This window comes from Vidua macroura, chromosome 11 (assembly GCF_024509145.1).
Source record: "Vidua macroura isolate BioBank_ID:100142 chromosome 11, ASM2450914v1, whole genome shotgun sequence".
Lineage (NCBI taxonomy): Eukaryota > Metazoa > Chordata > Aves > Passeriformes > Viduidae > Vidua > Vidua macroura.
In genome coordinates, this window is record NC_071581.1 from 10,410,299 (window position 1) to 10,553,502 (window position 143,204).

Here is a 143,204-nt window from a genome sequence, read left to right on the forward strand (position 1 = left end):
AGCACAGTGGTCCCATGGCAGGCACAGCTTGCCCTGCAGCACAGCATCTCAGGTTGATGCACTCACTGGTTTTGTAAGACCATCTGATGAGATATAAACAAAGCACTGACTTCCACCACCTCCAAAAGGCAGACAGGGCCATTGGCTGGAAAAGCAGGCATGCTGGAGGGATGCAAATGGTGGGATTATTTATTACTCACGTAGGTGCTCAGCCCTTAGCATGTTGCCTGGCTCCATGTAATCATAAAAACCACTCAGCTGAGTCAGTGATCTAAATGTAGGCCCTCAGCCCAAGGACTCAAATTAACCCAGAAGTCTGTGTTTAAACATTCATGCCCAGATGATACTTGCTCCCACATAAACTTTTTAAATCTTTGCCAGACACGATGAGAGATCATCCTGCATATGTCATATATAAAATAAGATCTCGGTTTTCCTCAGAAGCCCACACTGAAGAATCTTCAGGAAAACAGAGTGCTACTACAAAATAACAGCCTGAATGCTTAGCCGGTCAGTGCAAACCTCCCTTGCATAACATGCTCTTTTACCAAGGGAACTAGAAATCCAAGCTTCGAGACAGCCAAGTGCTCCCCCTTCCTAATAGGCATCTGCTAATAGAGCGGCCTGGCGTGCTCCCCACTCTGGCCATCCCTGCTGGGAGGGGCTTATCCCACTACTGCTGCTCTGGGAACCTCCTCTCCTGACACCAGCACTAAGGAGGTGGCTCTTGCTGAAACACCGTCACTTTACGGTGCAGCTCAGCAAAAACTTTAGCTTCTTTTCTACCGGTGATGCCATAAAACCTCTGTGGGCAAACAGCCCCATGTCCCCATGTCAGGGCAAGGAACTGGCTTTGCCAAGTGCTTTGGTTGGCAATGGTCTTTGTTTAGGCCAGTGTGAGAGACAGGAGACCAGAAACACCTTGTCTCCCTGTGGTTGCTGCACTGAGGCCCTGCTCACATGGCTGTCTGGTGCGGGCACTTTGAGGGATAGGTGCTGCCACAAAAAGGCTTCGACATTACTGATGGGCTGTGCAGCTCATTCCTTGTCCTAAGAAAAGGGGTATTTCTGAAAATACAATGACCTGGAGAAGCAGAAGGACAATTTAAAGCTTTTGTGTTGGGCAGAGGTGTCCTAGGGGACACCTGAGCACACTTCCTGTTGTTTTGAAACCACTGGACAAGTTCCTGGCCCCAGCTAAAGGAAATGGCACAAGTGGGCTTCACTCAGGTTTCACTCAGGTCTCTGGCACCAGCAACAGAATATGCTTGGGGACTAAGGATGAAATTTAATTTTGCTTATGTGCCTGATCTCCTTTAGCATCAGGATTGCTAAACAGAAAAAAAAAAATTAAAAAAGAAAGAGGCACTTGAAGAGTGGACTGTTTGCCTCATATATAGCATTCACTGAAGCACACCTGGGAACAGATGTATGACCACAAGGGATGACCCATCCTATTTAGTGCTGGCTTCCTTCTCACACTCTCACCTCTCTGTGGTCCACATCTCCCATTACATCCCAGCAGAGCAGCAAACCTACACCCCAGCACCTGGCACAGCTAGGCCGTGCTCTGCCCGCTGCCCCCAGCCAGCCTCCAGCCCATCCGTGTGGCAACCACAAAAGGAAAGCAAACAAGATAACCATAAGAAAATACTTCACATTTTAGTTGCAGTTTTCATCTGAACAAAGCATTTTACAAGCCATGGTGAATTCAATTAACAAAGCCTTAATTTCTTAATTCATTAAAAAACAGAGTCTGCATTATGATCTCATAATTGAAATCAAGTTGCAAGACACTGACTAAATTCAATTTTTTCTCATTTTTGTGAGCAAATTAATGAAAAAGAGTATTAAAACCTTGAGTCTGTTTTGAGTGGGAAGCGAACAAAATCCACTTTGTTATAATGAGCTATCTATATTTCTGCTACAACATTCTGCAGTCATGACATCCAGCAGGCATACTCTGCAAATCTGAAGGCAGAATGAGGTCCCTGCCCTGGGAGCACAGTGCCTCATTGGGGAAGAAAGCGGCCTGGAAGCTCTGATCCGCAGCCAGCACTCATCCCGCAGTGTCGGGGAGACCCCGGAACAGGCCTGCCCAAGCAACCAGGGACCAAAGGCAAACAGTACCAAGCCCCCAGTTAGCATAAATAATTGGCTTTTCAACATGAAGGCTCCCACAGTGACTTTCCCATCGAGGAACTACGTGCTACTAAGAGAATTAGAGGTTGAAGGTTCATTACTGGGACAAGTAGAGCACGAACTTTTGCAAAATGCCTCATCGATTAGCATCATCTCTTGACCTAAAAGAGAAATTCTAAAGGGAGCTGATAGGAACTTGATTCCTGCTGGGGTTTATCGCTATTAAGTATTATTCCTATTACTATTATTATTATTATTATTATTATTATTATTATTGATTTTGGCTCATTATTTTCCTTTATTAAAGGGAGAAAAAAAAAAGAAGAGGAAAGAAGAAGAAGTTCAATGGGCTTTTCATCAGTCTGGCTTCAGGTAAGGCTACTCACATTGCAAGGCAAAATAGAGTTGCACATACAGATGCTATTAATACTTCCTTTCTAATTAAATTCCACAAGAAATTGTGCAGGATATTTTTGTCCCCATACTCATTCTAGTCCCATCATCTTTTGATTAACTATCCTCATGCACTAGGAATTAAGGTGTGACCTCTAACTTTTTTTGAGAGAGATGTGCTGTTTTTAATATTAACAGCTCCATCTTTTCATTGTTCCTTGAGTAGGGTTGGGAGGAGAAATATAATTACACACAATGGGGGTATAATTCATACATTAAAAGTGACATTAAAATGATAGGTAGCAAAATATAACAATGTAACAGCTTGTCTGTCACTCTCATACATTGCTGGCACCCTCCAACCCCATTACAAACACATCCCTGGAGGGAGTGCAGCAGGAAGACGTGAGTGAGATTAACAGAGGAGATCTCCCAGTGCTTGGTGCCACAGGGCTCCAGGCAGGGATATCCAATTTAAACTCCTGGCAGGGCTCTGCTTCCTGCAGGTGCCACATCCTCGAGCTGCCTGCTGCCGCTGCCCACAACACCAGCACCTATGGGTCCTGCTCTCCCAGCGAGAAACCGCCCCAGCATTGCAGACTCCTGAAGCAGAATCCCAGCACTTCCATGGGGAGATAAGGTTATACACTGTGATGTATCCAGGGCATGGGAGGTTCTCCTAAGTAGCACACTTAGGAGGAGAGCAGCTCTGCTGTCTGCAGCATGCCCAGAAAAACAAGCTGGCAGCGAGGAAGCCAAGCGCCCATCAGTGGGGAGCACACCACAAGGACTGTGTGCACAGAGCCAGGCTGTGGGTAGCAGCTGCCCACGAGGCAGGGGATGCCTGGGTTCACCTACGGCTCTGCTGCAGTGACACGTCTGGCCTGGCAAATGGTGTGAGCTTTGCCTGCCTGCGGAACCTGCAGCCCAGTTTCACTTGCACTGCTTATACACGGCTGAAGAGAAACTGGTGCAAACCCCCAAGCATGCAAATCTGGGGATTTTTTTCCTGCTTAGCTGCAGGGTACTCCCTGTCAGCATAACCTAAATGCAAAATGCTGTTTGGAAACTGAATTAGGGCATCATCTGCTGAACACACCAATGTCCAGCATCCTCCTCCTCCACATGGCTGCCAGGCACCCCTCTGGGGTCCCTGCACCAGCTTGCAGGCAGATTGGTTCATGCTGATCTGCCCTAATGTGACCCATTTGGGCTGAAGAGAGTTAGAAAACATCCATGAGGGTGGGACCAATCCCCCAGGGAGGGAGGCACAGTCTCCCCAAAAGCCAAGTTGAGTCTGAAGGAGGATGCTGTCCATGGACAGGGGAAGCTAGAGCTTAAATGGCCTCAGTGTATGCCTTCCTCAGGCTGCAAAGAGCTTTCTTCTGAGCTCAAGTGCTTTGGTTAGTGATCACCATGCTTTATCTAGTATGAAAATGACTCCTTGGTTTATCCCCACAAAGAGAAATCTGCAATTACTCAGAAGAGTAATTGATAACCTTCCTGTGACACTGGAGCCATGCTGCCTCTCCTGCTTGAGCTTCACAGAATCCCAGTCTTCATATTCCTCAAACACAAATAGTAGATGTTGCTTCTGACAGGAATTAGCTAACCTTCAATTAATTTTTTTTTCAAGTCCAGTTTTGATACCTGATGGTCCTGATTAATTAAATACAAGTGTAAAAACATCAGTGATGTTACTGGGGGATTCTGAAAAGGTGCAGTTCCATGTGGAGAGGTATTTGAAAATCCAGAAATATTCAGCTTGAAACCTTATACCAGCAGTCAGCAAAAGTCTAGCAGGAGGAGCTGCACTGTACTCACAACATTCTAGGTAAAATATGCAAATTATTCACTTTTGTCTGGATAATGAAATGTGTATTTTAAGACCAACCTGTTTTGAAAAGCACCAGCTTCCTGCTCCCTGCTTTTTACACCCGCAGGTCTCATTTAGACACCAGTTACCTAACTGGGAGGTGAGATTCACTGCACTACAGCTACAGTGAGCAGATTCCTTGCCCTTCATCGCCCTGCAAATGTAACTGCACGATTTTTGCCATGGTTGTTATTTGTTTCAAGGAAAATGGACGATGGGAGGTCTCCACAGCCAGAGTGCACACCTTGCTCTCTCCAAGCCCTTCCCAGCCACTAGCCCACACCTCAGGCCTGCCAATTCAGCCTATTTCTCCATGCACAGGAGTTGGTTTCATCCCCACAACGTTTTTATGGTTTTGCCTTTTTTTTTTCCTTTTTCCAACATTGAATATTTTAGTTCCACTCTTCATTGCTCTTCACCATATAAACATAAGGAATTAACTGGCACCAGAAGCAAGGTTTTGCTATGTTAATTACAGCAGCTCCAGTTCTTTTGGAGCTGCATGGAGCAGCACATCGCGGCAGCCCCAGTGGAAAGCAGATCACCGACACGGTGCTGCGCTTTCTCAGGCTGCAGCACTGGGAGCAGCCCCAAGGAATTAGGTTTTCTTGATGTCTAAAATTAGCTGGAGAAAATAGTACTTGCCATAGTGGCTACCCCAAATAAAAGCGTCAGATGCTTCCCGTGGCAGAAACGTAAACCGGTGTGATCTGTAATTCTCCATCAAGTGAACCTGGTGTCTCTGTGGCACAACAGCCTGCTCCAAGAGTAGGACAAAGGTACTGCTTCAGTATCCATCCCTCCTGCTGGGGCCCCATCCCACATGAGGCACTGCTTCACTCTTGGCTTGTTCTCCCCAAAACAGGGAATGAGTCTTAGTCCTCAGGTACACTCAGTATTGAATAAAATCACTTTCTGTGTCACCATGACTTTCATGTCAGCTGGTAAATTGTGGTTATAGAGGTTAGAGCAGTCACTGATGTGTTGTTTCAGGCAGCACACACAGAGAAACTAAAATGACCACATTGGGATAAATGGGCTTCATGTTAATTTTTGGTAACCTTCAGAATGGTAAATGTAAGACTGAAAAATAATGCACTCCTGAAAAATTTAGGACAGTTGGGATGTGAGGTTAAATTTTGTGATTTATAGCCAGCTGCAGTTTTATGCAGTCTTTGAATTAGATTTTATTTTCCATGGGCTGCTGGTTCCTGCAGCCTGCATCCTTGTTGGCCAAAAAGGTAAAAGGATGGTGGCTATCATCTTGAACATTTCTGGGTGTAAACTGGTTTCTAAACAACAAAAAATTAAAAATATTTGGGCATGCATTTATCCCACAGCATTAATTCTTCTTTTTCCTCAGACAGTTATACCCACCATTCTCTACAATTTCACACTCCTGAATCCTGCAAAGCCTGAGGTAAGACTATTTAATGGTATCCATACCATGGACAGAGCTTCAAAGTGCCATACCATCACCATCATCTGATCCCAGTGCCCCAGGGAGCCCTACATGATGGGCAGCTGAGTATGACTGCACAGCATGGGGAGTAACAAACTACATCCAGCTTTAAAAAGTTCTATTACTTTAAAGGCAAAATCTGTCTTTCTGTCTACCTAGTAATTATTCCAAGATATTACCATGACACTCAGGAAAACAGGCAGCTAGAAATTCCTTGGTAAATTATAGATATAACATTATCCTTTTAATAAACAAAATATTTATATAGTCAAGATATTTTTGAGCCTCATGCTTCCATTCTCTATGAGGCCTTTACCTGGATATGCACATTTTCACATTTCATTATTAACATAAGATTTAAGTGCATATCTAAGGGTTTAACAGTGCAACTGGAAAGCTCTCCATGGACCATGAGTCATTAGCTGCAGCTTACAGCAGATGAGCACTGAGCCTTTGGAGTAAAAACCAGGGGATTGTGCTTATTTGGGATGGCTTGCAAGTGCTGGAGGGGAGCAGTGTTGAAGGGTGCAGGTCTAGTATATCACCCCCAAGGAGTCTGTGGTCATGTGGTGTCCTGGGCACATAGAGTTGCTGTAGCATCACCGTGCTGGCACATCAACCCATAACTTTATTTATTAAATGGCATCTTCCCATTTTTTTCTCTTTTGCACGTCCTCTCAACACTTGAGACAGCTGTTCAATATACGTCTCAGAAAAGAAAAGCTAGAAGAGAAGATACAATATTCTTCCTTCAAGACAGCCCAGGATCAACCTCTACACTTGTTCATTCGGGGGCTTTTCTACACCCTCCCACTCGCAGTCACCAGCAGCGCTCCAGCGCGGCCAGGCTGCTCGCCCAGCGCTTGCGAGAGCCATTGCACAGATTTAAAGGCTGCTTTTGAAAACAGGTCCAGCACGACTGACCTGGGATCTCCTCAGCAGGGCCAGGCAAAGCTCTTGCAAGCTACAGGCACGAGCAGTAGGCTGAATATCCTACACAGGCAATTCAATTCATCAGGGTTTCTGTGCAGGAGGCTGGCACTGGGGCACGAAGAGTGCAGGAGGTGGATGCATTTTTACCCACACTCACTCCTTGTATGGGGTATTGGATTCATTTCACCTCCAGCAGCTCTGGGAGGCCAGCACAGATGGCATTAACACCAGCCACAGACAAGATTGGGTTTCCTCGGCCCCAGCAGTGCAGGGTGGCAGCAGCAAGTGCCCAGGCAGCAGCTGGGTGTGGGTCCAGGGCCAGCCACACTCTTGGTTCAACTGCTGGTGTTTCCTTCAGCAGGAGTGAAGTGACATCTTTGAAAAGGAGTTTGAAAGAGGCAAGGAAAACCCCAGACACAGCCCCATCTCTCCTAAGCAATGCCAGTGGAGAAGTCAGCAGTGTGGTTCAGCCATCAGCAGCAGCAACTCCAGGCACCAGCACAAGTGGCCACCCACCATGAGCTGCAGGAAGTCCAGAAGAGCACCCTGAAAACCATGAGCACATACAGTTTAAATGAGCATGTGTTTTGGGGAGGGCCACTGCAAATGAGCTGAGCATCTGAAAGTCCCACAAGAGTCAATGGCAGTTGCAGGCACATGGATTCTCTGACAACCAACAGTGGTTTACATTTTCTCTCATAATGACAAGATATGAACAGGAAAACCATAGTCCTTACACCCTCCAAAGTGCATTTGCAACCTGATGGATGGGTAGCAGAAAGAGAGGACTCCCAGCACCAGGGTGCCTCCAGCCACCAAGTGCCAGCAGAGGAGGTGCCACAGCTGTCACTGCCAGCAGTCCTGCTGCAGGAGGGGAGGGCATACTCCCTCTTGCACCAGTATTTCTCATGGTACGTCAGGTTGCTGTTGTTAACAACCCAGCCCTAGGCCACCACAGCCACAGAGCTACTGGGCATACCTTGCAGCTTCTTCTAGCAGTGACAGATCTGTTCCAAAACCACATTTCCTCTTTACAGAACTCTTTAGTGGTTGTGAATAATTATTCCCTGTGATGCTATTTCCCATACTTTTAAGAACCAGTGATATATATTTACTGCTGTCCTTCCATTAGATTTTAACTTCCTCAGGAACACAAGTGCTGAGAAAGGAGACAGTGCAGGCTCCCTGTGATTGGACATGAAGCATTGGCAATAAAAACATGCAGCAAGTTTTCATTTTCTCCTTTCTTGAGCTAAGTTTCTGGAGAACCGACATCCATTTGTCAAAAGAGATTATTATGAAGCGATACCTATGAGTTTATAAGCGAAACCTATTGACTTACTGTCTCTGTGAAATTTCTTCTCAATTCTTTCCAACAGAGCTGAACCCAAAACTGGCCATGTCCCCAGGGAGCAATTCAAATAAACTTTTCAGGTAGTACCAATGCCCAACACGCCTCCTTCCAGGACTGGCAAGACTTAAAAAAACCCAGTGGGAAAAGCTGTACAAGTGCTGCTGTGGAGAGCTGTGGGATGCACTTCCCTCTGATTTGGTGTGGCCGATGCTCTGGGGACCATCACACAATGTCTGGGTGGTGGGCCACCCAGGGGATGAGTTATCACTTTCATCCATGCAGATGATGCAGATCTCCTGCAAATAGCAAAACACTCTCTGCAACACTCCATCCTCTGAATTAAGAAAAGAGCACGTAGCATGTCCAGGACCTGCAGCTGAAGGAGGCAATTATGCATCAGAATGCAGGGCTGGCTCACAGCACACAGGTAAAGAACACACACAGGTGTATTTCCCCCCTTTTTCTATTCTGCAGAACAGCCCAATGCCTTGGCAAAGGAACAGAAAGCTGAGAGGGGGGCAAACCTAAGCTTGCCATGTGCTCCAGGCAGGCTGGGCTAATTTGGGTGTGCAGTGCCCTGTGCCTCCTGCCGTGTGCTTTGCGGGGGCAGTGCGGGCAGGCTGCGGTCCCTGGCAGGCCGTGGGAGGAGCCAGCCACCCGCACGCCCTGAGCCTGTTTTATGGAAATTGCATTCTGTGATTGTACAAAGTCTCCCGACACAGGGACAGGAAAAGTTTTGGCTGTCTTGTTCTTTGTCATCTCTGCCTGCCGTTATCCCTCCTTGCACTGGAATAAGGAGGTCAGCCAGACCCACACAATTAGAGGAAATTGTGTAAGGTTGACCTTGTACCCTGCCAGGTCCTTTCAAGCATGGGCAGTCTTTATCAGTAGCAGCATAGAAAACAGAAGAGATGTGCTTATAGGTGGGAGAATGAGATTGTTAAGACATTTTTTCCCCTCACTCTCCACAAACTAAGACAGTATCTCTGCCACTTGGGTGAACTTAGGTTATTCCCACTCATATCTGGCAGCCCATGGTTTCCTCCTTCATCTTGACTTCTGCTATTTTCATTCTGTGATGTCTGTACTTTTGCACTATTGGGAGTGGATTGTGTGTGGATCACTAACTTTTGGACAGGTCAGCTATCTCAGCCTGAGCACCACTAGATGGATACTAATAAGAGGAAACGAATACATCAAAGACAATTCTCTCTTTTACTCCTCATATCCCTCTCCCAGGCACGCTGCTTTCTTCTGCTCTTGTTGTTGCTGCCCTTTCTCACTCTGCGTTTATGCTCGGATTTCTGCAGATGGAGCTGTAGCAAGAAGAGGTGAAGATTGGCTTTTTTGGTCTGTTGGAACTACACGAATGAGCCTATGTGGAGTCTCCCCTTCAGAAGGGATCCTGTAAAAGAGATAATGGATTCTACAAACTGTGCATCAAATTTAACAAAACAATTAGAGTTGTGCCTGTTAGGAGACAGGTGATGCTGCTGTGGGGAACACATCGATGGAATGTGGAAGTGGCTGTTTGAAGGAGAGATCTAAACCCTGCAAAGGATGGGAGTGTCCAGTCCAATTAAGTCATTTGACAGCTGGATGTGGCTGTAGCTAATATTTGATCCACATGGGTCTAGATAAGCATGCCATGTTTGTCACTTCTTGGCAGAAGTGCAGGAGCCCTGGAAGACCTGAGCAAACACGCCTTCATTTTGTACAGCTTTAGACCACCCAAGAGTGGATGCCTAGGGGGTCACTGTGGTTGCTATGAGCTGGAAATAAGTTTTTCCAAGGACACTGCCTAAACATAAGGTCAATTTCCCTTTACTGGGAAATGGTAGAATCTGGTACAGGGTGTGACTGACCAATTCATAACAAGTGTGTACTCGTTACATCAACAGACCACCAACAGACCCTGTGTAACTCAACTCAGTGACACAAGTGAGGTGGCCATGCAGAACTGTTGGGGACCAGAGTCTCTGTGGCCACACTGACCTTGGCTGCAGACATGCACATGTCTCAGCTGTATTGCTGTAGCTGCCTCTGAAGGCCCAGTTTGACTGGCAAAATCTCAGCTACCAATGGTAATCCTTGAAAAGGAACTGCTCTAGCCTGACTCTCAGGCTGGCTCACAATAGCTGCAGGAAAAAACATCCTTTACCTAAAAGGAGTAAACTGGATTTGGAATCAACAGGATACAATAACCTGGATTCCCAAAATACTGTTTCTATGGTACTTTGAGTATTTCCAGAGCAATAAGCAAGCATCTCACATGGCAGGAGGAATATGCTGGGTGAGACTTCCTGTTTCTGCTGCACTGGCAAGTTGCAGGAGACAAGGCCTATCTTGTCAAAGCTGAGAAATTTAGTGGTTTGGACCCATGAATTCAAAGCAGTTGGGTCCTGGGAACTTTGTGCAAGTTTGTCTGCATTGGGACCTAGGATGCTTTCCCAAAGCAGTTTGAGTTAGCTTCTCTGGAAACACATGAAGACAAAAATATCCTACAGGGCAAAGGTCTACCAGGCCACCAAGCATTTTGTAGGGCCTGAGGAAGAGGGTGGCAAATATGCTGATTTCCAGCAGCTTTGCTTTTTTCTTTTCTTTTTTTTTTTTTTTTTCTTTTTTTTTTTTTTTTTTATTATTACTCAGTTTGAGCATTAGCCATAAGAACAGTGGTGTGGCACAAGGAATAAAGATATACAAACTTCACTCAGTCCAACACAGAGTGCTCACCCTTCTTTGGATACATTAACAGGTCTGGGCACGGCCAGCAGTGGCTGGAGGTGCCATGATCTGCAAAGGAGCCCTGAGACATCAGCTCACATCAGAAAGCCTGGATTAGACACAGTAGAGAGAAGCAAACCAGAAGTGCATGACAAATTAATGGCTTTGCAGTTTGTCACTACAGCAATGGTGTGAGTTCAGGTATGCAGACCAGGTTGTCTGGTACCAGCCTCAAGGCACTCTGGGCAGATAACATGTGCAACATGCTCTTGAGAGACACTGCGCTCAGAAATAGCTTTCAAATCTGTTTTCAAAAGTGGTAAGTCCTTATTAAACGAATGATTCTAATTAATTAAGCATATTTTTTATTATCTTAGCAAACGAGTGCACAAACACCAAGGTTCAGTGACCAGTTGCTTCCTAGATTTCTTTATGCACAGGCTATTTGTTGAAAGCTATTTTAATGGCTTGTGCTAAGTAAAATGGAACAATCCTTCCATTAGTGCAACTTAGAGATGGCATCTCACTTGTGGTTTCCATTTTTCAGATGCATTAATAACTACAGCCCATATTAAATCCCAGCATCAAGGACTTGCTCCATGTCTGGTTATTAACAAGCCAGTGGGAAGTTCTGCCTGACCCCCAGGGCACTGCTGGGAACAGGAGCCAGCTCAGGCATCTCCTCCCCAGGGCTGCCCATCACCTTACAGCCATACCCTTCAGCAGGCAGCGTGGATGTAACACAGCATACAGGGATCACAGGCACCTGTGACCCGTGGCAGCACAGGGCAGGGCACGGGCACGGGGCAGGGCACTGGCTATGCTCCCCAGGAGGGCACTGCCAGCCTCTTCCACAGCTGTGTGCAGGTACCTCCTCCTGAAACCCTGTGCCCGTGCTGAGGCTGGCCAAGCAGCTGGGCACCAGCTCATGCTGTGGCCTCCTGCCACCACTCACTTCAGCACAACAGCCCAGCAGCTCCAGCCTTTGCTCTGTGCTTTTGGCTCATGTTTGGGTTTTCAAATACAAGACACATGCAGTGTTTTAAAGACTAAACACCAATCACCTCTAACACTGCTTGTTTTTAAAACCTCATTTGATATTTGTATGTGCCATGTATTTTCCCTGGTGGTTGTACTGAGAAATTATGGTAGATTTAAATTTTTTCAACCCCATTATTCTCCTGAATGTTTTCTGCTAGCTGAAAAGTAGTATATGGGGAAAAAAAACAACAATAACAAACTCAAATTTGACCACTGGGGTCAGAAAACATCCTCCCACATGGCAGGGTGGTCCCATCCTTGTGTTGAGGAGCTCACAACTGTCCACTCACAGCAGGTATCTCAGCCCAGCCAATTTTCTTCAGTTGTGATCTAACACAGCTATTGCACCACATGTGAAAGCAGGATACTCAGTTCAGTGAAGAAGGTGCTGTGTAAGTTTTTTAACAGCACCAGTGGAAATGTTTCCATCTCCTGAATTTTTCTGTGCACATCATTTCCTGCCCAAAGCAGGGAGGTCAAGGCTGTTTTCCAAAAGTCTCTGATGACAGACAAGGCAGGTAGAAATGCACAGCCTAGAAATATTGTGGTGCAGATTCCAGGGAGACCTCAGGAGGAGTGGACCTAGGACAAAGAACTGCCTCTGATCCCAGCAGTATCTCTAGGAAGCACAGCTGCCTTCAGCTGTCACCGTGTCGCTGGGGCAGGCTGCAGGCCACTACAGCCCATGCAGAGTTGAGCCAGAATTGACGAAAACTAACCCAGACCGCTTTGTCTGAAAGCAGCATGGGAACACTCATATGTTCCCATACACCATTGGGTCCCTCTGTGGGAAGGAACAGACACTGAGGAGTGGAAAATAATCCTGACTAAAGGAGATGTCACCTGGGTTTGCCTCCATCCTACCAAGCCGTAGTTCTCCAGGTCCAGCAGTCATTTTTGGAGGCACTGGCTGTCTTGGGCACTGCCTGCCCATAGCAAGCCCCCGCATCCTGCCAAGCCCCTGTGGTGGCACAGCTCTCCTGCTGGCCCCCACTCAACCACCCCCGCGTCTCCAAGCTCTCCCCTTTTGCTAACATTCCCATTAGCTGGTAATGACTGCCATTTAGAAAACATATTTCCTCCCACATGGTTCCAGAGGGGTTTGCAAACTGAGCGACAAGAGCTCAGCAGGGACTGCTCTGCTCTCTGGGGCGAAGCATCGCGGCGGCTCCAGGGTGCACTGCAGCCCAGGAGAAGTCCCACGCACCAGCACTGCTGTGGGACGGGGCTGACAGCAAGGGGCTTGGCACCGGGGACAGATTCCTGCATGCAGAGACCCCTTCAGGGGAAGGCAGCCCCAACGCGACCAGAAAGCCTCAGGCATCAGGGGTTGCTGGTGCCCCAGGCAGCGCTGCATCCCAGTGAGGTCGGTGTCCCAGAGGCTGCCCAGGGACCACCTGTGCCGTGAGGGGCTCGGCAAGGGACGTTTGCAGCACCTCCTGTCCCACACCTGTCACGGAGCAGAGAGAGCTGGCGAGACAATAACCTGACAAAATTCGGCTACTTTCCTAACTTTCTAAATGTCCAGCCATTAAGTGTTTATTTCAAATTCCTTGCCACGGAGTCATTACGCATTCAGGTGGAGAGGAAAGTGAGCTCCACGGGAGGCTGACAGTAATTTTGCATTAGTTAAGCATTAGATGACAGACGTACAAAGCAAAGCCATTACTCCTGTCAGCCGCTCTGTCCCAACTCCTGTCCCCATTGTGGAGCTCCTCCAACCAACAGCTCCGGAGCACCACAAAAATGCAGGAATGAAAGCTTGGCAAGAGAGGGACAAGGGGAGGGGCCAGTCATAATTAGAGGTGAATGAAAGTGGGGGGGAAGGATTTTGTCTGGAACACAGTTTGGCAAAGTGTTATGTTGCATTTATTTATTTTGGTGCTTTTCTGTTAAAACAATGTCATGGATACAAACCTTTTCCTAATGCACACTAGCCATTTAGAGCAGTCACACCCAAAGCAATGCTTACATAGACTTCAGGTTGCTAAATATTAAACAAACCTGAATGTATTTGAAATTCATCCCATTAGTAATGATATTGCAAAACCACAAGAAGTCCCTAGAAAATTTGGCCTCCAAATAGTTTTGACTAAATCACTTACTACATACAAATCAGTAGGTACTATTAATAGCAAAATAAATACATGAAGAGATCACAGAGTACAGCCAGGATCCAGAATTGTATAAGAGATCAATGATGCTTTTCTGCAGAGTAAACTTTAAAAAACATTAAATATATAGAAAATCAATGCAAATTACAATTTCCTGTTATTGGGTGCAAAATCAAGGATACATGGAGCAAATAATTAATTCTTTGTAGCATTTCTTTAGCCTGCCATGATCAGCCTGTCTGAGCCCTCACAAGCCTGAGGACTGTCCCATCACCAGAACCCTGCAGTTCAGAAACATCTTCAGAGCTATAAGGAAGATTTCCAATGTGACAGAAAATCAAACTGATGTCTTGGACAAGTCCTTGTCTGAAAGGCAGAGCAAGTCTCAGGTAAGTCCTTCCTATTGCATTCTATTTAATGCAGAATTATGTCCAGGAACCTAAATAGCACATTATAAGGTATTTCGACATAATAAGGCAAAAAAATTCCAACCCCCAAGCCTCCATTCTTGCTCTTTACCAGATGATGTCCATGTGATGATGCTAAAAGCTTTTGCACAAGCAAATGCAAAGACACAGTGTGAATCAGGACCCACATTCCCCATGTGTCAGTTTGTGTGAGGACCCCCACAAGTACAGAAAATAATGTCCAGGAAGAAGAAGAATGTACCACTCTCTATGATCCTGGTGAGACTCTGCTGAATACTTACATTCAAACATCTGAACAAGATCTGCTGAACTTTGAGTGCAGTTAAATCCTCCTGGCACCTCCTGGTGCTATTTTTGCCCCAAATACTGTCACTGCTGTGCAGCTTCGGTCCTCTCACTCTCTGTGGACACACAGTGTCAGCAGTGAGGATGTTTCTCTTCAAAAGTACCCTAGAACAGCTTTTGTCTGTCTTTACTTTCTTCCAAAAATAGGCCATACAACAAGAGGAAGGGGACGATGGCTGACACAGTGGCACCTGGATGGCTCTGTGCACCTGAGTCCCCCAACAGCACCAAGCTGCCTGCAAGGCTGCTTTAGGGGTGCTCTGCCCCAAGTCCAGCAGCTGAAGCTGTAACAAAACCTTTCTGTGAACTAAGCTAACAGCAGAGGAGAAAAGAACAGTGAATTCTGAGAACCAGAAATCTCCTATTGTATCTCTTCAGTTTTAAGGTTAAATCTAATTCAGAGATGAAAGACCCTTTAGTCTTTAGTCTAACCCATGCCTTTAGGATCTCTATGGAAAAGCACAGAACAAACCTCACACCCAAAGGACTTTCTAATGGTCCTGCAGGGCTCCTTGCCCAACACGCTAATCCTGTTTCACTTGCTCTCTCTCCTCCCACCTTTAACTACTTCGACAGTATCCACCTTTTAATGACTGACTTCAATATTTTATTGCCCTATACCACTTTCAGTTAAACTACCCTTTATAATTTCCCTCCTGCCCGTTAGACGCTCCCCCTTAATAAATTATTAAAGCATGTATTTAGATCACAGAAGCAAAGGAATTAGATTACATTGATCCATGGCAATTTGCTCTCAAACAATTTCTTCATGAAACAACATCCCTGCCATGCTTCATTCACATCGAAACTCAATATTGAAATCTCACCTCCAATGTTTCCATCAGCCTGGGAGTCAGAGCAGGCATGGGGAAGGGGCCCCATGTGGTGGGGATACCCAGATCCCCACTGGGCAGGTGCTTTGCAGTATGAAAGGAGGGCCCCACAGAGAGGGTTATCAAACTTGAGAAAGGGTATTTCCTCCTTTCGGCATCCCATTTCTCTTTGGCAGTATTTTTCTTAAAGAAGAGACCAGATGGAATTTTAATTATTTTCAAGGCTTCCCTGAAATACCCATGTCTCCACACAGCCCTGCACGCTGGCTCAGGTGGCTAAGGTGCCTTCCCAGTGACAGTGTGCTGTCACAGGCCTGTGTGATGCCAGCATAACCACGACCACAGCACTGCAGTGGGGACAGGCAGATGTGGAAGGGGCTTACAAAGGCAAATGCACCAGGGAGAGATTGTAAGAGAATCTAACCGTTTTTATTCGTAGACAAATGTGCCTCCCAATCCTCGTCATTCTCCAAAACATTCCAGATATCTGCATAAATTTTTTGACACAGCAATTTATTTTCAAACAGAAAGCAGCAAAACAGACAGCGAAGTGTCACCTGCACAGTACCATAAATAAACAGTACCAAAACCAGCCTATGCCTCCAGGGAGCTTGTAGTTCTGCCATCAGGGGCTGAGGTACCTCATCCCACAGGGAAAGGCTGCGACTGGCAGGCAGGTTGGGATGACTGCTGGAGCCCCCTGTCTCTTTCTGGATGGGATGGGACCCTCATGGGTGCTGAGGAGCCCAGCTGAGCCCAGTGCCCACCTCTGAGAGGGGCCCTGCCCTGATGGCTAATTGCAGGTGACACACTACATGGGCAAAACCCACTTAGCTTCAACAACTTGCCTCTGTGGGGAAATTAATCTCAATCCAGCTCAGTGTATTCAAAGCAGAATAGCTATTTCTGACCAGCCAAATCCATTATCAACCTTATTCCAAGCTCTAAAATTAGCCCAGGCTGAAAGTACAGATGAAGACTAACATTAATCAGGTAATTCAGTTTGTGCCTAAGCACGGGAGGCGACTTCGCACACCAGTGTTTTCCACAGTGAAAAACTATTTCACTTCTGAGGGGATGCATTTTTCCAGGGCAGGCCCAGGATACTGGCATGAGCCACCCTGCCCTGCCCTGCCCAGGCCAGCACACGGTAAATCAGCAGCACAGGAGGGTCCTGCGTTCATGGGGCTGCGGTGCAGCTGCAGGCACTTTGCTTAGGGGCTGCTGCATGTGTTCATGTCCCCAGCAGCCCTGGTGCACCCTGGAGCCAGGTGACCTCCTTGACACAGCCGTGCTCCACCCTGTGGAGAAAGGAGCAAGTGTGTTTCTCTGAATACTTCTCAGTTCTCCAGTAAGATATTAAAGGGGATCAGCTTAATTTGAAAAATCAGCAAGAATAATTGGAGAGGTGTACAGAATAGCAGCAGCCAGGGCAGCTTGCTCTGCTGCATAGAGCTTAGCACTGTGTGGCTGGCTGGCCTGCACAGCACTCACCCTGCAGAGCACAATTATGCTAATTTTGTTAGCTTCCCACATCAAAAAATGAAATTAAACTCTCTCCTTCAGAGTCCCATTTGAGGCTTGTGAGCAAAGAGTTTTCAAGCCCGCTTTGCCACTATGGGAAGACAGGAAAGAACCCAGAGTGCAAAGGGAGGGTTTCTAACTTAGGAAATTTTGGAGAAAAACAGCTGTTTAATTGCTGTTGCATTTATCAAATCTTTCAATAGCATATTGAGGAAACTATTAATATACAACCCAGTCTGCATTTATGTGTTATGATAGCAAATCAAAGCAACACACAATTTTCTACATTATCTGTATCATTTAGGTGGGCACAGTGCCCGCTGCACAGCAGGTGGAGTGCCCCTGGTTATCTGCCTTGTCACTCCCACTGCCCCTAAAAAACTGAAGTCACCCATCTGGGACAGGCAGGGGTTGTTTCTAATTTTGGGGTTGTTTTGTTTCCTTGTTTTTAAAACTCAGAGGTAGCTAACAAAGAGTGTCCATTTCTCACCCAGATCTAATTCAATGTTTAAATAGAAATTTCCATCTTTTAAACCAAGTTTTTCATTTTGTTACATGTTCTTGTATAAATGCTCCAGGTAGGAAGCCGAACAAAGAAACTGCAACCCAGAAACAACTTTCTGCCCCTCTGCTTCCAAGTTCATCTCCACAAGCTCTCAGTGGCAGAACAGTTGGAGCACAGATGCAGAAACAGACCACCTTTGATTTTCCCCACATAAAACAACTTTAAATCAAAATTCCAGTTTGATCAAGTGAGGGCTGGTGATTTCCTCAGCCTCACGGTACTGCTGAGCTTTCCTGTGCCTCTTGTACCGAAGTGTGGGCTGGCCTGGGAGTGCAGCCGCACAAAGCTGCTCCCATCGCGCCCCCGACACACAGCCCCAGCTGTTCTGATTGATGCTTTCAGGAAACGGGAAAGGAGCTGTGCAGGATACTCCTCAGCCTGGGAAGGAAGTCCTCTGTCATGCAGCTCTATTTTTCCTTTCTGTTCTTTCTGTAATCTTCAGCCAGAGCACACTCCATACTGAATGGTTAAAAATACCCTAGGATACGGTACTGATACAGATGGATAGCAGGGAAACATATAATACAGCCCTTCCATCATGTTTTACTGACATAAGCATCCAGAGCTATATGAGAACCATCCCAACCGAGCCGAACAATGCTCAGACGCATTATTGTAATTCCCCTTCTTGCTTTTCCCCCTCTCCTTTCTCTTCCGATGGCTCCAGAAGCCAAATGTGTCCTGCAGCGCCAGGGTGCTGCTGGCCGCCTCCCCCGCCCCGCGGCACGGGTCTCGCTCAGCCTGCCTTGCCCGCGCTCCGTGCGGCCCCGGCCCTGCCCCAGGGCGCGGGCTCCCTGAGGGCACTGCAGCCGGAAAAGGCCGGGCTCCCTGCGGGCATCCCAGCCGGGAAAGGCCCGAGCTCCCTGAGAATGTTCCAGCCGGGAAAGGCCCGAGTTCCCTGCGAACGTTCCAGCCGGGAAAGGCCCGAGTTCCCTGCGAACGTTCCAGCCGGGAAAGGCCCGAGTTCCCTGCGAACGCTCCAGCCGGGAATGGCCGGGCCCCTGCGAACGCTCCAGCCGGGAATGGCCGGGGCCCCCTGCGAACGCTCCAGCCGGGAATGGCCGGGCCCCTGCGAACGCTCCAGCCGGGAATGGCCGGGGCCCCCTGCGAACGCTCCAGCCGGGAATGGCCGGGCCCCTGCGAACGCTCCAGCCGGGAATGGCCGGGCCCCTGCGAACGCTCCAGCCGGGCAAGGCCCGGGCCGCGGCTCGAGTCCAGCGCGGGCCGGGCACCCCCGCCCCGCCCGCTGCCCGGTGCGCCGCTGCCCCCTGGCGGGCACGGGCGGCAGCGCAGGCGCAGCGCGGGGGCACGGGGCCGGGGCCGTGCGGACGCCGGCAGCGCCCCGGGAAGGAGGCTCAGGGAGCGGGGTTCTCCTCTCCGCCCTGCTGCAGGGGCACTTCCCCCTCCCCGGGGCGGCTCCCGTGGGCTCTGCAGAGCCACCACGCCCCGCGGGCACGGGCAGTCTCTGGGTTTCCTATAGGTTTTGTCTTAACCTGCAACTTTCCATCTCCGGGCTCTGCCAAAGCCCTGAAATAAGGCGGGGCCCGCCGAGCGCTGCTCCCGCCTAGCAACGCCTATCAAAAACTGTCCGAACAGCCCTCTAGCTTCCCTCTTGTTCTAACGACCCACTCGTATCTTCCACTCGCTTTAAATGCCAGCTTTCCTAACCCTCACAGCCCTTTCCCACAAAGCTGGAGAGCCGGTAGCGGGGCCCCTGCGAGCCGGGGGCCAGAGGAAGCAGAGCGCGCAGGTACATTCGTGTGCGAACTACTTAAAATTCGCGGAGCAGTTTATGGAAAGAGCTTTCTCCTTCCCTTCCCCCTTACGTCACTGCTTGAGGACTCAGCCATGTGGCATTCCTTTGAAGGAAAGACTCGGGGCTGGAGAAAAAAAAAAAACAAAACACTGAAGGAACCGTTCAGCGAGCCAAGGAAACGTGCGACAGCCCCGGCTGGGCAGACGGGAGCCACTGGTAACCCCTCCGGCTACTGCCAGGGTCCTGAGCCCAGCATCGTTAGATTATCTCATTACACACTCTGCCCGTTCAGCCAGGCGACTTCTCGAAAGAACTTAACTCCTTTAAGTTAAAAACTGTGGAAAAAGCATCAGAGAAACACCATATCAATAGTGGTTTCAACAAGACCTAACAAGGACAAGAACAAAAAAAAGCAGTAAAAAGAGAAGTCCCTGATTTAATGGGTCCAGCCCTGGAACTTGCGGCACATTGTTTCATTGTCAGGAAGGGTAAAGAACTTCCTAGTTATTTGATGTCTTTACTCTGCTGAGGTATCTGGACACTTACCATATCCAAACAACTTTTTTTTTTTTTTTTTTTTTTTTTTTTTAATGGGAAAATCAGTCTCTTAACACTTTAACAGCATGAGGCTTGTTTTCACAGCCATAGCTCATTTCTGTGCTCTCTAATAGAATACTGGTGTATCTCCAAATTCTCCTTAAAATATGGACTCAAAACGGGCAGTGCCAGTATTTTTCCTCTTTAAACAGCACTTGTAAAAGTGCTCTCCCTTCTGCTAATGGAACCAAAAGAGGAAAAAGCCATGCAAGGATTGGGTTTATGTGTTTCAGTACAGCACTCGGTCTTACAGCGGCAGCTGCAAAGCACCATCTCCCAGCTGAAACACAACTTGGTTTTTTTGTGGCTGGATGTGCAAAAGCCAGCTCTGGCCTGTGCCTGTGCTCGCTGATTGAGTCCACTTAGCCAACTGAGTCACCCAGAAGCAAAATCTTGGTTATTTACTAATTTGATGTTTTACTGCTAGAAAGTTTTGCCACAAAAGGGTCCCATCACTTAGAAGAGCCCAATCTATGGCACAGAGGCTGTGCTTGGCCTGATAGACCAACTCAGCCTGCCCACAGCCTGCCCCTGCCTCCAGCCTTTCCACACAGCTGTCACTAGCTGGAATCTCAGAAAGATTTAGCCCAAGAGCCTAAACACTTAGAGTGAAGGATGAAGAGGCTTGAAGCCTCAACTTTCATGAGAAACAAGTACACATCCTGTTGCAATTTCAGAGTAGCTCACAAGAGGCAGCAGAGACATTTCCAAGAAGTTTCTACTTCCACTCATGCCATCTGCAATGTCTTATTTCACTACAGTTCATTAGTTTACACAAATTACACAATCCAGCACTCTTCCCTCCAAAAGGCAGAGAGAAGAGGGACCCAAGCAGACATCACTAAAATGTTCCACAGCTGGTTTGCACTGAAATATGCAGGAAATTGCTACTAAGTAAAGCAAAGCCATACAGTAAAGCAATGCTGACTCTAAATAAAGCAATACAGTGATGCTTCTGTTTGCTTTTCATACCCTAGGAAGCCTCATGAAGCTTTGCAGATGCAGAACAAAGTGCTCAGTTGTTAGAATGTGTCCGAGTTGAAGGTGTTTCCAATACCCATGTACCCATCTATGGCACATTCTCTGATTACAAGATTACATATTTAAATAAAGATGCACCACTTAATTGAGTGACTGTCTATTTGATAAGGAACACAGCATCATTTTATTTATTACCAAGTTTGGGATTTTTTACTATAGGGAGTATAACTAGAGGAGTGCCTTCTATTATCACCCAGCATTTAATACACACTGGACACAGCGTCCTGTTTCCCCTAACTTTTCTTCATCCCTTGTCACTGAGGACAAAAGAGTCAGAGGATTTGGGACATCCATTGACACCAACCTGGGTACTCAAAATAAAGAAATCCTTACACAAATAGGATCCAGTTACAGACACTTTACTTGGTTTGCCCAAAGTTACACTGAAATGTTGTGATAGGTAAGGAACTCCAGGAAGAACATAATGATTTTTTGTGGTATTTCAGCTCTCAGGCTTACCACAGCCTTAGAAAAATACAGTGTGTTGCTGACTTTTATCTATGAGGAGCCTTCCAATTTTGGCAACACCCTCTTCCTTTATTACATAAGGCAGCTTTGATTTTAAAATACCCCAGATATATTGAGACAAACTTCCTGCACAAATAAGTGAACAATAGTCACACACAACAGAGGACAACCATAACTAGGGAATACAGCATCATCATTCACACCTGGGATGGGACTGAACTGGAGACTCAGTTCATCATCTTCTGGACACTTGGTATTGCAGCTTTAGTGTTGTTAATGTAGCCCTGATACATAAACCAGCACTGAACTTACCTTAAATGAATCACAACTCCACAGTTTTCAGTTTCTGACTTAGAGTCTAGGATCTACCCAGGAAATCAGGAATTATAATTACTGATGCCAGAATTTGCCAGGGAACATTTCTGAACAATTAGTTCTCACTGAAGGGATATTAAGAAGCTGCTAAGACATCGAAGTAGCTTAAGTGCTGTCAAGCCAACACTGTACATAATTTCATTCATAACAGACTTGAGAATGGAATTTTTTTCCCTCTACACATTCCACTTACCTCTCCAACAGTGTTACACCCCATTAAACACTATAAAAGCATTATAAGGAAAAAGTACCAAAGAGGAAAATACCCAATAAAATATGTACTTTTACAAACATAGTAGGAAGTTTACAACACACAAGTGAGCCCAAAAGAAAGGATAAGAGCCTTAGGCTCACACCATTTATTCAGCCCACAAACCAAGAAAAACCAAGCACACGTGAAAATTTCTTAACACAAGAGGAAACAGCATCTTGCCTGGTACCCACAGAACACTCTCATCTTTAGTAAAATTCATTAAAACAAAAAAGCAAACTAAAAACACAATAAAGAACTTATGCTCAACCCTATGTAGCACAGGTAACTAAAAAAAAAAAAGTTAGAGAAAGAACACAGAATTACAAAGTGCTTAAAAGAACAGTATCTAAAGGCATTAAAATAATTAATCACCAAGCTTCCATCATGCACTCAGACAGTGCAAGATGACGGAAACTTGATGATAAATTATTTTAGTCATCAGTGCACTCAGACTAAAGCAGCAGCCCTCATCACTCAGGCAACCAGTATTTGTATTTTTCAACACATCTGTTGCAAAGACTGTTTAGACAGTAATGACAGTTTACTGCTGCCCTACCACAATCTCCCAGTCATGCTCTGCAGCTGGAAAACATGAGAAATCACCTTCATAGACCAGTAACTCTTTTTCAATTCCATGGCTCATGTGAGTGTTTGAAGGGGACTGAGCTGACAGGTTTTCCCACAGCCCACCCAGGATTCATACTGTGCCTGGGCACCACAAGGCACAGAAACAGCTAAACCAACTGTGCTGAGGTTTTACATGCAGCTTTGCAACAAGCATAAGCAAGAAGCTTTCTTTCACAGCTTGAAGATTACTTTAGACAAATATATGAAGAAGTTCTTACCTGCAGCAGGGTCCTTCTCCTGGCACTGCAGCAGCAGGCAGCCTTCAAGGTGGCGTGGGAGAGCTGCCCACCCCTGGCACAACACTCTCCTGCCTGTCACTAGCTGCCAGCTGCTGTGGCAACAGGATAAAAGAAAAGACAGGCAAAGGGAGCAGTGCACTTTCTTCCCCAGTCTGCAGTGGGTAGAGAGCATGCCACCTGCATTTTGTCCATGGAAATAAAAGGCAAGGCGAGGGCACTGGTTCCTCCCTCTTGGTTGGGCTGCAGCAGCTACAAGGCTCTCTGTGTTACTTTGATCTGCTCCAGCAGGAGACCGGCTTCAGATGCCTCTTTGCCCTCCACGATTTGTGCTCAATTCCCAGGCTCTCGGTGCAGGGCTAGCAGTGAGAGCCGTTTTCCTCCTTGGCAGCTCTGACTACAGAGGCGCAGCACAGCCCTCGCTGGGGAAATGGGCAGCCTCCCACTCCCTTCACTCCTTGTCCTGCCTCTGCCATGTTAGTGCATGGCACCAGGGCAGGCATCAGGCTGGGATGTAGCCAGGATGTCGGTACACTGCAGAAAAGTTCTATGCCCTGAAATACACGTTTTAAACAAGGAAGTCACTTTCTCCTGCCTTGGTTACTCAAACTTTACCAGGCCTCTACACAGGACTACAGTTCAACAACATTTTAATTTATTCCACGTACAATATTTGAGTTCAAAAGCAGGTCAGAATACCACTGGTGTTTGAAAAATATTTTAAATACAAGTTTTCTGTCAGAAAAGTAAATCCAGCTAAAGATGTAAGAGGGCAAGATGAGAAATACAGTACCTTTAAAATATATCACCACATGAGACCCAAGGAAGTGGAAATCAACGATATGAAGAGAGTCAATAATTCAAGCACTCTGGGCAATATTTTAGCCTTAACTATAGATGAAAGTTATCATTCCTCTTTCTACTTGATCACTGGAGCAGGGTTCTGGTTAAAATCTCATCTGATATGTTTTCTTTTTGGTAAAACGCAATGTAGGCCTCAAGTGACTCCTGCCCAGCTAAGCAGTTCGGAAAACAAACAGCAGATTGATCAAAGGATGTGTTGAGAGCAATTTCCTGCCCTCAGCAGCCCTCCTGTGGGCCCTGATGCTGGTCAAACATCGGGTTTGTTCCCATCCTCAGGTGTAACACAGAGGTTTGAAGACAGACAATGGAGATAGTTTGTGCTCTCCACCCTGGCAGCTGTTTCACAGCCCCACACTCCACACACGGCCGCCGGCTCTGAGAGGAGCAGAGGCACCTCGAGGAGCTCCCAGGTGACTCAAGAAGCAGCAGCAAAAGCAGCCAAGTGGGAATTTGATCTCTCCACAAGCAGGGGTCTAAGGCAGGCTGTGCTGGAGCCCTCACGCTCCTGGGCAGAGGAGATGCTCCCGTGCTGGGCAGTGCTGTGTGCCACCTCCCTCCCACCGCGCCTCAGCCACTGGGGCACTGCTTCCCTAAGGGAAGCACTGCCAGCTCCTCCAAAGAGCAGGAGGACTTAGGAACTGTCCATGGTTCAGTTTACCTTTTCTTTCTCTTTACTCACCTCTACAGTGCTTCATATTTTCTTCTTCCACACTTGCCAGCACTGTGAATGTTTAAGGTACACTGGCCTTTTTAACCAATTTTAAAAGAATATACCTCACCCCAACACCTAATTGAAGGAAAACGAAGCATTTTCATTTGCCTAATAGTGATTAAGATCACCTGTGAGAATCTGAAAAGAGCAGGACAAATGAAAGCGGTACATACGCTGCTCAGAAATTTTCTCAGAAAAATAAATTACAATTCACTTAGATGACAACATTCTGCAAGGCTTGGGTTTGTTTGTTTAGCTTGGTTGGTTTGTGTGGGTTTTTTTCCCTGTATTTAAATCACTGAAGTTTCAAACATGATTTCCTTTGTGCACAGGTGTGCTGAATTTAGTTTTACACTAATTTCATATCAAAACACTAACTTTAATCTAATTCACTTGAAAAGTAAGCATCCACAGAATTGCTCCACCTGTGTCCAAATGTAGATATAAACTGGTTTTGTGTTTTTTAGCTCCCTTAAATTTCCTGTTCATATGTGAAAGCAGAGGCCCAAGCTGACTCCTAAAATGGCAACATATTATTCCTTTTCCCTTTTACACGCTTCATTTCTTCACAGTGCAGCTATGTACATCTTTCACTCTGTTTCTCTGGGATACTTGGTTTTAGCACCTTCCTCAGGACACAGAGGGATTAGTGTTTACCAAGGTGCCACTCAGAGCTGGAGGCCACTGCAGGGCCAGCAGGGCCTGATCAATCCCTGTGTGCCAGAGCAGCATCTCAACTTCCCACTCCCTGCCCCTGGAAAGAGAAATTCTACACCATGACAGCTAAGTCTTTAGCAAAGTTCACCTCAAACCCTCAACCTCAAGTGTTAAAAAAGAAAAGCCCTTAAATGATACAAGTTATTACATTTAATCCCTTTGGGGGAAGTGGGGAATGATTTTGTGATTAAGGACCTACTGTGGGGCTCAAGAGAATTAGTTCAATTCCAGACTCTGAAACAAGCTTCCATGTTCCCCTGGGAAAGCCTATGCAATCTCCTATCTCACATGGACACCAGCAGGGCAATTTGTAAGTGTGTGCAGCCCTCAGACATTGTAGTACCAACAGCTAAATAAATTCATAGTTAGGAGTTAGGTGAGGTTCAAGAATTTTGAGGGCTAGTTACCTATTCAATGACGGCACTACCATTACACTATCACTTACCACAAATCATTCTTCAAAATTGGTATTACATTCTTGAAAAACAGTAAGCTACATTATTACTTACTCCTGGGCTGACAGGTAGTTCCTAAGGGTTTAGTTAATGTATTAATGAAAATGATGAATGAATGGAAAAACCTGCAAGATAAAAATAAATTGGCAGGTCTTACAGAAAGACACCACTTAGTTCTCAAGCACAGGACTATTTTCTGTGGTTTGCACTGCAGAGAAATTTTGTTCCATTAAGATTTATAGCTGGTATTATTTCTTGGCAAAAAAAAAAGAAATCTAATTCATAGAATGAATAAATTTAATAATGAAAATTCATCTGACAATGAGTTGTGATAGAGAAAATCAAGCAAGCACTACCAGAAAAACATAATACTGAAGTCACTGTGTAATCTTCTAGACAGTGAAGCACTGCACTACATAATGCACTGTAATGACATTAGACAGTTTGTCTTGCAAAAAGAACAAAACAATTTAATAACTCTGATATACTGATAGGAACACATACTAGTCATGTTCTCTGCTATTCACTACCAGTGGAAATTTTCTCCTACTATTATGAAAAAACAGCTGTCACACACCAGAAATATCAAGCAAAAGCTGCTTCACATTTTTAAAGACATGGCAATCATTTTAAAATTTCACTCGTTTCTGCAAAGGTGCTGTGCCTGTTATGGTTGCAGGTAACAATGTATTTAATGCATTACAAAAGTTACTTTCAGTAACTAGACATATACTTCACATACTTCTAAACTTTTTTCTGTAGGAAAACAATCGTCTCTCTCAGAATTGGAAAAATCCAAATAAAATTTCAAGATAAGCATTGCTGGCATGTTTGTTTATATTCAATCTATAATTTTTAATCTATTTTAATCTTAATATTAAATATTTTGGCAGAGCATATGCCATTTATTTTGCATGTATTAAGTCCAAGTATACTTGTTATTTTCATAGAATGGATGTTAAAAATGTTTAAATCTGATATTTGATTGGAATGAAACTACAAATTAAGACAGTTCACATTATTTTACTTCACTGCTTTTCTACTTATAATTATTTCAATTTTTTCTTTAATTTCCCCACTGTTATAATTTCAACTTATAATAGAAGTTAAAGCAGTTGAAAATTAAAAATATCCAATCGCAAGCAAATTCAACATTCAAGAGACTGATATAAAACTGTTTCAAACTGTCAGTTAACAGACCAGCAATTCACACCAACAATTCTTGGTCAGTGTCTTCACCTTCATCTCTCTAAGGTAAAATGCAGAAACGACTGAGGAGCTTTCCATGAATTAAGAGAAATTCCATCCATCCTACCCAACATGCAGAGAAAGCCAGGTCTGATGAGACCTGCCCATTCTAATCTGAATAGTCTGATGAAGTTCAAACACAAGCTGAAACTGGTGGCAACTGTGTAAAACACACAACTTTATTGTGTGACTATTTGCAACTTGAATTTAAAATCACAAAGGTGCAGCAGTGACATTCATGAGCATTTGTTTTAAAGGAAAAGTCTTCTTAAGTTTTTCATTTTTTGCAGATGACAGAGGGAGTGATGGTGGTTACAGGACTTCCACTATTCTCAGTGCTGTCAGCAGTATCTTCTTAGCTAAAGCTCCCCATTGGTGCTGCACTGGTTTAACATGAATGGCTGTGACAAAAGATAACAAATAATGTAAGGCAGTTGTAGTTTCTGCATTTGGTCATCCTCCCCACATCTGCTTACATCTAAAAATCAATCCCCTCTTTCATCAGGGGAAGATTAATTGCCACCTTAATGTTTCATTTGACTGTATTATCAAACTTAATGATTTGATATACACTTTTGTGTGTTCCATGTTTTTGTGGTGTCCCACCCTGAAAGGGAAAGAATCAGGCAGTTGCATAGATGCCCATGGCTGGATAGGAATGAGAAGTCAGAGAGACCACAAAGACTCACAAAATTTTATTAGTAAGTTTAACACTTGGCATGAAAAACAAGGTATTTAGTCCCTTCTAGTATAAACACATGGTGGTGGAGTTTTGAGTATGGGGTAGAGAGGGGAGGGAAGGGGAGGGGTGGGAAGGGGTGGGAAGGGAGGGAGGGAGGGAGGGAGGGAGGGAGGGAGGGAGGGAGGGAGGGAGGGAGGGAGGGAGGGAGGGAGGGAGGGAGGGAGGGAGGAGAGGAAGGAAGGAAGGAAGGAAGGAAGGAAGGAAGGAAGGAAGGAAGGAAGGAAGGAAGGAAGGAAGGAAGGAAGGAAGGAAGGAAGGAAGGAAGGAAGGAAGGAAGGAAGGAAGGAAGGAAGGAAGGAAGGAAGGAAGGAAGGAAGGAAGGAAGGAAGGAAGGAAGGGAAGGAAGGAAGGAAGGAAGGAAGGAAGGAAGGAAGGAAGGAAGGAAGGAAGGAAGGAAGGAAGGAAGGAAGGAAGGAAGGAAGGAAGGAAGGAAGGAAGGAAGGAAGGAAGGAAGGAAGGAAGGAAGGAAGGAAGGAAGGAAGGAAGGAAGGAAGGAAGGAAGGAAGGAAGGAAGGAAGAAGGAAGGAAGGAAGGAAGGAAGGAAGGAAGGAAGGAAGGAAGGAAGGAAGGAAGGAAGGAAGGAAGGAAGGAAGGAAGGAAGGAAGGAAGGAAGGAAGGAAGGAAGGAAGGAAGGAAGGAAGGAAGGAAGGAAGGAAGGAAGGAAGGAAGGAAGGAAGGAAGGAAGGAAGGAAGGAAGGAAGGAAGGAAGGAAGGAAGGAAGGAAGGAAGGAAGGAAGGAAGGAAGGAAGGAAGGAAGGAAGGAAGGAAGGAAGGAAGGAAGGAAGGAAGGAAGGAAGGAAGGAAGGAAGGAAGGAAGGAAGGAAGGAAGGAAGGAAGGAAGGAAGGAAGGAAGGAAGGAAGGAAGGAAGGAAGGAAGGAAGGAAGGAAGGAAGGAAGGAAGGAAGGAAGGAAGGAAGGAAGGAAGGAAGGCATTAAATTCTCCAGCTAGAACAGACATCAGTTGTCAGCATCAGGTTCTAAGCAGAAATGATTTACAGTTATTAAACCAAACAGCTACAGGGCTTTTGTCACTCACCTGGTGGCAAAAGGGAAGGTGTCCCTCCAAGCTGTGGCCATTTTGCAGGTTGTTGTCAAGAACATCCCAGAAGTCCAAACCTTTTAACAGGTGCTAAAAGAAGAGGTCAAGGATTATCCTTTGCATCTGAGAGTCCTGTTTGGAAATAGTTCTTGTGTTTTATTGTCAACTGCTTTAAAACAAACAGTAAAATCCACCTTTGTTTGTACAGGACACTCCTTTAACTGTGAAGGTCTAAAACCACCAGGCTTAAGAAATGCCTGAAAACAGGTAACTGAAAGCAGATATAGCAATGAGCACGGCAGCCAAAGCAGTGGCACCACAGCCCAACAGCTACAAACGCCTTGGCCTCTCTCATTCAGTGCCCTACTTTAAAAGATGTACAGGCACTGAGCTACCAGTCCCATAGGTATTAACTACAGAGCACACTGACCTGCAGTGTTGCTAATCATAGCATGAGCACACTACAAAGTCAAACTCTCTGATATTAATGTTAACCTGCACACAAGTTAAAACAAACTGACAAATGAAGTGCAATTGGTATGAAAAGTTAAAGCCAGATTTTATTTCATGACAAACAGATGTCATCTGAGGCTGGTTCTAAGCAAGGATTTAATCCATGACCATAATGTAGGTCACTAGTTTTGATAGAGTTTGTGCCTAGTATTCATCCAAGGAATCAGACTCTGCCCATCAATAGCTGTCAAGAGTGTAGATGTAGTTTCTTTTTATACCAGCATTTAATAAAAGAAAATAATCCAATTAAGCAGATGTCACAATATTTTTCTACTGACTTACCCATAATTTTCAATCATTAAAGGAGTACTTAATTTAAAACAGAACATTATACTCTAATCCTATGCATCCAAGAATATTCATGTTTAAAACCTGAACCGCCCTCACTGTTTCTGCTGCCCTTCTGGTTTCCCCATGAGCTTCAGTAACTCAAAAGAATTGCAACCAACTTGGTAACTAAAAAAGAAAGCTTTGTGGAATGGGAAAAGTTCACAACAGGGGAGGGAAAAAAGCATTCTAAAATAGCCAGGTGTTCACCTCAACCCATACCAACTTCAAACAGATGCAAGGACAGTAGCTGAATCTGATTTCAGACTAAGGACATGAAAGATGAGTTTTATGTTCTTATGCTTTTATAGCATTAGAACGAATTCATTTTTAGATAAAGAATAGTATACTCCCCTACTCTCCAATTCTTTCACATAAAATTTGCTCTGAAAATAGCATGGCTGAGTTCCACTCTTTCAACTATTATTTGATCACTGCCAAATATTTGCAAGTTCAGATTTTTCCACATCTCACCCATGTACTTGATTGCAGTTCATGTAGTATCTACTATGTTTTGTTCTACTTCTATGAATAAATGTACTGTGGCAAGGGATCAAGTCAGTCATGGAAACAGAACAAATTACTTTGAAATACGAAATTGAAAGAGTGCTGGAAGAAGAGCCCTTGGCAGCCTTTCACCCAAGTCAAGGTTCAACCTTAGGAAAGGATGAGTAGCCTAAGACAGCAATACTGCTTGGCAGCAGAGGAGGTGAAGGCGTGTTCAAGGTGTGGATGGCAGTGCCTGTCCATGGCCTTACATCCTCATGACACTGGGCATTCAACTTCAGCTGAAGGATGAGATTGTTCAATAAGTCTGAGTCTAAATAAACAGAAGTGGTCAGCAACTCTTCAAAAGAAACTAGGAGCACAAGTAGAAGCCTGCAAGAATCTCACTATCCTCTTATCACAAGGGCATCCAAGAATTTTCTGTGGAGTAGTTCTACAGACAAAATGACACTGATATTCCGAGTCTGTAATTTACATATGTGGTCGGGTGGGGACTTTTTTTGACATATTCTTCTGAAATTTAAACTTTTAATTAAAATAAGTTTATACGCCACTATATTACTGAATCCTGTTAAACCCAGAGTTGCATTTTATTTTGATGGATATCACTAACTTAAATGCATTTCTGTGTACAGTGCTATTACAACTTAAATCCTCAACAGCATTAGCAGATGATCAAACACTTTGCAACTGTAACCTGTGAGAGAGCAATTCCCCATTAGGGACATTTGTATATGTCTTTAGAACATACCTAATTTTGTGAAGAATATTTGCACATACTGCAGGATGCACATGCCCATTAATAGACACGCCAGCATTTTATGCACAAACTTTTGATCTCTAGTGCCTGTTAGCTATTTACAGATTACTTCTTATGTATAAGCAAGCTTATATCAGATTTAAAAGTTGCTCAAAATTGTATTTCAGAGGGAAAAAAATTAATACCTTCAATTATCTGGTAGCTCAAGGGTCACTTACTGGGTTCAACTCCAACCAATCCAAGTATTTTCCTGCTTGTAAGAAAAACAAGTCTCATGTCCAGAGGCACACTGCACATCTCGCAGCTCCCATGCTAGGCAGTCACCTACCAGATCATCTTTCTAGTGTGAAACCCTGGTAAACTCAGCAGATCTGTTCCCACGAGCTTTAACTATGAGAGCATCCTGCACAGGCACATTATGATGTGCTACAGAGAAGAGAGAGATGGCTTTATCAAACTGGTGTTTTCATCGACTTTGCACTTCTCCAGACAGATAGAAAAATACACCTGTTAAGTCTGTACAATATATCAGAGCGAGATGTTTAGAGCTCAGTATTGACCCAGCCCTCCTGTAGCTGCAGAGGTTAGTTTTGATTTAGAACCAGTATATGAACTCAATTTGAAAAATAAATGAAAAGCTGTAAGTTCTCCTTCCCCCTGTCAAATTATTATTGGTTAGTTTTAACTTTAGATCATGAACAAGATAAAGATTCTCCATTCTACACAAAGTCTTTCACAAACATCTACACCCAAAATAATAGGATTTGTACAGATTTTTTCTTAATTTCAGAATATTTTTAACTGAAGAACAGAGCAGTTACTTTTGCTCCAGGAGAAATTGTATTTTTGTTCCTGATACATGAAAATACATGAAATTTACAAATTTACAATAAAAAGTTCTGGAAAAAATAGAGATAAATCTTAAAAAGCATTTTTATTTAGTTACATAGTATCAACACAAGATACTGAAATTATAATTAGGCAATTACTGTATAACTTCCTATAATTTAATTCTTATATGTGAGTTAAGTGCATTTTATGCCATGTAAGCAGCAATCCAGGACAGACATTTAATCACTACATGTATTATGCATTATTAGAAATTAATTCAGTGAACTATTTCAAAGCTGTCTAATTTTAACTAGGTCAAATTCTGTTACCCAGAAGTGCAATGAATCTGTGTTTAAAATTTAAACGCATTGAAAGAAATTTAAACTGCAGTTCTGAATGGAGAATATTTTAAGCAACATCTCTCAAACAGCCTAAACTTTCTCTAGATAGAATAATGAAGTCTGATTACAGGGCAAGAGGAAAATGCTATGTTGAGCTGTTCAAGAATACAAAACAGTCATTTAACTTCTTGGAGTGCAGGTGTGAGATCTGATTTATGTGAGGTATGTTATTTTCACCTCATGTTCAGGTTCCTGTAAGTGATTCTAGAATAATCTCCTGAAGAAAAGAGAAGTTGGTTACATCAAACTAAAAGTCGGTGTCACTGCTCCCCACTGCTGTGCTGTTGCCATCCTTTATGTACCAGGAGCCACAAGTACCGAGTCCAATGCTGAGCTGTGAGAAACCCACAGAACAATGTGTTCTTTGATCAGAAACAACTTCTACAAAAAGGGAGGTATCTGTGACCTCTATTTTAAGCTATGCAGAAAAGAAAGTATTTGTTATAGTAGGAAGCTGTAATACACATCAGAGGAAGATTTTTAGTTAATGATTCCTGCTTGATCACATTTTAGTGCTAGAGTGAAAAAATATTAAAATTTATATTTATAATCTGATTTAATCTCATCATCCTAGTATACTGAGAAATATCCAGCTGAAAAGAATACTGTCTGTTATGAACTATTACATTGATGTTACTGTAATTTTGTTAGTAGCCTGGTTTTTTTCAAAAATACTGAAGATAGCACAAAAATTAAGATTAACAATACATATGTTCTGAGGATTGATGCTGAATGTTAACCTTTAAGAATTTTACTGATAACTTGATTTTAGTCATTTAACTTGGAAGATTGCATTTCTTAGCAATGTGGAGAGATGAAAGTCACAAATTCCATTTGCTTCACCAACAACGTTTGTTTTCACTGATCCTGAAATTATGAGTGGAACAGTAGATAGTCAAGGAAGAACTAATTTTTTTATATTGGAATACTTACTTACCTACTTTTTTAAGCAGTTCTAAAAGTGTTTCATCTGCATAATAAAGCCACATATTTGGTTTAAAACAACTGAAAACAAATTAATTTCTCAGCTTTGCTATTTAATAGTTCTAAAAAAAATGTAAACCAATTTACAACCTGCTCCAATTATCCCATATAATCCTTGCATTTCAGACACATTAACCAACCCAGCTGAAGCAGCTGTAGTTCTATCTGGATTCCTGTGCCTAAACATTTCAATAGATCACTAAACTGTGATAGTGGCAGAGAATTTCTAACTCTCATTTGAATAGATTATGTACTGCTACACATGTGGAACATGTCATGAACCAAGAGAGAATCTCTGGTGTAGTTCCAATCATATGACTATCAGAAGGATAAGTCAAATTTGGAAGTCAGTGAGGAAGAAGGGAATTAAATATTGCAAAAGATATTGCCTAGATGCGTAAGAAATTTTAAAACTAACTAGAAGTTTTAAGGTGATCCAGAAACATTAAATAGGCATGATCTTCAAATATTATCTACATATTTGCAGGATCACATTTCTGAACTGGGTTACACCTATCTATGTAATTACCATCTCTGTAACAGAATTAGCCAAACTCTTTAACAGAAACCTACTTTTCCTCACTGCTGGTGGCAGCAATGACAGTCAGAAGGTGTCTTGTTCTTTCTGCATCTGTTGGTAAAACTGTGTGTATAGCTTCTTTCTACAATCACCCCTGGTGTAGTCATCTGCAGCCAAGTGGAAAATCAATTAAGGAACAGCACACACTACAAAACTGTACTAGAACGTCACCAAGTTTCACTACTTTACTGCTTAACAATGCTGCAAAAAATGATAAAAACAGTTCCTTAAAGCAAGGGGTTTCCCCCCTCACTTTTCATTTTCCCTGAGTATATTTGTTAGACATGTAAAAAATGCTAAGAAACATGGCTGGTTAAACTGGGCTACAAACTTCTCAGAGTTATTCTACTGAGAGCAGCCCATTAATCTATTCCAACCCACAGAACATTACTTTTGTAGCATTCTCTCCTGACCTGTCTTCCATTTTGATGCTGGGACTCAAATCTCACTCCAAGGGAAGGCAGTGCAACTAGGAAAAGCCACCAGACCACAGCCAGATACTAGAGACTAACCAGGAACATTTTTCACCTGTGCTATAAAACAACTTTCATAAATACTTTTAAAGCCATGTTGAAAACATACCCACAATAGACATACACCAATGTAGGAGTCATCAGAAATGAGCTTGCTTGCCTATCTCCAACAGAAGCCACCTTCCAATTTTTTTGGGATCTGCAAAATCTACACACAGCAGACCAAAGGCCAAATTTACAAGCAGATTTATATAGTTCTATTCAGGCAAAATTTGCATAATGAATCTACATCACTACTTGGCTAAGCCACTATTATTATTAGATACTATTAAATATAAGTTTCTCTCACCTTCATTTAAAGGTATGGTGCATTTTGTAAAGATTTCTACTAGAAAAGGTAAGAATATAAGTTTAGGTATATGTTACCAGAAGTGAATTTTAAAAGCTAGACTAATCCAAAGTGTTAAACAGATAAAATAAGCATATTTAATAGATTTTCACACTACATTTGTTTTGTAAAGAGTGCCATATCAACTAGAAATGATGTACTATTTTTCCTTCACCACTCTTCATTAACAAACTCTAGGGAGATGTGAAAAGGTCAGATTTCCTTCTTTGGGTTTGTCTAAATTACTGAATGCCTTATAACACACTTAGAGCTGCTCAGTCAGTTCCTCCTGACAGTGCTTAAATAAAACCTAAAGTACACGGACATCACAACAGTCACAGCAAAAATTTGCAGCCACAGTGGGACATTTTAATCCAAACTTTCTGCTTACACAAGATGCTTCTAAGGCTTTTGCTACATCCATTTTTCCCTTAAGTAAAGAGGTACTGAAAAGTGTACAGCAGCAAGTGCCTTCATTAAGCATCAGCAGCTAGAAGTGACTTCTGCATTAAGGGAATAGAAATTTAGCAGAAAAAGCACCCCTTTGCATTCCAGCTGCTCCTCAGAGATCAGAGGGGCTGGGTGTGACCAGGCTTGACTTCTGATTAGAATCAATTCAGCACTATAGGTCTGGTTGAATTCAATAAGAACTTCCACGATTACAGGTTCATAAATAGTACCGTTTATTGAAGCCACAGGAAAGTGGGTTCAGGATTGCCAGTTATAGGGGCATTAACAATGGATTTTGTTTTTTAAAGGTACTGATAACCTGAGTACAAATAATTAAATATAAATAATCCATTTAAATTCTGTATTTATCTAGAAACAGTGTTTTTCCTCAGAAGACGATTAACTAAAAATCTCAAGAGAAATTATCTCCCACTTCTCTGGTATAGCAGCAATACTACAGAGAGAAAAGCAAGAGAAGTTTACTTAACAGAGGGATTGCCATGTTATTTCAGGATATGCTCTTCTGGAAGCAGGTACAGGATGGAGCTATGTGAGAAAAAAGCTATAATCAGATTTGTGTGCTTGTGGTTATTTTGTTTGTTTTTCATAAGAAGCACTTATTAGGCTGGGGCGAATCCTTGTTATGCAGAAGTAGTAACAACTTTAACCCTACAAGACAAGCAGACAACTAAATGCAAACAACCCTCACAGCAGCTGCTGTGAATAGGATCTCAGGCTGAACACACAAATGCCCAAAATGATGGCTGGAAACAACAAGAAATACAGCAAGAAATTCAGCATATCCTGGCCAGCCAGCAGTGTACATGGCTCAGCATGTAAGGTAAGGACTAGAAAATGGAAAAGCTGAACACATATGGTTCAAGAGTGAGCAAGAATCCATATCCTATTTTTGAAAAGTGACAAAAAGGTGAACAAGAATCTGATGAGGGAGTTTCTTGTGCTAAGTGTAAGTAAATTTGGCAGAAAATAAATTCCCTTGCATTCCAGCTGGTCCTCAGTTATCAGAGGGCTGGAGGTGGCTGGGCCTAATTTCTGAGTAAAAGCCAATTCAGCACAGTAAGTAAATGCAGAGCCAGTTCAGCACTACAAGTTCAGTCACCTTCCAGGAGAACTGTCATGGCCTGATTCACAAATAGTAAGTCATTGAAGCAGCAGAAATGCAGATTCTTATTGGATTGCTGGCAGTGATTTGATTTCTTGCCCTCAGCCCGGAAACTGATGTGCCTCTTGTGTGACAGATGTGTAAAGAAGAACAATAAGCTAAATAAGAGATTAAGTTATCCTGAACAAAAGAAGCCTGTCTTCTGAAGTGTTAGATAGAATACGACAGTGAAGTTTTACCACACCTGCTGTAAGTATCTAAAATTATACAAAATCTCATTCCAGTTGCAGAAAAATAGCAGAGGAACACAAACTAGCTTTACAGTCTACCAAAATTCAAACCATTTATAGCACCTCAAGACAAAACTTTTCATGTTGAATGTGGCAGAACAAGTTTCATACTACACTTCTAAGAAGTGAAAATCAATCTTCTATTGCATCAAGCTACACACACAAAATCCATATTTCTACACTATACTTACATTGTGTAGAGGTGATCCTCTGGACTTCGTTCAGATGTCTAACAAAAAGGCATTCTCTTTCCTACAGAATATGCATCTATTTGATGAAGCTCATCTTCTAGTATAAACTTCAAAATATTTTCTATAAGCCTGCTACCAAAAAAAAAAAAAAAAAAAGTAATGGATGGAGTTTTCTGATCAGATTTTTTTTGTTGTTGTCTCTACCAAGAAGTCCTGAGTATGGATCTTCTTACAGAAAACCCCAAGAGTCTCTTGATAAGATTTAAGCTGTAATCTTCCAAAATCAACAAAAAAAATGAATATAAAGAATGTAAACACTATCATTGTATCACTAAATGCAAGTTAGGATTATATTTGTCAAACTTACTACAGTAAACAGATTTATAAAAATACAGGATTAGTAAATGCAAAAAGACTGAATATGTAACAGTCTTAAACATTACCACAGAATCTCTGAAGTAACATATTGCCTCAAGAGGGAGGGATTGTTCAGAGAAAAATGAGTATGAGAAAGGATATGTAAACTAAAAAATGCAGACGGCTGGAAAAGCAAACTAAGAAACAAGTGACCCATCCTAATTATCTCTGATAGCAGATGCTGCCAACAGATGCTCTCACATCATGCTCCAAGTACAGCTGTGAGAATCAGAAATAGATACCAAAGATGCTAAACTCAGAAAGATGCATTCCTTGCACCTTGAGAAGAGATACTTGAGACAGCACTCTAAACTGACAAAGCACGATTCTTCCAACCACCTCTGCCTTGTGAAGCAATCCAAGTGTACACCCAGCCCTTTTGCTTAGGCTGTTAATTTTCAGGCTTCACACGTGTTGGCAGAAAAAGATATCAAGGGTTACTAACAGATGCACTAACCCTAAGAAACTGTTTATTTAAGTCATAGCTGTAGTGCAGTGACAGTTGCATTGTCTTGCCTCATTTATCTTGGCTAGTCAACAGAGTTGTACAGTAGACAGTAAAAGCTATTTGGGGAAAAAAATCCCAAACATTTTTAACAGTCCAAGAAGTTTTACATTAGAAACAATAAAGGAATTATAATTTACTTAAGTATCTCAAGAGTTACAGATCTTGGATTTTTTTTTCCTGATGTAGGTTCAGCCTCTAAGTGTCACAAATCATTGAAGTTTGAATAAAAACTAGCTTTATGATATCTGTATCTGTTCAGATATAAACCTAATAGCTGGAGCAACGTAAAAGACCAGAGGGGATCTGCACATCAGCAAGCTCACATAAATATAAATAGCTTAATGCAAATAATAATTTTCTGATCCTTTCAGGATGCTAGAAATCCCCAAGAGCTATGCAGAGAACTCACTTTTTCAGAGCAGCATCCCGCTTCCTGGGGTCTGATTAATTTAAGGTTCTACAAACTGCAAGAGTACAGTTGTATAAAGGAAGAAAACATCTACTTCCCATACTTCAGTCTTTGATTCAGTGAAACTCCAAAGCTAATATCTGCTATAGTCTTTGTCAAGAGCCAGAACACCACTGAGGTGTTCTGCCTTCCCACATGGAAGACATAATTCCAACCACCACTAGTATTGTGTTTCTTCTGGTTTTTACACTGGCAAAACTGGTATAAACTAACTAGGCAAAACTATAACAAGCTGGACTCATACACTCTTAAGAAAATAAGAGGCCACCATTTACATTCAGCGAGCCATACCAAAGCAAAAGTAATGTATGAATTTCTAGAATACACATTTTTTTGTAATTCTGCTTAAACCAATGAGAGCAAAATTACTATAAATCATATTTTCATGATTTTCTAGGTTCCTTTTAAGAAACAGAGGGAGAGAAATTAGACCTGATCTCAACCCTGAGAGCACTGCAGCGCCTCTGCTTTAAGCAACACAAAATTCTTACTGGACTACAAAACACAATCCAGGCTCCAGTACCAGTTAGCTGAAAACAGATGGCAGCGCAGAGAGCCCGGGTCCCTGGAGAGCTCGCTAATCGAGTCACTCAGTAACTCAGAAAGCTTTCATTCAGCAAACACACCAGTTCAGTTACCTCTGTAGCCCAGCTGGGCTAGCAGCAGGCAGGGCTGTGGGATCACGATGGCTCATCCCTGCAAGTCCCATGGGACACTTACAACCGGCGAAGAAACCCAACCTTTCAGCGCTACTTTTGGCTGGCCATTATTTCGGCTGTTGCCATCCAGTACGCGATTGCTACCGCTGCAGCACCGCCGGGCCTGGGCTGGCAGCACAGCCGGGCCACCACCACTGCTGCTGTCCCTGTTACAAACGCCGTCCCTCGGGTGCCACACCGCTCCTGCAGCAACGAGGGATGGAGGGTAAGGGGTGATGTGTGGAAGCACCTCACACCCCTTCTAACAGAGATACCGGCCCCACACCCAGAGACAGATGGTCTTCGTGCCCCAGTGCCAGCCTCCTGCACAGAAACCCTGATGAATTGAATTGCCTGTGTAGGATATTCAGCCTACTGCTCGTGCCTGTAGCTTGCAAGAGCTTTGCCTGGCCCTGCTGGGGAGATCCCAGGTCAGTCTTGCTGGACCTGTTTTCAAAAGCAGCCTTTAAATCTGTGCAATGGCTCTCGCAAGCGCTGGGCGAGCAGCCTGGCCGCGCTGGAGCGCTGCTGGTGACTGCGAGTGGGAGGGTGTAGAAAAGCCCCCGAATGAACAAGTGTAGAGGTTGATCCTGGGCTGACTTGAAGGAAGAATATTGTATCTTCTCTTCTAGCTTTTCTTTTCTGCCGAGACACGTATATTGAACAGCCGTCTCAAGTGTTGTGAAGATGTCAGGAGGCGTAAAAAAGGAAAAAACGAGACGCTGCTGTTTAATAAATAAAGTTCAACACAGCTGCTCGACAACACGCCCAGAGCCGGCCGGGCCGCGCCCCTTCCCTGCCGGTAGCCAATGCGAGGCGCGCTTGCTGCGGGCGGCGCGGCGGGCGAGTAGCGCGGGGCGTTGTTGCGGGGCCGGGCCGGCGGGGCGGTGCGCGGGGCCGCGGGGAACGGCCCGTGCTCGGTGCTCCGCCCGGTGCGCCCCGCTCCGCCCGCCCGCCCGCCATGAACTCCCTGGACCAGGCTGAGGGTGAGTGCGGCCGCTCGGAGCGAGCCCGGAGCTGCTTCTTCGGCGCGCCGGGAGCTGCCGGCTCTGCGCCCGGGCTGCCCGAGCGCGCTGCCCCGTCCCTGCGGAGCGGGACGAAGCGGCCGCGGGAGGCCTCGGCTCCCTCTGCACCGCGCTCCCGGCGCTGCTCCTCGGCCCAGACAGGCGAGCTAGGGCGGGGTTCCGGGGCCTCCTCGCTCGGGGCGGGCTGTGCTGCTCCGCGGGCGGCCCGGAGAGCAGCGCCCGCGGGAGGGCCTGTGCTGAGGGCTGCTGCCTGCCCTGGGAGCAGGGAGTGCCCGCGGCTCCCTTTGGGTGCCGCTGCTCGGCTGTAGCTGATGAAAATCCTCTCGTGCTCTGGGAGCTCCTTGCCGCTCACGGCTTTTTGCGTGAGACGCGTTTCTTACGGCTCTGGAGCCCCACTAGGCGTTACACTGAGCCGGGGCTCCGTTTGCATTTGAAGAACGCGACCTCAAGTAGCCCCTTCTTGTCTGGGAACGCTTGATGGTTTGGGTTACAAGTTCTTTGAAGTTACAGCTTACAGAATGTCAAAACCCCGAAAGGAGTTTTTAGTGTCCAAAGACTGGTAGAGATTTTTAAAATGGACCAGTGTTTCGGAATTAGCAGGTAGCTGGCAAAAGTAGGCAGTGTCGACAGAAACCGATAGTCCTGCGTTGTCAGGGCTTTGTTGCTATGCTTGTGCAATCTGAGGGTTCCCAGAAGCGTGTCCTGCTAGTCACAGCTGCCAAAAGGATCAACTCAGAGAAGGTTCTTAGAGCGTGCATAGTTGAAAATAAGTTAAAGCTTCAGTTTTCTTTTTTTCTGAAAAAGTTTTTTTTTCATATTTTATTTCAGCGATGTCTGCATTATGTGAGTGTTTTCTTGAGAGCTTTGTTGTCAATAGCCTGTTTTTGTCCCTTCAGGGTGCTGTTTCTCAAATAGCAGGTTTTCCTGTGGTGCCTTGTGTTCCCCCTCTCGCTTCAGTGACTAGTTGGAGGGGTTTGTGCTAGTCAGGGAACAGTTAATTAGCTGTAATTGCCGGCGGTGGCTTAACTTCCCCAGAAGGGATGTGGAGGACAGGCCATTAACTACCCTGTTCTTGGCAGTAATTAAGACTAGTTAGCTGTTCTGTGGCTGAAGTCAAGATACTGTAATCTTCCGCCATAAATTCACCTGCAAACCACTTAGGAATAAATTCACAGTGTAGAAAACTGCTTTCATAGTGATCATAATAGATTTATTTATTCCAAGCTTATTCTTTAATTCCTTTATTGAGATAACTAATATAGCAATAATTGAAAGTTGAAGTTCCACATTGATGCTGGCAGAGACTTTAGCTGAAAGTTAAGTTGATCCTAATTAAAACTTTACTTCAGGTAGAGTTCTAGCTTCAACTGGAATGTTATCAAATATTGACCTTGTTGAAAGGAAGTGTAAATCTAAAGTGAAACAGCTCCTTGGAGACAATTATGAGTATCAACTTGAAATGGATTTAACAGCAATTTCAGTGGAAAGACCATGGGAGAACAATGGCAATAAAAAAACCATCTGTTTTAAAAAATAAAGATTGGAATAAGATTATTGGAGTAGTGTTTGCTGTGGGATTTTTTGCATATGTTTGTGTATATATCATGACACTCAAAGTTTCTATAAAACAAAGTCATCAAAGCCACACTGCTACAATAACTCCTTGAACAGTTGGCAAATTGCCAACTTTTTTTTAATTGCCATTATATTGGTAATAGAATGTAATGGTTTTCTGATATATTTAGTACTTCAAAATGTCTTTTTTTTTTGTTTTGTTTTGAGAGGCAGTTTAAGTTACTATAACTCTAAGTCACTATTTGTAAAGATATCTGAAATAGTGTGATTTCTCAACTGTATTGATTTTTCTTTTTGTAAGTGGGAATGTTTTTTTGCTTTTAGATTCACTCCACCACTTATTTCTTACCTGAAGTTGAGTAAAGCTACTATGGCTGGACTTCTGCTGCATCTAAAGGATCATTGCATTGGTTTTCTCTGCCAGTTTAAGAGCTGGGTGTGCATGGGGGGATTCTTATTATCTTCTACTTTAAAATATTACTAAATAGTTGATCTAATTATGCTTGATACACATCTTCCCCAGATCTCAAAGCTTTTGAAAGAAGACTTACTGAATACATTGCATGTTTGCAACCCGCTACAGGACGTTGGAGAAGTAAGTTTGATGTTCCAAGGAATAATAGTCTGTCTTTCAAGCTTGTTAGATTTACCAGTGTGTATCCTTTATTTAAATTAGCCCAAAGAAAAATTTGTATTTAGACTTGCTTTAAAATTTGTGGCATACATTCAAACACTCTTCAACAAGTTTATACAGGATAATAAACTAATATTTTAGCCAGAGTTAGAAAAATTAGGTAAAGATTGAATTGGCTCAAGGCTGAATTATTCTGGAAATACCTGAAACAATGAGTTGTTTTTGTTTCTGTTTTATTTGGCTTTTATTATGTTACTGAAGTTTTTTTTATTCAAGACTCAGACTTCCAGTCTGTTGCTGTAGTTATTTGAACTAAATATGGTTATGTGAGGTAGTTCCTCTAAAATTGAAGGTAAAAAAGTTACAGCAGTGTGCCATAAAGGCAGCTTTGTTATGACAAGAAGGTTTGAAGGAGGGGGGAAGGCAGAAAATTCCACAGATATGCTGCCAGCTTTGGGATCAGTGGTCTGTGGTGGAACTTTGTTCTGTTTCGTTTTTGAGACTCTGCTGAAGTTTTCTAACTCAAAGGATACAGACTTTTTTTAGAACACATAAAATAGTATGTTTTCTCCTGAGAGGTCAGTTTTGAATGAAGGAACTGAAGGAATGACTAGTTAGAAAGCAAAACCAAACACCACTACCACCACCTCAAACCCCCTTGTTCCAGAGCAATCAGATACTTACGTGTAGGTCTGCTGAGTTTGTGCACACCTACTTTAGGAATGCATTTGGCTTCCAAAATTGCTGTTTTCTGTCAGTTGTAATTAAAAAAAATACTGGAAACTTTTAAGCATATTTAAATGAGGTTTGCATAACTAGTATTGTATTGAGTGGCTCATGTTTTTTTCCCAAATTGCTTGTTTTGTAATTCACATAAAAGACGGACTTTCTATTTTAATTATAATGGGGTGTGTGACCAATGTTAACTTTTCTTCCTGTTATCCTAAAAAGAAAGTATTTATATGATATAGAGAAGAAGCTCTATGCTTTTGATAGATCTTTTGCAAACTCGTTTTGGAAAGATAACTTTGGTTCCTTCAAAAAACATCCTTCAGGATGTTTTTACTTGGCAGAATTTAGATTTTCAAATGTACTTGTTCTGTCCAGGAAGTTTGTACAGAATCCTTAGGGTTTCACATATTAGAAGTTTCTTTGCATATTTTAATTTCTGCTTTCCAGTTAGGAGTTTTTCCTCCCTCAGAAGTGAGAAAAGAAATAAATGTTTAAGAGTTGCTGCTGAAAAATAAATATATTTAAATTTGAGTGAGGTATACTGTTTATGACTCTTATTCTTTTCTTCATCAGTGATTTTGATAGTGGTATCAGTCTGCACAGCAACTGGGGCTTGGAACTGGTTAATAGACCCAGAGACACAAAAGGTAAGGTCAGGCTAATGCCAAATGTGCTGTGTTCCATAGCTTGGTGCTGCAATTCAGGTATTGAAAGGCTGAACACATTCTCACATGAAACTGGGAGGTGATTTTTAGTCAAGCTATCAAGCTGTCTGGAATTGTTGTGGAATGTGTCCTGGGACATTGCCTGCCAAAATACTGTACCCTGAATGCTTATCTAAAGAATTGTTCCCAAGTACTTGGAAATGGCTAGGAGCAGTATTTTATTTTTGGTTAAGGGATCTAGGCAGCGACTTTCTGTGTGTTTTAGGAAGTATGCAGTTGGAATAACCTGATTTCTTTCCTAGGTATCTTTTTTCACGTCACTTTGGAATCACCCATTTTTCACAATTAGCTGTATTACCCTAATAGGCTTGTTCTTTGCTGGAATACATAAAAGAGTGGTGGCACCATCAATGTATCCTTTGATAATGTTTGTCACGTTAAAAGTGTAGTTCCTGCAGTTGTTGGAGCCTGTGCTAATACTGCTTTTTTAGTTTTTCCTTACTGTGTGTACAAGTGTTAGTTGTTTTCCTTGACACAATCCACTCAGTATAGCAGCCCGATGCCGAACTGTTTTGGCAGAATATAATATGTCCTGTGATGATGTAAGTGCTTCATTACCTAAACCTTCTTTGTTAAAAGAAAAAAAGGGAATAATTCAAAAATACACATAGTCTGTTTTTCTGAACAGCACTTGTATATATCTCATCAAATTCTGTGTGTCTTTTAAACTGGACTGTGGAATACTTAGTATCGTTTTGTGTGTTGTTTTAAACTCTCACTGTAACATTGAACATAAAGTGTAATTGTTGGGTTCAACTTTCAGGGTATAAACTTTATTTATTTTGTTTTCTGTCTTGCAGACTGGAAAATTAATTTTGAAACCTAGGCCTCATGTTCAATAAGGGCTGTCTTCCTTCATTTTTTTCCACTGCCATGGAAACCAAAAATGACCTTTTTTAAGGTAGTATGACAGCAAAAAAATCAAATGGGACTGGTTGTCACTGCCTGGGAGTAAAAGTCTTAACACAGTTGACAGTGAAAGTGTGCAATATTACTTTCTTGAATATTTATCCAAATTCTTTGTTATCACATTATCAGTGCTTTTGCTACTTCTGATTACCTCTTTTTCAGTATTAGTGTCACTTTTTTACTTCAGCTAGAACAGAACATACAGGTGAAGTATGTTAATCGGCAATGAAGTTGAACTTGAAAATGAAACCTCATTTGTGTTACGTGTCTTTCTAAGCTATTGTAAATAGCAGATTGATGCCAACGTTCAGGAAAAAAGTAATATCTGGTGTATGGATTTTCTTGTTCTCATGAAGAGTATTGGAAGGAACGTTTGTCATTCTCCTGATGTTTTATTAGCACACTTCCTCATTACAGCCGTCCTTGTCTCCTGGTCTCTCTTTTGGAACTGGTTTAAAGGCTCGCAGGAAGACAGACTGTTTGTGCGGAGAAAACTGGTCTTACTGTTTAAGAACTTTGCAAATATATCAAGGATTACATTTGTCAAGTTGTGTATATAGTGCACCAGCCACTTTCCTTGTGGTCATACGTAGTTTCTTGTTTGATCTGGTTCAAAACACTTATTTTAAGATTTTATTTTTTTTTAATTGTCTTAAATATGCTTATATCTTCCCAATTGTAAGTTTGTACTGTATCTAAATCCACCTGACCATTCTGAGTGGATTTTTATGCTCTGATAGTCAGAATATGAAACTGGTATTGCAAATGTATAACTTCAGATTTGGTGAAAATCTAAAGAGTGCCACAATAAAATAACAAAATTTGTTATTCAGAGTGTTAACAACAAGGTGTGGATGATATACACATGAAGTGTAACTTTTGAATAGCTAAAACTGTCAAATTTTAAGAGTTTAATTTGTTCAAGGTGCCTTTTTAAATGTTTTGAACTCTTTAAATTGACTCTAACTGCAAAGCTCTTGCAACTTCAGTAACCCCTACTACAGGGTAGACTGGCTTTTAAAGGCAGCCTATTGATGTAACTGTGTCAATTGAAACTTTAGAATTGTCTTCTGGATTTTTTTTCCAGTAAGTCTTCTTGCCCATCCATTATTTTTAACTGCTGTATATTTTGTAGGTAAATGTGTATAAAATAAAATCTTTGTATAAACAGGTGTTATCTTCTTTTGTACTGTGCAAATACAGATCTCCACTGAACACAGAAGAACTTCAGAAAATTTATAGCTGCACTCTCTAACTTTCATACCGGACCGACATTTCCTGTATTTGATGTGGGTCTTATAATCTAAGATACTGACACCAGAGAGGAAACCCCTTCCAGGTTTCCATCCTCCAGGTCAATCCCGCCTCTGTAAGTGCCCTTAGAGGAAATTGTTTCTATTGATAATTTTCTTGTTTGAGCGCAGTAGGTGCGGTGTCCTCACTCGGTGCGAGGTACGGAGGGTGCCGGGCTTGGGGCGGCGGGGGTCGAGCGCGGATGTCCGGCTGCGGCAGGGCGGGGTGTGCGGAGCGGGGCGGGCGCGGCGCCTGCGCGGGGCCGCACACGTGGGCGCGCCGGCGCCGAGCGCAGCCATGGGCAAGAGCCGGGCGCGGCGGTTCCGCAGGGCGCCCCGAGCCCCCGCCGGCCCCGCGCAGCAGCGCGACGGCGAGCGCGGCCCCGAGGAGGAGGCGGCGGCGGAGCTGCTGGAGAAGGTGCGGGCGGGGCCGGGCGGCGGGCGCGGCCGAGCTCGGCGGGGGAGCCCCGCTCCGGACCGGGGGAGCGGCGGGGGCTGCGGGGCCGGGCATGGGGGGGGGCGAGGCCTCGGATTCCCCCGCGGCGGTGCCGGGCGAGGGCTCGGGAAGGAGCCGAGCGGCCGCGCGGGGCCGCCCCTCTCTTCCCTCCGCTCCGCTCCGCTCCCCTCCCGGCCGTCGCTCCCGCGGCGTCACGGCCGCGCGGGGCGGCCCCGGCTCTGCCCGCGCTCCCGTGCGCGCTGCGGCGGCGGGGCGGGGCCGCTCCGTGCCCCTCGGCCCCGCGGGGGATGCCGAGCGCTTCTTGCGGGGCTTGCGTGCGGGCTCCCCGGCCGGGGACTTCTGCAGGTGGATAGAGCCAAGTGTTCAAGAGCCACATGTAAGGAATAAGGGAGAGAAAATGCTGAGAAAGACTGGGTTTGGCCATTTGTAGGCCATGGTCCTGGCTTAAGTACTGCAGGTGAAAACTGATGTAAATCTCCTTCTCCAGGTGTGACTTTAGAATCAGAAGCAAAAATCCGTTTTCCTTTAAGTAATTAAATCCCATTTGCTCACTTCACCCAACCTAATTCATTGAACAGATACTGATTGATTATTCTTCTGTACTAGCCTGTTTAGGAAAGAGATGGGAAGTTAGAGTAAATAATGGCACATGTGAGCATGAGCTGAGACACCTTTTTCAATGGAGGCAGGATCTGGTGTTACCACTCTTCTGTTCTGCTCTTCAGCAGATGTTTATCTGCTAGGTTTTCAACAAACTCCGTGGCCTTCCAGGATATGCACTTCTACTGTGTTACTGTTTTTGCAATTTGTAGTTCTTGCATCTCACCTAAAACTGTTACAGCATGTGTGAACATTGTCTTGGGGAATGTAGGGAACACTTGTTTCTTGCTGTTACGCAGATGCTTTTAATTTAAAGGCTATTTTTTTTTGTTTTGTTTTTATGTTTTTTCAGCTTTTCTTTATGGTGGCATGTTTTATGTCTGTTATGCTTCAATGATGCTATTTTCCCTCTCACTTCAGTACTTTTTTTAATACACGGTAATTGAGGTCTCGCCAGTGCCAGCTAGTGTCAAATCTGTGTCTGGACTATGGCTATCTTGTCAAATACCTAGAATAGCATTTATCTAGTCATAGAGTTAAAGCACGTAGCCCGGGCAAGGATTTATAAGCTTTCATGGAAGTTAAAAGTTCCTGCTTCCATTCAGGAGCAGTAAAACGGGAGCCACAGTGCTGGCCTTGATCAATCTTTTCACTCAGCAGAACCCTGCAGCTCCCTTTTCCTTCACTGTGACGTGCCCTGTCCGTGTCTCCGCAGCTGCAGCATCCAAGTGCTGAAGTGAGGGAGTATGCCTGTGCCAGTATTTCCAAGCTGCTGCAGCAGAAGCACGTCATCCCAGCCTTCGTGCAGCGGGACGTGGTGCGCTGTTTGGGGCCCTTGCTGATGGATCCCAGTTTAGCTGTGAGGGAGACAGCTGCAGGTGCTCTCCGGTAAGCACTTGGCACTGCTCAGGTGGAATCAGGGCATCCTGGCACAGGGGGAAACTGTGGGGTTGTGCTGGTGACAGCTGTCAACTGCAGTGCCAGCCTCTCTTGCTTTAATTCTGGCCTGAGGAACTATGCCTACATCAGCTGAAGTCTGAAGAGAGGGGCTTTTCTTGCTCTGTGAGACTTTTAATGTCAGGAGCAGGCTTTGCACTAGAAATGTATGGCTTTGTGAGGAAATAGAACTTGAGTGCAGTTTGGATGGCATTTTTGTGTTGTGATGTTTTAGTACAGATAAACTTTCTAATTACGTTTAATGAATAAATAGAAATAGTTTTTTTAAACTCCAAAGTTATTCTCTTGTGTTAGTGAGGTAGAAGACTAAAGCTACTGTTTAAGCAAATTGAGTTTAAAACAAAAAGTACCATAACCTTTAGAGAAGAATATCAAAGGTTTTTGAGTTGTTCTTGGAATCTTGTATCTCATCCAAAACATTAATTTTTTGTTTTCCCCAGAAATCTGAGTGCTTGTGGAGGATTTGATGTCTGTGATGACATGGTGACAAACGATGTCATGACACCCCTGGTTGTACTTTTGAAAGAGGTGTGCTTATTTTTATTTTGATTTTAAACCTGATCTAGGCATTGAATTGTAACATGTACAAAAACAGTTCTATTTTTGTAGCTGTTATTACAGTAAGGCACTTGAAAGTTCTTTTAAAATAATGTTTTGATAGGTTTAGTGATACAAAAGTTATTCTAAAGATGTCTAACCACTACCTTCTGGCTCACCGGCCACCATGGTGAGGTTTGCTGCCTAGGATGATTTTTGAGTGAAAGGTCTGGAGATTTTGGGTCTGTAATGTCAGTTAAGACAAGTTTATTCTGTCAGTGAGAATCAAGGTCCTTCACTTATGTTGCAGCATTATTCTAGTGATTTTTTGGTGAGCAATTTTGTCTCAAAGGGTATTTGGATGTAAAGCTGGGTAGTTACTGTAGAATAGCCTGTACTGAATTTGTATTCTTTATTTGGTCCAGGTGTTGCACTGCAGTTTGGATATTGCATTGATTTCTCTTACCTGCTGTCTTTGTATGAGCAATCTTGAGCAATATCATCATTTTCTGTATATTTCTTCCCCATTTTAAAATATGAGTAATAGCATTACTATAGAGTGCAGTAGGGTATTAGCTGAGTTAATCTTAGTGGTTAGAAACAACTGTTGCCAACTGCATACAGACTATTAGCAAGAAACAGCACTTCAGATTCTAAAATTCCCAGCTATTTTTTTTAATTAAAAAGTGATTCCAAAGGCTAACTGCAAAGCAAGTACTGTAAGAGTTTTTCTACAAGAGAAAAGCTATCAATGGTTCAAGTTCTCATAACGAAAGCAAACTAGTCAGGTGTTCTGGTAATAAACACTGCATGAGAGGATCTCTCCACTCAGTGCTGATGATACTTTAAAGTTTTGCTTCTCTTTGTGGCTTGATTGTTTCCCAACCCTGGTTCTTATGTTTGGTTGTAGTGCAGCACTGGACTGGATGCTAACCAGCTCTCTCCAAAGAAATGCAAAGGGATGAACAAAAATTATATTGAAGACATAGCCAATGAGGCTATTAATTTGCTGTGGAATATATGGTAAGTACTGTGTAAACACTGCCATTTTAGCTAAATTAAATAGTTCCTGAAAAGGAGTGTGGTAAGTGAGGCAAAAAAGAAATTATTGTCCTGGCATGTGAAGATGCATTCATTTGCTGATTCTGATTGTGTTGCTCCTACATGTACCTTGCTTTAATAATGATGAGCCCTCATCTCTTCTGAAATAAAAGTTTATCTTCTAGCATAGATTACTTTTTTTAAGTGAAGTATTCTAAAAGTGCATGAAGTTGGTAACTAGTTTTAGAAGAGTAACAAATTCTTTTTTCTACTGGTTCTTCATCCTGAGTTCTGATCCTGTTTTCTGAACATGTTCTGTCATAGTCTGTTGTTTGGGTTGTGGCTTCTTGCATGTATTTCCTGTGGATCCATATCACAATACAAGAAACAGAGAAAATGAAATTCTGATCAGTGGGTCAGTGCTCTAGGAATATGAGGAGTTTTTATACTACTTCCTTCCTCTGCAGGTCATCCCAAAAATTAATATTAACTGTTTGGGGCAACTATCCCTTAGTTACTGAGACACTGATAAAAATTTACTTAATATATGAGAAAATAATGTAAATTGTTCTATTAGTAGTTTACATTGGAAACACCTGTTGAAGGAAGAGTAATGGCAACACTATTAATACAGAAATTACTGTAAACATTGAAGTGATACAAATCTGTTCCAAAAGTTCTCCTTAGACTTTGTGTTGTTTCTCTTAATTTTTTCTCCCATTATACACTTTGCATACAGGATTTTGTTTAGTGCTGTACAGTGCCTCAGTGGAACTGCCTCTGTGCCTGTCTGTGTGATATGGCTGCTGGCTTGAGGCCTTATTTCTAAGCTGGGATATTTATTTTTTAGGGATAGGAATCTAGAACAGTAGATAAACTCCGTGTTCAGCATCTTGCACAGAATACATGACCCTTTGTAACTGACTCAGCAATGTTGTGTGTTTGTATCTTTTTTTTACTTTTTAGTCAGAGCTTGAGAACAGGAAGTATGGTCAATAAGTGTGATGTAAATCACTTCTTATTTTGAACTTTGTGGTAATGAATGTGAACTGCTTATTTCCTTGCTAAGTTTGATACTGATAAAATTAGGGCTGACATTGATGCTGAGATAATATTTTGAAAATAATATTTTCAAAATTAAAATTTTGATGACCCTTGTAGCTAGTTAGCTCCTGTGCTTTTTTTAGTTTGAATTAGTCTTGTATCAATATATCAATTTGAAAGAGAGAGTACCTGTGAGAACTTGAAGATACACAAATCCCACTGTTAGATAATCAAAGTAAATGCATTTCTGAATGGTAAGAGCATTCATTTTGTGGAGTGAGTACTGCTGTGAGAGGCAGCAGCCTGCTCTGCTGGCAGTGGGTTTGTGGGTGAAGTCTCCTGTGGCTGCAGGAAGCCCTGGGCTGGCTTGCAGCCCACAGCTCTGAGCTGCCTTCCACACTCCTGCAGGAGCCTGTAGTTAGGCTCCCTGATAAAGTCTGAACACTGTGTGAGGAAGCAGCTGGCACAAGCCAGCTTTCCTCAAAAGTGTCCAGGATTTTACAGCTTCTCTTTCACCATTTACATGCTGAAATATTTCCATGACTTGATTGTAACCTCAATAATGAAGGATAGCTCTTTGACTAATGCATAATTCTTAGGTGTCGTTTAAAAATGTGAGTAATAACAAGTACGGGGTGCTTAAGATGTTGCTACAGTAACTTTTTTTTTCCTGGAAAAATGTTTGACTGATCTTTTCCATACATTAGTGAATGCAACAATACTGCCCTATGCATATTCAATAAAGAAGGATGTCTGGAGGCTGTGTTACATTACATGAAGAAATTTGCCACAAATGTGGATCTGGCTATTTCAGTAGGTAAGTGGTAAAAAGAGAAGAGAATGGTTTAAAGTTACTTTTTTTTTTTAAATTGTATGAATGTAACACTGATATTGCATAATGAACCCGCTTTAGCATTGCATAACTTGGCACTGAATGTAAGATTTTAAATTCATTTTTGACCAGCACGTAATAAAGAAGCTGACATCTCTTGTGCTTCTTTTCAGTCCAAAAGAGAATGGCTTATTTGTGGTTACATGGGATGAAAAATTTTGTGGGAAGAGGGCTTTAGATGGAGGCTGTGTTTTTCGTTTTGTTTTCATGTTTTGATAATGGAGGGTTTAATTTGTTGAGCAGAGGAGATAGTCCTTCTAAAAAAACCCCAAACAATTCCAATCACTTTCAATCTGGTTTTATCAGTATAATTATTATTATAGTTTTCATAATTGTCATACAAGTATGTGTGCTTCCAGCATTTTTTTACGCTGTCCATTGTCAGTTATAATGGATAAATTACAACCAGTTCCATGGCTGATGTAGTTTTGCCCTCACCTATTTTATGTATGGGTTTGCCACAGAATGTCTTTTAATCCAAAACGCAGCTTGTGAAGGACAGTGTCAGAACATTACAACATAATGCTGCATGAATTTTTTTTTCCTGTGTCAGCATTTCATTCCTCCAGCTTTCAGGAAGATAATGCTTTCTCATTAGCAGAGCAAAAGCTACTACTGGGTTTGTTAATTATGTTTGCTCTTGTTGTTTGCTGCAGCAAACTGCTTGCAGGCAGTGACAGAAGATAATCCAGATCTTCTTTCTTCATTTAATGCTTCTGCACAACAAATACTGGAAACAGTGATGCTGAGTCCAGAGAGCAGCATGAAGCACCTCCTTCTGAGAACACTGATAGCAGGTACAGTGCTCAAAGGGTTCATTGCTTGGAGATGGGGAGCATGGCAGGTAAAGGAGGCTGGGAAGGACAGAAGGCTTAAGCTTCTCTGCTGTGGTCTAGATCTGATTGTCAAGGCCTATACAGATGGTTTGTGAGGTTATATCTGCCTTTCAGAACTCCAAGCAGATATTTGCAACTAGTTTTAAAACTGATTCTGAATTCAGCCCCTGCTCAGTGTGGTAGCCCACTTTAACTGCTCACATAGTTTTTAACAGTTAAATGAGTGAAAAATAAGTGGTACAGGAATTGTTTTGATCTTACTGGCTGTAAGTTTTTTTTTACCTCAAGATTTCTCTACCTTGAATTCTTGTGGCCTCAAATGTTGATTTTTGATACTGGAGTGTAATAAATTAATTTTGAGGCTCCTTAGAAAATGATTCTTGTGTGAGGATTTGTTATCTCAGGTACAGAGTGACACCAAGGTCACATAAATATTCTGTAAGTATTTACATGCTGAAATTTACTTGCGCTTAAGATGTGGGCATAAAAATTATTACAGATGAGTATATGGAATGTTATGCAAAAAAAATAAAATCTGTAGAGAAAAGACTTTAATATTTATAGTGAATATAAGCACTGAGTATTTTAAGTAGTGGAGGCTGTGTCCTTACAAAATGGCTATTACAGAGCTGGGAATTGAGCATTTTAATTTATATAATTTGGTTACCTCATATTTAGGCACTATCTGGAATATAAAGGATACCATTCCACCAGGCAGCCTGGGAAGCACGGTTAATGCAATCCTGAAGATATTTTCAGAATCGTTGGCAATTGACGCTGGTGAAACAATTATTCGTATGAATGAAGCTGAAAAAAACAGATTAAAACTTGTTGTGGAAGCAGAAACGGAGGAAACCATGAGTGATACTACAGAAAACTGTGTTTTGTGTGAAGATGATAACATGGAAGAAATACCAAAAGGAAAACTCAGAAGAGAAAATGACATTTCAGATTTACTTCCAGTAAGTCTGGCTGACTGGCTTTTGGACAATTTTAGGGCAAATGGCATTCCTTCAGAATAGAATTTACTCTGGAATGTCCAGCAAAAAGATGGTAGATAACACTGATTGGGTTTGTGTTTTGTGGGTTTTTTTTTCAAGTTTGGGTGTAGACTGCGAAGAGGAAATGGCTGGGACTGTATCTTTAACTGACAGCTTGGATACTTTAAATGGCACTTAAATGTTGTTTTCCAAAATCAGATTTGATTCATGTTTTTAATTTTTTAGTCTGATAAGTGGGAACTGAAAGAAGTGACAGCTTTACTGATGGCTCAGCAGACTGCTCTGGAAATCATTGTTAATATGTGCTGCAGCGAAGGTTTGTAGGAGTCTCGTTCATTGCTAGTGTTGTGATTTGTTTTGTTTCTGAATAGGTCACCTTTAGTTTGCTGTTTGGTCATCTGGGTTTCTAAGGGCAAACACCCATGGGCATATTGTTCCTGATATCCTCATCTGGTGGCAAAGTAATCTGCCATTTCTATTACTAATTTAAATGTTTTTTTCTTCTTTTAAGTGACTTCTGTTGCTTAATTTCTTTTTTTTTTTTTTTTTGCATGATACTGTATGTGCCAACATTTAAGAGCAAACAAAAAAGCACTCATGCCAGAGAGATATTTCCTAAAGTGTTGCAGCAAAATCTTTGTTCAGTTAGAGCGAAATCTAACTGTTCTTCTGATGCAAGATGTGTATGAATTGATTGCAGAATGGGGGCATCAATTTTGTTAAAGCAGATAAATCTCATACCTTTGATTTAGTTTTGATACTACAAGTGTTGTAAAATTAGGAGTAGGGACAGCTTTTGCATGCAGCTCTGGCAAGCATGTAGATCTTGGCTTCCAGAGTTCTGCCTTTATGAACCTTGAGGAGGAGGAGAAAGAGAGGCTGTTACTTGGAGGAGAGTAGGATATAGATATTCTCTATCTTTTATGAATTCTGAAACTCTTTTTTGATAGCTTTTCTTCTAATTATCAGGAAAACAAATGAGAGATTATCAAATTCTATTTCATAAAGCCAACAAACAAACAAAACTAATCCCCTAAACCCTCCAAAACCTGAAAACTTTGACTGCTATTGTAGTTTTAGCCTGATGCAGGAGTAATTGTGTAGAAAGTAACTGAGTATAATGTTCAGGTTCTTATAAAATCCACAATAATACCCAGTTACTCCCAATGGTAACTTTTTCTTTCTCTTACAGCACAAGGAAATTCTGCACCTAGTGTATGAAGCTCATTTCATAACTGCATTTCTCATCTAATGAGCTATAATTTATAAGCTTTCCCCTTTAATTGGAAAATCTCTTGTGGATAAGCTGCATATTCTGCCATTCACTCAGTGTAAAGTAAGATTGATTGTGTTGTATTTTGCTATGGTAGTTTGCCCATTCATGGGCAGACAGTCTCTAGAAATTAGGAGGAATCCAGAGGCAACTGATAATTTAATTTTCTAATTATTTGAGGACTAAAATAGCTTTAGCCATTCTGCTGAGTTCATAAAAACACTCAGTTTGCAACAGAGCTGGGAGAAATAACCAGGCTGGCGAAAGATGTGTTGTACTGAGCACTGGCCAGTGTTTGGAAGGAGCAGAGTGCTTCCTTTTGATGGGCACCTGGGCAAGAAGCCAAGAGACTCCAGCACTGCTGACCAGTCTGTAGTTCTTGGGTCACCATTGCTAGGTAAGATGGGATTGCTGCTGGAAATGCCTCTGTTTCCCAGAACTTTAGAAGAAACCTGATCATAGCTATGGCCCAGTGTTCTAGATCCCAGTTCCTGCTCTGCCCTGGTCACTCACTGTCAACTTATGACAGCTGCTGTCTTTGTTATTGCTGAATTGCATTGTCAACCTGTATCATTATCAATTAGTTTTCAAGGAATGATTTTTGCTTTCTTTGTTTTCTAAGATGCAAAAGGAATTTTTTAGAAGAGGCAGGAGACTGAAAAGGGGCTGTCTTGCTTTGTTTTCATGTTTCTTGCTGCCATGGTTTGGTAAAGCATGAAAGACAACCATTTTCTCATGCAAAAGTTATTAACACCAGCAAGTTATGGCTGTAGAATTAATTAGATATTATCATAAGATGCCTGTGTGGTCAAGTTGCCACACCTTGATAAGTTACTTTACATCAGATAAACCACAACCATCACCTTCAAATAAATTCTTAAACTTGCACAGTACAAGTGAAATGCATTAATTTGGATCTTTTTTTCTGTATTTTTAGTGAATTTACCTTTCGCCACAGAAGTGCATGGCTGTTCCTGTAGTTACTACAGGACTTGCATCTCATGAGAATCTGTGTTGTCAAACAAAAGTACTTGGGGGTGAATATGATAGGTGGTTTTGGTTTTTTTTGGGTGGTTTTTTTTTTTTTTTTTTTTTGGGTGTTTTTTTTTTTGTCACAATAATTAAATATCCTGACCTATGTACACAAAGCTTTCATCTGTTGGAAAGGAGGATCAGTCCAACCTGTAGACTTAGGACTTGGGTAAACACTAGTTAAAATGTAACCAGATTTAAAGAAACTTCAGCTAAATGAGTGTGAACTCTGTGGATGTAGATAGACGAGTTCAAATACAAATGAGGGTGATTTTAGATTGTGCTTGTCAGCCAAAGTCCCCCTTCAGCTGTGGACAGATTATTCACACAGTAGCCTGTTGGTCATAGAACTTCGACTCCTCTCACCAGATCTGCCCTTAAAGATCTGCTAGTAGAAAAAGTCATGTAAGTATGACCCAGTTCAAGTTTCAGATTATAAACCTAGTTTAATTTATGTGATATGTGTTGTTTGAAATTACTATCAGAGATTATTTGGCTTCCTTTGCTGTCATCATTTTGTTTCAACTGACCTTGCTGTGGAGACAGTAACATCTTCATCCAGCCCAGTTACTGCCCAGGCAGAGGACATCTGTCTGTGGCTTCAGTATTGCCAGAGGAAACAATTGCCTTAAGCTGATTGCAATTAGTAAACAAGTTAAGTTAAACTGGTGTATTTGCATGCTTGAATCAACCTCAGAAAATGAAGTGGTACAATCCAAGTTAAAATCGTAGTAAATCTTTAAGAAATGTTTCTTCCATATCTTTTTTTGATATTTTTAAACAACACATTGTTAATATCAGAGATTGACATGCCCACGTATGATGAACCTCTCTCATAAGAATATTTGTGCCTCCGTGAGTATAAAATATTTTTAATAAAATATTTAGAACTGTGGCTTAATGGCACTTGGTTTGTGAGGAGTTTATTAGAGCCCAAGACCTTAAAGATTCCTAAACAAGAAGTTTGGAGGAGCCAGTTTCAGTTGGGAAGTAGGATACCTGTTGCATGAGGGCTGTTACATTTACAAGTCTGTCTTGTGTTCTCAGATCCCTCCGATGATGAGTGGGAAGAACTCTCCAGCAGTGATGAGAGTGACTTGTTCATGGAAAACTCATACAACGAGGGGAGTGGGCTGCTGCTGTCACCCCTGTGCCTCTCTGATGAAGTTAACTCAGCATTTCTGAACAACCTCATTCCAAAGAAGGTATTGTCTTCTGTATTATTTCCAACACATGTTACAGTCTTTCTCTTGTTCCTGCTTGGTATCCCAAGTTAGGCAAACAAATTATTCCAATCCACCTGGAGGAAGGGAGTATTTTTTTAAATGAGTTTGGCTTCACTTTTTTGGCCTAGAGGTGGTGCATCATTGCATGACCTAAATAATTTCCTCATGTAAGTGAGAGTAGAAGGGTCATGTGTATCAGAAATCTGGTAGGTCTTTCTAAATTTTTCCCCCCAACCAAAATACAAAGATTGTTATTCCTTGATTTGGACAAGAAAAAGATTACCCGCAGGAAGAAAGGAAACTTGTCTGAATCGTGACAGTCAGATTTCTGTATTAGCTAAATGAGGTGGAAGTAACATGAATGAATGGCAACAGTCAGCACTGAAAAAGTGCAAGTTCCTCTCCCTTTGTTTTATACAAAGTGTCTGAAATACAGTATTTGGCACTGACAGGAAATGAAATGTTTTTGTTTCAGAGTTGTTTTGCTCATTTTTATTTGGGGTTGCAAAGGTGAAGTTTGTTATTTAAATCAGTTACTGGGTTAGCTCAGCAGCATTGTAGAATTCTGAGCTAAGACATCAAGGTGTGAGGTGAAAACTTTGAAGGCTTTTTGAGTTTCATGGCAAGGCCTTCCAGACTTGCAGCTATCTGAAATTCCTGTAGCAGAATCTATAAGAAGAAAAAATAGCAGAGACCTAGAAAATCACTTGTTAGAAAATCAACTGTTAGTACAGTTGAATACTTAAAATTCTCTATGCTAAACCCAATGTATAATTGCACCATTTAAGTGATAGAGGAAAATTCTGGCATTCTTAGCAGGCAAGATATTTGCTATCTGGAAAACTTTGAAATATGTAGTTTGAAGTATCTGTTTGACATTAAGCTAAAATTTCAGTCTTCCCTCTGAATGCGCTAAGAAAAAAAAAAAAAAAGGCTTTATTGCTAAACCTTTCTTTCTCCCCTCCTCAGATTCTTGAAAAAACTGCTTTTCCGAACAGTGTTGCTCTAGACATCTGTACGCACAATCCGTCTTGGAAACCATTAATTAAAAAGTAGGCATTTCATTGTCTCTCTTGTCTTTTACTATTTTTCATGTATGTTCAGTTGTTTTAGAACTCTTAGAAGGATTGTCCATCTTTGGGCTGCTCTTAAGATCTGGAAACTGGCAGATCTGATACATGATTTTGAAAGAAGAGTTACAAATGTTTTTGTGAACTGCATACTGGATCACAGCCTAATTATATCCAAGATTCTTCTTTATATTCAACAGGTGTTTTCAAAAATACCTGCTCAGTGTGTTTTTTGTTTGTTTCAGACTGAATGCAGTGCAGTGTCGAGCTTTAACGTGTCTTCAGAGCATTTTGTTGGTGTCAGATGTGGATTGTCTTGGGGGAGCTTCAGCACTTCAGTCCCTTGCACAGCATCTCTCACAGCTGATCTTTTCTAAAACAGGTAAAGGGGACTTGCTGACCCCCTTTGCTGATCACCTAGATATCCTTCAAGATGAGGATACTGAATGTTGGCAATGTACTGACATGACAGTGTATCCTGTTAAGATGTGTTTATCCAAACTGCACCTTGAGCAAGTCTGCTCATAGTGCAAGAATCTGCTTCACGTTTGGGTCTACACAGAAACTCTGACTGGATGAACACTGCCTTGTTGGGAGACCAGAACTGTTTGCTTAAATGTATTTGTGGTAACAAGTTTTTCAGCAAGTAGACAAGCATGAAGAAGATGGGACATTTTCTTTTTAAATGCCCTAACTAGCCTAAGGAGATGTGAAAACAAAAAATGATGTGAAAACTGTCTAGCACAGTCTTTCAAATAATTTTTTCCTAGTAATCTTACCAAATTACGGCAGAAGCAATTGGTGCAAAAATCTCAAGAATGTCCATGTTTATTACAGTAGGAAAGAGAGCAGCCACCTTGTCCCCAGGTTGTGCTTTGTGCTTATGACAGTGTAGCATTATTGGAGTTATATTTGTAGTAAGAAAGTGTGCAAAGTTGTTACAACTAAGTCTTAAAGCTGTTCAGCTTCCTGTTCTGGTTGTGGTTCAATTTCAACAGAGAAGGTAATAAATTTAACTATTCTAAAATTATTACTTTAGAAATATATATATATATATATATATATATAATATCTGTATTTAGACAGTGAAGTGAGCTGCCCAGGGAGACTGTGGAGTCACCATCCATGGAGATGTTTAAGGAGAGACTGGACACGGCACTCAGTGCTAGGGTCTGGTTGGCACAGCAGTGGTCAGTCAGATTGGACTGATCTCAGAGGTCTTTTCCAGCCTCACAGATTCTGTGATACATCCTGAGAAACACTAGAATGTCTTCACTGTAGTTCCTTCAGGATGCATTATTTCATAGACATACTGTAAAGGTCTCCCCATACACCTGCTAGGAAAATGTTATTGGATCATCTCTACAGCAGGTAGCATTTCCAGCTGCTTTCTGTGATCCTATACATGAGAGCAGCATCATTTCCATAATCCTGTTGGATTGTTTATGCTATGACCTCTCTGTTACTGACATGGGAGAAGCTGAACCAAGATTGAAAAAAACAATGGTTTAAGAAAACCCTACCTGTTTCCAAACTGAGGATGTGGGTCCCTGACAGGCTGTTTCCTTCAGATATTCTGATAATCTTTGTTTTAAGGTCGGTGGTGATGGGTTTTCAAAAAAATGAGAGAGATTCTTAGAGCCTGGAAAAGATGCCAATTCTCCAAACTGTCAGAAAACATTTTCACTAAGACAGTTCTGTTGAAGCCTGGCATATGTGTGGCTTTGTCATTTCTCATTTCTTAGAAGCTCAAGAAGCTTAGTTTCCTTCCCTTCCTTCAAGTGTCTCCATTTGTAGCCATAGATGTAGCTTATGTAGTGCTCTACTGTGGTGTATAAAATGATACTGCATTCGTGCTTGAAAATGCATCTGCCTGCAAAACACACTTTTTTCTCAGTGTCTTTAAAGACATGTGATTAGTCTATAGGAACATTATTACTGAGTGCAATGTGTGGAATACTAAAATGCAGAAATGAAAATATCTATGAAAATATATCCAAGGAAGTTCACATAAAATATGTGCCATGCTTGAAGAGAGGACTTCCAGTATTTTGGGTCTACATGTTATGCTTTGTAATAGAAAGCTCTCAGATGAAGCTGGAGAAGTTGCTATCTGAAGACAGCTAAGGATGCTGAAATTAATTAATTGGCACAGGCTCATTTTTTCATGTTTAAATGCTGTGTAATGAAAACTGCTAGATAGAGCTGATAAAATACCAACATGTGGTTAGAAAGAATTCTGTGGTTTACAGAGTTAAAGAGAGGCAAAGAGATCTGATTGTTTACATGAGAAGGGAGGAGATGTACATAAATCAAGAAGTTCTGCATCTGGAGTGGTCCAGCAAATAAACCATTAGAGGAAAATGAAAAGCCTCAAGAAATGCAGAACACAGATTGAAGGCTGCTACTGATGAGTTTGTAGTTAAACAAGAATAATGCAGTGTTTGAGTCATACATTCCTGGAATGTTATTAAACCACCGGAAAACATGCTCTTTATATGAATTGGAAAGAGTCCAGTGTTCTGCGTGTCTGAAAAGCTTGCTTAAGAAGGCAGAAGAAAGGAGGTGAAGTATGCAGTCAGCTTCTGCAGTTTTCTCAGTTCCTGTGTTATGGCCTCCATGTGATGCCAGTTTTCAGCTGCTGTTCTGGTGACAGTGGCTGGCACTGTCCATTAGATCACACAAGTGTCTCAACCAGGGATGTGCCTGAAAAAGAGGCCATCTGTGTTCTAACCTCCAGATGCAGTCAATGCTGAATTCAAACAAATCACTATGGTTACAACCTACAGAGACCAGTCTCTGAAAATCTAGCTTTTCCTCTTGTAGTACCTGGAGGAACAAATAAGGAATTAAGGAATTTGTATTTCTTTGCTTCCTATGCCCCTCCCTATGCCCCTGTTTAACTTCTGGCTCTGGGTTCTGTTCTTTGACAGAACTCCCTACAGACACAGAATTCCTGGAAGCTATAACCAGTGCTTTGAGGGCTCTCCTGCAAACAATGGCATCAAAGAACATCTCCCAGGTAAAAGCTTTCAAACTCAAATGCTCTGGTAGGTTCAAATTCCTGTGAGATTGGGCTGGAAAGTTCTTGAAACAAAGCAATAGAAATTTAGTTCAAAATTTTAGTAGTTGTGAATGCTGAAACAGATTAATAGCATTAACTGTGTTTTTCATGGACCTTATGGGAATATTTTTTTATATATCTCCTCCTCAACATGTAAACAGAAGAAAGTTATTTCAAAACCAGAATAGCAATAAGCCACAGGTATCTTTAGAAGATAGTTGTAATGACAAATATTTAGAAAATTAACACCTATAAATGTGGCTTGTTTATTTCCGGATGTCACCTAGCTGGTGGTCCTTGAATCTTGGTTGGATATGAGTTAGTGAGTTGAATACAGGAATGAAGCATAATGATTTGTTATACAAGACACAATACTAGATAGTGTGCTAGTTCTTTCTGGCCTTAAGCTGAAAACTGAGCTTTTATACTGTAAGTTGTAATGAGTTGGAAGCAGGTATTGAGCTATTGATGTGAAAATCTCAGAACTTCAACTTCATGTCAGTCTTGGATATGTTCTGGAAGAAACAAGTTGAAAGGGAATTGAAATTTCTTGGTAATTGCATTTTCATAATTCTTAAGTTTTCATAATCTAGGACTCTGTGAAGAATTTGCCTGTGTTCTGTAAAAGTACACTGTCTAAATGTCATATTTCAAAATTTTCATGAAAATGTAACTGCACGTGTCTTCCTTCTTTCCCTCCTTTCCCCTTGCTGACCAGTGTATGACTCCTGAGCAGCTCCTGGCTTTATGTGAGGCTGGTATTCAAAGCAGCAATGCCAGTGTTAGAGTGAACGTGGTGAGCATCCTTGGAATTTCTGGCAGTGTCCTGGCAAAAGGACAAGATACAGCTGAAACACTGAAGGTGAAAAAGCCAACTTTGCATTGCAAGCTTAAATGAATTTTGATGTTTCTTTCAATTTTCTTCAGCATTGCTAGAAAAATCAATTTTTCTTTCTTATTACAGATGATTGGAAAATTTCTTCTTGAGGTTGCTATGAAGGAGTCTTCTCTTGTGGTAGCAGGGGAAGCCTTGGATGCACTTTTTGATGTATTTGCAGATGGTGAAGAAGCAGAAAGGGCAGCGTTACAGATCAAGTTGCTTCCAACACTGAAGGAATTTCAGCCAGTGTTCAGAATGCGGGTAGGCATCGAGGGCAGCCAGCTCAGGGTCTCAGCACACAATGTGGGTTAAAGGTTGAGTTTTGGGCTCCTAGAAGAGATAATTAATTTATAAGATGACAGAAAAAAAGTGTTTCATTTTCTGATAATGCACTTTAGAGGAAAGCAAATACCTTAAAATTCATGGATGTGTCAAGGTAACAGTGCAGCACCTGCATTGCAACATCTGCATTACACCATCAGTATTACTGATGTCCAAATCACTGTATTGTTCTGAAACAGTTGTACAAAAAAATCCTGCAGATGTCTCTGGAGGTGGGAGAGAAGTCCTTTCTGAAGTTACATTGACATCTTTGGTTTTTAACTTGCAGTAGCAGTTGGATGTTTTTGTTCCATTCTTGGTTAATTAAAGCAGTTCATGTATCCTGTATTTTCAAGAATAACAAGGCTGGCATTCTAAACTGTAATTTTAGGTACATCCTGGACTTAAACAGAGAATGACCTTCCACATGTTGTTTCTTTGGTCAGATGCAGCCTGAGGAGTGACTTCCATAGTCTAAAAGCTGAGCACTGTACACACAAAGTACATACCTGATGGTGCTTTAGTTGTTAGGTTAAATGTGCAAGGTTTTCCATATAAAAAGCCACAGAAAAGAAGTGTATGTCTCAGATTTTTGGATGAAATAATGTGCCATTAGTCTAGTTTTAGGCAGTAGTGCATTATAGTAAATTGACTTGCAGAAATAATTGCTAAGCTTCACATGTGCACAAGGGAACACCTTGGAGTTCTCACAGAACACCTGTATACAGAATTACAGTAAATTTGAGGTGATCTGATAGGAGAAGCTTCTCCAATAGTAAACCATGTGTTCTTTTGGTTTTACAGATGCGAAAAGAAGGCAAAGGACAATATAGTACAGATCAACTGTGTGTTCTTGACAATGTGAAAATGAATTTGAGAAGATTCATTGCATATCAGGAGACACTAGGGAAAACCCCAACTTGAAACACCGAGGAACTTTTAAGGTTTTCCTTATTGAGTAATGTTTTCAAAAAATATAACTGTTTTGAACTTCCAAACTTTACTGAGCAGAGCAGTTTTGCTTTGATGTTAATGCTACATTTTATAACATTCAGTATTTTTATACTTTTGGGTTGATGCAATATGAAGGACATATCAGCATAAAAAACCCCATAGCATACCCTGAGATTGTTGGAGTGGTAAGAAGGTGCTCTTCAGGTCCTGAGCTCTGTACATAGCACCACGGTCATTGCCTGGATATCTTCATGTACCCTGGCAGGAAACCACACTTGTGTGAGAAAGTAATTACGAAAATATTCTTGGTTATGTGACAGATTGAAAAAAATAAAAGCTCAAGGTCTGTTTCAGGGAATGGAGCACTGGGAGAATGTTCATATTTGCTATTTGCTCTTACCTGTTCCTAGAATTGCACAGGCACTTATGGCAGACTTCCCAAAAGAACTATGTGACAAATGTGTAGATTCCAGTTGGCACTTGGATTTGTTATTTCATGAGGAGAAAGTTTTCAGATTCATTTATGATAAATTCAATATGATAGCTTTTTGCTGTGAAAATCAGTGTAAGCAGGTCCTACACTTAGACACAGCGCCTTGTCTTTATTTTGATTGGTATTTCTGAAAATTAAGTCTCCTGTTTTACAGTCTTCCTTGTAATTCTACATCAGCACGAGTTTGAATTCAGGGAAGTAGTAAACCTAACAAAGTATTTTTTATACTGAGGTATTACGTGAAGTAAATTTATATTTGCTTAAAATACCTTTTGCAAATATTTGTGGTGGAGATTTTTAAGCTGTAAAATACAGAAAATATTTTTTAAAACTACCATTGATTCATGCAAATTGTATTATATATTCCATATATCAAAAGCTTTGGTTTTGTTTCTGTGAATGAGGTCCTCTCATACACATTTTTCAAGAAAAAACCCCACAACTAAACACAAAAACATTTTGTTTTGCTGGTTTTTGAAATGGGAGCATTTTTTCCCTCTCTCTCAATGTTCTGCCTTAGCTCAGGCATCCAGTTTTTGGCAAAATTTTTCCCGTGTTAAAAGCATGGAACTTAAAAAGACCAAATTTGCTTGGTTTGTTAGATTTCAGTCTCTAAGATTGGAAAGTAGACTTGAGAACTGACTGGTAACTTGCAAATTACTGACTTTCTGAAATCCTGACAAAGGATTTCATCGGTTGCCAGGGGAAGGAAAGATGAGTTTAAGCAGCTGTACTGCCTGGAAGTGCTGTTACTGCTGTTACTGCTGTTACTTTACAGGAGTCAGATGAAATGTGTGATGTGATGCCTGCCACTCAAAGGAGTGAGAGGGTGGGATAGGGAGGGCTCAAGGGCCATTGAGGCCAGACTAGAGAAAACCAGAAGTCAGGAGCATGGGGCAGTTGAGAGGTTATTCAGGGATTTGGCAAGGCAGGCAGTGAAGAGGTTTGAAGTGTAACAGCTGAGGAAAGGTGGATTATGGCATAATACCCTACAGTGTGTGGATTTTAATCCTGGTGTTAGTTACACTTGCTGTACACTGAGGATAGTGTACTGTTAGCCTCATGAAAGGTATTAGTATCTGTTGGGAGCACTTAAAGGACTTCCACGTGGAAAGTTCTCCTCTCATTTTCTGGGTGCTACATTGAATTGCAGATGTTCTAGATTGGAAGGGGTCTCTGGAGGTCTCTTAGTCTAAGTCCTCTGATCAAAGCAGGGCTGAGTTGGGAGACAGGCTGTGCTAGGCCTTGAACATCTCCCAGAATGGAGATTCTACAACTCTGGACAGCCTTTTCCAGGGCTTGACTGCTCTCACTGGAAACATGTTTTTTTTCCCTTTTCCCCTTGTGCCTTGTAGGACTTTCCCCTGCTGCAAAATGTGCCTCTTGTCCTTTGACTGCACACGACCAAGAAGAGCCTGGCTCCATCTCCTAACCCCCACTTGGCAGCTGAAAACATCAATTGTATTTCCCTCTTCTCCAAGCCAAATAAACCCAGCTCTCTCAGCTGTTCCTTATATGCCCTCTCACCCTCTAGCCATCTTAGTGGCCTTCTGCTTGACCTGCTCTACTGTGTCTTGTACTGAGGGCCCAAAACTGGACACACTGCTCCAGATGTGATCTCTTAGATGCTGAATAGAGGCAAGTAATTGGTTTTCTTGTCCTGCTGGCCATGCTCCTGCCAGCACAGCCTGTTATTTATTAGCTGTTGTCACTGCAAGGGTGCCCTGCTGCCTTCAACTTACTGTCCACCAGGACCCTTTGGTTGTTCTTTCCAAAGCTGTCCTTTGGTCATTCAGTCAAGAGCACTGTCCCAAATGTAGGATTTTGCATTTTACAAGTGTAGCAGCCAGAATCTGTTTCCTGGGGACCATTAGAAAACCAAAGTATGTTATTTTTTGTTTTGGGTTTTTCTTCTAGGTTGATAATGACAAGAAACATTTAATCTACAAATACAAATCTGGAAGTTGCAGATAAATATACAGAAGATAGGACATCCACTAGAAAAATGGTTTTCTTAATTTAATCAATTAGACCCTATTTTTTTTTTCCTTCAACTGAAAAAACAGACTGACATTAAGAACTTAAACTATTCTGGCAATAGGAAGGCACAGATTTTTTTTTTTTTTTTTTTGCTATGCACTGATCAGCTGAATGTCTTGAAAAAATATTTTTACAATGAGATTGGTGCATAGTACAAACCATATCACTTAAAGAGGAATATTAATACATCTATGGAAGACAAAGCAAGTTATGAGTAATTTAAAGAAGCATCAAATCAGGGACTAAAACCAGATGAGATGCACAGGCATAAAAGAGCTAAGCTACAAGATTGATGCTACAAAAGTTGTTCTGACACAACTAAGGAAAATCAAGTCAGCAGCAGAAGTGATGATAATGTGCAAATGAAATGTTTTGGGAGCTCTCTGAACACTGGTTTATTTAATAGGTGTAGGGTAAGCTTCAGACAAAGACAAGATCCTTTACAGCCTACAGAGGGGAAGACTGATCTTGATGGCAGAAATTGGACTGATGTAGACAGTGTGTAGCATAAGTAAATAGATACTAAATATATGTAAGTGATCTTTGTCAATTCATCTAATCACACAGATAAGACTGGTATCAAAATAGGTATCTGAATTGGGTTGCTTATTCTGGTCCTTAAGGCATCATCTGTCTGCTTCAGTTAGCCACAGTCCTTGGAAAGTATGGATTGCTGCTTTACTTGTGTCCCTGCCTGATGCTGAGCACAACAGACTGGCTCTGAGCTGAGCTGTAATACCAAAATAGGTGCTGAGTTTACCTTGCTGTGGTACCAGGTAGAGTCTGAAGGAGGCTGTGGATCTCCTGCCCTGTCCAGAAGCAGCAGGACCACTGACATTTTCTGCTTCCTGCAAAATGTTGAATTCCCAGCTGTGGAAATAAGGAATTACCACTTGTGTGGTTTTGTTCTTGCTCTCTATGAAAAGAAACAAGTGGCAGGATTTAAATGTGTATTTGTAGTTTATTGGCTACCCTGGACCGAGTCCCTCCCGCAGGGTAACCCTCAGTTGGCTGTCAATGGGTGCCTGGATAGCGTAATTAAAATCCCCACCAGGAAGATGGAAGGACTCTTGAGCTGCTGGAATCCGAGCGGGTTTATTGAGGACTGATCGAAGGAGTAGGGAGGCAGAAATAGGAGCAGGGAGACAACCACACTCAGGGGAGGCAGACTCCGAAAAGCCCCGGAGCAGCAGGGGCCAGAGTCTATAACTGGGGGGGGAAGGAGTAACTAGGGTACAAATGACCCAATGGGAAGAGGGTGTAAGGGATGGGGTAACACGAACTGGGCCAATGAGGGAACAGGGCAGGAGTGGTTTAGAGAGGGAACCTTTAGAAGCAACGAGAACAAGGAACTTTCCAGAACTTGGGGAGATGACAACCATAAACTGACAGGTGATGGGCATGTGCTCATTTGCACTGGGGGGCAGAGGACTCTGGGGAAATGCCTTATGCTAAATGACTGTAGTTTCCCATGGCATTCCCACACTGTCCTCCCCATGGGCACATCCCACAGTTGTTTATGCATCATGCCTTGACATTCAGAAGCAGAAGATGGCTGTATACCACTGTTAAGTCAATAGTTTAACTTTTTGGGGGTTATGGTGTGTGTTGAAGGTAATTTTTTGCACAGTATGGGCTATTTTTTTTTTTTTTTTTTTTTTTGAAGATTGTCTTCCTAAAGGAACAGGAGTAACTTCAACAGGTAGTACTTGGCTTGGTTTGATGTTTGCATTTTGAGAGACAAATATGAAAAAAAAAAATGAGAGCACAGTAAAATTACAAAATGAGAACTGCATGGGAGAGCTAATAAAATTAGTTTGTAGTTTGAGTATTATAAATTAAATTAATACCTTGTGGAATATTAACATAAAACAACCAACCAAAAATGCCCATAAACTCAAGTTCTGTTTCCTCAGTGAGGGATTTTCAATAAAAACATTCCTGAGGATTGGATGGAATAGTCTAGCCTTACATTTACTGTTGCAAATTCCAATTCAGGCAATGGTAGTGGTAATTGAAAATAATGTAATTGTTCCTTTCTGGCACAAGTGACTTGAGCAAACTGTCTATATATTGTTTGTTCTGGACAAGCTGTTAAGATATATAACTTTAGGATAATTGGCAAAATCTGAGGTCTCTGATAGACAGCAGATTAAGGAACTTGAAGTTTTTCCACCACGGCTGACACATCATGGTGAGCCTTTCTGTTTGAAGAAGCTTTTATTTGAGTGGTGGCAGTTTTTTCGGTCTAATTTTCAGATAATTTAAAACTTAATTTTTGTACCTTCTGAGGAAAAAAATTGAAAGCATTTAAGTAAATTCACTTAAATTTAATTTTGTTTCTGTATAATTATTGTCAGTTTCTTCTCTCTGTCAGAGGCATTTTGTCAAACATACAGACATAATTCAGTGACCACATAAAGCCTAGTTTGAGGCTTGCACACATGAGGATATAGGAACATTTTCTTTTGAATCTGGGTGTCAGGAGCTCCTGGCATTACTGTTACATGATGGGTTTTAATCAAACTATTTGGGAACTGAAGTAAGGTCCCACAGTAATAATCTGTATGCTGTTGGCTGTGTGTTCTCAGCACAGTGAGGGTCCTGATGCAGCCCTGGCGTTGCAAGGTGCTCATCTAAATCCCTGCACCATGCTGAAAGATGCGTTGGGCTTTCAGTAAAGCTTCTTCTGGTTTTGTGTTCCTGCTATGATAAAAATCCCATTTAGAATTGTTTTCTTTCTCCTCTGACATGTGAATTTTTTTTCAACTTTTAAGGAATATTGCATTAGCCTGTTCCCTCCTCTCTGCCCCTTCAAATGGAGAGTGAAAAGCACTTCCAGAACTTCATGGAAGAATGGCTGATTCAGCTAGTGAATGCATGATGTTTCCAGATAACCTTTCCTGGGAAGTTCCATTTTTAGTAAATAAAAGAGTTAAAATTCAAAGCAGTGATCAAAAAAAAACCAACCCAATTTGACCATATTAAAGTGTGGGTTTTGTTTTTTATGCCCTTCATGGCATACTTGCTAATCTAAAGCGTTTGTGTTATTACACCACCTGTATTGCGTCTTGGCTATATTTGCTTGGGACTAGGGTTGCTACTGAGGAATCCTGTAAACTAATAAACCTCAGACCTATAACAAAACTTGTTGACATTTATCTGCTATGGGTGTAAACTAAATCATGGGTTTTTGCAGAATTAGCTTTATTTAAAAAGAAAAGGAAACAAAACAATTATTTTTCCTGTTGCTGTTACCTTCTTAAGGGTAATGTAAAATCTTTTATTTGACTTACACTTTTCTTTGTTGCATTTTTTAAAAAGTTTGTTAATTGAAACTTATTTGAATTTTTTATGTGCAGGGAATATCGTTTAGACTCTTCTTGTTACCTTTTCCCGCTACGCTTGTAATTCTCAGAATAACTGAAGAATGTGGGGTTTGGAAGATAGGGTTATTCATAGTGGTTATTTTCCAATTCCAAGACGTGTTCAAATCCCACCAGTTTCCATTTGGCTCTCACTAGTAGTTTTAGGTGCAGGTCCTAATTTTCAAAGCAATTAAGTTTGTCAACACTACCCCCAACTTTAAGCCTCTTGCTGTGGTTCATTTAATCTTGGGCAATGCAGATCAGACACGCTGTGACATAACAGAGTGCTGAGGACAGTATGTTCTGCTCTGGGATGGTGGGGAGAAGCCAGAACTTCAGTCTTTGATTGTCACCAGGAAATGGTGCTAAGTCTTTGCAAACTGTTCCCTTCACAGAACGCTTGAAGTTGGAATGTGACTTTTTAATTCTAAACCCTCCACCTCCAGCTTCCTAAAGAGAAATCATCTCCCATGCAATTCTGCAAGTGAGGGAAGCACCAGGCCCTTCGTGCAAAACACTGGAAACTTTGTAGCTGATATTAAAGATGTTTTAAGGCTGTAGTATGAAAACACTAAAAATAAAACCGAATCTGACAAGAACTGGTACTACTCACTGTTGCTGTTTGGGGTATTGTGTACGTGAGTGTATTTTTCCATCTACAAAAAAGGTTGGACCTAGGCTGCCTTTGACCCTCTTCTGGTGCGGAGTGAAAGGCAAGAAGACGCTGAACTAACCCTACGCGTCCTCACAAGAGTTTGGGGGGGGGGGCCGCTGTCGGTGTGCCGACAGAGCACCGCTGCTGCGGGTCTGTCCGCACCTCTCCGTGTGCCCGAACCGCAGCCCGGCGCGCTGGCAGCGGCGGGGCCGGAGCCTCGGGCGCCCGCGGGGCCGGAACGAGCGCTCGGCCCTCGGAGCGCGGCTGTTGCCCCGTGCGGCGCGGGGCCGCTGCGCGCCGGCGGCGGCTGTGCCGGGACAGGAGCAGCCGGGACAGGAGCCGCCGGCCCCGCGCCCCGGCCGGGCCCGGGGGCAGCGCGGGGGTGCCGGGGGAGCGGCCGGGGCGCCGCCGCCCCCAGTGCTGCGCGCGGCCCGCGTGCCGGCGGCTCTCCCGGCCCGGCCCCGCCTCGCCGCGCTCGCCAGGAGGGGCGGGGGCTGTGGAGCGACGGCGGCAGCAGCGAGCAGGCAGGCGCGGAGCTGCCCTTCCATAGGAGCCGCCATTAGCGCTGGGACCCGCTGACAGGGTCTCGGCGGCGGCGGCCGGCGCGGCGCGGGGAGCGGATCAGCCGGGGTGGGTCCCCGTTTGATGGATCCCCGGATAGCCTGGTTCCAGCCAGAGCAGCTCGGCCCCTCGAACCGCCTGTGGATGCAGATCTGGGAGACCACGCAGGGGGTCCGCAACCTCTACTTCCAGCAGCAGCAGCAGCAGCAGGAGCAGCAGCAGCAACAGCAGCAGCAGCAGCAGCAGCAGAGCGCCCCCGCCGCGGTCGGCCCGGCCTCCCCGCCCGGCATGTACCGCGCCCCCCGCGCCGACCCCCCGCCCGACTTCCTGCCGCTCGAGAGCGCCAACAACCCGCACAGCCGCGGCCACCGCCAGGCCTCGCCGCCCCCGGGGGCCGCCGCCTGGGCCCGGCCCGCGCGGGGGGCGCCGCCCGCCGCCGCCGCCGCCGCCAGCAACAAGAGGAAGCGCGACAACAAGGCCAGCACCTTCGGGCTCAACTACAGCCTGCTGCTGGGCCGCGCCCCCGCCCCGGCCGACGAGCCGGCCGCCCGCGCCCAGCCCGGCCTGGCCGAGCCGCTCTACACCGGCACCCCCTGGAAGAAGAGGAACTACAGCCAGGGAGTCGTGGGGTGAGCGTCCGCGGGGCGGGCGAGGGGGGCGCCGGACCCGGCCGCGCTCGGCCTTCGCAGGAGGAGGAGGAGGACGAGGCGGGGGCCGAGGTCCTTCCCCGCCCCGGGGCCGCACGCCGGGGCCGGGCAGCGGCCGCCGAGGGGCCACTGGGCCGCAGCACCTGGGGCGCGGCGCGGGCCCGGCGGGTGGCGCAGGGAGTCGGGCCGGGTCCGCGGCGTTGGGCAGGGGCGGCGGGCGGTGGGTGCCGGGCCGGCGCCGCCCGGCCGTGGTGACAGCTACGCCCCGCCGGTGCTCGAGCGGCCTGTGCGGGGCAGCCCCTGCGCCGAGCGTCCCGCCCGCCGGGGCGGCGGCTCCGCGGGGCCGGGGCCACACGCGTGCGGCGGCGGTGCCCGTGTGCATGCTGATGGGGCGGGCACGCCTATCCGCAGGGACCGGAGCCCCGCCGGCCCTCCGCTGTCACCGCCCGTGCACTTGTTCCACGCTGCCGGCCGGTGCCGCCGGGCTCCTCGGGCACGGCGTTCTGCTGTCAGCGGCGCTTCGCGCCGTGCCCGGTGTCGCTGCTGTAGCGCCGGGTGCTGCCCTCGCTGCTCGCGCACAAGCGGCGCGGCCGGGGCAGGCACAGGGCCGGGGACAGGCACAGGGCCGGAGACAGGCACTGGGTCGGGGACAGGCACAGGGCCGGAGACAGGCACTGGGTCGGGGACAGGCACAGGGCCGGGGACAGGCACAGGGCCGGGGACAGGCACAGGGCCGGGGCAGGCACAGGGCCGGAGACAGGCACAGGGCCGGGGCAGGCACAGGGTCGGGGTAGGCACAGGGCCGGAGACAGGCACAGGGCCGGGGACAGGCACAGGGCCGGGGACAGGCACAGGGTCGGGGACAGGCACAGGGCCGGGGACAGGCACAGGGCCGGGGTAGGCACGGAGCCGGGGCGGGCACAGGGCCGGCACGCCTGCCCTCCGCAGCGCTGTCAAGCTCACCTCGAACGCTTTGTATTGCCTGCGGAACAAATGCGTGGTAGGGACTAGAACTTAAAAAAACAATAATCGTCTGCTGGTGTCAAAAAAAAAGCGCACAGACCAGGTAATTTCCCGGAGAGTGTGTTTTCTGAGACCTGACTGAGAAGGCATGCATGCAGGCAGGCACCTGCTCTCAGAAATAAACTTCCATACATGTGTAGTGTGCAGTGGTTTTTACTGTGGGGTTATTAATGGTTGTCATGGATCTCTGACTACAGAATGCATATGCTGATCTGAATATTTTGTCAATAGTGTTTTTGTGTTAGCTTAGGTCTCATCAGTTGACATTGCACGAGCCCGTGGAGACAGAGGGCAGGCAGTCACCTATCTTGTTTACCTGAAAACTGGTTTGAGCCCTCCCCTTTTTTTTGAACACAGTGGTGGCTTTTGATATGGGTGATGCCCTGGATAAAGGCCATTTGTCAACGTCTGTGGATTTTAATTTTTTTTGTAAAGTTCATGCTTTTCAAAACATAACCTTTGCCTTGAACCCTTCATGATCTAGATGATGGAGGTGTATGGTAAGAGTTGAAGGCCTGGCAGAGCTCATTTTAGAAATCAGTAGTGATTTAGTTGCATGAATTTTTGTGTGCTCAGCTTGTACCTAAGGGTCCTTCAGTCCCCTCACACAGGAAAGCATTGGCCTCTGCCTTCTGAAATTGCTGTTCTGTGAGATTTGTCAAAATGACTATTCAAATTTGCTGATAGTTTTGGAAGAGTAGTTCTTACCAGCTCTGGCTACCTGTTTCTTTACCAGCTCCTGTGTTACCTTTACTGCTGGGGTGATAATAATTCATAAAATGACACTGCACAAGTATACCATTTTAAGTGTTTTAGTCACTGTACCTTGGAACTTTTGCAACTTTCTTCACACAACTTAAAAGCAATGTGTGTAGAACATACTAAGTACTGAATTTTTGTAAGTTATTTTTGGTTGTATTCTGCCTTGTCACTTATTTACTTGGAGGCTGAGGAACATTTTTAGAAGTGCTTTGCTCTCTGTCTTGTAAATTTGTAAATTTTTTTTCTGTATTGAAGATACAGGGTGGAAAAGGGTAAGTTTCAACAAGAGAGTAATAGTAATAATAATGGGGTGAAAAAAGAGTGAGCTTCAGAAAGAGATTAATCACAATAATAACAACAACTTTGCCAAAGTATTCAGAGTGTTGCTAGAGTTAAATTTTGGTGGAATCAGTTTCAAACTCCAAGTGGTAGGCCCTTGTGGAGTTTTTTTTTTTTTACAGCATCAAGACATACTCAGATATCTCAGTCTGTATGTGTATTGACTATCTAGTTTGTGGCATATATTTACATGATGCTGAGCTTCTGTTTTAGCTATTTCCTTTATTCAAAGCAGGGCAAGGTAGAGTGTCTCTCAAATACACCCCTACATTGCTTTTCCTAAGTTACTGAAGTTTCCTTTTTAAAAAGCTATAAAAAGTTTTAGAGACTGTTGGCTAACAACCTTGAATGAAAAACTGGAAATAATTTCTAAAAGGAGCTGAAGTTTCCCAGGAAATCCTAGACAATGTCCTGTGAAGGCTGCAGTGTGACTGACTGGCAAGGCTGGGTGAAGCCTCCTGGACCTGAGGTGCTGCCTTCTCTCCCCACTGCAAGCTGCTCTTTAACAACTGTCTGTTCTAAGGCATCTGTCTGCATCTTGAGACACTGGGCAGTAAGCATGGATAGAGAGGTTTGTAACCTAGCAAATGAGGTTGTTGCCAAAGTAAATATTTTAAATTTGTTGTTTCCAATGTAAATTTCAAAATTGTGTTCTAGTAGTTAGTGGGAAAAAAAAAGATATCAGCATTGCTATTATATCATTGCTTGTGTGTTAACAGGTATCTTTTTCTTCCCTGATTGTTACGATGCAAATTGTGAGAAAGTCGTAATGGCTCTCAGTGCTTTTCCATATATACCTCCTGTAATCTTGTTAAATTGGTAACTTTAAACTTCGACTCCTTGGAATAAAACAGTCCCACCGTCATGAAGATGAGACCAGATTTACTGGCAAACACAGTTGAAAGCTGACATGTGGCATTAATATTTCCAGTGCAAGGATGTCACTTGTGTGGATGGCTATGCAAAATCAGCTCTGAATATGCAATTTTATTGATCAGCTGTCTGGAAAACCAGTCCAGTAATTTTTAGCAAGTTGAACAGATTATGTAAACACATAACAGTGTGCAACTAGCAACTAGTCTTAAGATTTAGGTATGGTAAACATGTTGAAATAGAGATTTTGGTTAGAAGCTAAGTAGCTGTTCAGTCAAATCTTGATTTTTTTTTTCCGCCAAGTTTTTTTAAATTATTATTGAGAAATATACTCTCTTAGTTAAGGCTATGTGCACATATAAAGAGATAGTAAAATAATTTAAAAATAACCCACAACAGTATTGGGTTTGGTTTGAAAATAGATTTTTTTTCTGAAGTATGCACAATATTCCTAACATTTTCCTGTGCTGAAATACATTCAACACAAGGGAGTTTTTGCTCTCTTGGAGTTAATGGTGCTGTTGTGTACATTGTATTCTGGCTTATCTTTAATATTTTTCCTTAGTCTAAGTTCTCAGACTTGCAGTTCTGTTAATAATGCAGATGTTTGCATGACAGGTACTCTACTTTGTTGTGGCACTCTTAATGTGGTGATTTGTGAAATATCACTGTAAATCAGTTGTGTAGTGCTGCCTGCAAGTTGCTTTGCACCAGTCAGAGTTAGCTTCCATGTCTTCTGTGCTCTAGGGACTGTCATCAGACAATAGTTCTGAAAAGAACAGATAATGCAGAATATGAATGAAAAGTTTCACATCATGAGAATGATGTTACTGTTGACTTAATACATACCTTTAAAGAGTTAAATTTGATTTGCCTTGGCAGGGCAGTTAGTAGCAAAACTCAAGGATGTAGGAGGATGCGTGGGTTGGGGGTTTTGGACAGGATTCTCTGTGCATGTGTGTCCCAAGGGCAGCAGTGAATAATGTTAGTAGTGTCACAATTAGAAAGGAAGAACAAGTATTTGGGATACTGAAATGGCTATTTTACAGCTTTCACCATGTTTAGATTGAGCCTGGCTAAAATGTGAGAAAAGAACTGCTGAAACGAGAAGCGTTAAGTGCAACAAAACCCAAAAATAAAGACTTGCACTTAAGTTTGGCTTACTTATTGTAGGTTCTGTGATTCTTGTGCCAAATGAAAGAGCCCAGTGCTACACAGTTCCCAGGAAGGAGATGTGGATTTGGGACTCTGTAGGGAGCTGTTTTCACAGTAATCTGCAGCTGAAGGCCAGAACCCAGTTAATATGTGAGTTTAAGGAGGTAAATTTGTGGTGTGTACTGCTGAGAAGGAACGTGGATTAGATAGAAAACTGCATTTTGAAATACTGAATGCACGTTTTGAAGTACTGATGGAAACTTTGCCATGAGAGGGAGAGAATCCTGTGACCCCCACAGGAGGGGGTTGCCCACAGACATGCACACAACTCCCATGCTGCTGAACTGGCTGGCACAGACTTCTGCTTGTTTAATATAAGGGTTCTCAGCATGTTGCCTAGGATTGCAGAGGGTACCATGAAATAAAACCATAATTACTTTAGGGAAGAAAATAGTTTAAAGCTATAAGTCTTTGCTACAGAAATTCCATTATGAGTTTTTCGTGTGAAGTTTGTCAGCTTCTCAGGTCTTTCAGTCTCATTTTTGAAAGAAGCAAAGTGCATTAAGGCAGACACAAACCCATTGTCCCAGGTGTGAGCTGACCAGAAGACATGGAGCTACATTAAGGCAGCTGTCTGACTGTGATAACTTACTCTGCATGTTTCTAGCTCTGTTTGCTCAGGCCCTTGCATGGTATCAGCCAAGGGAGCACGGTTTCGTGTGGGCTGGAGGAGCACAGACAGAAAGGTGATGTGAACAGAACAAGTCTGTGAACTTCCAGCAAAATGTAAAATCAGCTGGAATGCCTGACTTGGGGAAATCTGATAAAATCTTAATCATTTGTGTTGGTTATCATCATATACTCTTAAGTGCTTAAATCAAATGCAGGGTTGTTGCCTGATTTACTGTTACATTACTTGACACAAAAACTTCATGTAGATGAAACAGACTTCTGACTTCTGGTGAAACAAGGTGTGTGCATGCACCCTCTGTTAGAATAGTTGCATGTGTTTTGGATTTGGTGAACTCACGTACATTAAAACATACACTGCAGGTGAATTCACTGTGAACATCACATGTAAAAAGGAGTTATTTGGAAACATCCATAGACACAAATCTGCTTGCTTCCTGAAAGAGCCTCCTAGAGCAGTACTCTGTGCTCCATAGCTGCGTGTGCCGGCTGTGAGGTGGAAGTGCAGGGATGTGACTGGAGTGCAGATCCTTTCTTGTACCCATCTGATGAGAGCCACTGTCACTCTCTGTCTCGTCCTGAGTCATGCCACAGCACCGTCCTGGCAGTACCCTTGTGACAGCTTGTGCAGCTCTTGGAGGCACTCAGCTGTGTTTTATGGAAGTGAAACCGGATATTTCCCCACAGCCTCCTGTAGTAAGAAATGACTTCTTTTGGAAGGGCTGGGAGAGAGAAATAGGTTTACTAGCGATGAAGATGCGGACTAAAGGCAGTTTGATGAAACCTTTTGAGAAATATATGGTGAATATTATATAACAGTATTACTTGAGGTTGCAGGATTTTGGAATAGGCCAACATTTCAGCGTGTTTTGTTTAAACAGTTTAAGGAGGACTTCAGAGGCTGCTGATTTCTGCATGTGCAAGGGAACAGCATGTGGATGTATTCTTGTGAACTGTTCTGTTTTCTCCAATTCATATCTTGTGTTTGGGACTTGGATACCTATTTACCTTGGAGTGGCTATATAAGGAACACAAGTTTGGCAGACTTTTTTTTTTGGTAGATGGAGATGTCTATATTAAGTAATAGGAAGAGTGTGTCATTCCCTCTTGTGTGCTTGCTGATTCCCAAGAGCTGCTGTGTGTTTTATGCAACAGTATGCATTGAAGAAGGAGGATCTGTTCACCCTGAGTCTTTATTAGTGTTATATTAAACCGTGTTGGGGTTATAGCTCTTAGTTTTTAATTGTCAAACTGTTAGCATAAGGTCAGTTTTTAGAAGCCTGGTGTCATATTGTCAGTTCTGGGAAACATGGATAGATGGAGACCTGTATCAGGAGAGCACATTATTACTTTTTTCTCCCCTTCAATTTTTTTTTCTGCTATCTCCATATTATACTTTGTTCCTGTTTGTTTCTAATCACTTATTTAAAATTAGAATGTAAAGTCTGTTTTTCACTTCGGGAATTCACTTTGGAAAATTTAAATGTGGTTTTCAGAAGCTGTGTGCATAACTTTGCTATTAAAATTATAGAATAGGCAAAAATAGGAATATTTAATATTTCTTTTTTATTGATCTCATCACGTGGCAGTTCTGAAAACGTCTTTCAATATGGTGTATGTGCTCCCAAATTCGTGCATACACCAAAGTTTCAGAGATGATTGTTGCTTCAAAGCTTTTTGTTTATGTTGTATGTGATGTAAAACAGTGGTTCCTGTGCTCTCCTTGCTGAATGTTGGAACTGGCAGCAGGAGCAGAATGCGACCTAGAGCCAGCTTAGGTGTTGTGTTGAGAGAGGGAGTTGTGCTGGTAGTGACAGAGCAACCAGTGAAAATCTTACATAATACATAAGATTTGTATATAAGCAAATAAATGATATTGCTGTTCTTGGTGGGCAGTTGGAAGGTTAATTTATTATTTGAACATGCTGGGAATTCTTAAATTATGAGTGTTTCTCTTTTTGAATTGTCTTTTTGGATGAACTGTGAAAGAGTGCTCAAAATGTCATGAGTATTTGAGTATTACTTTCTGTGCCTTTGCCTAGAAATGGGGGCTAAAGAAAATATTTCTATAAGCAAGCAAAAGGGAGGAAAACTGCTGAAGTCGATATGAGCTTCACATGTTTTTCCCAAGCTGCAAATAGCTATAGCAGGAGCAATTTGAACTTTAATCATTTTGTAACTTTAAGCAATAGATAACAGGAGGAATTTTTTTCCAGCAATGCTGTGAACTTAGGATACCAAAACAGGAGACAGACATGAATCAAGGGAGCAGAACTCTTGTTTATAGGTTTGTACAAAACTCTCTCCTACACCTCACTAGAGCTGGTATAGATCTTCCCAGTAACTTTGTATTGGTGATACTGGTGTGTTCTAGCATAGTCGTGCAGTCAAAGTGTCAGTATTGCTGCATTCATTACAGGTCTTCTGATCCTGCCTGTCCCTGATGGTTGTCTTCCTGACCCTTAAAGCTGTGTCACAAAATCTGTGTGACACTGAGCCACACTGATTGTGTCCCTTGGGACTGCCAAGCTCTCAGGGTGGCTCATGGGTGGGAGGGCAGCTCTAGCACAGCAGCTCAGAGTGAGGGTGAACTGGCTGCCTGGCTGAGGCTGGGGTTGTCTTGTGCTGGAATGCAACAGCATTCATTAATTTTCTTCCTCCCATGCCAACAATTAAGATTATTTGGCTGCCCTCATTCCAGATCAGCCTCTCTGACGGTCTCATTTCCATGGTATGACATCTACCTCTGAGTTACTCAAAAGTGATGTTCAGTGAAACAGTGTTGCTACAATTGCTTGAGAAGGCTTTATGGTGTGGTATTTTGCATCACCATACTGTATTGCGTGCATTGTGCAATTTTTTTGTTTTCCATTGCATTTTGTAGTATTTTTACTGGACAGCAATGGTAGCAGAGACATAAAATCAAAGTCAGTGTGCACCTCCACTTTACTGTCTTGTCAGTGTGATCTCTTACTGGAGAAGTAGCCAACACTATTGAAGATGTTAAGACAGAGTGGAGGAAATAGTATTGTGATTCTGCAAGTAATATAATATAACAAGGGACAAACTCAAATATTAAAATCCTCTAGAACTGCAAATCAGGGAAATGAGGGTAATATTCTATGATAAGTGAGAGGTGTATAGATGAGTAGCAACATTGGCTCATCACCTTCACTGAGTTAGATTTATTTTCGGTTACATTTAAGTACACCTATTGAAAGTATCATGTGATTTCTTACAATTACTTTGTTTATGGATGCAGCAACACCTGAAAGAACTTGCATTAACCTGTCACAAATACTAAGTATAGATAAACCTTTCTTTAAATGTCTTCTAAAATACAGCATGTGGCAATACTGTGCTGTAGTTTGAGTGATGACTGAGGTGATGATCTTTCTGTTGAGTTAGTGTGTATAGTCTGAAGACAGGGAGTCCTTAACCAAAGCTTGTTGACCCGGCCTGACCTCTTGATGCTGTGTTTAAGCTAGACTGAGGAAGTGTCATAACTTACTTTCTTAAGCTTTCTTAATTCTCACTGTTAATTTTAGAGCTGTTCACTTCCTATGTTACTTCAGGAACAGCTATATTTTCCTGTGTGCTACAAAAAGCAAGTGGTTTTTGTTCTGGTTTTGAGGGATTTTTTTTGTTTGTTTCATTTCAACAAGGTTGTTATAAAAAGTATACACCTTTTTATGCATTTGCATTCCTCCCCCTTATCCCTCAGTAAGATTTTTTATTTAATCTGAAGTATGCATATCGTTTCTGAAAGTGGTGTGAAGGACTTGTGCCTTGAATCTGGCTTTATCTCTTATGTATTCAGAGGCACTCCTGGTTGGCAAGCTTTCCACAGTTGCCAGTTAAAGTACTGAGTTAAAGATAGTGTGGTGAAGGAACTGTCTTGATCTGAATGATGGTCATGATTGCAGATCACAGTCTTAGGTCACAGTACTGAGTCTGGCTGAAAAATTAGGTCCTGAGGTTAATTTTATTTAATTTTTGCTTTGTTCTGTCACACTCTCCAGTTGGGTGATTCAACTCATATGCTTGAAGATCTTCTATATACTCAGCCTTCTGGTTGTGCTTCAGACTCGGTATCTTACCCTCATTCATCTGTGGGGAATGACTAGTGTAGTAGTCATACTTGGCAGGTACTCACATGAGAAAATTTTCATGTTAATTTTTGCCTTGAAGAACTAGTTTGTTATTGAGGTAAGCAGCTTCTTTACCTGTACCTCTGCTTCCAACATCAGGTGGAAGAGAAGTTTGCCTCATCAGGCTGTTAGATTGCTTCTTATGGGATAGTTTTTGAGATGAGGCAGAAAGGACAGTACAGTCCTGCTTCTTTTGCTCTCTTGTAATTATTTTGTACATAATGTGCATTGTTTTCTATCTAAATTTGAACTAACCAGTGATCATCTGAAACTGCTGTTGTTACAGCCTGGACAAATGTGACAGGGCATAATGCAGTTGGTAAAATATAAAGTTTCAGTGGCAGTAAGTAACAGTGTCAGCTCCTGGCATAGAAGTACCTAGGAGTAAAGAAGAGAATAACTGTATTAACAAACTTCCTCCCTTGTTTTTTGTTCAATGTGGTATTTGCCTGAAGGCAGCAAGTCACTGAACATTGTATGCTGGAATAGTTCACTTCAGCCTTTGCTCCTCTGAAGCAAACCTGTTTCAGGCGTGCTGAAACGTGCTCTTTCAGTTGCTATTGATTCTGCACTTTGTGGAGCTCACAGCGACTCTCTTATACCTCTCTTACAACTGGTCACTGTTGCATCTTCTACTCTTTTTTTGGGTACACAGCACACTTCTTCATAATCTTCAAGTTATTTTTAGAGACTGTTTCTAGCAAGTGACTTGGATGAATCTTGAGGATGTTTCTGAGAGCTCTGCACAGCCATTCATTCTACATGTGCTACTTCTTTTGGAAGACTGTGCACAGATGTGTCAATGCACATGTGGATGGTGTGAGCAGGTGTGCCAAGTGAGGGATGCCCCATCCTGGAGTGGGTTCCACTAGCCACCTTTGTGGTACTAGGTCTGAGTCAGGCCATTTAAAGTCCCCCTTTTTCCATCATGTGCTGATTTTTCTGTCTTCATGTCCAAGCAAAACCCAGCAATTGAGGTAACTGTGTGAAATCTTTACTAAGTCATCTTTCAGTATGGATTGTTCTTTTAACATTTTGGACTCATAGGAAGTATTTCAGTGCAGTATTTTCTAGTATTTTCTCATTTTTATATCAGTAGTTTTCTGACAGATATACTAGCTGAAGCTTTAGGGGAAATAAAGAAGATAAAATCCCATGATTTGATCCACAGGGTTAGTCAGAGACCAATTTCACCAGGTACTTGGAAGGATGAGATCTGTCACCTATGTTAGAAGAAGAAGCATCTTTTGCAGTTCATGACATGGAAGCTCTTATCACTGTGCTGATAGAGGTGACCACAAGAAACATTTTTCTGTGATCTGCTTAGGTAGTGTCCTTTTTTGATTGTAATTTTTTTAGCTTTCTATCCTGTGATGATAACCAGAGCAAATGGAGACTGTTGACTCCAAAATACTTTGCAGTGTTACTGTTCCCAGCCCATGGTGTTTCTGGTTCCTGTGCATCCTGCCTTGCAAGAAAGAGTATCTGAGGACAAGAGAACAAATCAGAATATGAGCAAATAGTTTCTAATATATACCTTTAAGGGAGCATAATACTCTATCATGAGTCCCAAAACGAATACTGCATTGTTTAATCTGAACATAGTTCACTGTGCACACCCCTACTGTAAGGATAGCAATTAATCAAAATAAAAAGTTACCTGAAATCTTCCTTGCACCTTTGCAGTAGTGGATGTGATTGTTCCTCCTCTTTCAAAGTGCACCTACTGCAGTTGCTTTTAAGCATTTGGAAGTGAGAAGGGGGAGCTACGTCTGTGATACTATGACAGTAGGGCATCTAACCTTGTATTAGTCCTGTAGCAGAGTGTCACCAAAGTAACCAGTAATAAACGGGTGATAAACTTGTTTCAAAACAGGTAACTTGGGGTCATTCTTCATTTTGCTCAGGGAATAGAAATTTAACCTACAAACTCAACCTTATGGTTTTAATTGTAATTGTAATAATAGCTTTAGATATTTTCATAAGAAGTTTTGAACGCTTCTGATATAGGAAATGTAGCAAAGTAACTTGGGGCTCAGTTTTGTATTCCTTGAATGTTCCAAAATTCTTTTTAGGCTGTGCAAAAATCCCTCCTATTAAAAAACAAAAAACCAAACCTAAAAAAACCCCACCATCCAAAAGACTGTGAATATAAGGAGATGCTGGAAAGGCTTAGGAATCTGCATTAACTTTCCAGATGGCATACTGGCACTTCAGATTTAGTTTGAAAATGTTCTTATTCTGGAGCTGAAAAGTTATTAATGAACTGCAACCGTGGCTAGTTACTGGACTTAATATTTCTATATTAAATTATTTTCAGTTTGATCCCATGTTCCTCAAGGAGAGGTGTTGAGAGTTTTATTCTGTTCTTGGTTCCCCTGCCTACTGAGCAGTTACAAAGCAGGTTTGCTGCACAGATGGACGTGCAGAGGGTTTCTGGAGCGAGCACAGCACGCGTGGGGTGCATAACTGATCTGTGCGGCCAAGTGTGGCTGCAGCACCGCCGCTGGGAGCCCCGACCTCAAACTGCTTTTTGTCTTGCCTTCGAGGTGAGCAGGTTAATAGTGTCCCTTCCTTCTTAGGGACTGCTGTGGGCTTGTTTGAGACTGTACATCTACATTTGAGAGTGTAAATCTACTCTGATGGAAGGAAGCAGGAGTTAATAATTACATTGCTCTCCATTCTTTCATTTAACTAATCTTTAAAGTAAAATAATTTATCAAGTCATAAACAAGAATATTTGCCAGGCAGAACCCACTGTGTGTGTGGAGGTAGAATTTTCTCCACTCTGTTCTGTGTGAGAAAACCCTCTGCAAGGCTTGCCAGGCTTCCTTTTGGGTGACCTGCTGCTGTACACGTGGTGGCAGAGGTCTGTGCTGCAGGTTTTTTGCTCTCATCAGAATTTTCAGGTGGAGGTTTTTTCCCAAGCCTGTTATCCTCCAGCAGTACTCATCAGTCTGTTGGGAGTGTGTTCGTCTCACCTCTGCCCAGATAGCATGTGGTGCCAGTTATCAGAAGGTCACAGATTGTTTGTTTATGTGATAATATTTACTACACTAACAAAATAGAAGCAATATACTAGAGCTGTATAAAGATCTGTGCTGCCTGGCTTTATGGAGACTGACAGAAAGGCAGATTACCTGACCTGCTGTTTCCTTCTGGTTTGGTTTAATGGTAAGAGCACTGGTGTGATTTGCAGAACTGATGTAATAGACCTTTATTTGTTTCAAAACTCCCTGCTCATACCTGTTGTGCTGGTTCAGAGGGGGTCAGAGCTGTTTGTGTGTTACGGTAATTTAGTAGCTGTAGCTTTTGTTACAGCTCTAACACAAACCCGAATGTTGCTGTTTTACTGGGAAAGTTTTGCTAATTAACGTTAATTAAACTACTGTTGATACTGATAGTTACTTGTTGGGCTTTTGTTTTAAAGCAAGCTTAAAAACTGTTGTTTGGTCTTTCTGAGTGCTTTCTTAAGCAAAAGGAATTGGCAGGCTGAAGAAATCCTAATTCCTCACTGTAGGAAAAAGATACCTTCAACTTCTCTGTGGTTTTAAATATTTGGAAATTTACCTGAAGCTGTAATTCCAGAACGTACAAAGTGCATGCTAATAGTTGCACTTCAAGGCTTTGAAAAAATATATATCTGTATTTTAAATGATGCTTTTGCAAACTGCATAGTCTGTATGTGCAACTGTTCCAGCAGACTAACACTGTTTTGCAAGTGAGCTAAAGAAAAACAGTGTGGCTGTATTTTATAGGAGATGTTAGAATTGCTGGTGCGTTTCAAGATAATTAGATATTACTAGAGTTGAACTCTTTGTCTTTATGAAATAAATCAGCTTCTTCCCATTGCTGCTCTTCCCATTTTTTTTTTCCCACACAAAACCTTTTTCTCCTGCTTCATCTTTTTGTTTTGTAAGTACTTTTTCTTTCAGATCAGTTGAGGTAACAGTTCCTCTCTTTTCACTCTTCTGTTAGCAAAATGCATCTTCCATCACCTGAGGGAAGAGAAGCAGCAGACTCTCACAGCACTTGCTTACAGAGATGGGAAGGAGGGATGATATGTAGATGCTTTCCAGGGAAGAAATAGAAGGTTATTCCCACACATGCAGTGATTCAGCTAGATTGTTTTTATGTACAGTGTGATTAAAAAAAAAAAAGGCAGTGGGAAGTAAGGGTATTTCTCAAAACAGTCTTTCCAGTTGGCATTTGGTGTTTTTGCTGGAAATGCTGGAAAAATAAAGAGCAAGACTGAGAATGCATATGACATGGATTTAAAAGCCAGTAGATTAGTTGCTGAGTTACACTTCAAATCAATTAGTGGTAGGACTAATTCAAGCATCTGATTTATAATTAAAGTTCAGTAGGATTTTTCTCCCTCTTGAAAGACAAATTTCTGTAGGAAGAATTCTAGTACATCCAAGTGTACTTTAGGAAGGCAAAGCACACAGTGAAATTTATTAACAGACAAAAAAATGCTCACTTTTACCTTGGTAGGAAAAGAGGTACATTACTTCTTGACTAAAGAATATGCTTGGGAATTTTAGTTAGAAGTAGCTTAAATCAGTTCAAAGAAGAGAGCGCTCATGCTGATTGAAACAAAGGATCTAAAAAATAACTAAAAAACTGGAAAGACAGAGATACCAGTTTAAATAATTAAAAAGAACTGTCTTCATTTCTTCTTTGTCCAGTGTTTTAATGTCTGTACGACACTATGCTGTTTCCATAAAGCAGTGCTATTTTAGTGTCTTTTATGATGCAGTTAAACCCACAAGTTAATGTAAAATACAGAACATAGGTAAAAAAACAACATTAATTTTTGGATTAATGGGATTTTGGGGCAGTGGGAGTTGATTGGGAGGAAGAAATAGGCTTTCAAGTATTTGCACAGGATAGAAAGTGTAGGTTTGTAGTGTAAATTTAGTGGCTTTTTTTTTTTTCCCCACAGCATTTGAAGGCACATGCATAATCAGTCCACCACAATTAGTGGAAGTGGACAAACTATCTCCATGTTTTCAAAACTCAGTATCAGCATGATCAGATTAATCCCAAAAGACTTTAGTCCTGAAAACAAGATCTGGGTTCCGAAATAATTTACATATTTGTGGAGATTTTGCTCTCCCTTGGTCCTAAAAGGCAGTTCTGTGAATTTCTCAGCAGACAGCAAATGTTAGTTAGAAAGGGCAGGCTGTTCTTGGGTGAACCCTGAAAGCTACCAGAGGTGGTTTTTTGGGTATAGCTGTGCCTTTTGAAGTTCTGCTTCCATCTTTTCACCCTTTGCCATCCTGGGGGGCTCAGGGGGTGAGGGCTCCTCCTTGGGCTCCCCACAGCTCTGAGAAGTGGCTGCTTTACCTGAACTGATAAAGGTGGTGGGATTGAGCTTGGCTAAGTTTGCCTGCATGGATTAGGTTGGTTTGTGTAATCCTGTTATGACAGACCCTGTGACTGGGAGGCCAGGCAGTGGTGACAAACACCTGGGCTAAAATTGGAGGGACAGATATAAACCTCATTTGCCTACCTGTCTGCAAAGGGAAATTCTCCATTTGCACCTTAAGAAACTGTTTTTACAGTGGATATCCTGATTTTTAGTGATATTTAGCAACCTTATGCAGTGGAATACCTGTTTTTTTCCTGCACGTCTGTTTTTAGGTAAACTGTGAATAGATGGTCTGTGAAGCTGTAATTCAAATGGGAGAACTTAAGAAAAAAAGTGTGATATCAAAAACTCAGCTCCTGAAGCTTTCCTGGTTTTGTCAAGTTACTATTATGGACATGTTTTGGGGTGTTTGATTTTAAAGCTCCCATAGGGCATACGTGTCTCAAAATATGGTTACTATGTGACCTATAATATATTGATATGCTTCAGTAACTAAGGATATAAAAATTGATAGTCAAAGTCTCTGAGGCTTTTGAAAATTGTTTCCTTTATTATACATAATTTTATTTTCTTATGAGGACTGATGTGTCAGTCACAATGAAACTTAAGTGCCTATTAAATCACCTGCAAATGCAGTTAAGTGGTTTTTTTTTTGTGTAGCTTAAGCCAGCAAATATTAAAAGGATTTGTCTGCTATGGAGGCCCAGGTGGTAGGGAAAGGATCTCAGCAGATGCCTCATATTTACAGTTCCCTTCAGGACTCCAGTGTTTGGTTTTGCCTGAGTTTGTAGGTGGGAAAATAATTTGTGATCTTTACTGTGTCCGCTGTTGTTCCTACTTCATTATTCAACACATGAAGATGATAATAGTAATCTAGAAAATATTTTATTAAGCTTGTGGAAGATCAGTGTTAAAATTGAAGGTTAATTTAGGAAGGTGTTGAATTCCCTAATACAGTTGTGAGGGGGAGAGTGAGGACTGGGCTTTCTGTGTCTTTGCCTTAGTACAATTGTTGTTCAAAACTATTTCAGAACCAAAAGGTCATGAATAGTGGGGTAAAGCTTTGTTTAATTCATGAAACTTAAAAAGTTTTGGCAGAATTTACCAGTACCATCTTTTTCTTAGTAAAATACCTTTGGAGGCTTCAAACTGAAGTTAACCTCTCTCCTGTGCAATGCTGACTTTCCTTTTTGGAGTGAAGGGATGGATGCAGTTTGGATTCTTAAGTATTGACGCTTTCAGTGGCTAAAATGCCTCAGGTTCCTCCTTCACATTCCTCTCCAAAGACAGTTATAATTCTGAAATTCTACAGTATTTCTCCTTGTTTCCTTCAATTTTATTTTTTTTTTTTAGTCCAGATGAGACTATAAATGATAGGGGCAATTAAACACTGTTCTTTAGGAATTATTTATCCAAAGAAAACTGAGATACAAAAGACTCATTTAATGCTGCAGGACTATGTTGCAAATATCCCTTAAACTCTTAAAGTCTAAAGCATAAGAGTTTGGGAAGATGAAAGTCACCTGTATGTTCATTGTTTGCTTCAGCCCACCATCCACAGTTTCTAAATAATTTAGATTTTCATCATTCTGCAAATGAAACTTCCTTCAGAAATCCTGCCAAAACCAAACTATAGTGCATGAGCACTAGATGATTTTTTTGAGTATAGTTGATATCCAGTGTTTTAAATTATCTTCAGTGACGTTGCAAATAGCCTTTGTGTGGAAAGGAATATATAAGCCCAAGGCAGAGAAACTCTTAGAGATGGATGAGCAGAATTTTGAACAGTTGGAGCAGAAGCTGTGGGTAACGCCCTGATGAGAGAAATTAGAACATGCATGCCTGAGTAATTTCTCCTGTGAAATGAAGAATAAAGAGGAGCCAGAGGAGAGTGGAAGTATAGCCCAGAATTCCAGAATGACCAAAGCAGGAATTTTAAAAAATAAAACAAATTATTCTGGTTAGTATAATATGGTATGTTAACACACAAAGCAACACTTAACTACTATCCTATGATTAAGCAAAATGGGTCAGAACGATTTTGAGCTCGCTGGCTGCTCTGCTTTAGCAGGACTGGGCTCTGCTGCTCAGCTGCTTGGGACAGTGGGGTTGAGGGAATGGTCCCACTCAGCCACTGGTGTGGCTGTCAAGCCCTGGGCACTGGTTCAGTCAGTCTGGCTTCCTCCAAGCTGCCAAAATCTGTGAGGACAGTGGGCTGCTCATTTACTTTGCATCCAGATCTGAGTGCAGAGAAGTGACACTTGTAGTATCTCCAGTTGTGTTTCATAGTGTCACATCCCTCCCAGTGTCACTGTTGGTTCCAGTTCTGGACTTGCAGCAGGAGACTTGTGCTGGTTTAGGTGTCAGGTAGCTGAAGTGCACACATCAAGTATGTGTGCTAGGCCACATTATCTGTGTGCTCTGCATATCAAACAGAAATGACATTTTTGTTCGTACATGATTATTTTTTAATTGATTGCCAGACTTGCAGCAAGATTCATACTCCAGAACAATGTCTTATGTAAAGGAGCTTGAGATTCCTGAGTTTTACATTTAGAGCCCACAAGTTATGCTACAAAATAAAGTAAGTTGTGATCAAACTAAGAAAGTAATGTAATGCACTATGTTCCATAGTACTTTCTCCTACTTTTTACCTTGAGTCTCACAGTCTTGTGTTCCTCGTGGGGCTATTCAGTGATGCTACCATGGGAAGTCATTCTTGTGATTACAAATTTTGCAGCCATAGTTTATTTTTTAATGATGCATCACTGTCCCTCTCAGTGGGGCATGAAATTCAATGGAGTGGCTTCTCTTTAATTCTGTTCTCACTGTGAAATTCTGATGGAATCAGCTTACCAGACTTGAAAACAGGTGTGATGCAGGTAGAACTTTGTTTTAAAACCTGTTTAGAGAAAGTGTAAGAAAGCTTTTTATTTTACTTTCTCCCATGTGTTAAGATTTCCTGAAGTACAGTTCAAAGATCCACTTGTTTACTCCTATTTGCTGTAACAAAAATGGTAAACTAATGCTCTTATGCATGGCAGAGAATTCTCTCCATGCATCCTAAGTATGCTTTGGGTATGCTTCAGTATGACTATAGAGCCAAATGAAATGTATTTCAATCGTGAAATCAGGTTTATTACAGTGTAATTTCCTTCTATAAACAAGTCTCCTTTAAGGACTTTTATCTGAAATTACTGATGAATGTAATGGTATTAAATAATTAAATAATTAAATACTGTTGTGGTGCCAAAAAGAACATCTCGGACTCTTTGATCTTCATTTTGGCTAAATATAGAAAATTTCACTAGAGACTTTTGTAAACAGACTCCATTAATCCTAACAAATTATTTTGAAAAACAGCAACTATAATAGATGTTGATTAAGACAGTGAATAACCTTGAGTTTTAATTTTCAATACAGCATAAGTTAACTCCACATTAATTGGAGTCACACCTCTAAGTCATGTTGTACTGCTCTGAAATCCACGTGTGCCTACTTCTGTTTGTCTTGGCTTTAATTAATCATTCCCTTATTTCTTGGCAGCAGCCTGTTATTGGGAAGGGAAATATGGATCCAGGTGTAGTCTTGAGCCCCTGTAGCTTCTGCCTGCCTTCTGCACACCACGGCTCTGTGCAGCACAGGAGGTCCTGGCAGCAGGAGTCTTGCAGCAGATGAAACACAGATATGTCTGTACTATTTCCAACTCTATTGCTGATGAGAACTCTCTTGAGTAGTCTTTAAGCCTTTCTTCTGTCATTGAAAAAGTTCAGATTTCATTCTTTTCTACATGTGCAGTGTTTACTAACATTCTGTGCATGAGTAATGTAGGTTTGTGTGTTTGCAGGTAGCTTAATTTTTTTGTTTTGCCCCAAAGCTTTTCATGACTACCTCAGAATAAGAAGGATCCCATTCAAAGAAATGCAGACATCTGTTATTTATGTTTAGAAAAAGAAATACATCTGGTTCTGACAAGACATCATTATTTTATGTGCTTCTAAAGAATGCAGCGATTGATACAATTATCTGGATTCAGAGTGTCAGTGGAGTTAATAAAGAGCAGTGCCCTGAGAACTGCAGTGTGTGTATGGCTTGGCTCTCTGTGCACTTTAGGGACCTCTTTTCTGATTGCCTTGTTCTTTCAAAGTTCCCTGATGGGATGGGGCAACAATTAACTCCCATAAAGCACGAGCCCAGGAGCAGCTGGGCCCACTAATGGTGGACAGTATGGATTTGTGCTGTGCCATGCATGAATTTCTCCCCAGGGATACTCCCTTGGTATCATCCCAGCGTGTCTCATTCCATTCAGTGCCCTCAGACAGCATGGTGTTGCTCCTTGTGGCTTGCAGTGCATGTGGGCATTCAGTCCTTGCTGAAAACGCTGCCCCAGAGCAGTGTTTCATGTGCCTTGTGGATGTAACCAGTCTGCTCCAGCTAGTCCAGAGGAGCAGAGGCAGAAATGGGGCTGTCTTTCTTCATCAGTTCCCCACTGTGAAGCCCCTAAAGATGGACCTGACTCCCCAGGTCTTCCTGTAAGCTGGTTCACCAAATTACAGTTGAAAAATAATTTCTGTTTTCAGGAGTTTAATTATTGAGGGTTTGCCCATTTTCCTTGTTGCTTCTGGTTTTGAAAGCTAGATTAATGGTCAAGCATGTGGAAACTAAATTAGCGATTCAGTACACGTGACTGGCAGCGAGGACACAGTGAGCTTGGTCACTGGAGTGCTCAACTTGTCCTTTATCACCTACTTCTCACCTGAATCCCGAACTTGCACTGGGAATATAACTGTGAGAAAGTTTAAATGCCAACACATGGAATAGCAGTGAAGAATAGAGAAGCTGAAGAAGCTGGCTGAGAAGCTGAAGGCAGAGTAGTCAGTGTGGTGTAAGTTGTAAGTGGTGATTTGGAAAGTGCACATTAACTCCAGGATGTAAGCTTCCAAGGAAAAGCAAGAAAGCAGCTGTAGGAGGAGGTAAGAGATGTCCTCTGTCAGGGGAGTTTTTCTCTTAGCCTTACCTATATAGAGAGTAATGGCAATGGCCACCCCAAGCTGCCAGGCTTTTGTGACTGTTCCCCTAACTTGGGGGTGGAGGGAGAGAAGCTTGTGTTGTTCAGAACACTGCAATATTGGAAGAACTTAGCACAGGTGGTTTGAGTTCTTTTCCTGCTCTGACTCTGTTAAACACAGCTGTTGGATAGTTTAATCAATTTTGTTGACACCTGTATACAGCTTCCAGTTATTAACATTTGATTTATTTAAGTGTGTGTGCAGTAGGGAAGTATTAGATTCCCCATCTCAGCTAAGGACCTGGTCTTAATAAATTGCTCTCTTCTGTTGGTCCCTCAGAGCTTTAATGAAAGATGCAGTTGTACTTGGTAACTAGAAACAATACATTCTTAAAAGATAACTAGCTAATACTATAATGGTCATTGTAGGAAACAAATGAAATGAATTTAGTTACTCTGTGGCTGGAATTACATTATTAGTCAAGTTGATGATGTGTTTCTAGTACTACAGAAGCACAGAAATTTGTAGCACTGTATGAAGACCTTTTTATTTCAGCTCTCATTACAGGCAAGCTAAACATAACTTACTGACAATGAAAAGCACATGTAATATGGTAAATTATATATGGGTTAACTGTCTGTCAGTCACTTATTCTCTGAGCAACTGCTGCTGCATGCGTACTACATATTTTCTGGGGTTATGGAGGGAGAGAACATTTTTAGTTTATGTGACTTCTATAAGCAGTAAAAGAAGCAGTTTTTCTAGCTCTAGTACTGGCACAATTACTGTCAACTTTTGCAAGTGTGGTATTGAATACAGACTGCTGCCTGAAACTCCCTGCCTTGGTGCCAAGGGGCTGACTAGGAAGTGTTTTTGTGAAGTGTGTACTCAGAGCCACAGCTGCGTTCATAGTTGAAGACTGAACCATTTCTGTGTTATACTGGCATTAAAATAGAGTGTGACTTTGAATGTGAATTGAAGGTACTTGGATTTAGATTTATTTCCATGCTTTTAGCAAGTCAAATGCAATATTGACCTTTTGGCATAAGAAGGTAGTGTGGAAATAAATGCTACAAAGTGTTGTGAATGTGGATTTTTTTTTTTTAATTGCATGTTGCTCTAAAATTGTCCCTTAATGAAATTGGGAACTAGGAGCTTAAAATATTTTTGGTTAGAACAGTGATCTTTCATTTGCATGTGGGGTTTTTCTGACTCTTTGTTCTTTCTTTTTTTATTTCTTTCTTAGTCTTCATGAAGAAATCATTGACTTTTATAAGTATATGTCTCCCAGACCTGAAGAAGAGAGAATGCGGATGGAAGTGGTGACCAGAATAGAAAATGTTATCAAAGAGCTCTGGCCTAATGCAGATGTGAGTAGGACACTGTTTTACTTGTTAATATGTAAAAGCAGCATTTAGTGCCTATTTACTTTATGGAGTATTGAATATTGAAAATGCCGTTTATTTTTCCATGTTAAACATAAAAAGACTTCTGGTGAAATGAGAGGGGTCATCTTTCTTACTCAAATAATACATGGTAAAGTTTTCTATCACACATAGCATCAAAGACAAGTTAGTCCTGCTGTAGTCAGTGAAAAGGCGTAAGATGTGGCAATGTTCAGTCTCATGAATATTTATTTGATAAGATGAATGGGAACATATCATACATGTATGCATGTGTTGTGTTTAAAAAAATCTTCTGAAACTCCTGTCTTTAGTAGTAGGGCTTTTATTCCAAAGACCCTGATCTTGAATAAATCTGTTAAGGTGGTGTACCAGCAATGTCACATTACATAGACTATGGTATTTTTAATGGGCAGTTATACTAAATTGATATATTTTACAAATTAATAAAAACTCAGGAGTCTGTGTTTAGGAAGAAACAATTCTGTAGATCTGTGTGCTGAGCTGTGTAATGCCTCTTTCCACTGAAGATGGGATTTTGCTAGTACACACTCAGTCAAAACAAGAGTTTCTCCTATGCAGAGCTGTGGGGTTTTTTGATAAAGGTTAGATTAAAAAGAAGACAGAGAAGTTGCATTCATAAGTCAGTATGTTTTTTTGGGGACAGAGTTGGGTTTCTGGCATAATTAAATCTAGTTTAATTATATTCTTCTACTAATATTGTGTTCATTTCCAGAATGCAAATTTCTAGTTGTAGTCATCTATTTGTAGATAACAGTAGCTGAAAATAAGGGCTTGTTAGCCAGAATAGCAAATCAGATTCAGACAGCAGAATCTCTAGTATAAGGCATGCTCTTTGATCCTGCCCCAGTAAAAGACAGTGTTTTGACATGAGTGACTTAAATCCACTGTTCATTTCAAATCTTCTTAACCTGTTTTTTGGAATGTCCTTTTAGAAATCGGCAGAATATGACAGAATATGAATTCTGTATAAGCCCTGTGTATGTGATGTGTGGGTTTGTGTGTAAAATATACTCACATTTTCCAAGTGGTTATTGTTATGGACGATGTATCAGAGAGCATCATATGGAAGGAGCACTCTCACTCGGTGATTGCTGCCTTTGCACAGCTGGAGGGAGGTGTTTGAGTCATTACGCCACTTATCTGGCCATTTTCTCTTTGAGCAAACACAGTAACCTTTCCATGGGAACTGTGTAAGAGAGCAGCATGTGCCACAGGTGTTGCACAGCTCTCCTCTAACCCAGTGAAACAATCAGGTGAACCCTAATCAAGAGCAGGAGTAGTGGTCTGACAGGCAATAGGGTAGGGAGCAGTGTGGGTACCACACCCTGCCAGTGCCTTGGAGGAGAGGATTTCACCAAAACCACTGATGGCTTCAGCCTAGAGATGTTGCAATTTCCTAGACAAGTTTGTGTGCTGCAAACTTAACTAGTCTAATGGGGTGAATGGATTTATTACCAGGGGATCTCTCTTTGTTACTGCTAGCACTATGAATGGGGCACAAGAACATACTGCTTCCAGAGGTACTCTGTGGGACAGGCTTGATCTGTGAAAGTCTTTTATATTAAAAGTAACTTTTTACATACATACATAGCATACATATATGTGTGTGTGTGTGTGTGTGTGTGTGTGTGTGTGTGTATAACTTTGCATCCTTGAGAACATAGTCTTTCTTTAAGCTGCTGAAAGTTTTCTGTAGCCACCAGGTATTTAAGGAGGGGAAGCAAATTACAAGTCCTACCACAAGTGACAGCTGACCACTGGGCTTAGCTATAACGTGACTGAGAGGAAGCACACATTGTGTAGTTGAAAAACCAAAGTTCACTTTTCAATTAGTGCCAGTTAAATCTGCCAGGACTGTCTTTCTCCGCTGTGCTTGAAAATGTTGGAGAGCGAGAGCGTGCCAGTTCCTTTTTCTCAAGTCAGTAACTGTTCTTCAAAGCCCAACTGCATTTTGTCTGCAGTTGTTACGTTGAGGAAGAATTCTCCTTTCTGTATGTCCTTCCGTTTTCTGGAGGCTAGAAGGGAACTGAATGGTGACACCAGCATTACTGTGGTGTTACTTTTCTGAAACTTATTTTGCCAGATCAGCTTGGGAACTGAACTGCTGAACTCAAAAGTGTTCGACTTGGACAGTCTCTTGTAATTTTTCAGTCATTTGAGTTAATCACTAACCTTTTGACAATCTGTATTGGTTTAGCTACTTCTAAGATTCAGGTTTTGAGTGCATGCTCTGAGAAGGTGGAGTGTTATCTGGTCCAATGTCCTAAGCTCTAGCTGTAGTGTAAAGTGTTGAGTTAATGTTTAAGCTATTCATTTTGAGTCGTTGATACAGCCAAACAAGCTTAAATAAACTTGGAAGTTAAACATACACATTTAGCTTGTTATTTCTCACTAAACACATAGGTAAGACATAAAAAACATATAACTACATAAAAAATAGATACTAAGAAAAGAAAAGTAAGGCTTCACGAATTTAAATGTACAGAGAATGTATATGTGGAATGTTCCTGAGTGCATCCTTTTTTTTCTCCCTCCCCTGTTCCACTTAGGAAAAGGCTGAAAAAGCAGATTGGGGGGGTAAAACTAGGCATCCTAAACTGTTAATTTATTTATAGAAGTTAGCAATTGTGTCATTTGCTCTCTTACTCAGGGGAATGTGCTTAGAAGGAAACATTCCTAGTAAGTGAGAACGGTTCTTGGCATCAGCAGGGCTCTGACCATAAGAAACACTTTAATTATGCTGAAACCAAACAACCCAAAACATTTAAATGAAAACTTTTAAGACAAAGATTTTTGACCAGTTTAGTAGGAAAATTTGGCTACTAAACAAATAAGTACTTACGCAGTCTAATTTAGGATACATTTGTCATGATATTCTCAGCTTCATGTCCATGTGACCACATAGATCTGAAAGAAGGGAATGTTGTATACTTCACACACTTCAGTTATGAAAATACTATGATTGGGAATGAAGGTAGAAAGATGAACTCTATTTAGTTTGATAAACTTCAGAAAATTCTACTGAAAGATGTAGAAGAAAGGGAAATTAAATTGGCTGTGGATGGATTTTTTGTTGTTTTGACAGAGGGATTTTGGTACCAGAAATTTACCATGCATTTGTGGGTTTCCAAGTTCTGTTGTGCTTAGTGAGCATGTATTTGGACACATACTGTAATTAAAACTCCTTCAGGAACTCTGGAATTTAATATGAAGTTCACAGAAATGTGGGATAAACAGTAACAATAACATGGAGGAGTAGGAGTCATTACACTACTGTGAAGACTGAAGTTATCTTATGAGTGCAAATACAGATCTCTGTCCACAAGCAATAAAAACATGATCAGCAGCATTGGCACACCACAAAAACTAATGCTCATGTCTCAAGCCATAATAGTGTTCTGGTTTGGGATGCATTCAATGCATGCATGGATACAGAGCTTCAACAATTTAAATTCCAAATTGATAATAAATCAAAATCCTTTAAAATTTGTGTTCTGATTTCTCCACTCTTCCTCTTTTGTCTTTCCAGTTTTTGTGCGAGAGTGGTTGAAGTGTGGGTGTGGGTTTCTTTTTTAATAGTTCAGTGTTTCTCATACTCCAAATTATTCTACAAGAGCAGATGTTGTCTCATTCCTTTTGGTAAAGGTCATATATGTTGTATCAGTAAGTTTATGAATACTTTCAGGGTTGTTTATTCAGTAAAGGCTCTCTTTGCTGTTCAGCTGAACACACTATTTTGTTTGATAATGTGAAAGCACGTTTAGTTTTTTCCGAACCCATCAGTGGCTGTTTCATTGTGCAAAAGCACTTTTCTGGTGGTTTTGATGCCCAAATGAATCCTGGTTTGACTGAACCCAGTTTCATAGAGGATACTTTTATTACTACCCTGGATAAACATAGTGATAATTATTATTATTATTACATTCTTAGCTTTGTGATGCCTTTATGCTTTTGTACAATACTGAAGTTTGTGCTGTGGCACCTCTCACAGTCTTTGCCAGTTTGAGAAGCTGTGAACTTTCAGTATTAAATTGTGCATGTACTTTTTATTGGGGTGTGGGGTGAGGGGCCAAGAGGAATGAAGAGATAAAAAATAATCAGGATGAAGCACTCAAACTGCTTCTTAGTCTACTAAAGTATTAAGGCACTTGCAAAACATCATCTTTTCGTGTCTCCCCCTTTTTCTTATCCTAAAGGGGAAAAACATAAAAAGTGGGTCACTGGACATACAAATAGGTGGCAGTCAAGCTGGTGTATGAGACTCATTAAAGCAGAATACTCAAGTCGGTATAAGGTGGCTCCAGGAAACACATCAGAAGAATGGCTGAAAATTAGCCCAAATGTGTAGATATTTTTTACTTTGAAGTCTCCCCAACCTCCCTTTGAGACTCAGCACATGAGTCTGACCTCCCTGCAAGGCTTGGCTAAGTAATTGGAGTGTGGTTTTGGACAGCTTACAGGGGAAACCTGATTATTAACACCTCCAGTGCTAGTAAAAATCCAGCATAATAAAGTAATTCTGTGGGATGCGAAGTTTTATGCAACTTTCATTTGTTGTTTAAGCAGAAATAGACAGAGGTGTGCTACTTGCTTTGTAATGCAGAAAAAAAAATGGGGCATGATAGAATTGATTTTTTTTTAAGTATGCAAAGCAATGGAAATATGTTAAACCTCGAAAATGTTTAAATACTGAGAGGTATACTTTGAGATGTGAAAAAAAAAGCAAACTAAACTGATACTGTTTTTCTTAAATGTTCTGTCATCATTAAACAGTTCAAAATCTTGGGTTCTGGGTTTTTGACAAGTTTGGTCATGGGAGCAATTTTTACATTGCAAAGCAATGTTTATTATAGAAATCAAAGTTATTAGTGTTATTAGTGTTTTATGAGTAAAAACAGTCAGGATCAGCTGTTTGTAGCACATTGAAGTGCATTGTAGTACATTAACAGAAGTGTTCAGTGCCTGTTAGCAATACCAAAATCTACCAATGGAGGGTAGCAATAGCCAGCCTTTATAAGTAACTTAATAAACTTTGTCTTCTGAAGCCCGAAAAATTTCTTAAGTCATCCTATATGTTTTCTTATATATCCTTTTCTTGTGTTTCAGGTGCAGATATTTGGAAGTTTTAAAACTGGTTTATATTTACCTACAAGGTTAGTAATTTTTCAGTGTAAATGCTACACAAAAGAAAAGTAACTTGTTGAACCTGTAACCCTGGGGTTATTTATCTGCTCTCCCAGGATCTGTGGTATTTATGTCAATACTTGTTATGCTAAGAAAGTGTTAAGCTATTGGTTCTCTGGAAAGTGTACAGAAATGCAATAAATAAGACTATTGACTGTAACACGTGTCTGTATAGATCTTGCATGTATCAGTAGAAGGTTCTGAATTACCATGTGGTCAGAAAAGGCTTATGCTGGGATTTGGCTTCATTAATACAAAAAGAAGATGTTAGCCCTAAAAGAAAAGCTAAATTTTATCTCCACAGATGACTAAATTGAAACCTTTAACATAATGTTGTTAATATTAGCACTGAAGAGAAAATGTTACATACAGAATTGTTTTTCTTTCAGTCTTTTGTGAAATCTGTACAAAGTCAACATCTATCTTTTCCAAATTTATTGCTAGTTTTCATAAGGAGTCTTTAATCAGTGACACTGTATCTTCTGTGTAGAAATTGTGAGTATTTATGACAACTAAATAGAGTGAGAGGCTTAAATGGCTGTAGGGGATAAACACATTTAAATAGCATAAATCTGAGGATAACTTTTGAACTGACTTCCATACTTTTGGAACAGGAGGACATCTAGTACTGACTGCAGATGAGGGATATCATGGTTTCATCTCTATTTGTAAAAGAAAGAACCTGACAGATGCTTTAGTACCTGCTTTAGTTTCAGGAGTTGTAAGGAAGTCTGATTTCTCAGTTTTTGTTTGTAAAGCGAGACGTGAGATGTACAAATACTCATTGTTTTCACATTTGGCCTAATTCCTGGCCTTTTTAAAAATTATTTTTAATCAGGTTAATTAAGTTTGATTTGATGTTAATAATGCTAGAGCAATATTCCTGGCCAGTTGATGGATACTTTACTATATTTGCTTGATTGTTTTGAAACAGATATAACAAAAATGCTTTTCTGTTGTCATATATTGCCTTTCTTGCGTATTTGTTTCAGGTGAGGTTTTGGGGGAGAAAAAATGCAGATACTTCAAATACAGTAGATAAATCCACAAAAAAACCTTCCTGTGGAAGTGCTTGCCACACTTTCAAAATGGTCATCATTTGTGTGTTGGTCATTAATTCACTGTTGCCTTCTATCAAAGCTTCCCTTTGCCCTAGGTTTTCCCTGCCTCTCAGTAATAGTTTGTTTAGATTTCAGGCTCTGGGATTCAGAAAGGCCTGAAGTTTGTTTTTAATGCTGTATCTTTGTTGGGATTTGTTCTATATCCATTAAATTAAGCTGCTGTTGAAGGTTTGGACACACAGTGGCTTTGCTGCTGGATCTCTGTGTCCATTTGCAGGCAGTATCTATGCTCAAGGTGGCAACAGAGCTGCTTTTTCTCTCTTGGTGTGCATCAGGAAAATGTTTCCTCTTTTTAACTATCAGCAATGGGTTTAACACTAATTTAGTTCAGAAGAGACATGTCCAGCAGCATTTCCTGCTCTTCAAGCCAGTTTTGAACACATTTCTGAAAGTGGCTGGGTGCTGCCTGTCCTTGTCAGCCCAGGGGTCTGTGGCTGAACTGCTGCTTGGCAGGAGAGAGCTCATCTAATGCAGATGTAGTTTCTTTGGGATTGTTAAAGCAGTGCTGTTTGTCAGTCAGCAGTTCTATAGAATCTGTTGCAAGGGGAAGGATTTCTAAACTTTTTTGTCTTTTCTGTTACACATTTTTCCATATCACTGAAGCAACCTGCTAGCATAACTGTAGGGTTACATACTCACCTCCTTAAGTGTTCCTGGCCAAGCAGGGGAATCCAAGGACTTGGGGAGCAAAGACCGAGAAGATCAGGATCTCACAATAGCCCTCACTGGCTTCAGATGTGACACCAGCCACCTTTGAATTTGAGTTCAGGGATTGGATTAGGGTGTCAGCTTCCTGGGTAATGAAATGATTTTGTGTGTGCATAGGGAGGAAGTGTAGGAAGATGGAGACACCACTTCAAGGAGCTGAGTTAATGAGTGAAGTTAATTAGTGGCTTGATCTTATTTAATAGCTTGTTGCTTCTTGAAGCCAAATTTGCCATGTTTTCTTCTCCCTTTCCTTGCTCCCTGTTCTTGGTACTACAGGCCAGCAGCTTACCCTGTACCCTCTGGTGCTCTGATCATCCAGAAAACCAACTTAGAGATGCAAAGAGACAGGAAATTACCCCAGAATGTTCTGTGGGTCCTTTAAAGGGGGAGTGAAGGAAGTTTCTGCCAGACCCATTAATAGGTTGAACTGATTTGCTGTGCATTAGGCAAACACCAGACCTGGAGCAAAGGAAGAGACAGGGTCATGCATCTGGTGGTAGAGGATGGGAAACAGGACTTTTCCTTTCAGTGTCAGGCTGTTAAATGGACATTCCTGATGAACACAGCCCAAAGCTGGTGATTCACAATAAGTTCATTCCTTGCTCTGAATCATTCCAAAGAAGCTGATCCCTCTCTGCTCACAGTGTGGCCTGAGGAGACTAATTTTAGGTTTTACAGCCTAATTGATTTATGTTTATCTGTCCCCTCCTCTAGGTAAACTGAAATGGTCTGTGTTTCCCCAAGCGTAACATCTCCAGCCATTTCCTTGGAAAAATCAGAATTAATTAGTTGGTTCAGCTATGTTCTGTCAGCTTTATTCAAATTATGTATAGATGTCAGTTGTTTGTATTTTAAGTGTATTGGTATTTTAATTTTGAATAAATATTTTTTTTTCCATTTCAGTGATATTGATTTAGTTGTGTTTGGAAAATGGGAGACATTACCTCTTTGGACCCTGGAAGAAGCTCTTAGAAAGCACAATGTAGCAGATGAAAACTCAGTGAAGGTTTTAGATAAAGCAACTGTAAGTTTGGGGGAAGAGGGTATTCCCTTGTTTTAAGCTAAATTTCTAATCAAATAAAGAAGTTGGTTAAAAGAATGAATTTTTATAAGCAGAAACTATTTTGTATATTAAATTTGAAATAGAACATAAAGAACTTTTTTATTTGGTATGATCTTTATTACTGACAAAATAATTGATAGTGCAATAACAAAAGCATTTGTTCTGGAAATTGTCTGATACTTCATATACACAACTCATTGCTTTTAAGAGAGATTGGACTAGTCAGTGTTGTACATTGATTTTTTTAAACTAGTGCATTTCTGGACTGAGTTTTTACATAGGTAAATAATTTCTTTCTTCTTTTTGCAAGTAAGCAGGTATAATCAGTTTTCACAAAGAAGTACTAAGTACAGCCTTGTCTAAATAGGTAGTGATATGTCTTGCAAAAAAATAGATTAATTCCATTATAATTTCCTACCTTTCCTACCTGTAAGAGTTGTAAGAATACTGGGGTATCTAAGTCATAGCTATTATTATTTGAGAGAGGTAATTTGGCAATCACTCAGGTGGAGACACATCAGAGTACTCTCCATATCTTGTACATCTTGGTTGAAGTTCATTTTGGTGAGGAAGTGATGATCCCAGTGACATGAGTTGTGTCATTTCTGATGTCTCCAGGACCATTTCTCTGTGTTTCTCCAGTGTTTGTCTCCCTCTGGTGTCTGTGGTCTCCACCAGAGCTGAGCTGCTGCAACAGCAACTCACCCAAACCAATCCAAAATAAATCACCTGGAAGGTGAAGCATTAAGTTCTGTTCAGCAGGACAGTAAATTGAAAATAGTGTTTATGAGTTAGAAAAGCAAAGTTTATGTAAGCAGATTGGCAAGGCGAGTGAGTTCATAAATAGGAGTCTTCATTTCACCGCCTACCTCCTCTCTATAAGTTCAGAAAAAACTTCAGGTTTGCTGCTGCATATAAGTTTTAAATGAAACCAAGTGTGTCTTGGAAATCTGTATTGACTTATTGTATCTTTCTTTTGCAGGTACCTATTATTAAACTGACAGATTCCTTCACTGAAGTAAAAGTTGATATAAGCTTTAATGTACAGAATGGGGTTAAAGCAGCCCAGCTCATCAAAGATTTTATCAAGGTTAGGCAACACTGTCATGGAACTACACGCTGAGTATTTGATAACTTAATTTTATTTTCTGTTTTCCTTCGACTGCATCCTTACTAGAGATACACTTTTACGCTCTTGGTTTTTGTTGTCTGATAATGCTGAGGAATGTTCTTAAGTTGTAGATATATTGCCTTAAAAGGCATGAAGATACTAAAATACAAGAATGAAATGTGGAGTAGTTTTAATGGTACAATGATTAAGAGAAATGCACTAATCCCTGTTTTAAGTGTTCTGGTCTTTTAACTGTAGTTCATTGAGCTACACACTTCTGAATTTCAAGATGGGAGATAGTCTTCTCATGAAAGCCTGAGGGCATTTTTGTGCGTGAAAGCACAGAAAATCAAGTTGCCTGGGTTACTTGTGCCCCTTTGGCCTTGGGTCAGGGGGTGAGAGGGGTCTGTGCCCCTGGGGATGGGGCAGGAGCTGTGCGTGGCAGCAGGGACAAGACTGCAGCCCCGTGCTACCCCCAGCCCGAAGAGCAGAGCAGGTCTGGTGCCAGTAGCTGGGCTCAGCTCCCAGAGTGGCCTGTGCCTGGCAGAGAAGTGGCCAGTAAGGATGTCCAGGCTGTGGGTAGGGTCAGGATTAGGGTCAGGATCAGCACCAGTGCGGGGCAGCATGGATCAGGCTGACAGTGCAGGGAAGCCGCTCTCGAGCAGAGTGGAGGCACTCCCAGCAAGGCTTCCCACATGGTGCTTTCCCACAGGGCTGTTTTCCCAGCAGGCTGAGCCAAGGCTGTGCAGCTGTGCCACACCACAGCTGGCCTTAAGCATGGGCAGCTGAGGAGGAGGTGGCACAGTTGGCTGTGCTGCTGTGGAGGGTCCTTTGTTTGACTTGGAGAAAACGTGGCATGTTCTTGCCAAGTGACTTCGTTGGTGTTCTTGAGGCACTCTCGATATAACACTTGCAGGGCATTCTCTTGGGTCTTATTTTGTCCCACATAACTTCAGTACCTAATTGAGATATCGTATTTGGCATTATGCTTGGAAATGCCTCTTTCTCTTCATCCAGGTTATTTAGGAAATCTGAGGCAGTTGGAGGCTTTATCAGGGGTATGCAGTTTTCCGAGAAAAATGCCATCTTTACGTTTTGGCATATACTGCTATTCAGCACTTCAGCTTGTGACTGGAAGTTCTTAATAGTTCAAAATCTGCAGTTAGATAGTTAGGGATCTTCAGCTGAACAGGGCTCCCAATACTCACCGTAAGGCTCGTGCAGAGAAGTTCTTGGCAAAATTCTTTCCCCTTAATCTTTTTGCAGTCACAGACATCATAATCCATATTTCATCTGTGACACTAAGGAACTTTTTGGCTCTGTGTTGATAGAAGCAGTGATCTTATTGAGCCTCTTTTGCCCCTCCCCTGTGAGGGGTGTACAGAGTGCAGGTGTAGCTCAGCCTCCACTGCTGTCCCAAAGGTCTGTGTTCACCACACCTCTTAGGGGAATTCATGCAGATAAGCCCTTTAAAGGACCAGTTACCCAAAGGTATTTTGCTTGTCTGAAAATGTTGCCTGGGTGTAGTAATTTTGAAGGGCTTTCTTTAACTCTGGGCATCCGAAGTACTTGCAGGACAGAAATCTCAGGGCACTTTGAACTACCTCTCAATTGTAGCAAGAAGGTTTTGTTACAGATGTTGGTACCTCCACAGTTGTTCCTTTGCTATACTTTCACTTGTGTGAGAAAAGTGTGTGTGTGTGTGTGTATTCAACCCAAATACTTCTGATTTTATGATGTAATAACTTTTTTCTGTTGTTAATATCTGCCACCAGAGTTAAACAGGTAAAATACCTGTGGTGATCACAGGCAGGACATTGGCTCTTCTCCACTGTTACTAAAAAGGATAGGTTAGATTTATAGTTAGCTTATAGACAAAATATAATAGATAGTTTCAGTATGCTTTCCACTGTATGCATGCATCACAGTATTGTAACAGTTTTGTTTTTCTCTTTCAGAAATATCCTGTGTTACCATTTCTAGTTTTAGTATTGAAACAGTTCCTGTTGCAGAGGGACCTTAATGAAGTATTTACAGGTGGAATTGGTTCTTATAGTCTCTTTTTAATGGCTGTCAGTTTCCTTCAGGTAAGTTCAATGGAGTCTATCAATGCCATTCGTGCTTAAGGACATCACCTTAAGAAAGAATTTGATCAACCCTCAAATTTTATCATTTAAGCTGTCATTTTTTGGAGGTTGCACCCCCTTTTCATTTAAAGTTAGATATGTCCCATCTGTCTTCTGTTCCTTCTCTGATGCTGATACTTTTGGTAGGAAAGGTGTTTGGAACATCTGTTGGTGTACCAATGCCAGGCACTGATACATATGATTTTGATACACATGATATGATGTGTCATTCATAGTAAAATAACTTGAATATTGTATAACTTGCTTGGAATGAGTTCCATAAGGTTGGTGTTAGCTGCAGCTGTCCTTTATAACACTTGGTTTCCAGGTCCTGTATGTGCTTTCACAAATGCAGTGTAATTTTGATTCTCTGGGTTTCTAAGCTGATATCAAACAAACATGTTTTACAACTTTCTCTTAAATCTAATAGAACAGAATGCGTGAGCTAAATCTATATTGTTGTGCCTGGGAGAGGGAAATACTGGACAATTATAAAGTAGCTGATTTCTGGCTGTGTCAGCCCTGTTCTTTCTCCTGAACTAAATGTTATGTATAACTGAGTTTGCAAGTGTATGTCTACTTTTCTAGACTGCGATTACTCTAAAACCTGAGCCTGGAACTGGAGCTCAGTGTTTGCTGAGTGCCTTTGCAGTTCCCTGCTGAGCACAAAAGAAATAAGGGCAACATGCATATAGTTTAAAACTAAAATATCTCCTAATCCATTTTTTTTCTTATGTTGAGTAACAGCACTTCCATTTACTCATTGAAAAAATAATTTTTAAAGAAACATTAAGTTTTATATCTGTTACAGTTCTGAGCTGGTTTTGTTCACTCAGGCTCCTTACTTAACAGTAGAGGGGATCCTGTATATAGCTGTGCACATGAGAAGTCTGTATTTGTATTGCAGACCCAGGTTTGTGAGGTGGAAATACCTGCTTTTTCACAAGAACCCTACCATTAGTGCTGGAAGTTCACTTATTGGACTGAAAGTTCAAATGCAAAAAGATTAATGCTTGACAGCCTTGTTTTGAAGAGGTAATTATTTTATAAAAGCTGTCATAGCATCTTATTTTAAAGATGCAAAACTACTTTATCAAGGGAAAATACTTTATTTAGACATATCTATTTTTATTATGTATTTAGACATGTATTCTGGGAAAAAGAGAAGAACTTGAAATCTTAAATGAATGATTTTTTTTTCTCTCTTCTTAATAGCTGCATCCCAGGGAAGATGCCTGTATGCCCAATGCCAACTATGGTGTTCTTTTAATAGAGTTTTTTGAATTATATGGACGTCACTTCAATTATCTGAAGACTGGAATCCGAATAAAGGATGGTGGCTCTTATGTTGCCAAGGATGAAGTGCAGAAGAGCATGTTGGATGGCTACAGACCATCAATGCTGTACATCGAGGATCCATTACAGCCAGGTATCCTCAGAAACCAAAATGGAACAACAGTACTATTAAATGTTTAATAGATGCACTGCAGGATTTTTTTTCCCTTCATATATTGTACTTGTACCCAGAGAATTGCTGATTTGGAGTTCTATCTACATAAAAACATACATAATCTACAAAATATCTACAATACAAAAAATATATACAGGATACATTAAAAAAAAATCTACATATCTACACAGAAGATCTACATCTAAATCCCTGTAGGTCTTTTAAGCTGTTTATAATAAAGAAATGTATTTATATATATATATATATATATATATATAAATATGTAGCATAAAGCATAAGTATTTATACTTTATGCTAATCCTGTGGCTGCAGTTAGTTGGGACTTAAAGGCAATTTTTAAAACAGATTACTGTCTCCAACCTGAAAGGTGATAAGAGCAGTTTCAATCTTACTCATTTATTTATATTCTTATTTTAAGGTAATGATGTTGGGAGGAGTTCCTATGGTGCCATGCAAGTGAAGCAGGCTTTTGATTATGCCTATGTTGTTCTGAGCCATGCAGTTTCCCCAATAGCTAAATATTATCCTAACAACGAAACAGAAAGGTAAAGTCTCCAAGTCTAAATCTCAGACATTCATTGCTTATATTTTTCTATGTCTAAAAATTAATTGTGGTCATGGTTTTGTTTTTTTTTTCCTGGTTTGCAGTATATTAGGGAGAATAATTAGAGTAACACAAGAAGTGGCCACATACAGAGACTGGATATCCAAGCAGTGGGGAATGCAAAGCAGAACTGAATCTTCATGTAATGGTGAGTTTTGACTCGGCATGGCTGAGGAGGGAAACTTCCTGCACATTGTGCTTGTATAGATTTTGTTGTTGCTTTTGCCTCACATAAGTCAGTGTGTGCATCTTAATAGCAGTTTCTTTTTTTTTTTAGTATTCCTGTCTTTTCATCCAGAAAACTTAGATTTGTACAAGAGTAAAATGTCCCCATCTTTATTGTACTACAATAGATTTGGTTAGTAGAGAGGTCTGTAAAGAGTGCTGCCTTCCAAGAAGAGACTTTGGATTCCAAATTTCCAATTTTAATTACCACATTGTCAGTGTCACGCTTCCTTTGTCCTTTAAATGTGGACAAGGTTTTAACAAGAATTACTGGGCATGCTAGTTTAAATCTGAATCCTTAAATTCTACATTTTTAATATTCATTTTAAAGTCTAACATATTGTATGCGTAAGGAAGCAATACTTAAGCCAGAATTCACTATGTAAGCGGAACAAGTCTTTTAATCAGAAAAGTCCTGAAATATCAATCATGATCTTGTTTTTAACAAATGGAAACACACAAAATCTAACCAGAGAACTTGGCGATGCCCTTTGGAATCACCTTCAATCCATTGCCCATCTTCTGACTTCAGCAGCCAGTTGCCACCCTCTTTTGGTGCAGGTGTTTCTGCTGTCTGGAAGTTTTCAAACTAGAATTAATTTTCATACTCTCCAGTTAATTTTAGAATGTTTCCTGTCAGAAGTGTTCTCTTATTAGCGATTAATCAGAGAAGGTGTTTCAAGGACCCGATCTTTTGGCTAGGCTGGGATTTTTTATTACTTGTTTTTAGAACTTGTGTGAGTGATTTGTCAGCTGGATGTGCTTTGTGCCATTGGAGCTGTCAGCCTGCAGGCCCTGGTGGCCCTGCTGTCCCCAGGAGTGGCAGACAGCCAGTGCTCGGTCCCAGGAGCTCCCATCACCTCCCTTCTAGCTGCCTATGTGCATGGACATTGTGCAAATCTCTACCTCCTAAGTGTCTTATTTCAGATAAAAAGGCAATCAAAAAAAGAAAAATAACCCTGTATTAAGGAAGTAAAGGTGACAGTAACAGTGATTGTCTTGTTGATTTAGTTCAGATTTAAGTTCTAATTCTTTTTTTTTTAAGGCAGAGCATAGTGAGATATGAGAGTTCTGTATCTTGAATTTTCAATGTAAGAAATCCTACAAAGCAATGAGGCTTATTTGGAGTTTTTCAGATCCTAGCAGCTCCAGCAGAAGAAAAATTTGAGTTGCTGAGTATTGGGCATATAGGAACAGAATTTAAATCTATGTATTTGAGTGCTGTTGAAGCATAGCATGAAACAATCTACAGCAGCACATCTGAACTTTGTTACTGCCTTCTTCCACATCTTCTGTCCCTAATTTCCATCTCAAACCCTGGGCAATGCTCAGTGCATTAATGTTAATGTCCATGTGTTACTGGGGATGTAACATGTATTTTGTATCTTAGGGGCTATATTAAAAAACCCCAAGGCAACATATTTTTCCATTTAAATGTGTGGTGATGCTTCCATTTTGTTTTTACTAGGTAATGGAGTAACCTTGATAGTAGATACTCAGCAGCTGGACAAATGCAACAATAATCTTGCTGAAGAGAATGAAGCACTGGGAAAACCTAGAAATAAAACTTCAGAAACACTTAGTAAACATTCTTCAAATTCTTCATCAGGTCCTTTATCATCATCATCATCCACACTGTCCAGCTCTAGTGATGTAGTAAGTACTGGAGGTTTTCTCACTTTGCTTTTTAAAATTTCTTTGGGTTTTTTTCTCTCTAATTTATATTGTCACAAAATACATTTTGGGAGCTCACAATCCTAGTCAATTAATTCTTCCAGAATCCTAACTTGCATAAGATGTTAACTCTTATGCAATTTCTACACATACAAGTTGCAGTGTGTTTTTGACACAATACATGCAGAAAGTGAATATATAGACACAAAGTTCCACAGCCCTCTTTTCTCTGGGAAAACTGTATTTCAAAAGTAAAACAGACTGGTAGTCCTAAGCCACATGCTTTAAAAAACAAACAGGCCAAAAGCTTTGAAAAAGATCTGTCTGGAAAATTTATTTAAAAAATAAAAGACAAATCTCAAAACCAGAATCACACATCAATACATCTTTAAATCTGTTTTACTCGATAAGAATTCTGGATTGAAAGAATTTTAATATCTAGTAAAATAAACAAGTTTTCAGTTTTGTCCACTGTTGACTTTATTTTTAAAGGAAAATTCATTTTTAGAAATACTCACTCTTAAGAAAAGCTCACTAATCCTTTACATTTTCCTGAAGGATTCTGATGGAACACCTTGCAAAACCTCTAAACAGTTGAGTTGTCGTCAGTCTACCACAAACAGAGTGGGGTCACAAGAAGTGTCACTGGAATCCTCCCAGTCAAGTGGGAAAACACAAAATAGCCAAACAGCCAATACATCCAGCAACACGAACAAATCTCAGGTTTGTGAAATGTTTGAAAACAACAACTGTGTAGATTATTTGAATATTACACATATCCCCCCATGGAAGGGTCACTTGTTCTGGAAAGGGAACACTGCATTTTTCACCTCCCTTTTGCCCCATTAAAAAGCTTCCAGCGCTGATTGTATCTAAAGCCACCTATTTCTCTGTTAAGCTTGCACAGATGAATTTGCAACCGTGGCTTTCCCAGCTTTAAAACAGATGAAGCTGGTTTGACTTGTACACCAAATTTGCCAGAGGTATACAGCTGTGTTGCACCCATTTCCTCCTTTGCAAAAAGCACATCAATCCAATTTTGACTGCAAAATTTGAGAAATGAGGCATTCCTACACTCTGTGAAAGCAGTTAGCAAAAATGTGTGTTTAAAACTCTGCCTGGCTGCTGTTTTAGCTGTTGATACTTGTTGATCTGTCTTCCATTAAGGGAGGTGAAGATTCTTTGTGATACATGAAGTTCCCCCTCGTTTTCCCCTATGGCCAAACATCCTTATGATGACACCTATCAGAGCTTAAGCATTTAGGAGATTTCCCACGCCGAGGAGTGCCTCTATGGCAACTCAGTATTCTGGAAATATTCTGTGCCTCTATATACAATATGCCCTGGATACATGCAGTTTAAATTCTTACACTTTTTCAGAAATTAGACCTTTTATGTTTGAAACATAGTCCAGAACCTTCTAGAATACTTTCCTTGAAAATTATTCTCAAGACATGCCTCTTATTTGCTGATGATCTGTCTTCTAACAAGACAATTCACACACCTGGCCTTGGCTATGCTATGAGCGTGTGTTTGTGTTATTGGGCAGAACTAATTCCAGGCTGGAATGTGCATGTCCATGACATACCCCATCTCTGAAAAGATGTGGCATGAGTCCTGGATCAGATTTGAGTAATCTTCCTGTGTTGTCTTAGATTATGGACATTTCTGTAAAATACCTTTATACTTTCCAAAATTCCAAGTGCTCTGCTCCTCTCTCTGGACCTGTTTGGGGCTAGAGATGAACATTTTTTTGCAACCACCCAAGTGGGAGATTGGCACTGCTGTCTCAGCAATGGCCAGGTTTCTTCTGCCATAGCAAGTTTTCCAAGTGTGTTCTCAGGAGTCACCATGCTGGTTCTGCAGAGGCAGGGATGTGTGATTGCCATTGCTTTATTCCCTCTGGCAGGGATTTACCATGTTCTCTTTCCTCCACAGCATGGATCTGCACGGTTGTTTCGCTCTTCTAACAAAGGCTTCCAAGGTCCAACAAACTCAAGCCATGGTACCTCAGTCACAAACAAACAGCACCAAGGCAGCAAATCACACCATCAGTTTTTCCACGGCAAAAAGAGGAAACACAAGAGGGATGCAGCCCTGTCAGACCTTTGTAGATAGTTGCCTACTTTATGACTGTTCTTCTGTGTGCAATGATCTCATGCTACAGGATAGTTTGATAGTGACTCCTTGGATCTCTTTGGGAGCTTCAGACTGTTCAAACATAGATTAGCAACTGCATTTTTTTTTCCCAGCTCGCCACGGAACGGAACATGAAGATTGATCACTGCAAAAAAAAAAAAAAAAAAGAAAAAAAGAAAAAAAAAAGAAAAAAACGGGAAAAAAAAGAAAAAAATTAATTTTTTAAAATGAGGAAAAAGGCTGCTCATTTGATAAGTCATATGCTACAACAGGGTCATTTAGGATATAAAAGCTTGAATGTAAAATAAATGTATTTCCCATCAGCTCATGCTGACCTGTAGAGATAGTACTCAGTGTGTCTAGGGGGTGGTAACAAACAAATAAAACACAAAAAATAGGAAAAAAAAGGCAAAAAATTGTATTTTGAGGGAAACCCGGCCTTTAAAGGTGAAAGTAATTTGTGCATGATTTTTTAATTATTTTTGCATATACTTACCATTTTATTGTGTATATATAGATGACCATATAGGAAAACTGACATTTGTAATAGTGGATTTGTTAATACTTTTTACATAACATTACTGTTTAAATTGTAAACATAAATTTTTCTCAGGATTAGTTTGGAAAATAATATGAATTGTCATCTTAACATCCATATAAAGAGACATTACTAGTCATACTGCTCAGAATTTCTTTTCTTGGCATTTGGAAGATCTCATAGAACTTTTGATCTGCAAAAGCTGTTCCTCTGAAAGAAAGGTTTATGGTGGCAAATGAAGATTTTCATTTGTATAAAGTGTACATGTACTTTGTGTAGACACTGAGCTTGTCATCTCTGAGAAGTAACCTTCACCTTGTTTTCTAGAGTGCCATCATTTCAGGCAATGGGGTTTTATAGTTGCATCCTTCTCTTCCTCCTCTTAGTGGTCTCTTCTTGACCCTTCCTTCTTTTTTTTTTAAAGAAACAACAAAAGGCCACTTGGGGTTTGTTTTTGTGGGTTTGTTTTTGTTTTTGTTTGATTGATGGTGGCGATTTTTTTTTTTTTTTTTAACAAAACAACAAAACTCAGTTTGTTACAGACGTTTGCATTCCTGGGCTGCTTTAATCCCATGCCTCCTTGTTTGTGCCTTTCCTCCCCCTTCCAGGTCTGGGTTTTTTTGTCTTTTATATTTTTGCTAACTCCTGAAGGAGATGATAACTGTTGAAGCTTTAAGTAAATTTTACAATTAAAGTATTTTTTTTCTCACTCCCCTCTTAGGCATTTTTATATATACACTTAATTATTAAAAACAAAACAATTTCAAATAATGATATATACTTTATATTGCCTTAAAGACCCAAACCTTTCATATGTCGTGATATTTCTTCATTGACCTAGTTCTCATTTCATTGAAACTCCACGTGTGTGTGGTTCAGTCACATCACAAGTCTAGGTTGCAGTACCTTTGATGCCATGAATGCGAATTAAATGGAAAATTGCACTCACAGGCATAGTTTGGAACAGGAGTTGGGACACTTCAGTAGTAGAGAGTTAAGTGGCATTTACTTTCACATATTTCTGTAAAGAGGAGAGTCTGTACTTGGCGTACCTGGCTGTATTAAATGCAGCAGTTCTGAGATGATGCTTTTATAAAAAGTACTGTTAGCTTTGAGAAACTCTTTTTATATACATTTACAGAATACTACAGACCAACCTGACCTTTATGGGCACTAATGAGTGCAATGATTTTTAAAGTAAAATGAGACCAGAACCAATGTCATCACTTAAATTAATAAACATTTTCAATGTGTTAAAGTGTTTTACTTCAAAAAGGAAAATATATATATATATATTCCAAAAATACAGCAAGTCATAACATTTACTCCAACACTAAGCTTAAGTGATGTTAATTTGACAATTTTTTTAATTTTTAGAGTTATATTTTAATTTGATCAGATAATTTTATCAAGATGTTCAGCTTTTCTTCATAGAAACTAGTGAAAGTTGTACCACATTATGCATAGTCACTATTTATTTTGTTTTAGATTATTGTGAATGTGTAGACTTATGTTCACCGCTTAGGGAACAATTATTTATAAATTATATTAATCCAGTATTGTTAGCTGCTATTAGCAAAACTGTTCCAAAACTTAATACTTGCAAAGATCTGTAGCGCATTTACCACACTGAAGTGTTTAAAAGAATCACCCTCATTGTTGAAAGCAAATGTACTCCTAGGGTGCAGATATTAGTGTTCCAATAAGCATGTGATAATTTTAAGGTGGTGGTAGCGGGAAGATAATCTTGATTCCATTGGGAATCTTAGGTTTGCCTCAATTTATGGTTTTCATAAATTTAATGGAAAAAAAGCTTTTCCTGGACTGCTCAGTTTCTTTTTGGTAAACAGTATCTTTCTAAAAGAAAAAAAAAGAAAAAAAAAAAGAAAAAAAAAAAAAAGCATGAAGGAAAAATTGAGGTATTTTACATTGCCTCAAATGACCAGCATTGTATTCATAAAATACTGTATATCTTGCAAAACTTTATTTAAACGGAACAGTTGAACTGTTCGTTTTTCAATCTGAAGTAAAATACTTTCAAGACCTTTTAGTTTGCCTGCTCATTTGTCTTGTACATTTCATCTCTGTATTTGACTCAAGTCTAATTCCTTTTTGAGTTTCAATACTTTTGTGAAGATTTTGTGAATATATGAAAAAAATAAATGTTTAATCTAACTACTGCAGTTTATCACCATTCTTGACACCCTGTCTTCCCCTTCACAGCACTGTGGAAAGAGTTACTCGAGTAACATTTTTTGTAGGATCAGGGTCCTTCCCCAGCTGAGTCCTGGGCCCCTCTGCCTGGAGTTTGGAAGCTGATTTTGTTCTGGTGGCCCTGGTCTGCTGGTTTTCCTTTCAGGAAAGCTGGAGCAGAATCTGTAAGCCTGAGAATAAATGGAAGATAATACATGTGTAAAGATTTCTTAATGTATGATTTTTGTCTAATTTTCATCCTCAAATACATAGGAAACTTATGGAAGGATCCATTTGCTTTGACTGCTGAAATTGGCTGTGGGGTTGTGTTGCAGCTGCAGGGCAGCAGCTGCTCAAAGCTGCCCTGCTGAGGGGGGGTTGTGTAGAACTATGCAAGAGTTAATTGGATTTACTTCCAGCTAAAATCCGTGTTCAGCAGTTCCTGAAGCACAGCTGATGTTACTGAAGTGTGTTCTTCTTCTTGTCCTTCCCTGGGAGACTGCACATACTGCAGGTTCTGGTAGTTTTCCTTCTGGGAGTCCACCACAGACCATTGGAAATAATAAAGCAGCTGAAATGTTTGTATTTTTTCCTGTTTGGCATTAAATTGATTTGTTGAGACTCTTAATTGAAAAGAAAATTGATCAAATGGTGTTTACAGTTAAAAATCTATGTATTTGTTAATTGACAGTCTTCTCCCTTGTGGCAAAAAAGAAGCTGAAATGTAGGTAAATCTTCCTGTTTATGAGACATAACTTGACTTCTGTTTTGTCGGAATTTACAGCTCAGGTTTTTAAATACTAAAACCAAACTTGTTTTCCTAGAACTAAATCTTTAGAAAATAATTGTAGTCCAGTGGCTGGTGACAACTTTTTAAATGTGCTTTCAAAATGGACCTTTTCCATTTTATGTCTGGAATCATCATGAATGTGTCCTAAATATAATGTGAGCAGCTGGTTAGAAAATAGTCTTACCTGGAAAATGTATTGTAAATAAATGCAGCCAGCCATTTGACATCTTGATGGATGTTAAAACTCATGATAGATCTTAAAACAGAATGTTTGACTCTAACTTAATTTCTTAAAGAGTAAAAGCCATAGGAGATAAAGTGTATAATTACTCAAGAAGGGAGTATATTTACCTATTTAGAGGTTGTAACAAAAAAAAAAAAAAAAAAAAAAAAAAGTTAATTATTCCAGGTACTGTTAAAGGGCAAAAAGTAATTATTCTGCTGATTCCTAAAACTTGATTCTTTTGCTTAACAATGCAAAATAATTTTCTAAGAATCAAGTTTAGTATGTCTTAAAACTGTTGTTGGTCTTGAAAGTGCAGATTTTGAGAGCTTTATATTCTACCTAATCTGTAGTGGTTTCAAAAGTTTTTCTCAAAAATGTTTTCTGGGTGCAGTGACCTAAATGTGTGTCTTGACTGTATTTCCACAAGTTATTTACTAGCAGTTCTGACAGATACATTATTCATGATTTCATCTACAGGTTGAAAACAGCTTTGCTGTTCTCATGGTGCTTAATTTCTTCATGGTTGCAGATTTTCCTGTGCCAAAGTACTCTTAGGCTCTTCCCCACAGTAATTTGCTCTGAAGCCTAATGAACTAACCTTCAAAGGATGTTTGAGATGATCCCAGGGAAAGAAATAATCCAACACCAAGAATCCTTTGCAAGTTACTTTAATGTCCTGAATAACACGGGAATTAAAATTGAAATGGCTTTATTGAGTCTTTACAAGCCCAAAGTTTCTGTCAAATACCTGCTTGAAAAGAAAATAGAAAGGAAAGAGGCAGAAGGTGGCTGTTACTTGGGCATGGTAGTGCTAGATCAAATTAATGTGCTTTTCAGATAACTCTGAAATTTAGATCAGTTATTTTTGAAAAGCTTTAATTCTTTGTGTACTTAGTGGTTGGCCCACCATGATCATTTTATTAATCTGTGAACTGCAAAAACTTGTAAAAGAGAAGTGTGGTGCCTTTGTTGGGCATCTTGGCCGTGCTGTTCAATGGGCCTTTCTCTTGGCAATAGCCAGCTCAGAGGTGGCCTGTTCCCATTTGCCCCTTCCTGTAGCAGCGCAGATATGGATGAAACTGGGCAAGAAAAAGAATGAGAATTTTATTTTGCAGTGAGTTAATTGTTGAAAGCTGATGGGTTCCTGAAAATCATTTAAATACTCCTGTAAGTAGGGGAAGATGAAGAATCTTGGGTATCCTCTGCATAAAAGCCATTTGGAGGAATGCCATCTTTCTGCTTCCCAGATGTATGGAAGTGAGGTGCTGTGGGGATTCTGGTGGGTCCCTTTGCTCAGGCGTTGCCTGGGGGATACCAGATGACCTCAGCAGTGAACCTCTTGAAGGTGTCTGCTCTGTAGCAGGTCTAAAGAGCTCTTGGCATTTGAAACTTGCTGCACTGAGTTTCCTAATCCTTTTTCAACTCTGAGCCCACCCTTTGTTTTTTGGTGCTAAATGTGACATTTATCAAATGCTGTCCAACAGATTATTGTGAAGCACAAATGGGATGCAGATCTTAGTGCTTTAAGAAGGGTATTTCCTGCTGCTACACCAGCTCTTTAAAGGAAAATAGACCAAAAACCCTTTGATTGAGCAGGCTGAAGTACAAATATGTCCCCTTAGCCCTCACATATCGCTATTTAAAGCTAGTTTCTGTGTAAATTATTTGACAATCTAATGTTGGGATGTGAGCCTGATTTTTTTAGTCTTTCTGTATAATGAAGTCCTACTTTCCCATAGTGCAAAACTCTGCCAGAAAAAAACACTTGACTGTATGCAAGAGCTGGCTTGTAAAGAATGCATTTCTATGGTGGTAGAGAAATCTGAGGAACCATGAGTGCAGATTTGGTGAGTGCTTTGCTTGTTTAAAATAAATAAAATACTCTTGTTCGGGTATATAAAAAGACCTTTGCTTCTGTATGAAGCAATGTTTGACTCTTGAGCTTAAAGATCATTAAGCAATCAAATGCTTCTGAATAGCTTTTAGTGAAACTAACCTGCACTCTTGGCTGCATTTTCCCAGGTCTAAAGTTCATTTGTTGTGCTGGATTTGGTGACAGCAAAATCTGAAAATAATCCTGGTTCAAATTGCTCGTTCATGCTGCCTGGCAATGTAGCACAAAAATATCTGTACTGAACTTAAAGCTCCCATCTTAAAAAAATAAAATAAAATCCCCAAACAAATACATCTTGCTGATCTGTACACAACATATTATTGCACCAGGAGTGTGAAGAAATATTTTTCTTAAAAAATAACATGATGTGGTTTAGGTGAAATGTGCATTAATGGTTGCTGTTTGCATTTCCCTCCTCCTGTGACCTATTTCCAAACAGGACTGTTGTTCATTCTTAAAATAAATAGGAGACTGATTAAGGCTGGGTTGGAGTTTTGTCCCTCTTCACTAAAGTGGATCTTGAATCAAGCTCCTTTGTGGTTGCCTGGTAATCAGTAACTATGAAATGACATTCTCAGTCAGAAAAATCAATGGCTAACCCAACAGCAGGTAGAAATCTTTGATATTGTCTTCCTTCAATGCATGTTTGCTTTTCCTTTATAAAATTTTTCATGGTGCGTGGGAGGAATAACTTATAAAATAATGTACTTATTTCTATAAGATTCTTTTCATCCCAAGTGTCATATTAACCCGATGTTATGATATCAACTTGTATCCATCAAGATAATGTCATAAAGCATGATTGCTGACAATTTCAAGTATGTCTGGCCTGCAGTGTGTGCCACCTACTGAATCACTACTGTGTGGTGTTTAAGCCACCAACTTCAGCTACAAAAGGTAGTTTGAAGGCTTTGGCTTTATAGTGCTTTTTGAATGCAGACAGTAGCATCTTCGGGTAGTGATAACTACCCACAGAATCCCACTAATCTAAGGGTAGAACTGAGAAAACTGAAATTTGTTGCAAAAAAATAGTGGCACAATGTTAGTAGGGTGGAAAGCCAAGGGGTTAAAGAGCAATACTGGCTCCAAGGAAGAGGCTGCTCTGGCCTTTTCTGTGGTGCACAGGGGCAGAGACCACACTGCCCTGGACCTGCTCTGCTACACCAAGTGCTGTGTAACAAGTCAGCTCTTCTGAGCTCTTCAGAAGAAAGTCACACGATGGTCTGTCAGAAGCAGAACAAACTTCTTTGAGAGTACAGGCAAATACAGACATTGGGATTCTGCAAGCTGAGGCATTAATGTGAAAAAGAATAAATCCAACCTTTGCGATTACAGAGAGCACTGGTTTGGTAATTTTGCCTAGCATGGAAAGTCTGATATTTAAAAAACAAACCAAAACACCTAAATCTTCAAATGCATCACTGCACTTTATTTCTATTGAATAAAGTGATATTTTATGTTACAATTTTAGAGGAGTATTTTTAAAGTAAAAGCTATAGAAAACAATAACAAGTCATGAAATAATGCAGTTCTGTAGTTTTGTATTATGTAATTATTTTGCTAATTATCACACTTAGACATAAAAACCTGTCCACAAAAACCCAGTGGTTGTGAACTATAATTACTGTCTTTGTACATTGGTGAAAGTCTTAATATTCTGGTGCTCTTTAGTGAGGGAAAACTATGATAGACAATTGTGTTGAGCTGGTGAAACACTAAAAGGACATAAATTAGGACTGATGTTTATTTCTCAGATGTCATTATTGGAAAGTTATTTATTTTCATTTCTTTTTTAGCATCTTCATCAGTGTCTCAGTTTTTACAGGCTTTTCCTACTGTTGTGCCTCATCTGGTCTGCACAGCACATCACATCACATCACAGCTGTCCTGCATCCCAAACTGGCTGCTGGCCTCGCTTGAGATTAACTTTTATGAGCTGCATGGATCCTTTTTAAATAACAAAGAGTATCCATTTTGGATACAGTCCTGTTAGAAGCTAGCCAGGTTTTTTCCCACTTCAGTGGGGAAAAAATTCATTGTAATGCCAGTACAACCAACTATCATGTGGACATGCTAAAGTACCAGGCAATCTTTACCTCATGAAATTAATCACTGCCCAGCTGATTTCAGTTAATAATGTGTTGTACTGAGACAAATGTAGTGAAGACGCATTATAAACATTATCTTAATGTTACTATATCAATAAATTCTAAGATCTTATTGCAGAGCAGAGAAACCTTTGCTGTTGGAAATTTGAGGTTACTCTTCTGCCTTACTCTAAGAATTACCACAGCCTGGTTTTGTTGAATTTAGAGGGAGTTCTTCCACTGATTTCACTGATAGCAAGCAGGACTCTGTGATTTCAAGATAGTAAGAAAATAAATTATTTTCCACTTTAGTCCCTCTCAGGTTTGGGGCAGTTATTATATTGGTTTGTTTGAAAATACCAACTGCTTGGAGGAAAATATGCTCTGTTTCTCAGCATAGAGGAAAATAAAGGGAGGGTTATGATTTTGCTTTGTATTCTCTCTTTTGAAATCCCCATTGTGTTCTAAATAAACTAATCTTCAAGAAGTAAGCTACTTCTGAAAGCTCAGTGAGATAATATGAAAGGCTACATTCTCAGGTAATAGAAATAATTTTTATACTTCATTGGTTTCACTATGATAAGGCTATATTGATTTAATCAGATAAAGTTTGTCCACACAGTTTTAAAATTGATTTGTAACAGAGTTGGGTGGGTTTTGGTTTGTTAGTGTTGTTTCTTTTTTGTAAATCCATGTTTCCTAGTGGATTCTTTTAGAACTTTGTGTTCTACAATTGTATTCCAATTTACGTAAGAGCATTTTCTCCTAATAATATGCATGGTCCATTTGTTCCTTACTGATTTTTCCAAAGTATTTTGCTTTTCTTTCCAGTATAGAAGTTATAGTAATGCAGCTTACTAATGCAAGGTACTGAAAGTGTAAATTGAAAACAGTTAGCTAAATAGTTTTATCATCTACTGTGAACATAAAATGATCTGTTCTTTTCTGTGTTCTTTCAATCAATAGCATCTTCCATTTTGTGACAAGCTCCACCTGCAGCGTTAGGGCCCCTAATAGGGTAATGGCCTTCTTTTCATTTATTTTCCTTTCTTGTGTGACTTACCAATTAATAAAAATAGTGACTCCTCAATAAAGACCATCTAACAGTTTTCTAGGAAGCCACAGATCAGGTCCTCTGTCATTGTTGAGAGTAATTAAATTTCTAGAAGAAAAAGTTCCATTTTATTACAGGTCAGCTGGAGTTTACAGAAAAATTTAAAGCCCAGGCTGATCTATAGCCTTTGGTTCAGTACAAATCACACCTGCAAGTCAGGTAAAAAACAATTAACCAGGCACTGATTTTTCAAGGAATAATCCATTATCTTGTTCTGGAGATAGAATCTTAAGCATGGACAGGAGAGGAGACGCAGGTGGTTTTTTGGTTGTTAATCCAAGAATTCAAACAAAACTTCTTAGCCCAGGTTCTGGAGCTGCAAGTGGTGGGATTTGTATTCCTAAGTCCTTCAGTTCCTCTAGGAAAGTATGCATAAGCTCCTCAGTCACACACTTTTTTGCACTTTTGGTATCTTCTCTAATTATAATTTCCCAATGCTGTGAGCTTGCAGTTTTCTTTGGAGAAATTTTTTTTGTCCCACTAACTTTAATGAAGGCTGGAGTGCTAGAAAGCATGATTGTCTTTCCAAGTCAGCCAAGAGTCTTTGACAACTTTAAAACAAAAAACCAAGAGACCTGAATAGCTTTTCATGTCCCCAAACAAATATGTATGACATCTATTGCTCTGTTTAGAGAAAGCAGCAAATTATTCCCCAAAGTTTGGTCAATTGATCCAAAAGCCAAAAACACAAACCATGTAACAGCAGTGAAACTCTGCCTTCTCTTTGGCCAGGCTGACGCAGTGAGATGCTCGTGCATTTAGCAGCATAAACCTAAGGGTCTTCAGCAATTAATTCTAATATTGCCCTGAAAATAAGGGTGACAGCAACGTAGCAGCTCAAAATAATGTCTTACTACGTCCTTCCTAAGCATGTCGTGTCAAGCAGGTTGGGATTGTTCTATTATTAGATATCTTTACAGGAAATAGCAAATAATTTACTCAAGTTGTTTGTCTCATTCTCTAAATTGATCAGTGGCCAAAGAGTGTGTGCGGATGCACACTGCTAAATACATGCTAAATCTCATCCAAAACAAACAAACAAACAATATTCTAATAAATACTTCCTACTGTAGAGTTCATTAAAAACATTTCATTTCTGTCTTTCTGAATCAGAATCATGAAACTAGTGACGAAAAGCAGAAATTACTGTTGTCTTGGTCAGTGTTTCTGGGTATTTGAGGAACTACAAAAAGGCAGAATGGTAAAGCATGCTACCCTACCCATCCTGTATTGTTGTAGGACCTCAAAGGAATATTTAAAAGGAGTGAATATATTAAAAGTCTACTTGCTTTTACAAGTACAGCTCCACACATTGTGATACTTTATATAATGTTTAACCCACAAAAAAAGTCTGCTCTATATTTTCAATTTTTTTCCTAAAGGTTTAAAAGAATATTTTCTGAGGTTGTATTTCTGATTTGCTTTTGTCACATATTTATATGGTCAACAACCACTCTTTGAGTCCTAACTGACTCATTTATGGGAACCACTGAAAATCTGAGTGTTGAAACATTTTGAAAATAAAATTATTTGGAACCAAATGCTGTCATCCTCTTTACTACTATGAATAGTACAAGCACACACAAGCTGAAGGCAGGTTCAACCCACGGTGGCTTACTAAAAGAAAAATGTAAACCCCTCACATGAGAATTATACTTGAAGTTTACTATGTTTTTCTATCTCTGCTTATTTTTAAAGTAGTGATCTTTCTCTGTTTCATAATGACTCATGGCCCTGGGTACTGTAGCAATTTACATTGAAGCACACTTCTGAATTGTACAAAACAGGCTCCTGTAATGTTATATAACTCACTTTGCAGCTACATTTGCTTTAAACATCCTATCTACAAATAACTTACACAGAAGACTAAAAATTTTATTAGATTTTTATCAGCAAATGTGTTGCATTTTAACAAATCTCTAATAAAACTATTTATGATATTGTTACCCAGTTCAATCTTGAGGAAGATTAGATTTGTGTGTTTAATACTCTGACTTTATATACTCAATATGTACATATCATTGTAGAACTGTTGGATATTTTTCTAAGCAAGAGCTTGAAAATAATAATGGTTGCTTGTCTGTGAGGAAAACTTTCAGAAAAGCAAATACAACACTAGGGATTGCTGTATTCAAATTTGGACATTTCAGAAGGACCTCCAATGAAGGGCTAAATATCCACAGTATCTGACATTTACAGCTACCACATATGCATAGGAAATTTATTTTGGATTCATTTACAAGGGCAAAAAGATAAGCCACTAAAAGCACAGAGGAGCTGTCACTTTGCTCACCCAGGACAGAACCTTGTGCTTGGGTGGTGGCGTTAGCAGGCTCCCAGCAGTGCCAGCTGCTCTCCAGTAAGGGGTGGTAGCATCTGCCCGTGAGAGCCAGCCCTGGCTGTGCTTCGGCTGCCGGCGTTGAGAGACACCTCAGCAGCACAAAAGAGAACGGGGGAAATCTGTATGTAACACGTGCAGGAGACAGTGAACTGGATATTCATTTCCGTATTTTGGTTTTTTTTTTTTCCTTTTACATATTTTTTTTTGGCTAAAATTATGTTACAGTAACTGCTGATAGTTTAAGAGTAATCTGCACAACAGTGTACATAAAGTGCTTGGAGCTGCTGCCATTAAAAAACCCCTACAACGTCAGTCGTGTTGAATCATGCAAGAATTTTAGATCTTACTCTGGGATAGCAAATACTTTTTGTGGGTATATGTTAAGCAATCTGTGTACTCAGAAGGTCCACAAAATTCTGATGAAGTGATAAATTGAGTCCATCTGTTCTGAAACAACTCCATTTATGATCTCAGCAGAACAATGTATTTTCCATTTCCTGCAGTTTTTAAAAATCTTATTATCTAATCCAACTTCCAGTGAAGACAATTCTTTTTAACAATAATTTAACTGGAAGATCCTTCTCCTTTCCACTAAGAAATGGTCTGAACAGCCTGTGCACTGCTTCCATTTGAATGCTCCTCTAATTTCCGAGTGCTTTTGGACAATAGGTCCAAAATAGGAATGGGAAGACCAAGGTATGATTAGGTACCTTGCCCAAGACTGCACACAGAAGTCTTGCAGGGCAGGGTTCAGAGGAGCAGAGTCCAGCTCTCTTGCTGCACAGTCCTGTGCCTCAGGTATGTAACCACTTCTCCAGCTGTATTCCTTATCTATTGTCTCACATAGCTGAAACTGGATTTAAATTCCTTCCCAAAATTCAGCCTGAAATCATCCTAATAGCTGGGCAGTCTCAGACAACACAGCCTTTCCTATTTATGCAGCAATATTGGAACAGGAGCTTAGAGAGTCACAGAAAGCTGTCGTGCTTGTGATGTGTGCACTGAGCTGCTGCTCCCTCCACGAGTCAAACGGAGCGCATCACTCGGGCCTGCGGAGAGGGGAAAGCACCAGCTGGCTGGCAGGGCACAAATACAAACTGTATTTAGTTACTCAGGTATTATTGCAGTCATGGTACGTCCATGGATGACTAACACGTGGCTGTAGCTGCAGGTAGCCAGGCACACACCTGCCTGCCATGGGCTGTGTGCGGTTGCCAGTGACTAACAGCTCACCAGATAAGCTTAATCCAAAAATCCATGGAAACCAGCCTTTCTTTCTGCTGCCTCCAGTGAGCTTTGCTTTGGACTTGACGTGTGGTAGAGCCAGGCTCCGTCTGAATTAGTGGCCATATGTTCGAGGCTTGATGCTCTGAGGAATCACTGGCAGCCCGGAGAGACTCCCAGGGAACAATCTGGGGGACCCAGTGGAGCAGTGGGAGCCCGGTGCTGTGGGACGGCACGGACAGGTCCCTCAGGCGCAGCCTGGTTCCCGGGTTCAGCCTGCCTGGGACGGGGTGGGGAGCCCTGCCAGAACCACCACAGCAGTGGCCAGATGTAAAATACTGGCTGTAAACTTTTGTATTTTTCAGAGTCCCGGGCAGAATTTTGTTTCCACCGTTGTACATCGTGAACGCTTATGGGGGGACACACGGACCCCCCGAGCCGTGCGGGACGGGGTGCTGCAGACCCGGAGCGGGCAGAGCTGAGGGGGGAGCCCCTGCCGATGGGAGGGAGCCCCTGCCGATGGGAGGGAGCCCCTGCCGATGGGAGGGAGCCCCTCGGGCCATCCCCCGGCGGTGCCGGCGGCGCTCCCGGCGCGGGAGGAGAGGCAGAGGCAGGAGGGGCGATGCCGCCGCGGTCCCGCCCTCGCCGCGCCGGGGAGGCTCCGCGGGCCCCAGAGACACCTCGGGCGGCGGCAACAGCAGGAGGAGGAGGAGGAGGAGGAGGAAGAGCAGAGCCCGGTCCCAGCCCCAGCCCCAGCCCCAGCCCCGACCCGCTGCCTGCTGCTCTTCCGCCGGCCGCAGGTGAGACCGCGCCGGGAGTGAGGGCTCGGGGGTCGCTGCGCGGACCGCGGCAGGAGGAGTCGGAGGCTCGATAGGTTTCCCGTATAATGGTTATTTACTACCTCGTATGACACCACTGGAGACACTTGGGAACAGCGAACAAATGTTGAGATCCATAAACGTTTTTTCCAAGTTTTTTTTCGCTCAGAAAAGGCGGATTTGGTAAAGCTGAGAGGCCTGAGTATTGGCACATGAATGGAGAAGTTAGAGGGTTGTCTTTTGCGCTCAAAAGCCAAAAGCTGGCTTGTTTTTAGTAGAGGGTATTTCAGATCCTTTTTGGACTGCATTTATTTAACACAATAGGGCTTTAAACTACTGAAGGAGGTACTTAAATACCTCTGCTTGAAATATCAGCAGAAGTTTGGTTTGTGTCTTGTTTTCCTGCTCAATAGGTAAGTTATTTCTAATCTCCATGGGATGCGTTATGGCATTTTTATAACACTTGTTAATAAAGGAGTTAAAACACTTTAAAACATGTAGTACAGCGTTGGATCACTGTTGCTGGGATGTGATGTTGGCCAGCGGCAGGTGAAGGATATCCTGGGACAGGGACATGTCATCACCAGTGACCCAGGACTGTACTCAAGTCTGTTAAGCCTGAGACCTCTGTCATAAGCACTAAGGATATGGTGAGCACAAGTGCTGAGAACTGGGCAGAGACACTTAGAAACCTTTTTTGGACACGCAAAGTAAATATGCAGTGTAATGTTTGAATTTGGTTCAACACAGAAGTCTGTTTTTCTCCTGTCAGATGTGTTATATTCTGTTTGTATTACTGAGAGCCTGACACGCTTGGTTGTGGCCCAAGACCATGCTGTGATAAGTGCTATGCAAATATAAGGTGGGGAAAATCCACACAAATGTACCTGAAAACTTTGGATTTGATTCTCATAATTCTCATAAATTATGAGATTTATTATAGGAAATAAAGCATCTAGGCACTACAATATGTACATTTCTTCATAGTGGGAAATAGGCTGTAAATGTACCTGCATTAGTGACCTTACTGTTTTTGGCCAAAATACATGATGGAGGAGTTCGAGGGGTGGTGATTTTTTTTTGTTTGTTTTTGTGGTGGTTTTTTTTTTGGTTTGTTTTTTTTTTTTTTTTTTTTTTAAATAAAAAAAGAGTGACCTGGAAACTTCTAAAAGGAACTCATCTAAAAAAAAAAAAAAAAACACAAAAAAAAAAAAAAAAAAAAAAAACCCAAAAAAAACCACAGGTGAACTTGTTCACTTGATGTCTTTATGTCTAAAAAGGAAAATTACTATAAAGAAATTCTGTAGCTATTACAGATTTTGAAGACAAATAACAACAATTTCCAATACTATTTTTAAGCGTGCAGGATTCCAGGAGAGCAAGAGAAAAACTCCAGGAGGGTTTAATGCTTGTGTCTAGGTCAAAAGTAAATAATTTTTTTGTTTGTTTAGGTATCCTGATCTTTCAAATGCTTAAGTCCTGAAGGAAATCTGAAAGGATTTTTATGGTCCCCCGTAGGTGGAAAAAGAATGTGTTGAAGTGTATGTGCCAAAGTCACCACACCTTGACAGCTTCCCCTATCCAGAAGTGTGGGGCAGAAACTGAGGGGTATGTGGAATACCTCTCCCAAAACAGTAAGCCAATACGGATTTCTAAGGGCCATTATGGCATGTTAGTTTTGCTTCCAGAAACCATTAGTAACAGCAGTTAGGGTCATTGGGGGTTCTTGTAAAGCAGCCATTAAACTTCTTAAATTTTTCTTAATGAAGCTAATGTCAATGCCGTTAAGAGTAAACAAGGGAGAGACTTCTTTCCCTAAGGTATGTGGGCATTTATGTCCTCACGGCTTGTGCTGAGCGAAAGAGCAGGTGCTGGTGCAGAGCTAATTAATTTAAGGTGTAAGCCTAAGGATGATGATCACTGTTTCATGTCAAGGTGAGTGTTTGTGTAATTGCCAGTTAGATTAAAAAATAGAAAAAGGCAGTATTCCCCATGGAATTATAACAAAATCTCTAAATTGGAATCTTAGATTTATTCTTGTGTTACACCTTTGACATGGGTTTAACGTTACAGAATTTATCAAAATTACTTGTTCTGATTTTAACTTATTATGAAGTCTGTAAAATATAGAGTGAAATACTTCACCCAGTTATTGTTCCCTCAGTCTTACAGTTTGTGCTGAAGCTACATTTTATCTCTCTGAGAAAGGATCCAGACTACTTGGACTTGTTCCAGATTAATACAATGCACTCAGCATCTGCAAAGCTTCTGTATTGCAAGTGCCATTTGGGATTTTTCTATATAGAAATACCTACCCTTTTTGTGTAAATCGGGGAGTGTTTTACTGTCCTCGGAAGCCCGGCGGGGGCTGAGGTGCGCAGAGCAGCAGTGGGTGTGCGGTGGTGGCCCAGGGGAGCCGCTGCCCCTCGCTCTCCGCCACAAACAGCTGAGCTCACAAGCAGCTCCAAAGGCTTGGGCACCGCCAAAGCGTCACAGACCTTCCTTAAACCACCAAGGCTCTTCAGGGGAAAGCCGGGACCCGCTTGAGCCGAAGAGCTCTCTCTCCTTCCCTAGTAAAACCCGGTCAATATTCAAATTGTGAAGTGCAGGGTCTAAAATGCCATTTGAGGAGTTAACCGGTTCTTTCAAAGGCTGAACACCTTGTATAAAGAGGGAGATAATCTGTTAAACTAGCATCTGCAAAGTTTCAAGATGATTGTCTTCTAAACTGACAGGATGTTACAGTGTGAAATAGTTTGTAAGCATTGTGCACCCAGATCATCTTGTATTACAATAAGGAAGTGCAACTTCTTCCTCAGGCCGTTACAGCAGACTTCACGAAGAGTCCGTCTTGTGTTTGAGAAAAAAAACAAAAAATCAAAAAAATGAGTTTTATAGTTTTTTTATAGTTTTATAGTTTTACATTTTGGAATGGCAACGACATCGATCTTGGATTTCCTCCTACTCTTACAAAACCAGAACATTTTCATCTGGAAAAAAATGCTGCCTTAAAAAAATTAGAAGTTTTGCAACACTCTTATCTCATAATAAAAATCATTATCATTGTTATCACCAGAGACTTGGAAATCGCTTTTAATAACTGTTGTTTGTCTCTCATCTCTAACACCATCCTGTCTTCCTGAGGCTCCTCAAATAGGATCCAGGCTGTGTCTTGTGGTGCTGAGCAGCCGGGTAGTCCATATATGCAGGCAGAGGGACAAGCCGTACATTGGATATTTCCTTTGGAAGTGTTTTTCTTTGCTTAATAATAATATATGATAGCATAAATATGCTGTAATGATATTTCCTGCACACCATGTGTAGGTCGCTACTGCTGAACGTTACCTCTTCAGTTAATAAGATTTAGGGTCAAAGGTGGAATGATTCTGTCTAGGTTACTCAAAGATAAACAGCAGAAGTTAAGTAGAACTCTGACTACTGTTCCTTTTCCAACCAAAGCTTTGCTTTACCTCAGTACCTTGGAATTATGACATGTGTCAAAATGTGCCCTTCAAACAGCTTTGTTTTGTGTAGTCTCTTTTCAGTAGCACTTTTATAAAAAATAAACAAACCTTCCCCTCTGTAGCAGCCAAACTGCTGGTTTGGTTTCTCCAGCACAGGCCCTGCAGTTTAGAGGCTTCAGGTCTGTTGGTGCTTTAAAGAAGAAACAAAGTCAAAGCTGGCTCTCCTGTGACAGCAGGGCTGTATGCACAGCTTTTCCTAAGAGCTTCCTTCACAGCTAATGGCCAAAACGTTCCCCTCTTAACAGCTGTTCTCTAATCCTCTTTTCAGCATTAAAAGTGGCTTCTGGTCTGTAATTAGAGGGAAGGAACCAACAGGGTGTGTTTAACTTCTGTCTCTGGGCACGAAACTAAAGTGAATAAGCAATGATTCTAGTTAAAAACGAAGCAACAAAGATTACCAAGGCTGCAACTGGTGTAAGTCAGAGAAAGAGGACAAGTTTTTTTGAGCAGAGCTGGCTGTTTCTGGCAGCTTCTCCATCAGGTGCTCGTGTGTGCTGTGTTCACGCAGTGTCTGTGTGTTTGCTCTGCTCATGTTGCTGCTGGCGCCTTCAGGCAGAGTGAAGTGCAGGAGGTAAATTTCAGGCTCATTCTCCAGTGTCCTGCGTCGCTTAAGGGCAGTGATGGGGCTTTGTCCGCCTTTGTTCTGTGGGATGCACAGACAAATACTGTTTGTCATGCAAGTTGTCATTCAGCCCACAACAAAAGGAGTGTATCTTTTTGAGGTGTTCAGCAAGAATAGCAGTAAATTCTTTTTTTTTTTTTTTTTTAATAATGCTGCCTTGTAAATGGCTTGTTATAAAGCCACAAGCTGAGTCTCAGAATCAATACAAAAATGCCTTAAAGGGTTTTAATAAAGTTGTCAGGTCTTGAGACTGCATGCTTTATTTCAAGGAAAGAGACAACATAGTAAGTGTTTTATAGGTAGACAAATGTAGAAGTAGTTTGCCTGTGACTGTATAATTTTGGGTTTAGGTTGTTACTTTTCACTCCATGAATTTTTGTTATGACTAATAATGATAAGTTAGCATTTCAGTGAGTTGAATAAAATATTGTAGTAAGATGCTCTTCATTTATAATATACCCTGGGTTTCAATATTTACTTATTTAATTAATGTCCAGTCTGGGACATTTTCTGCTTTATTTATATAAAAATATATATTCATTCTGGGGGTTCTTTGAAATAACTAGTTGATGATCAAACCACCTAGCAGTGACTAATTACTTGAATACTGTTTTCCATCCAAGTAACCAAAATGGTGAGGGAACAAGTGTTCCAGGAGGATGACAGAGCCCATGGAAGGGCTGGGCAAGGAGTGCAGCTGAGAAGGAGCTCACAAAGGTGGATTGGGACAGACTGAGCTCGCTGAGGTTTACTCAAACTCAGCTGAATGTAATGGAAATGGGTGATAAAGCCCTGATCATGAAATGCCAGATATTCTTAGCATCTGGCTCAGGCTGACCTGAGCCCATCTGCTGCGGTATTTCAGGCAGGACCTGCTTCCTCAAACAAGTTCAGACGTAGGCTGTGGGGAAAAGCCCAGATTGGGTCAAGTCGGGAGAGGATGAACTTTGTGCTGGAGCTTTTCTGTGTGTCCTTCTCTTTTTCCCTGTTATAGCTACTGAGCACATGTGGGAATAAATCAAAAAAATAAGTTGCAGTAGCAGAATAGAATTTTGGTTTCAATCTTCTCATTTGAAAGGAAGCTGAGGTACTGCTATCAGAACTTCCTGACACTCTTTGCCTGACCTGCTGCTCCTCTTTGCTGGCAGTTTCAGCTGTGAAGATGACAAGTATGTAAATGCCAAGGAAACAAACATTTATGTATTTGTGAGAAACATGCTTGTTGCAATAAACAAATATAACAGAAAATGTGTTAAATATATGTTTGCATTACTAATCAATTTTAATCAGGAACTGGGTTTTGAGGTTAAAATGTATCTTCCTCTAGATTTGACATAACTACCAGTCACTTTGTATTCTTGTGAGCAGATTGAGTTTTGAGGTTTTTGGGCCCAATTTTGCTCTGTTATGAAGCATCCACCTATCCACCTTGTTAATGATTTTTTTTTTTCTTTCCAGCAAGGTTTTGTGTATATACAGGAGAGCATGGCCTCTTTTGTGAACGTCCTGGGAACTTTAAATTACTTTCTGCTCATTTGTTATGTAACAATGACTAATGATGCTTGGGTAAAAAAAGTGGTATTTTTCCTAGAAATATGACTTTGAATATGAACACAGAAGTAAGCACACTGAAGGCTGTGATTTTTGTGGTGCAGCTAAGCTGGCTCAAGGAGCAGCTGTCACTAAAAGCCAGCAGCTCTGTTCACTTTCTGCCCCTGTGTTTCCACCCCGCCCTGAGGTCGGCACTGGTGCTCATCTGACCTGCTGCAGAGATGATTCATGAAGCTAAATGGACAAAACGCAGGTTTTTTTCATAAGATAAGCATTTTTAAAGTCTGATTTTTTTTTTTTCCTCTGTAGGAACAGAACAACCAGGCTAGAGGAAGTGGCCAGAACATATTGTTGAACTTCTAGAGAGACAGGCAGGGACAATTCCTTCCTCGTCAGTGGTGGCTGTACTGCACAATTGGGCTCCTGGTTATCCAAGTAGCAAGTTATACTTCTGAAACATGCTGGAAAAGTGAGCTGGACTCTGTTTTGGTCGAAGGTATTGCCAGCTAAATTATCTCAATTTCAGTATTTCTTAAGAGTGAGCTCTGTTCCTCTGTTTTACTTGTACAGCAGGAAATGAACATAAAAGTATTTCACTGTAGTACTTTTTAAAAATCATCTGGTTTTTTATTTTGTCAAGTTCCTGAGGAGTATCCTGTCTTGAATTTAGTAGTTTTTACTTTTTATTTTTAGATTGCTAATTTTAACAGTTACAAGCCCCCCACTCCCTCCTCCCTCAGGATGCTGCACTTTTAAAATAAGGCAGAAGATGCTTTGCAGTGCTACAGCAACTGCTGAGTTGATGTATATTGTGGTTTGCTTGAGACTATGCAGTCTTGTTGCACATTAGATAATAACACAAAATTCATATTGGAAGGTACTCAAAGCTAGGAGTTGCTCTGAGAAAGTGAGAATTTGATTTGGTAACAGTATGAACACCATGATCATCTTTCAAAGAAATAGGAAAACCCCAGTGTAGTTACTTGTAGTTTGATGCAGTTTTTACAGTGCCACAAAAGGTGAAATTCCACACAGGCTGTTTTATTTTCCCCAGCGAGCTGATGTGTTGATTGCTTGCATGTTTAGAGCTCACTTGTGGAGGTGTAGAACATGATTCAGTGACACAGGTTGTCAGTCTGAGCAGAGCTGCATGTGGGTGTTAATTGCTTCTGGTCAGGTGCAGACCAGTTATTTAACGATCTTGCTAGAGAAAGGAGATTAAATTGCAATTCATGAATAGTATATTGGGAGTATAATGGGGGAAGTTTTGATTTTCAAAATTCTGGACAAATTTAAGCAATAAATGAGAGTTGCTCCTTTCTTATATTAATTCTGTAACCATTTGTCAAGCATGTTTACACAGTGAATTTGGATGTAGTTGCAGCTGAACTGGTTTATAAGAGTAGCATTAAACACTTGTTTTACATGTTGAATTAATTTCTAGCCTACTTTTGTGCAGGCAGCTGTACTTGGAAATAGATTCTCCTGTACTTGTTTTAAACTGCATTGTTCATGGTTAGGCTTTTCCTGGAGCTCTCTGCTGCCAATAAAAATGTATATATGCAAAGATGCATAAACATCTATTGGTATAAATAAAGAAAACTAAAGCATCAGTTCTGAAGGCCACAGAATCCAAAATATTGTGCTTGTTTCTTTTTATCTTTCTGAATGGCAGCTGCATCATATTCTGTGTATCAGTATCCCAAGCATCATTCTTTGGGCTTGTGCATTTACAAACAGCCACTTTCTTAAGAAGCAGTGGCCAAAAAACCACCTGAACAACCAAACTTACTACTTGCTGGTAATTCTGAGGAGTATTGGTTGTAGAAAGTATGGGAACTCTGGGAACTGGAAAGCCATGAATCACATGTTGCAGTTTTTACATGCTATAAAAATGTTCTCATTAGAAACAGAAGGATCTTCAAGAGGCGAAAAAAGTGAGACTGGGAGGAGAAGGAAGGATTTCTTTAACTGTGCACTGCCCTCACACAATTGGGATGGGTTGCAGGCAAAGGAGACCTAATTATATTGTATTATTATTGCATGATGATACTACAGTGGACTTGGGAAGAACTTGGTGTGATCCAGAGTCAGGTTTGGGTTAGTGCCCTTGATGGGAAGGGACTCTGGAGATACCAGAAGGGAGACAGCAGTGTATGTCTTCTGAAACCTGGTGTATTTTAAAAGCACTTCTGAAGGCAGCTGCCTGACACGTTGGGAATCAGGTTATCCAGAAATACTTTTGAATTGCTGTAACCTGAACTGTGCTGTCAGAGCAGTGGCCTGGCAGTGGGCAAGGGGAAGTGTGCCAGTTCTGAGCGGGGAACAACTCCACCGCTCTTTCCAGCCTTGTGGTGGAATTTTAATAAGTTCTCTTTTTGTATGCAGCTTAGTGATGGTATCACCCTGATTTGTGCCTTCTTTGCAAGACACCAGCCAGCTGTATCTGTATCCACCCCATGTGCAAGTGCTTTTTACCACCTCAGGGTTCTGGGTGCTGCCTCTCTGCACCCACTTACTGAGCCTGGACCTTGGGAACAAATGCCCTGGACATTAAAACCAGTTCTAACTCTGTCTTTTTAAAGTAAAGAAACTTTTCTGGAGTCTCATGAGCTAGAAATACTTAACTCTTGAAGACATGAGATAGCTGACAGTCACGAAGACATAGAGCTAGTAGTAAGGGGAATTTTTAAAGACGTTTTCCAGGTGATGCTAGTGATTGGCTGTCAGCGCAGAACAAACTATACAGCATGCTGTTTGCCAAATCTTCCTTCTTTGAAGTGTTCTTTAGGATTTGGTCAATGCTTCCCAGGGTTCCCATATCCCTGTTCCTATGCTGACACCCCCAGCACGGGCTTTTCTTTGCTCTGTGAGAAGGATCCAAGCAGCCTTTGATTCCTGTTCCCTGTGCTGCTGTGTGACCCTCTGGCCAGTCACAGACCCTCGGGTGGTCTGTTGCATGGTTACCATACAATTTGAGTTCAGACCTGAAAAACTGGTTTTAAAATGCACTAACCACCTGTTCTGCTAGGGAACAGCAGGGCCAGGTGATTGTGGATGATCTTTGTTGGAGTGTTATTCAGCAGAGGAGGCTGAGTGCTGTTCCTTCCTCATGGCAGTGCCAACCAGCCAGCCCTTCCCGTGCCCCCTTGTCACATGAAGGGCTGTTAGTTTGAAGAGCTTTAGTAATGTCCAGGCAAACTTCAGATATGTGTCAGCTCCTGTGACAGCCAGGAGGAACTTGTGATTACAGAGCAGAGCTGCTTATGATAGCAGAGCTTCCTCACCTCCCAGCAGTGCACACAGGCTGCACAAATATCTTCTAGCATAAATGTCTATTCTTACACCAGGGAAGCAACATGGTAATTGTGGCCACACTCGTTTTTGGACAATAACCTGAGAGGGTGGCTGCACAAAATGTTGTCAGGGGGCAAGTTAAAATGCCTAAGTTATTACCTGTGTATACTGTTATCCAACAAAAAATAAATATGAGACAAGTTATTCTGCTTTTCTTTACAGAAGACTGTGAGTTTGTACATTGGCAGTTACTATGGGAAATTTTACATGCTATTAATCCTCATGTTTTAATTGATCTGCTGATAATTTGTTTGTGTAACTAGGTAGGCAGTTTTCTTTGCCATGGTAGCCTTTAAAAAAGTCTTTGATAATTTGGATAGATCATTTGTAGCACACAAACCATATTGTGTCCCTTTTTATTGGAAGTAAAACTTGAATCAGAATGATCTCAAGATGTAGTTTTTTCTAGTTCTGACATGCTTGGGATGATTGCTTGTGTTCCTATTCATTAACCATTAATTGTTTATTCCTTTCTATGTTGCTATATAGCTAACAACATGGAACATGGGCAACAGTGAATTTTTAATAACATGATGGTAACCTGAGGGGACCCTGCACCTTCCTTGTAGTATTGCCAAACTAGCTTTTGGTTGTGAATTGTTTACAAAAAGAAAGCCTTTCAGAACTGTATGCTCATTTCTCACTGCTTTTAGGAATTTTTATCACCTTTTGGCCTAAGGTGAGTTCTTCTCTACAGTCAAATGCGAAAAACTTTGTTTAAAGCACAATTTTGTGATTCAGGATCCACTAAAAAGTCTGCTAACATTAATATTCTGACAAAACACTAATGCTGTGTCAGTGGGCTTAAACATTCTTATAACGTCCTTCCTGTCTTAATGGTGAAGTCAGCAAACTTTTAAACACTTTCTTAGGAACTTTAGTTTTTTACATCTATTTCCCAGTAATTTCAAGCATACTAATTGAAGAAATATGTGGTGAAGATTACATGCTCTGTTTCTGGACTGTGCCACAGGGTTTTGTATTGATGCAGTTACCTTGGGTTTGTACTGTAGCTTGCTTGTGCAAGAGACTAATTTCAGGCCAGAACTAGACATACTGCCTGCTCAGAGTCAGAGTACTGACACAAAAATCTGCCTTTATTGATGAACTTCCTGGCTGTTCTTTTGTTTGACTTCTGCCAGAATGAGAATCTGCCTTTTCTTCTTTGGGATTTCTTGACGCGCAGTCTGAGTTCCTTGATGTGTCATTCACTGAATCATCCCTGTTCCGCAGACTGACCTCCTCTTGATCCTTTCTGGAGGGTCATAAAACCAGGGCAAACTGGGAGAATCACTCAAGAGCTCAGAGGAAGAGCCAAGTGCTGCTCCCTGGCTGCAAGGGGGGAGCCCCACTCGGGTCTGGTCTGGCTCTGGGGAGGTCACTCACGCTCGGCCCTGTCAGTGTCCCCTGGGAAACACAGTTTGTGCTAACGTCCAATTTCATCTCAGCCAAAGGAGGAAATGTTAAAGGAAATTGATAAAATCTAACACCACTTAGAAAAATTGATGTGTTACTTACTATATTTGCTGCCATGAATATATTTTTCTGCAAAATCTTAAGTTTTGTTTATTGTGGCTGATTTGAGTCCTTGCTTTATGTTCACAGCACAGATTTGTTTCCAGTCACAATGTTGATAAAGTGGACATCTAGTATTCATTGTACATGTAAAATCTCTCTTATGTGTAGTTTGTTTGATGTGCAGCTTTGATTTCACTTTATTTTACTTCTTTTGTTTCTCATCCTGTCTAGGAAATCAGGATTTCATAAGTCGGTGGTGTGGGTGGAAAGTTCAGGGAATGTTGTTTTCCATGTTCATCATATTTAGACACTAGCTAGTGTCTAAATATAAAATTTTTGTCTTAATGCTTTCTTAATTTGTGCTTGATGTCTGCAACTGACAGTGTGCAATATGTTTCCCAATGGGACATCTTGTCCTTGTACCCCACTGGTTTTCTTTGAACGTCACTTGAACTTCTGCGCATTTCTTGCAGATCTGCTGTTTCCCACACACTGTTTTTTGAACTCCACCTAAAGCTGGGAGCTTGTGTGAAAGACATTGAAAGCCTTTTTCTATGCTTGTCACTGAACACCTTCAATGTCTTTTTGTAAAAGAGACTTTATGTAAAAATGCTGTGGAGCAATTGGTGTTTTGAGACTTAAGTTTTGACTGTTTCCTTATAATTAATTCCAACTTACTTTATCATCTGGGGTTTCTTTGTGCTTATATGTGCTTATATATGCCTATAGGTATATTTAGCAAATAGACAGCAATGAAATTATTGGTATAGTTCAATGTATACGTGCCTGAATAGAGTAATTGCTAACAGTCATTTTAAGGAGTGGATTTAAACAAAAATACCTACCAGACATTTCACTTACATTTTATTCCTTCCTTTCCTTGTTCTAGGTCTGTATACTTAGGCTCAGCATGGTGATAAAGTAGTAGAAGTTGGGTGTAAACCATTGTTTTATGATTTAAATGAATGTTACAGCATTTTTATGTCTGTGTGTAATACATAGAGTACCTAGAAATGTAGATTTGCCTGTTTTATGCACAGGTAAGGTCACTGAAGGGTTGCATATGGCTTATGATTTTCCTTGGATGTTAGTTCCTGGATGAAGTGGGCTGACTCAGTGATAAATATGAATATGGGGTATGTCATATCATGCATTATATTGTATTTCAGTGGTTTCTGCTTCATTTGTTGAAATTAATTTAAAACCAACAAAAATGAATGAACTGTTAGAGTATGGGGTTTGCATTTGTAAATATTTGTGGATTGTGCTACATCAGAAACACTAAAAATGTAAATGTTAGTCTTTTTCTTTCTCACTGTGAACTCATATGTCTTTTGAGGCTGGTAATCAAATGCAAAAAATACTTGGTTTAGAGATTAGCCTTTGGAAGGTGTGCAAGTTAAAAAACATTAGAAGCTGCAAACTGGTCACAAATATTTTTTCCGTTTGTGTGCTTAACTCCCTTCTGTCTAAAAGAGTGAGCTAAACTTCTCAAATAGTTCTTTTCATCTGCAAAGTCCCTGAATTCTTCCTCCCCTATTTCCTGCTCTTGAAGACAGATCCTTTTGATGTATATCTTGCCATGTAAAAATTGTAAGTTGGAAGGGAAGAGCATCTTTTATTTTCTCTGTGTGAAATGACTGGATTTTTAGGTAGCAAACTTGAAGTGTGTTTATTGGGGGAAGCATAAACCTGGCAGTCAAAATATGTGAGTGGTGCTCACAGGGTGATTCTAGCAAGTCTGATTTATTTCTGGCTTTTTCATTCTGTGAAATGTTGATAGAAATAAGAGTACATGAGGTCTTATTTACTCATCCTGGAAGCTCCCAGACAAAAGTGGAAAATGTTCTGGACATTAACAGTAATTCAGCTGCTGGAAGTTGCCCAAAGTACTGGCAGTGTGTTCTTGCTCTTACTGAAAAATAAAGTAGCAGCTCTTCTTTCTTTCATAAGTGTATTTGTGTTTGGATCCGGCTCAGCAGCCTGTTGTGAAAGTCATCACTTCTAATAGCACCGTGCCCCAGGGACCCCAGCAGGGCATTGACGGGCTCAGGACTGACTCAGAGCTGAAATTATTGACGCTGCTCATCTAGAAAAATGATGCAATTACAACTCTCCTCCCCGCTCTGGGAAAGCATCTTGGATCTCCTCATTCAGTTTTCAGAGGTGGGGTGAGCCAATCTGACTCGAGTGAGTCTTCCCTGCTTGCACATATTTATCCATCCCTGTTTTTACAGTGTTGAATATTTCCTGCAGGTCACAGACTGCGCATAACTGAGCTGTTAATGGCTTTTGTCATGTGTTAAAATAGAGAATTTCAGACCACCCTGACTACTTGCCTGGTGCTAAAGGCATTGAGAGTTCTGTTTTCCCCTGAGGAGCTGATCTCTTCTGTTCCTGGCTCTTGCCTAGCATCTGTCTGGGCTGTTCCTCATCTTGGGGCACATGTGGGAGCACAGTTCCTCCCTCTGATGGCTGCAACAGCATTTTTAGGTTAAGGAGCACATCCCTGCTGTCACCTCGTTTTTCTGCCTCTGCTCTGCAGCCAACTGCTCTCAGCTGTGCTGGTTGAGCTGCCCTCGAAGCTGCTGCACACCACCACTGATCCTGTCTGCCTCTTGGGCAGAAAGGAACAAAACCTAGGAGAGACAAATGGTTATTTTTGTGTTGATCTGTAGTCCTAGAAACAGTGACATGCACATACTGAAAGAATGAATGATGTGGCAACAAGATAGGAATAAGTGGTGGGGAGGAGGAGACACTTGTTGAGCAAATATTACTGTAGACACCCCTTTTGTGGAGCCAGAGCCAGGATCTGTGGTTTGTTTCTTTAAAATGAACAGCAAAGCTTCCTGTTTCTGTTCATTAAACTGACCTAAACTTTGCGTGTAGGGAGATGGTGATTTATGAGCAAGCTGCTGAAGGTGTTTGCAGCTGAGCACATCGCAGACACCTCCCGTTGCACACGTGGCGTCAGGTTTGCTGCTCGGGCAGGTACGGAGCTGTACCTCGGCAGTGAGGCAGCGGTGGCAGCTTCGGCTGTACCTCAGAAACAGTGCTGGTGTTTCAGCCACGTGAAAGGAATGAAAGGAACCTCGTGATTCCATCCCCTGTTCTGTCACACCATTGCTCAGAGGCGCTGATTCCATTTGCTACTGAAAAACTGGCGTTAAAAGATCCCCCCGAGTTTCTGTAAGTGCATTTACAGCCCTGGTTGCTGTGTTGTTTTTGTAACCACCATGTCTGTCAGGGGGAGCTGAAGCACGGGCATTATGCTATCCTTAACATTATGCATTCTTATCTAATTATATATTTATTTTTGAAAATATAATGCTATTACACAATAACTTAATTATTATTTTATGTGATATTTAAAGCCCAGCATTGTGCTTCCTGCCACAACTGAACAGACATTCTCCTCCAGGAATTACATGTTTCTGGAAGTATGAGAATAAAGTCCAGCAAATATTTAAGTGCCAGCAAAGATGTTTGCTGTAATAAATTGTTATAGTCCAAAATTATCTGCAACTTATAAGCTTGGAACTGATGTATTCTTAAAATGCACTGTGAATATTAATTTATTTTGTTTGCATCTTTTGTGGGTGGATATTGGTATTAGGTCAGTTCATTTAGGAGAGAGACACTTGGAGTCTGTCAGCAGAAAATCCATAGGAGGGAGGAAAGAAATGAATTTGAGTTCTTTCCTTTAAACACATTAGTTGTCCTTATCACACAGGGGCTAAGGGCTTCAGAAGTTTTTGAGAATTTGTATGTTCACAAGATGGAATATGGGATTACAAAAGAGAAAAATAGCTCTGGAATTTATTGTGTTTTAACTACAGGATGTGGTTATTGAAATAATGTTCTTGTGCTTTTGGCAATAGTTGACTCTCAGGCCTGCTCTTAAATTGTGCTGAACAACTTCAGTGAGAGTTAGAAGTAATCAGAATTTTGAACAGCTGACACTAATTAAATGGGTGATTTGTGCTTCTACAGGAACTCTGTGATCTACCAGGGGAATAACTGACCAGTGAACTCTCAGCTTTGGTTGCTCTTCCCAGATCTGCTCCTGAGCTGCTTCATAGCACAGGTTTTGGTTGAGCACTTTCCTTGTGTGTAACTGCTGGCTTTCTCCTTGGGGTTCTGTGCAGAATGTGAGCTCTTTAAATCATGGTTGTCTTGAATGAACTGTCAGCAGGTTGGATCTTCAGGCTATGGCTTATGTCTATTAGTAGTTTGTAATTTGTTGGGGCATAGTATTCATGAAAATTTGTATTTTCCTTCCTCAACGTCTGAAGATAAACTCGGGATGGTTGAATTGTGTAGTGCTATTACATTTTCATTGAAAGATACTGCTTTTTCTTAGTTTTGAATGGCTACTTCCTAGATTGCAATTTCTCAATTCTTGGCACTTTAAAAAAAATCTCATTATGCCATTTGATCTGATGGTGAATAGTTGATGTTGCATTATTATTTTGATATATTTTCTGTCTCCTTTGGTTGATTTAAGTCTCCCTAACACTAATCAAGGACTGTACTTGTTACATACACAACTGTTGTGTACTTCTCTGTGCTGGAATACTCCAAACTTCAAACAAAGGAAATATCTGGAAAATAATAGGGGTGTTACTAAGTAACTAAATTACCTTATTTTAATACTGTGAGGTTTTGGGTTTGTTTTTTTTTTTTTCACTTTTGACCAGTTTTAGCTTGATAAAGTTCAGATAGTTAAAAAAACAAAAAAACCCCAAACGACCAAAACATGGTAAAGCAAATCTGTGCTGCAGGTGCAGCATTGATCCAGCAGCTCAATGCCACACAAATAACAATTTGGTAGGTGTGAAAAGCAACTGCTGCTGTAGCAGCAAGGTGCAGGGCTCATAATGTAACTGGTTAAATGTTCTTCAGTCAAAATGAAAGCACCCCACAAGCTGTTGCTAGGGAAATAGGTGCCTGTGGTGAGTGTTGAATGCAGAGAGGCTTGTCTGTCTTGCAGATCAAAAATTGGCTCCAAGTACTTTGTGTATCACTTTACAGCCGGAAACTTGCTGCTTATCAGCAGACTGGTCTCTGTGCCTCTGAGGAACTTCAGTTACAAATACAGAGAGAACCTTTTTCTTTTTTAACTCTCTTCCCTTTACATTTTGATGTGAAGTATTTCTCTTGTGCATTATCTTTGTTTATAATGTCTGTGTAGGACAGGAATATCCCCAGGACCTGATCATGAGGACACTTCTAGGGAGCAGCACCTTCATCCCTCTGTAACTAAAAGGAATCTTGCATACAACTGTTTATCAAGGGCTCTGGACAAAATCGTGTTTTTAGGCATAGCTTTAAAAAACAAAAGCCAGTGAAACTTTGTCAGCTTTGTATAGCTATTACATTAATTCTCTAAATTGCATTGTAATTCTCTAAGATGTGTCATAATTTATGAATTACAACTAAGCACCTTCACAAACATGGGGTGATTTTTAAAAACTGTCACAGTTTATTCTTCTAAAAGGCACTGTGATATTTCTGGAATGTTCTAACTATTCAGCATCCTCCCCATGTGCTGCTCTCCAGATGACACTGGTCCATTTCAGAGGAACATGAGGCATTTCTTGTGATTATCAGACACTCACCCTTAATACTGGATACGTGACACAGTGAAAGTAAAGCAGCAGTTTATTTAGGCATTCCAAATTGCACGTGTAACAGGTTTAACAAAGTCTTATTTTTATCTGCTTTTACGCATGCACAGACACAGCAGATTCGTATCTGCCTTTTCAGATGAACTCTCTGAGATATCTTGTGGCTTTTCTTCTCATCTTTCTCCAAGCCTTTGTCAGGGTTTTGACCTTTTACATAAGAATCTTTTCCATCTTTCACCCAACTTTTATGAATGCTGATGCATGTAGGTCTTGGCTAGGTACAACTTACTCCTGGCCAAAATCTAATGGAATGGCCACAGCTGTCCCAGGACTTAGGTATGAGCTGGACATTTAACCCACTGTGACAGAGTGGAGTGCCTTTTTTGAGTGGTGGTTCAAATGGTTTGTATATTTTAGCAAAAAATTAACAGAAAATGGCAGTAGATTTACTTCAATTCTTGTTGTGATAAAATACTTTGCATCCACTCTGATTTTGTGCCAGATTATTTGGCAGTTTCCTTTGCCTTCTGCTTTCCAGAGTGGGTCCCTGAGGACAGAGCTTTGGGGTGAGCAGTGAAGTAGATGCTGATACTGTCTCTTCCCAGCACAGCTATTTAACTTGAATCAGGCTCCTCAGTGCCATCTTAATTCTGATTTCCTGCTCTGGGCCTCTCTTTGGGTCATTGTTTCAACATTTCTGTGTAACCATTTACTCCTGTTCTTGGTTCGTGCCCCTGGTGAGTGTGCACTGGATTCCAACAAGGAACAGTGAGGAGCCAGGGCTCCTGCCAGTGCCTGGTACTGTGCTGAGGTGTTGAACTTTCTTGGCATCCTCTCACATCTGAAGAGCTGTTCCCAGAATGTGTATGAAGAGGGTAAAGCAGGAAGAGAGTGAGACAAAGCCAGGAGCTGTAATGTGTGATATGAATTCCCCCACAAGATACGTGGTGCACTGGGTTCAAGGATGATACCTAACCATGTCTTATCATCTGCCTAACTGGAGACACAATTTTCTGTTCACAGCATCCTAGGAGTATGCACTTCTACCCTTTGGTACTCCAAGACAAACAAACTTAGAGTCAGAATCTCTTCATTTCCACACTAGCAGAAGACAAGTCTTTATCCAGAGTTACAAGGTCCAGGGAAGAAATATTTTGTTTGTGTGCTTTTGGTTTTTTTTTTTCCAGCTGTTTTTTTCCTGCCATATTGTCATATTTGCTGATCTGAAATATTTTGTTTTGAATTATATAGTTTTTAATTTAAGTTACCCTTCATGGAGTGTTTTTTTTCATTGCTGATATTTGGTCTTATGTGTAACAAAACTTACTGAAAAAGACTTTCATTATCTATGGTGCTGTGGAAGTTAGTAAAACATTCTTATCCTATTTTTAGCAGAGTTCCCTTTGCTGTCATGCAGGCCTTGCTTGAAAAACGTTGGGATCAGTTAGCATAAAGACAATGCCTCTCATCAGTCTTGAGCCTTCTTCTCAGACATTTCCAGCTATGATTGTTTCAATCCGATTATATTCATGCTGCAGCGTGTCACAATACAGTTAAATACTATTTCTTCTACTGATTGTCTGAGTAAAGGTTCATAGAATGTATGATGGAGATTGAGTAGATTTTTCTTCCTTGAACTATGAGGGGAAGAAATAAAGCATTGTTAATGCCTACAGTGGTTGTGAAGTAAAGATTCCGTCTTGGTGCAGGTTCCCGTGTCAAAATCAAAAGATTTAGTGTCAAGGATTTAACCTGAGTGGGTTGCACTCACTCTCCTGTAGGAATTTCAAAATGATGGAACAGACCATGGTGGAGTGGAGAAATACGGATTTTGTCAATGAATCCTGTGACCTGTAATGGTAAGCAAACAACAAGCATGTGTTTCTTATCAGTGGTCCCAGTAAATAAAAGCCTGGAGTAATCTGCTGTGCACAGCTCAGCACTGCCGTCCAGGTGAAAATGCTTTCTCAGTGCTGCTGTGGTGGGTGAGCACCCAGCCCTGGGGGCTGGCTGGGCACCGAGCAGTGCAACCTTCACTGGTGTTAGTGATGCCTCAGTTTGGAAGGTTCTTCTGTAAACCTCGTGTAGCTGTGAGGCAGTAACTGCAAGCTGTTTTGAGAAGTGACTTTTGCCACATCCTGAAGATTTGCTTTGTCTGTGGTATTATTTCAGAATTAACTAGTTCTGCTTAATACTTATTTAATTTAATACTTATTACCTGGCTTTAGTATCAGCAAATCCAAAGGATAAAGCTGCTTCAGGAGAACTTAATTTAAAAGTGTCTGTTTTTTTAGCTGTGCCAGGTGAGATAGCCCCATTTCCCCATGTGAGTCAGTGCTTTGCATGGTGCAAGCTTCCAGTGGCCTGTTGGCATTGGGAATGGTTTGGCAGGGCTGGCTGTCAAACAAAGCTTTGGAAATGGTAAGATGGAAGATAGATGAAACAAGAAGAGTGATACTGATTAGATCTGTGTTCAGACACTTTAGTATCTTAGTAGACAATCAAAACTTAGTATGGAAACAAAAATTCCACGAGGCATGTTGGTTGTCACTGGAAAGCTCTCACTGCTTCTGCATGGTTCCCTCCTTGTGATCCCAAGCAGCTTACCTAGGCCCTTGTGGATGTGTGGCTCCTGTGGCCCTTTGTCCGGATAATGAAAAATATGTATACAACTCCTAACAATTTTTTACTGTGTTGCAATAAAGTGAGACTGAAAAGAGAAGATTTCTGAGGTTTTCAGTCCTTTATCATTGTTTTATTTCAGAATGACTCCACAAAGTACCTTTCCGAAACCTGGTATTGCATTTTGGAAAACTTCTAAAAAAGAATTGTGGGTGTTTGACAGCTTTGTGTCCTGAGGTAGGGTATGACTCTAGAAACAATGCTTCCATCAGAAATGTCTGTGTCTTTGATGGTATTTTCACTATTTAACCTCCAAGGGAGGGAACTTCCTTATTACAAGTGTTACTTTTAGTTTTTTTGGCTGTGAAGTACGGATGTGATGGTGTAACAAATGTTGCATGGTTAGTTTGGGGAACATTAAAATTCCCCTGTAATGAATAGTATAGAGAAATAAGATTTTTAAAGCAGGTATTTGATAGGATTTAGTCTTGAAGTACTAGTCATTAAATAAAGGGGGATTGGATTTAATGTCTCCTTACCTTCCCCCTTCTTCCTTAAACAGTATGAAGACTTTGCTTTAGTAAAGGGTATTTCATACATTAACAAAAATATTTGTGCTGCAGTACCACCCTGCAGTGCACTGCTCCAGGTACTGAGGCACAGTCACTTTCTTTGTGTGTCCCTCTCTTGGCCTTGGGCTGAGTTTTGCTTCCAAAGTAAGATTGCCTAGGGAAGAGGTGAGTAAGCAGAAATTCAGCTAGAAACAACCATGCTTCACTTCAGTGGGGTGGGAATATTGTAGGTAGGAGAGAGAGGAGCCTCCTTCTCTGTTTTACTGGTTTTAGATGGACCCAACTGAAATGGGAAGTGATTTCTTATCTTACTCAGGGCAGGTGTTATCTTTTTCCTGCCTTGTCCCTGCCATATTGTGATTGCACCTGCTCTGTGCAAATATACTATTTACCCTAGACGTTGGCAAGAGTCATTTCTATATTGAATTGTACATTCCCCTTAAATAACTTTGAGGGACAGGAAAAAAATGAGAGCAATGTGTGATGCCCATTACACTCTTGTTTGCAGTGATTTTTAATTTTTTTTTGTAATTTTTTACTTTTTGCATATCTGTTATATCTAGTGATAGAAGTTCCCAGTTACACCCTGGTAGTCTGACTCTGCCACATCTCTGCTTCTTGACTGCTTTATTGAAATAGATTATCTGAGCCATAGTCAAAATATTACAATACAGATGAGAGAATTCATTCTAGGTGTAATTATTTATCTTGAGCTTAGAAATCTTGTCAGCCTGAGCTTTTTGTTTGCTATTTATTGCAATTCTGTGATTTAAATGAGATAATGCCGGAAAAAAAAAAAAAAAAAAGACTGTTCAAACACACCTTTCCTGAATTTTTGTTTTATTGCTGATTTCAGCAAAGGCTCAGTATTACCTAGCGTGATGCCTTTTTTTTTTTTTTTTTTTTTTTTTTAACAGATCCTGTAAAAATGTCAGGAGTTACTTTCTGTGAAAATCAGGGATAATCTTGTAGAAATTACTGGGGCTTAGACACACAGAGATTCTGTCCCTGTCTTAGCTGAAAATGCTTTTCTGCATGGTGTTGAAGTTTAATGTTCTGTGTTTCAGGGTTTTTTTCTGCAGTTTATATAGCTCAGTATTACAGGTTTCAGTACTTTCAGTAATAGCACAAGCACTCTGCTTTTGATATAACTAAACTGAAATTACTCAGTGAAAAGCTATTCTGGCTTCTGAGGACACTGTGTTCAAAGACATGAATTTTAAATAGGTCTGAAAACTGAAAGTGTAAGGGGAATATTGACTTTTGCAGTGGTAAGTTCAATTTTAGATCAGCTGAAGTCAAAAACTCTATCTGTAAGATGTGACAGAGGGTCGGGAAGTCAAGAAATAATCACACACCTTGGTTTTGAAAGATGCAAAGCACAGCTCAATTCCCTTCTGGTGTGATGTATCTTTTTACACCCTGGAGTTTGCTGCTTATGAAAACCAGTATTATAAAAGGACTGCTTCCTCCCCCACCCTGCTGAGCCAGACCCAGCACTTAATTATAAGGCTTAATAGATTTGTTGGTTGAACCATTATGTGTTTTCACAATAAAAAGTACCTTAAAACAGTAGTAAACTCTCCTGTGTAGTTCAGTTGCAGCAGTCTGGTTATATGGGCTCTTTTTTCTTTTTTACTGACTTTGTGAGCTTGTCTTAAATTACCAATTGGTTTTCTGAACCATACTCTGTCACCATTTTCTGTCCTACCTGGATCAGTAGCACAGAGATT

The 143,204-nt window shown here is 41.1% G+C and overlaps 3 protein-coding genes and 1 long non-coding RNA gene across 8 annotated transcripts; 3 read left to right on the top strand and 1 right to left on the bottom strand.

Moving 5' to 3' along the window:
- Nucleotides 1-26,899: 26,899 nt before the first annotated feature.
- On the bottom strand, nucleotides 26,900-36,808 carry LOC128813054 (uncharacterized). The gene is made up of 3 exons (XR_008438894.1): nucleotides 36,683-36,808; nucleotides 28,862-28,954; nucleotides 26,900-27,484 (listed from the first exon to the last, which is right to left on the bottom strand). It is a non-coding gene; the product is annotated as an uncharacterized LOC128813054 (long non-coding RNA).
- A 2,879-nt stretch (nucleotides 36,809-39,687) lies between these two features.
- On the top strand, nucleotides 39,688-45,656 carry CNEP1R1 (CTD nuclear envelope phosphatase 1 regulatory subunit 1). Of its 3 annotated transcripts, none has more exons than XR_008438785.1 (7): nucleotides 39,688-39,760; nucleotides 41,898-41,969; nucleotides 43,314-43,387; nucleotides 43,708-43,817; nucleotides 43,953-44,007; nucleotides 44,266-44,366; nucleotides 45,578-45,656. XR_008438785.1 is itself a non-coding variant. In XM_053987161.1 (6 exons), the coding sequence occupies exons 1-6, from the start codon at nucleotides 39,736-39,738 to the stop codon at nucleotides 44,305-44,307; spliced, it is 378 nt and encodes a 125-aa protein (XP_053843136.1). In that variant the 5' UTR covers nucleotides 39,688-39,735; the 3' UTR covers nucleotides 44,308-45,542. The 3 variants fall into 3 exon arrangements, 1 of the variants encoding a protein (XP_053843136.1); XR_008438784.1 differs by lacking the exon at nucleotides 45,578-45,656 and adding an exon at nucleotides 44,792-45,542; XM_053987161.1 differs by lacking the exon at nucleotides 45,578-45,656 and having other exon boundaries at nucleotides 44,266-45,542.
- Nucleotides 45,657-47,514: 1,858 nt separating this feature from the next.
- Nucleotides 47,515-69,351, top strand: HEATR3 (HEAT repeat containing 3). 3 transcript variants are annotated; one of them, XM_053987158.1, is made up of 15 exons: nucleotides 47,515-47,611; nucleotides 48,121-48,208; nucleotides 49,128-49,240; nucleotides 51,010-51,119; nucleotides 51,851-51,991; nucleotides 52,709-52,992; nucleotides 53,257-53,347; nucleotides 56,384-56,541; nucleotides 57,532-57,614; nucleotides 57,878-58,014; nucleotides 60,566-60,654; nucleotides 61,415-61,558; nucleotides 61,661-61,837; nucleotides 62,702-62,841; nucleotides 68,162-69,351. In XM_053987158.1, exons 1-14 carry the CDS (start codon nucleotides 47,565-47,567, stop codon nucleotides 62,819-62,821), a joined length of 1,782 nt encoding a protein of 593 aa, XP_053843133.1. In that variant the 5' UTR covers nucleotides 47,515-47,564; the 3' UTR covers nucleotides 62,822-62,841; nucleotides 68,162-69,351. The 3 variants fall into 3 exon arrangements, with proteins under 3 accessions (XP_053843133.1, XP_053843134.1, XP_053843135.1); XM_053987159.1 differs by having other exon boundaries at nucleotides 69,148-69,351; XM_053987160.1 differs by lacking the exon at nucleotides 68,162-69,351 and adding an exon at nucleotides 64,700-64,858.
- A 565-nt stretch (nucleotides 69,352-69,916) lies between these two features.
- TENT4B (terminal nucleotidyltransferase 4B) lies at nucleotides 69,917-111,560 on the top strand. Its single transcript, XM_053987525.1, has 12 exons — nucleotides 69,917-70,597; nucleotides 91,241-91,364; nucleotides 96,528-96,574; nucleotides 99,338-99,458; nucleotides 100,480-100,587; nucleotides 102,567-102,695; nucleotides 103,950-104,163; nucleotides 104,624-104,750; nucleotides 104,854-104,957; nucleotides 106,503-106,690; nucleotides 107,267-107,431; nucleotides 108,647-111,560. Exons 1-12 carry the CDS (start codon nucleotides 70,053-70,055, stop codon nucleotides 108,824-108,826), a joined length of 2,052 nt encoding a protein of 683 aa, XP_053843500.1. The 5' UTR covers nucleotides 69,917-70,052; the 3' UTR covers nucleotides 108,827-111,560.
- Nucleotides 111,561-143,204: the final 31,644 nt, after the last annotated feature.

What these genes read in the sequence shown, in the direction of transcription:
- CNEP1R1 (XM_053987161.1), top strand. Translation starts at nt 39,736, where the DNA reads ATGAACTCCCTGGACCAGGCTGAGG. An exon ending in TAGACCCAGAGACACAAAAG is followed by an intron (nt 43,388 to 43,707) that starts GTAAGGTCAGGC and finishes TTTCTTTCCTAG; the next exon opens with GTATCTTTTTTCACGTCACT. An exon ending in ATAATATGTCCTGTGATGAT is followed by an intron (nt 44,008 to 44,265) that starts GTAAGTGCTTCA and finishes TCTGTCTTGCAG; the next exon opens with ACTGGAAAATTAATTTTGAA.
- HEATR3 (XM_053987158.1), top strand. Translation starts at nt 47,565, where the DNA reads ATGGATCCCAGTTTAGCTGTGAGGGAGACAGCTGCAGGTGCTCTCCG. An exon ending in ACAGCTGCAGGTGCTCTCCG is followed by an intron (nt 47,612 to 48,120) that starts GTAAGCACTTGG and finishes TGTTTTCCCCAG; the next exon opens with AAATCTGAGTGCTTGTGGAG. An exon ending in TGGTTGTACTTTTGAAAGAG is followed by an intron (nt 48,209 to 49,127) that starts GTGTGCTTATTT and finishes GTTTGGTTGTAG; the next exon opens with TGCAGCACTGGACTGGATGC.
- TENT4B (XM_053987525.1), top strand. Translation starts at nt 70,053, where the DNA reads ATGGATCCCCGGATAGCCTGGTTCCAGCCAGAGCAGCTCGGCCCCTCG. An exon ending in TACAGCCAGGGAGTCGTGGG is followed by an intron (nt 70,598 to 91,240) that starts GTGAGCGTCCGC and finishes TTTCTTTCTTAG; the next exon opens with TCTTCATGAAGAAATCATTG. An exon ending in CCTAACAACGAAACAGAAAG is followed by an intron (nt 104,751 to 104,853) that starts GTAAAGTCTCCA and finishes CCTGGTTTGCAG; the next exon opens with TATATTAGGGAGAATAATTA.